At 36.4% G+C, this 144,179-nt stretch overlaps 1 pseudogene; it reads left to right on the forward strand.

Moving 5' to 3' along the window:
• Nucleotides 1-49,062: 49,062 nt before the first annotated feature.
• LOC122428989 lies at nt 49,063-49,180 on the forward strand (annotated as a pseudogene).
• The last annotated feature ends 94,999 nt before the right edge of the window (nt 49,181-144,179 follow it).

A 144,179-nucleotide genomic window follows, 5' to 3' on the forward strand; every position in this document is an offset into this window, starting at 1 on the left:
GTGAAACCAGACATGTGATTACCTCCCAAAACGATGATGGGAAAGGCATAGATTTGATCATTCCAGTCCAAAAGGGTTAAATCAGAAGGGAGAAAGAAATGGCAAGTCTCAAGCAGGTCCAAGAACTAGCAAGGCAATTTCCGTTAGATCTTCAGGCTCAGGAATGATCTTCTTTGGCTACATACTCCAGGCCCACTGTGGCTACAGCATCTCACACACACACACACACACACACACACACACACACACCATTCTAGGTTTGGGTCTCATTCCTACAGCTCTGCTATGGTGGGGTCCACGCCCTAAGGCAGAGGCCGTTAGGTCTGGCCTATTGAAACCAAAGAGATGCCTTGATGATCTCTGAATCACCTTCAGGGTCATTTCCCCCTCATATTTAAGAATAGAGCACTTTCACAGCCAAATTGGTCTGTTGTTTTGTCCTGTCAAACGTTCCAACAATCATCCTTCATTTTGTCCTATCTAGTTCAAACTTTATCAAGTATAATCTTATAAGCTTTTATTAAGTACTCGTCCAGCCATATCCTTGTTGGTTTCTTCACAACATGATTTCTAGTTCTTTTTGGTGATATGGGTCAACTAAGTATTTTCCAAATCTTCAAGTTCCAGTTCCTTTCTGCTTAATAATTACTTCTCAACTCACTTCTCTTCTTTCATATTTCACCATAAGCAACTATCAGGGACAAAGCTGCTGCTTCGATATTTTGCTGAAAAATCTCCTCAGCTAAATATTCAGTTTCATAGCTTAAAATTCTACCTTTCACAATAATACAATACAGTTCAGTGGAGTTCTTTGTTGTTTTATACCATGGGTCACCTTTCCTCCAGTTTCCAATGTTTCTCATTCCTTGGCTTCCCAGGTGGCAAAGTGGTAAAGAATCTGCCTGCCCATGCTAGAGAAGCCAGAGATGTGGGTTCAAGCCCTGGGTCAGGAAGATCCCATGGCAAAGGAAATGGCAACCCACTCCAGTATTTTTGCCTGGAAAATCCCATGGACAGGGGCGTCTGACAGGCTACAGACCATGGAGTCACAAAGAGTAGGATGCAACTGAGCGTGCACGCATTCTCATTTCAGTCTGAGATCTTATCTCTCAATACCAAAATCTGACTTAGTCTGTTAAAACTCCTATAGGGAGAAGAAAATTTCCTGTAGCCTTTTAGGTCTTTTTTCCCTCTCTTCTTTTCTGGCCTAATAATTAAATTGACATAAAACAGATCGACAGGAGAAAACTGTCCAATTTAATTTTGTACATACTGGAACACCAAAGATATGAGACTCAAAGAAGTGACCAGAGCAGGTAGCTCTTATGCTTTTTAGACAAACAATTTTTTCGAAGATTCGACAAAACAAAGGGTTTTTTGCTTGGGATAGTAAAGTAATAAAGTTTGTTTATATGGCCTTGAATACCCTATCTCTGGCAATAAAATGCCTCCTATCCTCCTGGCATGGGGAGGACACCTTCAGATGAGAAATTTATTTCCTGCTCTCAGGAGGACAAAGAAGGGTCAGCGTGTTCTTCTTGCACTAGCCATTTCTCAAGTAACTTTAATTCAAAATAATCAATATGTCAAAGTGGTATATTTTGGGGTGGCCTGCCCTCAACCCTATCACTGACATATCAAAATACCATAAACTGGGTAACTTAAACAACAAAAATTTATTTTCTTACACTTCTAGAGGCTGAAAGTCCAAGATCAGAGTACAGCATGGGTGGATTCCAGTGAGAACTCCCTTCCTACTTGAAAACCATTTTAACGTAGTCACATACCCTCTCCTTCCCGTGTCAGTGGACAGAGAAAGGTCTTTATTTTTCTCTTTTTAGAGGGCCACCAATCCTGGCAGCTTAGAATCTCAAACTCATGATGCTACTTCACCTTTATTACCTCCCTAAAGCTCAGTCTCCAAAGACAGTCACAGTGGAGATGAGAGTTTTAACATATGAAATTTGTGGTGGTAGTTTAATCATTAAGTCCTGTCCGATTCCTGTGACCCCCATGGACTGTAGCCCACCAGGCTCCTCTGTCCATGGGATTTTCCTGGCAAGGATACTGGACTGGGTTGCCATTTCCTTCTCCAGAGGATCTTTCCCACCCAAGGATCAAACTCTCGTCTCCTGCATTGCAGATGGTCTCCCATATTGGCAGGCAGGTTCTTTACCGACTCGATTCAATTCAGAGCATTCCACCATTATGACTCATGGAACACTATATACATTCCCTTATTTTGAGAGACTTCAAGAAAGTTTATAGGAGATGGATACAGAATTAAGTGAAAGAAACTTTTCAACTCTGTGCTCAGTCACTTCAGTTGTGTCTGACTCTTTGCCACCCTGTAGACTGTTAGGCTCTTCTATCCATGGGATTCCTTCTCCAGGCAAGAATACTGGAGTGGGTTGCCATTTCCTTATGGAGGGGATCTTCCTGACCCAGCGATCCATGTCTCCTTCATTGGCATGCACATTCTTTACCACTGAGCCACTTAAGCAACTGCTCCTAAAGAAAATAAGATAAAAATTGACACAAAGGAGATTTATTTATTTATTATCACCACTTTATCAATGGCTGTTTGAAAGAAAAGCAAAGACATAGCAAAATATTAACATTTATTCATTAATTCTGATGTTATATTATTAGCTTACAATGGAAAGGATTTAGGATCTCTTAGAATATTTCCTATGGAAATAAATGTAAAATAAAAGAAATATGATCTGATCTTTGTTTTATATTCAATAACATTTGAAGCATTGATGGAACGTAACACCAAATAACAAAATATGAGCTAAGACAAATATTAAAAATTGTAAACCAAGATTGCCAAGTAAAATTTCGCCAACTACCTCTTTTTTTTTATCACTTATTCAGTGGGGAGAAGAAGCTTCTCATAATTGGGGAAGGGGTTTAGGACTTCATCCTGCACATAAGCATTCTGTGCTTATTCAGATACCCACAGATACTGTAAAAATAGAAATAAGGCTGAAAAAGAAATATGGTTATGGTTTCAAAAAATTTTTAAAGAATTAAGATATTCAGCTGGAATAACAAAAATGTAAGGGGGGTAACTGAAAAATATTCTTAAATATAAAGCTGATTTATTTTAAATTTAATTTTCAGTTGAAACAAGCCACAAGATTTATTCAGCAAAAGATCCATCAGGTGATCCCTCTGGTTCTACTTTTATGTAAACTTCTATTGTGCTAATGAATTTCCATGCCAGTTTGAACTGACTCTTTTATAATGAAAGGGCAGTCAAGGGAAATGTGCAGAAGGGAGGGAACACACAGTGTGTTCATTTTTAAGCCAATACAGGCACACCTCATTTTACTGTGCTTCCCAGATATTGTTTCTTATAAACTGAAGATCTTTGGCAACACTGTGTCCAGTGAGTCTATCAACACCATTTTTCACACATCATTTCCTCACTTTGTGTCTCTGTATCACATTTCAGCAATTCTTATAGTATTTCAGACTTTTCATGTTATCATATTTGCTATGTTAATCTGTGATCAGTAATCTTTAATTTACTATCATAATTGTTTCCGAGCACTGCAAATCGTGCTTGTATAAGATGATGAATTTAAGCAATAAATGTTTGTGTTTTGACTGCTCTGCCTACCAGCTGTTCCCCTGTTTCTACAGCTTTTCTCAGTCATCCCTATTTCCTTAGATATAATATTGAAATTAGGGCAATTAATAACCCTACGATGACCTCTAAAGTGTTCAAATGAAAGGAAGAGTCACCGTCTTACACTTTAAATCAAAAGCTAAAAATGGTTAAGCTCAGCATTGAAAACCAGAATAGGCTGAAAGCTTATCCCCTAAGCTGTGGATGTAAAGGAAAAATTCTTGAAAATGTTAAGTACTATTCTGTTGAACACATGGATAATAAGCAAATGAAACAAATATACTGATTATTCAGAGAAAATTTTAGCAGTTGGGTAAAAGATCAAACCATCCAAAGATTTCCTTCAGCCAAAGCCTAATCCAGAGCCAAGTCCTAAATCTTTTCAATTCTACAAAGGCTGAGAGAGGTGAGGAGCAGGAGAAAAGTTTAAAGATAACAGAGGTTCGTGAGGTGTAACCATAACTAAGCATGCAAGGTGAAACAGCAGGTGCGGATGTAGAAGCTGCAGTTATTTACCTAGTTCTAGCAAAGATATTTAAGGAAGGCAGTTGTACTGAACAACAGATTTTCAATGTAGATGGAACAGTTTTATACTGGAAGTATATGCCATCTAGGACTTCCAGTGCTAAAAAAGAGAAGTCAAGGCCTAGCCTCCAGGCTTCAAAGGACAGGCTGACTCCCTTGTTAGGGGCTAATGCAGCTAGTGATCTTAGGTTGAAGCCATGCTCACTTTATTTATCATTCCAAAAATTCTAGAGCTCTTAAGAATTTTGCTAAATCTCTTCTGCCAGTACTCTATAAATGGAACAACAAAGGCTGGATGACAGCACATCTGTTTACAACATGGTTTACTGAATATTTTAAGCACACTGTTGGGATGTATCGCTCAGAAGAAAAATACACCTTTCAAAATATGAGTGCTCAATGACAAGGCACCTGATCGCCTTGGAGTTCTGATGGAAATGTGCAACAAAATTAATGTTGCTTTTATGCCTATTAACACCACATCCATTCTTCAGCACGTAGATCAAGGAATAATTTTGATTTTTCAAGTCTTATTAAGCCTTATATATAAGACTACAGCTACCATAGATATTCATCCTCCGATGGATCTGGGCTAAACAATTGAAAACCTTCTGAAAAGGATTCACCATAATAGACACCATTAAAAACATTCAGGATACATGGGAAGTGATCCAAAGGTCAACATCAACGGGAGTTTTTAAGATGTTGATTCTAACCCTCACAGATGACTTGGAGGGGGCAAGATTTTAGGGGAGAAAATAACTGCAGATGTGGTGGAAATAATAGATTTAGCAGTATTTTGAAGATGTGACACATGCTGCAATCTTGTTTTGAATCTTCAGTAAATGAGGTGCTCCTTCATATATAAGGTATAAGAAAAGAAAGTGGTTGCTTGAGCTGGAAGCTACTCCCGGTAAAGATGATGTAAAGATTGCTGAAATGACAACAAAATATTTAGAACATTACATCATCTTAATTTATAAAGCAGCAACAGAGTTTGAAAACACTGACTCCAATTTTGAAAGAAGATCTACCAGAGATAAAATGCTATCAAATAGCATGCGTGCCCCAGGAAAATTATTCATGAAAGGAAGCCATTCTATGCAGCAAACTGCATTACTGTCTCATTTTAAGAAACTATCACAGCCACTTCAATCTTCAGCAACCCCGACCTGATGAGTCAACAGCCATCAAAATCAGCAAAACCTTCCACAAGCAAAAAGATGGACTCATTGAAGGCTCAGATGATTGTTAGCATATTTTAGCAATAAAGTACTTTTTAATTAAGGCATATACTTTTTCAGACATTATTCTATTGCACATGATAGACTACAATGTAGAGTAAACAATTTTTATATGCACTAAGAAATAAAAAATTCATATCACTTTATTTATTCTGATACTCACTTTATAAATGTGGTATGAAACCAAATCCAAAGTATTTTTGACGTGTATATCTGTGTCTATGTGGTGACTTTGACAATGCTTCTAAAACTTTAATGTGTGTTTGGATCACCTAAAACTAAAGTGAAACTTCAGATTTAATAGGTCTGGGGTAGAACTCTAATAATCTGCATTTTAACCAGTTCCCAAGTGAGTGCCTGGGACTATGAAAGTGCTAGAGAATAGATGACAGTGGGAAAAATCTAAACAATTCCAGTAAGTTTAACATCTTCCTTGGAAGAAATAAGAAGAGAAAAAAAAATCAAATTTAAACAACGATAAAAAGATGTGGCAATAGGATAAACCCAGAGAACAGAATACATCTTTAAAGGTCTCTGAAGTCATTTCAGATCTAGAAGTTAAAGGCTGCTGAACACATTCAAGAAGCCAGAGCTGTGGTAATAGAACAAACTTGATATGGATTGTATTTGAGGGGAGATGTTCTGAAGCTGTCGCTTAATAAGATGATTCTATGATACTAATAATGAAGCTAATATTTTATAGCACCTTTACTGACTACAGTGTTTTTTCATAGTTGACTAAGATTATAATTAACAGAAATCTGAACCATCATGTTCTAAACTGTTCAACATCTGCCCCAGGAACAAAGGATAATATTAGTTAAAAAAGTGAAAGCAAAAACAAATTGAAAATGGGATATGATACCTTTCATATTTGACCAAGTAAATTTTGCTGTAGGATATAAATGTATTGGGATTCTGATGCAAATTATTCATTATAAGACAAAGAAAAATAATAGAAGTAGTTCTCAAAGTAATGATTTAAGGCTTGAATTTAACATGTTTTCCAGGGGCCTTTATGATTATACATAATTCATGAATCTGTATATCTGTAACGTTTGAGATTTTTTTCCCTGGAAGTGTTTTTTAATGATTAGGTCACATGGCCAGAACAGTCCTTTAATGTCCTTTAATGTCTCTCTTTTCCCTGGTTTATCATTTTTCCATTTTGCTTAGGAATACATTAGCCTTTGCTACATAGTCTCAACACATCTACTTTTGCAATCAGCTTGGAACAGAAAATGAACAGTGGGATCTAATTGAACATTATATATTTAAGATGGCTAAAATGAACATAATTTGGAAATGTGAAATGCCTATACATACACACAGTAATGATTAAAAGATGATCAGCACTAAATAGAAGAATGTATGCCAACTGAACATATTTTGATGTGTACCAAAAGTACTTATCGGATATAGAAAATCTTGCTGTACCAAAATGATTAAATGTTTCTATATGAAAATGGAAGCAGTTTCACACTTTAACAATTAGAACATTTTCGCTTATAGTTTACTCAACATGTTAGTATGGCTGGTAATTTGAAAAAACATAGGTTTTTGGAGGCTTTCATTTTAAAAATTCTCAAAATTTAGACATAAATTCAATGTTGGTGGTCTTTGTTTTGCCTAGCAAATCATCACTACTGGTTATCATACCTGATCCTGAAGAGCTTCAAATTGTTTGATCCTCACTTGGTAAATGAAGGATAACAATCATTCCTGATTACATTGAATGAAACGTCTACGAGTACAGTGAATTTAAAAGATGCAGAACAAACTAAATATAAGTATTTACATGCACCCTTAAAAGTCTGGGTTTGGTGACTTTTTATTAATACAGACTTTTTTTTTTTAATGGGGATTTGGAAAGAAGCTTATTTTGTTTATTGCTCAGCCTTTCCTCCTGGGAGAGTTTCCCTATATTAATTGCTTCTGTGCTCAGATGCTTCTAATTATTAACCTGCAGGGGCCTCTAATCACTGTGTCTTCCAGCAGAGTTTTGTTTGAGGGCCATTAGCTGTTATGCTTAATTACAACACACTGTACCTAGTTTTGTGTACTGTTTGATCTTTCAGATGGCTTCCCAGACCTCCGAAAACAGTCATTGACTGTCATTTTCTGCAATTAACCACAGTGCCCTGTATCACTTTCTCTGTTATTAAATTGGATCAGTGTATAGAATTATACAAGAGCTAGTTCTTAAAACTTAAGAGACTAAGCCCTGGGATATGCCCAATAAGCCTTAGTTTCTAGATATTCAAAGCAAAGATGGAAATTTGTTGCTATATTTAAAAATCTGAAATCTGACACGTATATAAAAATGTGCAGAGTCACTGAATCTTCAAGTGTTCCAGGTTCTTAGAGATACTCTAGTTCTTGCTCTTTATGAGAAAAGCATAAGTATGATAGACTTCAGCCTAAAGGAGACTTCTCTGTTTCTGAACCTCACCTGCTACTTTTCACTCTTTGAGTACATGCTTCTCATGTGCCATTTTCAAAAGTTTCAGGAATATACCAAATTGGAGTAATTGGAATAAAGTCAATGGTAGAACATACTCCTGCTGCAAAATTATTCTAGAACTACAACTATGTATGTTCTATCTAAAATTGAAATTGTATATTGAATAAAAATCAACACGCAAATAAAGATGTTCATAGGTCAATAGTTTGCTCCTACTCAGAATGCTTATTTGGATCTCTGAATATGTCTTTTGACCCAGACGTGGCAGCTAAATGGGGCACTATGATTATGGCCCTGACTGTGGCAGAAAGCATAAAGGCAAGGCCTGATTTGTGATCAGATGTAACTCTGTCTGCTGGTTTCCATGCCTGCCCTCATAATTACTATTTGGTTTGAGTTAGCAGCATTACCAGGGCATTTGTTGTGCGGTAGGTTGACTTTCTTTGTGGGTGATATTTATTTTATTTTGTTTTTGATTTGTGGGTTGTAGGTTAGGGTTTCTTATTGCTGTTGTTGTAAGAATCATGATTTTATAAGCAAAGTAAGTCAGAAATACAAAGACATATCCCATATGACATCACTTATATGTGGTACCTAAAATACAACACAGATGAGCATATCTATGAGATGGAGACAGACTCACAGACATAGCGAACAGATTTGTAGTTGCCAGGGGGAGGTGGGGTGGGAAGCGAAGGATTGGGAGTTTGGGATTAGCAGATGATAACTAGTATATACGGGAGAGGTAAACAACAAGATCCTGCTCTAAAGTACAGGGAACTATATTCAATATCCTGTGATAAACCGTAATGGAAAAAAATATATTGGGGGATAGGAAGGAGATTCAAGAGGGAGAGGATCTATGTACACAGCTGATTCACTTCATTGTATAGCAGAGGCGAAGACAACATTGTAAAGCAATTACACTCCAATAAAAAAGAGAATATATATGTATATATAGCTACATACATATATAACTGAGTCACTTTGCTGTAGAACAAAAATGAACACAACAGTGTAAATCAACTATACTGCAATAATTTTTTAAATTATAATTTTAACAACACAACTTCTTGTAGAGGTGAAATAAGTTTGTTGGTAGTCAGCCACGTTGAAAATCAGAATTATCATAATCTGTGAAGCTAATAGCTTCATTTACCTGCCTGGATTTTACTTTTTGATATAAAGTTCATCTTCAGTACATTTGGAAATATAATATCATCACCCCTCTCACAAATAACTCATTTTTCCCTCAGCAACCCCCTCCACTCTGACCACAGCCAACCACCCTATGTTTTAAACAGAGTACCAAAATAGCTTTTAAAAACACTTTGCATTTGTTTTCTTTGAAAATAACATTAGTATTTTTAGCACTTTCAGCATCTGTTACCTGTAGCATGCTAAGCAAATAAATACCTTCAAGTAACAAAAAATAAAATTATCAAAAATAGACAGTTCTGATAAATTTAAAAATAGAGTATGATTATATGATTTTCAAAATTTATCAAGATCTTTCTGGTAAAATAAGTTATTTGTATTAATTTATTCACAATTTTTTACTGCATTTATTAATTGTTAAATTTTTCTGCCACCTATGAACTCAAAAGAAATTTGCTCTTTCTCTGCTAGAAAACTAAAATTGTATTACATTGGAAACTCAACTCTTGCATAGACATTCTAGGTCACTCTGCCAGGGCAGAAGAATTAGGAAGATGAATAACTCTTAAACATGATACTTCAAACAGGGTGGGATTCACAGTCTTAATTGGTTTCCAATATCAATTTGTTATGTCCACGTTAGGGAAACTCATATCTCTGAAAGGATACTAACCTGGAGTTCTGCTTACAGGAAGGAAAATGACCTCTTTGGCTTACATGATCCGAAACAAAACTATTATCATCACCCATTCGATTACTTATCTTAGGGTTGCTCTAAATTTTATAAAGCATTTACCAGACACATTATAACAATTTCAAAAGTAATTTAATTACTCTTTCTAAAATAATTACCTAGAATCATGAAAGATCATGTGTATAATTTATCATATGTGTAATTTACTTCATAATTTATATAAATATAAATGACTGAATTAAAACTATTATTGAAGATTTCTTATATATTTTAATATATTAAATAAGTTTACAACACCAAATTCATTGCTTCATGAACTTGCAAGAGGAAAACTTTTAGAAGTATGTAAGAAACCTTAAATTATCATTGAAATATATTCCTAATCACTTTACACCACTAACATATTCACATTTTTTGATTTATATAAATGATCCTAAACTTTGTAGTCATTAGCAAAGGCCTTTAATATGCTAGGAAAACAATCTATAGACTTGTTATCTCAGTTCTTTATTCTAATCTTCCTGAATAATGAGGCGACTTCAGGATATTAATAGTATCATTTTCTGGTTTTTATCCTGAACAGAGGCATATGATAGAAACCATTTATCTCAAACCAATTTAGTATCACACTGTAGAAGACAGTAAATGGAAGAAGTCTTGTGTTATGATTTATTTCATGCCATATGATCTAAGGTTACTAACTATCCATTTACTTTATCTCATGTCCAATACTAGATTGCCTAATTAAATTCTGATGTCCAAGGAGTAGCTATTATCAAGCCAAAGGTTTCCTAAGTTTGTTAAGAAAAAAATATTCAGTGTGGAGTTTGTGATGAAACTTGTTGTTCAACAGTGTTCTCTTTCAAGATCACATTAGAGAATTTTGCTTAAGAGAGTCCTGGATTTCATTATTCAGTTGAAGCTATATTCAGGCTATGGAGCAATGCAATGGGAAAAATTCATCTCTAGAGCTAGACACCAACTGATTTTAAATGGCCCACTATATATTGTCTTTTGTTATCTTTAGCAGATCCATATTAGTTAATAAACATTTATCAGCGCTCTGGGTGAGCACTCTCGGGGGTTTAATTATCTCTTCGAGCTTAGTATGGACATAAACAATATTGTGAATCATCTAAGCAGCACATTGTTTTTAATGATAGATAAAAACCTTCTTATTAGGAATGAAGTTTAAATTCATCATTATTCTGTTTTATAACATAACAATTACAAATGCAGAGTAAGTATAAATTATCCTCATTGTCAGTTAATGAAATTTAATCTAATATAATCTATTTTGAAAAAGTTGACAAGACTTTATGTGGAAGAAAGCTAAACTTTAAAAATTTTGGTTATTATCTTCAAACATTTTTTGAGAACCATTATCATCTAAACAGTGTTGGACATTAGGGACACACAGACAAAAGAATCCCTGCTTTCTTTCACCTTCTAGTCGAGGGGATGGCTCTGGAGAAAACCAACTACAGTGCTATGCAACTGTAGAGAAAAGTATCAAGAAGCTTTTCCAGGGGGAAAACTGTTTTGTCAAGGAAGGAGTTACCCAGCAGGGTTCCCCTAGAACCATGACTGCTGTTCGCTTTCTCAGCTTTGTGATCCAGGAACCAGTCATCTTCAGCTAAAAGATCAAATCGAGGGAGTGGATTTTTACTAAGCAAATTACAAGAAACCTAGAGCTGTTGCAATTTTTTAATGTTATTATTCATAATACTTTTCTATTATATTCTATTTAAGTCCTTCCTAGTTTTACTTCTAACCTTAGCAACTACCTAAGAAGACAAAACATTATATCCAAATGGAAGCTATAGGGAATGCCTCACTGCTGCATGTCCTCAAATAGAAACGATAAATATGATACAGTGCCTGCCGATGGCATAAAGCGGGTGAAATAAAAGCACAGAGAAGAGATGGCCAGTCTTTTTGAGAAGGTCTGGATCCGTGGAGTTGAGTCACACACCTAATATAATTCTATTAAGGAAATAATGGATACAAGTAAACCTGAAACTAAACAGCAAAAATGATAGAAATGATATGTGACTGATTATAAGGCTTTCTTGAGACATGGAGCCACACAGAGAAAACTGACTACCCTACACCAAGATTACTGAATTTCTTTTGGTTTGTATAGACAAATTATATACATGTGTGTGTGTGTAGATATATATGTATGTATGTATATATTTGTTGTTGTAGAGTCACCCAGTCACGTCCAACTCTTTGCAACTCCATGGACTGCAGCACGCCAGGCTTCCCTGTCCCTCACCATCTCCCGGAGTTTACCCAAGTTCCCAAGCTCATTGCACCGGAGATGCATCCAGCCATCTCATCCTGCCAGCCTGCATGTGTGTGTACTTAGCTGCTTAGTCATGCCTGTCTCTTTGCGACCCCATAGACTGTCTGGCAGGAGACTACCAGACTCCCCTGTAAACGATATTCTCCAGGCAAGAATGCTGGAGTGAGTAGCCATTCCCTTCTCCAGGGATCTTCCCAACCCAGAGATCAAACCCACATCTCCTGTATTGCAGGTGGATTCTTTACCATCTGAGCCACCAGGGAAGTCATATATATACCTATACACACACACACACACACACACACATGTGTACATATATGTATATACATACATGTGTGTGCACATATATACACATGCATATACTCATATATACACATACATACACATATATACATACTTATAGGTATGTGTATTTGATACCATTCCTAGTGGGTGATTTAAATAATATTCATGGGTAATTTTGACTGTCTTCAATTTTTACCATAAAAAGGGACTTAAGATCTTAAATTTGAGTACAATTCAATATACAATATCATCTTTAGAAAAAAAAAGGTGACTTTTGAATTGAGCCCGGGGTATTCATGAAATTTTGTTGGGTCAAAAAGGCAAAAGGCCAAATCAGGTTGATGGAGCACATTTTTACCAAACAAATATAAAAAGATTTATCTAGGAGTATAGGATTTCAAAGGTTAAACTATACAAAAATAAAGCTAGTATAAACATCACCATAATTTATTAATATTAGAGTTATTAAGTGAATCAGATCACTATTCCTACTAAAACTATCCCAGAATGTGTATTTATCTAAAAATATTAAAAAAAAATAAAATAAAATAAAATAAAAATAAAAATATCAGTGTTCACACACTTGTACACTCACTGTCTATAATTAGCCCATCATAAAAGTACAACTCAAATTAGGTATGGTATGTAAGCCACCCTTGAGTGCTAAGGCCAGAGAAGAGAGAATAAAGTGGCTGGTACATGTGAACTGTACCAGATACTTTCTTAGTGCCATTTCAGAACCTCTTAGCGTGATCTCCCTGAAGCCATTGGACACTATGTCATTCCAGTTACTGTGACTATTGACTTTGCCTTACCAACATGACTGCGTGTTGCTTACACCCATATGGCACATTCATCCTTCCTCCCCGATGCTTTCTTATTGTTTCTGAGACTTGAGATATCATGGGACACATTAGTAATGCTTGTATGCAACCTAGAAGTATGTGTGTTTGGTTTGGAGGAGGGTGTGTTAATAGCCCATGAAGCAAACCTGTGAAATAGGAATAAAAATGGAAATTGACAGATGCATTTTTCTGCTTTCTTTACCCCAAGGTAGATTAAGAGGCAGTGATTCATGCTACATCTTAAAAATGGCAAAGTTGTGCTTGATACAAAGTGTGAGGACATTGGCAACGTGCCTTTAGGTTTTGGCTCTTCCCCCCCCTTCCTCCTTGGGACTTCCTTGGAAGAGCACTTCCTAATATAGTATTGGAAGTATTATTAATATGTAACTATAGTATGTAAGTATTGCGCATAAGTTTTTGTGTGATTCCATGCCTTAAAGACTAAGAGAATAACCAATTACAAAAAATTCTCATATAGGCCCTATAGGTTATGGGTCCTTTTTAATTAAATAGTCAAGGTTTTAGAAAACCAATAATAAATGCTTCTTCAAAACTATTTGTATTAAGTTTTAAGGGGTAAACTTTAATCAGACCTTGGCCTTCTATCTCTTAAAAAAGGAAAAAAAAAAAGCAGATACAAAAGCAAAATTCCTGGTCCTAATCACAATGCAGAATAGTAAGCCCTGTCTCTGAATTCATGGTCTTATATCTGGAACACAGTCCTCTGGTCACTTGAGAGGTATAGAATGTCAATACTTTCTCTTTGTACTTCTATACAACGCATATTTGGAGAAGTGTTATCTCAAAGAACACCCCCTAAGAGTTTTTCTATTCAAATTTCATATTTCTCATGCCTTTCCAACTCAGTTTCTCTTGGGAAATCAATACTTTTAACTGTGCCCCCTCTCCTTAAAACTCTCAACTTGATTTTTGTATACTTCTGAATAGGCAGAGGAGACTGGTGAGCTTCAGTCCACAGGGTTGCAAAGAGTCAGACATGACTGAAGTGACTTAGCACACACACACGAATAGTCAGCTTGGTGTTTCTACTTCCTTTTGTCTCCTAACTTGGTGAAAAGACAGCCTTCAGAATGGGAGAAGATAATAGCAAATGAAGAAACAAAGGATTAATCTCAAAAATATACAAGCAACTCCTGCAGCTCAATTCCAGAAAAATAAATGACCCAATCAAAAAATGGGCCAAAGAACTAAACAGACATTTCTCCAAAGAAGACATACAGATGGCTAACAAACACATGAAAAGATGCTCAACATCACTCATTATCAGAGAAATGCAAATCAAAACCACAATGAGGTACCATTACAAGCCAGTCAGGATGGCTGCTATCCAAAAGTCTACAAGCAATAAATGCTGGAGAGGGTGTGGAGAAAAGGGAACCCTCTTACACTGTTGGTGGGAATGCAAACTAGTACAGCCGCTATGGAAAACAGTGTGGAGATTCCTTAAAAAACTGGAAATGGAACTGCCATATGACCCAGCAATCCCACTTCTGGGCATACACACTGAGGAAACCAGATCTGAAAGAGACACGTGCACCCCAGTGTTCATTGCAGCACTGTTTAGAACAGCCAGGACATGGAAGCAACCTAGATGCCCATCAGCAGATGAATGGATAAGGAAGCTGTGGTACATATACATCATGGAATATTACTCAGCCATTAAAAAGAATTAATTTGAATCAGTTCTAATGAGATGGATGAAACTGGAGCCCATTATACAGAGTGAAATAAGCCAGAAAGATAAAGAACATTACAGCATACTAACACATATATATGGGATTTAGAAAGATGGTAACGATAACCCTATATGCAAAACAGAAAAAGAGACACAGATGTACAGAGCAGACTTTTAGACTCTGTGGGAGAAGGCAAGGGTGGGATGTTCTGAGAGAACAGCATTGAAACAAGTATACTATCAAGTGTGAAACAGATCACCAGCCCAGGTTGGATGCATGAGACAAGTGCTCAGGGCTGGTGCACTGGGAAGACCCAGAGGGATGGGATGGGGAGGGAGGGGGGAGGGGGGGTGGGGATGGGGAACACATGTAAATCCATGGCTGATTTATGTCAATGTATGGCAAAAACCACTACAATATTGTAAAGTAATTAGCCTCCAACTAATAAATGGGGGGAAAAAAGTCAGCCATATGCTCCACGATAAAAAAAAAGAAAAAAAAATAATAACTTGGATATATTTAAATAGTTATTCAGTTTCTTCTTCCTAAACTTATCTCCATTTAAAAGAGAAGGCGAGGGTGGGATGTTTCAAGAGAACAGCATCGAAACATGTATATTCTCTAGGGTGAAACAGATCACCAGCCCAGGCTGGATGCATGAGACAAGTGCTCGGGCCTGGTGTGCTGGGAAGACCCAGAGGAATCGGGTGGAGAGGGAGGTGGGAGGGGGGATCGGGATGGGGAATACACGTAAATCCATGGCTGATTCATGTCAATGTATGACAAAAACCACTACAATACTGTAAAGTAATTAGCCTCCAACTAATAAAAATAAATGGAAAAAAAAAAAAAGCCCAGTCAATCCTGTGGCTCTAATCTCTACAACTTCTAGCCTGACGGTTGCAATGCACTCTCAGTAGTCATGTATTACCAACTGCTTGTACAACTTAGACATTTCACACTTTGATAGTCCTCTGAATATACAAGCCCATTCTCATTTTTGTTTTATATAACCCAAGTTTTATTTAGCTCCCAAGTGTAGTATCTTTGTTATTCCTATTCTCTGTATTTTTTATGAAAGGCACACTGTCTTATTTCTGGTTCCTCGGTTTTTTTCCAGCTCTATTCAATCCAATTCTCAACATGTCTCTTAGATGTACACTTTCTTTTCCATGATCACGTAAATGACTGTAGTCCAGAACATCATTAGATCATTGCTGATTGTCAGAATACATTTCTAAACACTGTGCCATCTAATCAGTTCATCATGCTATGGTTGGACCGAAATGTGGAGTTAGTCTTTCATTCTGTTTGAGAGATGATGATAGTTTTCCATGTAGCATCCTTTTTTTTTTTTTTTCTGCCTAACTTTCAAAAATATAATTAATGCATTTAAATGAACTTTTAAATATTCCTATATCAATTTGTTCAAAATACATGTGACAAATCAAGTGTTTGTGGCTAGCTCATTTCTTTTCCCATGGAGACTCTTATAATCTCACAAGTGGAAAGGGATATTAAAAATATAATTGCACTAGAGTAGATTAAAAGCTGTCCACCTTAGGTGGAAGGCTTCCCTGGTGGCTCAGTGGTTAAAAATCTGCTTGTGATTGCAGGAGACGCAGGTTCTATCTCTGGGTTGAGAAGATCCCCTGGAGAAGGAAATGGCAACCCACTCCAGTATTTTTGCCTGGAAAATCCTATAGACAGAGGAGACTAGCTGACTATAGTCCATGGGATCACGAAAGTGTCAGACTTGACTTAGTGACTAAACAACACTGTCTGAACAACAACAGTGTCTAAACAACACTGACATTCCATACTATCTCAAGTGACCAGAGGACTGTGCTCCATATATAAGACCATGAATTCAGAGACAGAGCTTACTTAGGTGGCTGCTCTTTAAGGGTTAAGGCAGAAGGGAGTTAGAGAATTAAGACACTGTCTTAAGGAAAGCTTCCTTTCACCAAATATAAAAGGTGAATAGAAATTAGCAAGTACAAGGGAAGTGAAGAACTGGGAAGTGATACTAACAAAACTTGTAGAAGACAGGAGATAGCAGGTGAATTCATAAAACTGAACTGTAATATGGACAAACCATAAAGTGATTGGTGAGGATATGATGGAAGATGAGACTACAGAGAAGTAAAGCCCTGGGCCTGGTTTGTCTGGCATGATGGCCCCCAACCACATGTAGCTACTTAAATGTAAACTAAAATATTTCATTCCTCAGTCACACTTGAGAAGCACTCAACAACATCGCTTCTCGGCCTTTTGGCTAAGATCAAGTGAGAAGCACTCAACATGTGGCTAGTAGCCACCATATTGAACAGATTAGAAATATCACAGGAAGTTTTACTGGGTAATATTAGACTGGATCTTGGAAAGGTGTATTAAGGTTTTCTCAAGGAGCAACTATCTGTAATGGCTGACAGATTTTAAGTAGTAGAGCTTCTTTCAAAATTACCTATTTAAAGAGAAAACTATGACATTTTATTTTCTATAATGTGCACTTTTTGAATACCAGTGAGGTTGTTCTGCCTTTGCTTCAGGGAGCGATTTTTTTTAAAGTTTGATGTAGTAAGAAAAGCACTGGACTATGTTTCAATCTGAACATTAACCATGTGATTCTAGGGAATCTCCTGGCTTCATAGCTTCTCTGTTTTCTTTTCCATTTCTGTACAGAGAAATGAATATCATATAATTTTTCTTATAAGTGGAATCTAAAAAATATGGTACAAATGAGCTTAATATAAAATAGAAATAGAGTCACAGATGTAGAAAAGAAACTTATGGTTACCAAGGGGAAGTGAGGGGATGCAGAAGGGTTGAAGTGGGAGATTAGGACTGACATATTCACATTACTGGGCTTCCCTGGTGGCTCAATGGTAAAGAATCCGCCTATAATGCAGGAGTCACAGGAGATGCAGGATTGATCTCTGGGCCAGGAAGAGCCCCTGGATGCAACCCACTCCAGTATTCTTGCCTGGAGAATCCCACGGACAGAGGAACTCGGTAAGCTGAAGTCCATATGATCACGAAGAGTCAGACATGAGTAAGTGACTTAGCAAGCACACAGGCATACACACGACTATATATAAAATAGATAAATAATAAGAACCTACTGTGGAAAAAAAAAAAGAACCTACTGTGTAGCAGAGGGAACTCTACTCAGTACTCTGTAATAAGCTACATGGGAATAGAATCTGAAAAAGAAGGGATATATGTATCAGGTCAGTTCAGTCACTCAGTCGTGTCCAACACTTTGTGACCTCATGGACTGCAGCACACAAGGCTTCCCAGTCCATCACCAGCTCCCAGAGCTTGCTCAAACTCATGTCCATCGAGTCGGTGATGCCCTCAAACCAATTCATCTTCTGTCGCCCCCTTCTCCTCCTGCCCTCAATCTTTCCCAGCATCAGGGCCTTTTCCAATGAGTTAGTTATTCGCATCAGGTGGCCAAAGTATTAGTCTCAGCTTCAGCATCAGTCCTTCCAATGAACACCCAGGACTGATCTCCTTTAGGATGGACTGGTTGGATCTCCTTGCAGTCCAAGGGACTCTCAAGAGTCTTCTCCAACACTGCAGTTCAAAAGCATCAATTCTTCAGCACTCAGATTTCTTTATGAGCCAACTCTCACATCCATATGTGACTACTAGAAAAACCATAGCTTTGAGTAGACAGACTTTCATTAGCAAAGTAACATCTCTGTTTTTTAATATGCTGTCTAGGCTGGTCATAGCTTTTCTTCCAAGGAGTAAGCATCTTTGAATTTCATGGCTGCAGTCACCATCTGTAGTGGTTTGGGAGCCCAGAAAAATAAAGTCTGTCACTGTTTCCATTGCTTCCCCATCTATTTGCCATGAAGTGATGGGACCAGATGTCATGATCTTAGTTTTTTAATGTTGAGCTTTAAGCCAGCTTTTCACTGTCCTCTTTCACTTTCATCAGGAGGCTCTTCAGTTCCTCTTTACTTTCTGCCATAAGAGTGGTGTCATCTGCATTTCTGAGGTTATTGATATTTCTCCTGGCAATCTTGATTCCAGCTTGTACTTCATCCAGCCCAGTGTTTCTCATGATGTACTCTGCATATAAGTTAAATAAGCAGGGTGACAATATACAGGCTTGACATACTCCTTTTCCAATTTGCAACAAGACCATTGTTCTATGTCTGGTTCTAACTGTTGCTTCTTGACCTGCATACAGATTTCTCAGGAAGCAGGTAAGAAGCTCTGGTATTCTCATCTCTTAAAGAATTTTCCACAGTTTGTTTTGATCCACACAGTCAAAGGCTTATATGCATACATATAAGGAGATATATATATATATATATATCTCATACAGGTATATCATATAGTCAAAGGATATATGTATACATATACATATAACTGACTCACTTTGCTATACACATGAAATTAACATAACATTGCAATTCAACTCTACAGCAATAAAAATTAATAGCAAAAAAATAGTGAATAAAGGCATTAAACTGCTATGCCCTCTTGTTCTTAATGTTTCAGTAATAATTTAAAATAAATTCTTAAATTGAATTTTTAAATAGGTTAGAACATTTTTTCAAAGACGCCTCAACTGAGCCTTAAGGTGCAATGGGGGTGTGTCAGGAGCAGCAGAGTGGCACGTGGTGGTAGTGGAATAATCTTCACCCTCTGTCTTCTCCACCCATCTCCACACTTCAATTAAAGAAGTTTGGGTTATTAGATTGAGATTTCTATTATTTCTGTGTTAAAAACTGTTTTGCTAAATCCATGGCTGATTCATATCAATGTATGACAAAACCCACTGGGAAAAAAAAATAAAAATAAAAATAAAAATTAAAAAAAAAAAAAAAAAAACTGTTTTGCTACTAAAACCAATGAACCTAGTTCTCTCCAAAGTCTTTCTGAAATACTGTGGTTGAATAAAACCTGGATTTCAGCTCCAATATTCCCTTGCAATCAAATTATGGATAAACTCAAGTGCATACTTTCTATCTGGTGCATTTATTTGTCAAGTCAGGAAGCCATATTAGCCATATTATCTCAGACTGAGAGTCTCATCATATTCTCATTCTATTACCATCTGCATAAGATACAACTGGTAAGTAGTTTGAGGGATAAAATATATTACCTTTGGGTTAGATCAAATCCTGAGTGTTGGAAGAATTAACAAACAACTATATTTAAATCCTGTATATCTAAAACCTGTAACTATAAGTTTATATTCATCTGACACTAGGAAATTCAAAATATTTTGGTGACTTTACCAACAGTCAAATCAAAATAGTATTATTACTAGATAGTAAGATCCCAAACAGAAGCTTTTTTTAAGTAAATCTAGTTAAGTAGTATTATGGTGAACATCAGCAGAACCAGAGGTAATACTTATTTTCTAACATGCTAATCAGAAAATGGGTATGAAAACACAATTAAAATAAACATGAATATAAAGTACATAAATTTTATAGCAATTTCAAACAAACTAAAGCATATATTCCATCAGGATTATAACTGAAGCAATATATGGAAATAATTGTGTTATCCAGGTTTTGTTTACCATATGACATGGCAGTTTTACAGTTTATAAATCACCACCTACACATCATTCTAAGAAAATGCCTTTGATTATCTCACGCCACTGGAGGACCTTGGCTCCAGGTTTTAATCAGTGCCAGCAAGAGTTAAGAAAACTGATTTATTGGCTCATTTTCTGCCATGACTGTTCACATTTGTGTAATGTTTAAACTCCTCTAATCTCTGTGAAGCCTCTTTGGTTCAAACTTCCTCCAGAAAATATTATCTGTTGAGGACTAATAACCTCTAACATAAAAGCCAATTTTTCCTGGATCTTGTAATCCCCTCAAAAGTTGGCAGATTGTTTGGTCAGAACTTTGAGAAAGTTCTTCATCATTTTTATTCATTCTTCACACTGTTTATACACCACAGAGACTCCTCTGTTGGAGCCAGGACTACACAACTTCCTATGAACTTCTCCAAATCCTAGCTGTGCCCCCAAGGTTTGACTGATGATAGGTGTTGAGACTCTGATTCATATTTATAGTAAGAGAAGCCTTTACTTACTGAGCCAAACTGCTGACTGAGATTGGATGGACTCACTTGCTCACTGTTGTGCTGAGGCTGGTTTTTTCAATCTTGGTGTTTGATCTCAAAGGAACTCATAGGAAAGAGATTTGAAATGCAAGCTTTGAAATGTGACTTTTTTTTTTTTTTAATTTGTAGCTTGTTACAGTACAGGATTGTAAAGAAATGGATATCAAGAAACATATGGGAAAGACCTACCTAGGATATTAACAAAAATCATAGATCAGGATAATTAAGGACCCCTATAACTGGATAGTTACAAGGAGATCCAACCAGTCCATCCTAAAGGAGATCAGTCCTGGGTGTTTATTAGAAGGACTGATGCTGAAGCTGAAACTCCAATACTTTGGCCACTTCACGCGAGGAGTTGACTCATTGGAGAAAGCCCTGATGCTGGGAGGGATTGGGGGCAGGAGGAGAAGGGGACTACAGAGGATGAGATGGCTGGATGGCATCACCAACTCGATGGACACGGGTTTGAGTAAACTCCGGGAGTTGGTGATGGACAGGGAGGCCTGGCATGCTGCGATTCATGGGGTCGCAAAGAGTCAGACACAACTGAGCGACTGAACTGAACTGATAACTGGATGGTAACTTTCATATACCAGGAAGTAGCAGATACAAAATGAAAAAAATCACTATAAAATAGGCTGATGAAGCACAATGAAAACTCAATATTTTAAAGTCAGCATATTAACACATGGAAATAAAATCAATAACTCCCTTTAATAGTGGTGTTGCTATAATAATAGTAGTTCTAGTCACGCAACAAATGTTTATTGAATATAGCCTGCTTCCCTGGTGGCTCAGCTGGTAAAAAACCCACCTACCAGTGAGGGAGGCTCAAGAGACTCAGGTTTGATCTCTGGCTGGGGAAGATCCCTTGGGGAAGGAAATGGAAACGCACTTCAGTGTTCTTTCCTGGATAATTCCATGGACAGAGGAGCCTGGAGGGCTACTGTCCATGGGGTCGCAAAGAATTGGACACAACTGCGTGTACATAAACACACACACACACACACACAATGGGACAAGAATTTTAAAAAGAAATGGGAAAGAAGGTGATCAGAGTGAAGGTTTAGGATTTTGTTTTGTTCTGTTTTTCAGTTTTAGATAGGATGATCAGGGAGTTTTTCTGCCCAAGCAAAAGACAAAGGAGGCAAGGGAGCAAACTTAGGGCAGAGTGCTCTGAACAGAGGGAATGATGAAGTCCAGGTGCCTGAGAAAGAAGTGGAAGTGGAATAGGAGAAGAGAAGTAACAAGGGACTAAAAAAAAGGGAGGGGGGTGGCATTTAGGCCACTTTAAGGGCTTTCCTTTTATTCTGCCAATAATAGGAAGTCATTTAAGGATTCAGAGCCAAAAATAGCATCATATGAATTACTGTTTAACAGGATCACTCTGCATTGGGTACAGACTATAGTGAACCAAGGAACGCAATAGAGAGACCAGTTAGGAAGATATGTAAGAATCCATGAGAAAAACCAAGGTGGGTTACTGTACCAAGAAATGTATACACAGCCTAATTGTAACTACAGTCCAATAAAGATAGATGCTATTGTCAACCTTTTTTGTTAAGTATATCGAGGCTCAGAAGATTGAAATCAACAAATGTGCTTAGTATATTGTACAATCAGGATTTGAAGCCAGTTTTATTCTGCTTCCAGAGTCTACATGATTTATCACTACAGTTTACTGCCTAACATCAGGAGAAAACCACTACTGGATTAAGTAATTTTAAGGTGGGAATAATAATGGGTGTTCTGCTCCCACATCAAGTGTCTTAAGAGTTCGTCGTTTGTTCTAGAGTAGCCTTTCCCAAGGTTTAATAAGCTTTGAAAATATGTTAGGATGATATTCCTCATTATTTAATATTTATTTCTGTTGCTATAATGAGCTAAATATTTTTCTATTTATTTTATCTTATTTAAATAAGTAGGTCATTGGTAAAGAATCTGCCTGCAATGCAGGAGACATGGGTTCAATCCCTGGGTCAGGAAGATCCCCTGGATAAGGAAATGGCAACCCACTCCAGTATTCTTGCCTGGAAAATCCTATGGATAGAGGAGCCTGGCGTGCTACAGTCCATGGGGTCACAATAGTCAGACACAACTTAAGCACCTAAACCACCAACAGTATTTTTTCTATACTGTCTCTATAACTCTGCGGCTTACTGGATGGTCCAGTTTCCATAAAATATTTTTGTTAATTATTTTGTGTTATCTAAGCAGATGCAATGACAAAGACACAATGATAATGTTGTGTCTTTCTTTTTACCACATGCCATCTTTGTGTATTCCTTGCTTGTTCACTGGTAAGTCAGTGACAATAGCGTCCTTATCTCATTGCTCACTTTAGTGGTATATTTGTAAATACTTTTTACTATTAAGGATGATGTTTGTTGAAGGTTTCTGGTGGATACTCTTTATCAAGTCAAGGCAACCCTTTTCCATACTTGCTAAGCAATTCTGAATGTGTTTTGAATGCTATCAAATCCTTTTTTGCCATCAAAGTCTCAAAATTTATTTTTTCACTTTTTACTTAATGTGGCTGATGAAATTTATATAATTCCAAATATTTAGCCACCTTTGTGTTTCTCATTATATATATTTACTATTTCTGAATTTCCTTTGCATTGTTTTGTTTAGAATTTTATACCTATCATAATTCACACAAGTAATCTTCCTAATATTGAACATTAGATTTCCTTTGTGCTAGTATTTTCTGGGTTTGTTGTTAAGAATATATTACTTTATAGAAGTAAGTTCAGGAGATTTCTGTATTTTTCCATGTCTTGGGTCAGTTTAAATAACTTAGAAATCATTAGTTTTGATTTTTAATAAAAGTCTGTATAAAACCATTAGAACTTAATATCTTTTAGGAGTGAATATCTGACTACTTTTTAGTGCTTTCTATGATTATAGATCTGTTGTATCTTTCGCCTCATCTTGAGTTGATATTGATATTAAAATGTGGGAATGACAAGAGTGGTGTTGGGGGCGGGGGGAGAGTGTTCGAGTAAACTCTTGATAGTTTCAAGACACAAAAGAGAAGGGACCCAGAATGACCAAAACTACTGTTGGTAGATGGCTGGATTTAATGCTATAAGCTTCATAAAACTAAACAAAATTGGGGATAGAAATAATTGTTCAGATGTCACTGAGGAAGAAGGAAGGAAGAAGCATCTAAAGCATATTGAGCTCAATGAAGAAGTTTGTGGGAGATGAAGTTTCCTCCACTTAATAGGGCATCAACAGAAGCAATATTCTCATCAGAAATAGCTATTTTAGTTCTGTAACATTCAGAGAAGAAGGTGATGATCCTGAAGGTGATTGGTGATGGGGGCACATGAGTTCCAGAGCGTGCTTTAGAAGTGTCTGTTGGTCCAGAGAGGTGAAGGACTGGATGAATTCAGAGACTGCATGAAAGACTGAAAGTCTCTGTATTGAAAGATGCCCTGGGAGCTGAGTTTCTGGTGACACTGATGGGATCAGATCTGATAGATTTTTAGGAAGAGTGTGAGTGTGATAATGAAGCTAGAAGTATTGGCATTTTATGGAGAGTTGGGAAATGTTTTGCAGAAACCTGCAGAATTCTGCATCAGTCTCTGGTTCAGTCCCCCAGTCCCTGTGTGGAGACCATAAAAGGAGGAATAGCAACACTGCACAAGGATCTGGGGTCCTGGGCAACCTCACCAAGAGCATTTCTGGCTGTTCTAAAACTCTGTGACCATGATTTTCAACAAAATCGATGCATCCACCTCTGAAGAGTTCTGATTTCTGGACTATGACTCCAGTTATTATGACCTTATGACCCTTCTTCCTATAGTCATCACCATAATCTCAAATCAAGCGTTCTACTCTTAGCTGTCATTTCCTATCCATCCTGTTTACTCCATCTAGTGCTCAGATGCCAACTAAAATTCCAAGTCTTTCAGACTGTCAATTCATTGTCTGACACTCCAAAATTCCTTCAATTCTGTCCTTCAGTTCAATTCAGTTCACTCGCTCAGTCCTGTTCAACACTTTGCCACCCCATGAACTGCGGCACACCAGGCCTCCCTGTCCATCACCAACTCCCGGAATCCACCCAAACCCATGTCCATTGAGTCGGTGATGCCATCCAACCATCTCATCCTCTGCCGTCCCCTTCTCCTCCTGCCCTCAATCTTTCCCAGCATCAGAGTCTTTTCAAATGAGTCAGCTCTCCGCATCAGGTGGCCAAAGTATTGAAGTTTCAGCTTCAACATCAGTTCTTCCATTGAACACCCAAGACTGATATCCTTTAGGATGAACTGGTTGGATCTCCTTGCAGTCCAAGGGACTCTCAAGAATCTTCTCCAACACCACCGTTCAGAAGCATCAATTTTTCGGCACTCAGCTTTCTTCACAGTCCAACTCTCATATCTATACATGACCACTGGAAAAACCATAGCCTTGACTAGAAGGACCTTTGTTGACAAAGTAATGTCTCTGCTTTTTAATATGCTGTCTAGGTTGGTCATAAATTTTCTTCCAAGGAGTAAGTGTCTTTTAATTTCATGGCTGCAGTCACCATCTGCAGTGATTTTGGAGCCCAGAAAAATAAAGTCAGCCACTGTTTCCACTGTTACCCTATCTATTTGCCATGAAGTGATGGGACCAGATGCCATGATCTTAGTTCTCTCTGAATGTTGACTTTCAGCCAACTTTTTCACTCTCCTCTTCACTTTCATCAAGAGACTTTTAAGTTCCTCTCCACTTTCTGCCATAAGGGTGGTGTCATCTGCATATCTGAGGTTATTGATATTTCTCCCGCAATCTTGATTCCAGCTGGTGCATCTTTCAGCCCAGTGTTTCTCATGATGTACTCTGCATATAAGTTAAATAAGTGGGGTGACAGTATACAGCCTTGACGTGCTCCTTTTCCTATTTGGAACCAGTCTGTTGTTCCATGTCCAGTTCTAACTGGTGCTTCCTGACCTGCATACAGGTTTCTCAAGAGGCAGATCAGGTGCTCTGGTATTCCCATCTCTTTCAGAATTTTCCACAGTTTATTGTGATACGCACAGTCAAAGGCTTTGGTGTAGTCAATAAAGCAAAAATAGATGTTTTTCTGGAACTCTCTTGCTTTTTCGATGATCCAACGGATATTGGCAATTTGATCTCTGGTTCCTCTGCCTTTTTTAAAACCAGCTTGAACATCTGGAAGTTCACGGTTCATGTATTGCTGAAGCCTGGCTTGAAGAATTTTAAGTATTACTTTCCTAGCCTGTGAGATGATTGCAATTGTGCCATAGTTTGAGCATTCTTTGGCATTGCCTTTCTTTGGGATTGGAATGAAAACTGACCTTTTCCAGTCCTGTGGCCACTGCTGAGTTTTCCAAATTTGCTGGCATATTGAGTGCGCACTTTCACAGCATCATCTTTCAGGATTTGAAATAGCTCAACTGGAATTCCATCACCTCCGCTAGCTTTGTTCATAGTGATGCTTTCTAAGGCCCACTTGACTTCACATTCCAGGATGTCTGGCTCTATGTGAGTGATCACACCATCGTGATTATCTGGGTCATGAAGATCTATTTTGTACAGTTCTTCTGTGTATTCTTGCCACCTCTTCTTAATATCTTCTGCTTCTGTTAAGTCCCTACCATTTCTGTCCTTTATTGAGCCCATCTTTGCATGAAATATTCCCTTGATATCTCTAATTTTCTTGAAGAGATCTCTAGTCTTTCCCATTCTATTGTTTTCCTCTATTTCTTTGCATCGAATCAGTGATCACACTGCGGAAGGCTTTCTTATCTCTCCTTGCTATTCTTTGGAACTCTGCATTCAAGTGGGTATATCTTTCCTTTTCTCCTTTGCTTTCTGCTTCCCTTCTTTTCACAGCTATTTGTAAGGCCTCCTCAGACAGCCATTTTGCTTTTTTGCATTTCTTTTTCTTGGAGATGGTCTTGATTCCTGTCTCCTGTACAATGTCATGAACCTCCATTCTTTCTGTCTTACTTGCCTGAAATTTCCTGCTATAACATAATAATTTATTTCTCAGATACATCCTCTTCTATTTTGCAATGTTTCCCTTCATCTGCCCTACTCATCTGGAAGAAACAAAACTCATGTTAAATTCCTCTCTTATTCTTCACTGGTACAGTTGTAGAGAAACACATTATCAGACTGGCTTTACTCATTTTAGGTTCATGACCAATGACCTTCAATGGAGCTAGAAACTCCTCCTTCATTCTCGAGTCAATTCGTTTTCTCTCTTTATGAGATGAATATTTCAAACCTTTCCAACTCTCCTCAAACTTACATGACATCTCTCCCCTCATTTGTATAGCTGGTTAATTCATTTTGCTTGTAAACTGAGGAAATTAAATATAAGCAGTTAAAAAGAACTTCCAACAGCTCTTCCACCTACATTCCTCTTTACCTGTACACTGAACCAACCTCCTACCTCAGAAGGTAACTATTCTGAGTTCTGCCTAAATCTTCTCCTCCAATTGAAATGCTAGATGTTATGCCATCCCTAGATATAACTGACAGTTTTATTAATAAGTAAAATTAAACTTGTGGCTTCCTTTTTTAAAATACACTGTCTTTTCAGTTATTTTTGCAATGTAATTATTGTCACTTTACAGTATGACCAGACACTTGCATGTATGAATTTGTTTAATTAATTTCTCCATCATTAGAGAGGAACAGGATGATCAGGGTAACCTTGAAGATAACTCAGTTCAGTCACTCAGTCATGTGCTATTCTTTGTGACCCAATGGACTGCAGCACGCCAGGCTTCCCTGTCTATCACCAACTCCTGGAGCTTACTCAAACTCATGTCCATCGAATCAGTGATGCCATCCGACCATCTCACCCTCTGCCGTCCCCTTCTTTACCCACCTTCAATCTTTCCCCACATCAGGGTCTTTTCCAGTGAGTCAGTTCTTCGCATCAGGTAGCCAAGTATTGGAGCTTCAGTATCAGTCCTTCCAATGAATATTCAGGACTGATTTCCTTTAGGATGGACTGGTTGGGTCTCCTTGCAGTCCAAGGGACTCTCAAGTGTCTTCTCCAACACCACAGTTCAAAAGCATCAATACTTCGGTGCTCAACTTTCTTTATAGTCCAACTCTCACATCTATACATGACTACTAGAAAAACCATACCTTTGACCAGACGGACCTTTGTTGGCAAAGTAATGTCTCTGCTTTTTAATATACTGTCTAAGTTGGTCATATCTTCCAAGGAGCAAGAGTCTTTTAATTTAATGGCTGCAGTCACCATGTGCAGTGATTTTGGAGCCCAAAAAATAGTCTCTCACTGCTTCCATTGTTTCCCCATCTATTTACCATGAAGTGATGGGACAAGATGCCATGATCTTAGTTTTCTGAATGTTGAGCTTTCAGCCAACTTTTTCACTCTCCTCTTTCACTTTCATCAAGAAACTCTTTAGTTCTTCTAACTTTCTGTCATAAGGGTGGTATCATCTGCATATCTGAGGTTATTAATATTTCTCCTAGAAATCTTGACTCCAGCTTGTGCTTCCTCCAGTGCAGCATTTTGCATGATGTACTCTGAATATAAATTAAATAAGCAGGGTGACAATATATGCCTTGATGTTCTCCTCTCCTGGTTTGGAACCAGTCTGTTGTTCCATGTCCAGTTCTAACTGTTGCTTCTTGACCTGAATACAGATTTCTCAGGAGACAGGTAAGATGGCCTGGTATTCCCACCTGTTGGAGAATTTTCCACAGTTTGTTGTTATCCACACAAAGGGATGGAGTAGATGTTAGTCAATCAATGTTCAATAAAGACATCCCATCTAGTGTTTCAATTGGAGGAGATGATTTAGGCAGAACCCAGAGTAGTCAATAAAGCAAGAGTTGATGTCTTCCTGGAACTCTCTTGTTTTTTCAATGATCCAGTGGATATTGACAATTTGATCTCTGGTTTCTCTGCCTTTTCTAAATCCACCCTGAACATCTGGAGGTTCACAGTTCACGTACTATTGAAGCCTGACGTGGAGAATTTTGAGCATTACTTTGCTAGTGTGTGAGATGAGTGCAACTGTGTGGTAGTTTGAATATTCTTTGGCATTGCCTTTCTTCAGGATTGAAATGAAAATTGATCTTGTACAGTCTTGTGGCCACTGCTGAGTTTTCCAAATTTGTTGGCATAGTGAATGCAGCACTTTCACAACATCATCTTTCAGGATTTGAAATAGCTCAACTGGAATTCCATAATCTCCACTAGCTTTGTTTGTAGTAATGCTTCCTAAGGCCCACTTGACTTCACATTCCAGGATGTCTGGCTCTAGGTGAGTGATCACACTATTGTGGTTATCTAAGTCATGAAGATCTTTTTTGTATAGTTCTGTGTATTCTTGCCACCTCTTTTTGAAGAAAGTAGGGAAAACCACTAGACAATTCAGGTATGACCTAAATCAAATCCATTACGATTATACAGTAGACGTGACAAATAGATTCAAGGGGTTAGATCTGATAGAGTGCCTGAAAAACTATGGACAAAGGTTCATGACACTGTACAGGAGGCAGTGATCAGGACCATCCCCAAGAAAAATGAAATGCAAAAAGGCAAAATGGTTGTCTGAGGAGACCTTACAAATAGCTGTGAAAAGAAGAGAATTGGAAGGCAAAGGATAAAAGAAAGATATACCCACTTGAATGCAGAGTTCCAAAGAATAGCAAAGAGAGATAAGAAAGCCTTCCTCAGTGATCAATGTGCAGAAATAGAGGAAAATTATAGAATGGGTAAGCCTAGAGATCTCTTCAAGAGATAAGATGGGCACAATAAAGGACAGAAACCTTAAAGATAGAAAAGAGGAAATCCTTCAAAATCCTAATAGTGTCCAACTGAATATACCAGACTGACTATTTCAGCTAGTTGATTTTGTTTTTATAAGCAAAAACTAAGTAATTATCCCAGTATATGAACTTGCAAGTTTATAAAAGGCTCTTTCTAACTGATATGAAAAAGTTCGATTTTTCAATTTAGGTATTAGTAAAGAATTCCTGTGAGCAGTGTTTTTTCTTTTAGAGGTGTTACTATGCTTTGATACTTAGGTAAGACTGTCCATTATCTTTCAGGAGAAAAATCCTATTCTCTTTCACTAAAATTATTACCATTACTTGCATGACAACTTGTTAATTCAATGCATTTCAGATTCCATTAGGATTTTGGTATACAAATACAGTCTTGACATGTTTTGGTATTTCAAAATTTCATCTCTGTGGATCAAAAATGTGATAACTGAATTACTTAGCAAATTGATATTGCTACAGACCAGGCTGCTGTCTTCTTAAACTGATAACTGTCTGTTTGAATCATAGATGCCTGTGATTCAGTGCATCTTACTATCTTGGATGGGTATGTCAAAATATACAAGAATGTTGTTGTTCTGATTTTTTTTTGTAGGTAATGTCATCTCCAATTATTTATTATATAATTTTCTTTCAATTAAAAAATGATGGCACCATGTCTTTAAAAAACAGATCTATTTAATACATTTGGGATGCCATTGGCCATGTTGTCTTATGAAAGAGACCTCTTAGACTGAAATATTTTATGATTTGTGCTGAAGTAGTTATAGTAAATTATCATAGCTAGCTCACATTTGAATAGCTTTAGCCCTTCCAAATTGCAAACTAACTAACATGTTCGAGTCAATTTTAATATTGCTCACAGATTGAAAACTTATTTTCTTAGTACATCAGAGTCAAAGTTTCTGGAGAAAAGATGCTTATCTAACTCTAGTCACTTAATTTTTTTTTTTTTTCTGAATCATTTGACAGAGTTGACTTAATCCAACTGAATTAACTCAGAGAAACCTAATTCTTTCAGTTCAACCAAGGCGGAATTGCATTTGTGTGGAAGAATCAGGGTAGTTTTCTTTTACATAATTAGTTTTGGTTTTTGTCCTTTTAGAATTATGTTAAAAAACATTATGTTCATTCTTCTCATAATGAGCATGTTAGTAAAAATTAAAACTCTAAAAGCAAAAAAAAAAAAACTAGACTTTTAGCTCCACGTTGAAGAATTCCTGCCATGGAAAACTATTTTTTATCATTCGTTCTTTTTTTCTATTTCCCATACATCATTGTCATTTTGATGTTTCTTCTCTTTTGTCTATTCTCTTCTTGAAGTATTTTAATGAGCAACTAAATTTAAATTTTCTAAACATAAAAATAAATTCACTAAGCAAATCTCTCAAGTAAAAGAAATATGTGTTATTGGTAGTATGAAAAATATCCAGCTTATATTTTTCCCTAATCAAAATGTACTGTACCCACATCATTAAGTGAAAGTCGCTCAGTCATGTCCAACTCTTTGTGACCCCATGGACTATACAGTCCATAGAATTCTCTAGGCCAGAATACTGGAATGGGTAGCCTTTCCCTTCTCCGGGGGATCTTCCCAACCCAGGGATCAAACCCAGGTGTCCCACATTGTAGGCGGGTCCTCTACCAGCTGAGCCACAAGGGAAGCCCAAGAATACTGGAGTGGGTAGCCTATCCCTTCTCCAGCAGATCTTCCCGACCCAGGAATCAAACCAGTGTCTCCTACATTGCAGGCGGATTCTTTACCCACTGACCTATCAGGGAAACCCAACATCATTATAAATATTCAGCTAATTTGAAATTTATGATAGTTCAGAGGGTACAGAAGTGTATGTTTGGTACCAAAAGCATATATTTATTGCATTTACTGTTATTCAAATTAAATTACAATGTTTTCCTTATTCATTAACTTTTATAGAGCTTATATTTTTATAGCAGAGTGCTATATAATTTCTTTAGTGATTATAAGATGTATCTAAATAGGACCAACTATATGTGTATATGGCCTTTGCTTGTGGCTCAGATGGTAAAGAATCTGCTGCAGTGCAGGAGACCCAGGTTCAATCCCTGGAGTTCAATGCCCTGGAGAAGGGCAGGCTACCCACTCTAGTATTCTTGGCTGGAGAATTCCATGGACAGAGGAGCCTAGAAGGCTGCAATCCATGGGATCACAGGATCAGACACGACTGAGCGACTAACACTTTCACTTTTTTTTTCATATGTTTATACATAATGATAATGTTTAAAAAAAAAAAAAAACTTTGAGAACAAAGGTAGGAATCTTCGAAAAGGAAAAAAATCACTTTCCTTTGGGTTCTTAAAAACTCAAGTTCTTGGGAGTCTGCAATACTAACCTTGGAATAGCTAAAATAGCTTCAGAAGATAGTTAACATCATAGAGCACTTGAGATTAGGTTTTACTTTTCTGCTCAAGGAGAGATTTCATTTATTCAAGTTTCATTGTTTTATGTGTATTTTATTTCCTGATTTGGAATAAAATGTTATTAAGTAACTACATTTGGGTAGCTCAAATTCCCCCCGGGCATAGATATTTCTTACTTTGGCAAAATTGCCCTTCTAGCTCGCTTGACATTTTGCACTTGGGAACAAAAAGAATCTATCCTTTTCCTCCTGGGACATCTTGACTTGCCTTCTAACCCATCATAACCATATAGGGAAACCTCACCTCTGGTTGGAATCCTGTACTTGACCCACCCCTGGGAGGTCAGAGCTTTAATTGCAATGTTGCTCAGTTTAGTATATTTAACGAATGGACTGTTGCCTCTATCTCTAGAAGAAAGGTCCATTCCTAACCTTTCACCCACTTCTAACTTATTAGTCTCTACTGTAAACATTATTTATGCTGTCAATTTCTGAGAGTAAGATATCAATATTTCTTCTTTGAGAATTCTGTTATATCATTTAATATTGTCTATCTTTAAATGTAAAAAAATAAACTACTGTATCTAACAACAAAACTGAACAACATGATCTTTCCAATCAAAATAGTAAAAGAAGTTTCGGCCTTAAACTTTTCTAGGACTTGAACCCAATGACTTTGATGACAAATATTTGAGAATAATCAGGATTTTTTTTTTAACTTTTAGGGAAATTCTGGATATGTCTAAAATATTTCTTAAGCTTTAAATTTTGAGATATGCAGATGTCAGATCTTGATCTCTTTCTGTAAGTCACTATATTATTGATGAATGAGGCAGGAGTGCTAACTTACCCTTAAGTCTCAGTCCACAGTGTGGATGGCTGTCACTATGATATGTGAAAACTAAGCATTCTACCCTAGAGTTCTTTCAGGTCTTTTAGTTATAGATGGGTCTAAAAACATGATGGACAAAGTGTCCAAAATCCAAGAACCTAGTTTGAATATGATACATGAACCATATGCAAAGCAATTTTCATTTTCACTTCATATTTATGATGGATCTATCAGTAGTTGAAATAGGATTGAAATTTAGATACACATTACAAATGCTAATTTTATTCTTGTGTAACTTCATAACAACATCAGGAAACAGCTGCCTTCACAAAAATGCTGGCTTTAACTTATACTAAAGAGAGTTTCAGCAATTTTGCAAAACTTTAGAACATCCCAGTGCATCTTTTGGATGATTTGCATGGGGCCTGGAAAATTTATCCGCAAAAATGTCTAAGGCACAGGAGGCTCATCTTCTCAAAAGAGCAAAACAGAGGGTATGATACTGACATCAATACTAAGCACATAGAAAAAGCGTGCCCTGCTACAGTTGCAGATGTCCATATGAAGTGCAGACTCAGTAAGCCAACCTACATCACTTGATGCTGAAGAGAATCACAGTACTAGTTAGAGAGTCCTGAAGATCAAATGGACGCTATCGATATATAGATTTCCCTTTGTGAAGGCATGTCCTAGTGACCTGATTAAAATAATTGCTCAAGGACAAAGTAGCCTCCATTTTTTTCAAGAGCTGGCTTTGAAATATAGAGTTTATATGTTGTCGAATAAATTAATAGGTATTAACATGGAAGCTCTCTCTTCAGTTGGATGTCCAATTGAGAAATCCAATCTTGACAATGTGCTTGAGTGCTCAGTCGTGACTGACTCTTTGCAATCCCATGTACTACGGCCTGGCAGATTCCTCTGTCTATGGAATTTTCCAGGCTGGAATACTGGAGTGAATTGTCTTTTCCTCCTCCAAGGGATCTTCCCAACCCAGGGATCGAACCTACACCTACTGCATCTCCTGCATTGGCAGGCGGATTCTTTTACTGCTGAGCCATCTGGGAAGCCCAATATTGACAACATGTTGTTGTATCTACAGTTAATTGAATGACTGATGATAAACCACAAGAAAGTTTCTTGTAACTGGCTCACCATTTATAAAAAATGTTCAGTATAGTTATTTATACTTTTGTAGTTATTGTACCCAGTTTTCAGAGTTATGATGTCACATCAGCATTCTCTTGATGGTGTGAGAGCTTCCTTGTCACTAAAGGGTCTGAGTAGAAATGTGGTCATTGTCTCTCAAAAAGGATATGAAGATTGGTTCTTTTCTTCCATGAAATTAGCAGCAACATATACATATAGCTGAGTCTTTGATGTATTTTATTATTTAATTTAAATTATTGTATACAATGGCAAGAATATAGGATAAAAGACTCCTGTAAAATAAGTTTATATTCTTGCAACTACATGTATATCCTGTTATATAAGGGCATATTTTTAAAGTGTTCTTTTATAATTTGAACTCTCTTTATACTTTTAGTATATTTTTAACATAATTAAACCATATAAATCATCTTGAAATGTAAAACAAATAGCAATACTTATAGATCTTATTCCAAAAATTCATCTAAAGTAAGCATTAAATTATAATTGTAAAGCAAATATACTTACTAAGGTACATTGAATTTATAGGTAATACTGGTCTAAATTTAATATACAGTATGTCAAATTCATTTTATACATATATATAATTGCTATTTTATCAACACACATTGTACAATAATGGCTGTCTTATATTTGGTACTCATAATCTTGTTTTGCCATTTTTTACTAATAAACATTAACAATTCCCAATTTAGGTTTAGACAAAAATATATATGCATGTTGACAGACCCTCTCCTCTGCCTTAAATTCAGTTTTAGGGGAAATTTTCTTAGTTTCAATCACTTCAGTTGTTCTCCCTACGTTTGAGTGCAGCAAAGTTTCCTCCAGCAGTATGTATAATGGTGAAGAGAATCGTTACATTAACATAAATGTCTGTCTGTATCTAGGGTCATCTCAAGGTCTTTAGTAGTATAAATATTTCTTAGAAATACATTTTATACCATATACAGTATACAAAGGGAAACTACAGTATTTCTAGCTGGCATTTATTACATTCCAATTACGGGGATAGGCATGGATTCCAAGCCAAGAACAGTGGACGTTCAAGAACAGAGCCTGCTATCCATGTGTTTATCAGGAGAGAAGACTGGGTCATGTGATAACCCTAAGAAGTGGAAGAAGGGTAATTGGACACCGACTGCATGTGTTTCCAAGATCACCAGTGACAGATGCAGGATATACTCAACCATTCCTCTGCTTTCCTCAAAGAAAAATCTCTTTTTTATAGCCAGTTTAGTGTAGGACTATTATTAAAGCCAGATTTTTTTTCAAAGGGGGAGGGAAAAGTTTTGATAGAGCTCTTGATCTGGCATTCCCAATTTTTTTTTTCTCAACTGTTATCTTTAAAAGCAAAATAGGGTATTTAAAAAAGCAAAGACCTAATGTAGTTCCTAGGTCAAAATCATGCACATTCTTATATTTGGAGAAGTATATTAAGTGAAGAAAATCCATAGTATAATAACTACCATAAAAATGTATTTGGATTTAAATGCTTCACACTAAAATCTGAAAATTAAATTCTCTTAGATTTATGTTTTATTTCATGATCTAAGCCACAGTCAGCTCCTGGTCTTACTTTTTGCTGACTGTAAAGAGCTTCTTCATCATTGGCTGCAAAGAATATAATCAATCTGATTTTTGTATTGACCATCTGGTGATGTCCATGTGTAGAGTCACCACTTCTGTTCTTGGAAGAGGGTGTTTGCTATGACCAGTGTGTTCTCTTGGCAAAACTCTATTAACCTTTGCCCTGTTTCGTTTTGTACTCCAATGCCAAATTTGCCTGTTACTCCAGGTGTCTCTTGACTTCCTACTTTTGCATTCCAGTCCCCTATAATGAAAAGGATATCATTTTGGGATGTTAGTTCTAGAAGGTCTTGTAGGTCTTCATAGAACCGTTTGACTTCAGCTTCTTCAGAATTACTGGTTGGGGCATAGACTTGGATTGCTGTGTTAGTGAATGGGTTGCTTTGGAAACAAACAGAGATCATTCTGTCATTTTTGAGATTGCATCCAAGTACTGCATTTTGGACTCTTTTGTTGAGTATGATGGCTACTCCGTTTCTTCTAAGGAATTCTTGCCCAAGTGGTAGACATAATGGTCATCTGAGTTAAATTCACCCATTGCAGTCCATTTTAGTTCACTGATTCCTCAAATGACAAAGTTTAATCTTGCCATCTCCTGTTTGACCACTTCCAATTTGCCTTGATTCATGGACCTAACATTCCAGGTTCCTATGCAATATTGCTCTTTAGAGCATTGGACTTTACTTCCATTACCAGTCACATCACCACTGGGTGTTGTTTTTGCTTTGGCTCCATCTCTTCTTTCATTCTGGAGTTGTTTCTCCAGTGATCTCCAGTAGCATATTGGGCACCTACTGACCTGGGGAGTTCATCTTTCAGTGTCCTATCTTTTTGCCCTTTCATATTCTTCATGGGGTTCTCAAGGCAAAAATACTGAAGTTGTTTGCCATTTCCTTCTCCAGTGGACCACATTTTGTCAGAAATCTTCACCATGACCCGTCCATCTTGGATGGCCCTACATGGCGTGGCTCATAGTTTCATTGAGTTAGACAAGGCTGTGGTCCATGTGAACAGATTGACTATTAGACCACTAGACCATTCAGGTATGACCTAAATCAAATCCCTTATGACTATACAGTGGAAGTGACAAATAGATTCAAGGGATTAGATCTGACAGACAGTGCCTGAAGAACTATGGACAGAGTTACTTGACAAGAGGCAATGATCAATACCATCCCCAAGAAAAAGAAATGCAAAAAGACAAAATGGTCATCTGATGAGGCCTTACAAAGAGATGAGAAAAGAAAAGATGTGAAAGGCAAAAGAGAAAAGAAAAGATATACCCATTTGAATGCATAGTTCCAAAGAAGAGCAAGGAGAGATTAGCAAGCCTTCCTCAGTGATCCATGCAAAGAAATAGAGGAAAACAATAGAATAGAAAAGACTAAAGATCTCTTCAAGAAAATTAGAGGTACCAAGGGAAGATTTCAGGCAAAGATGGGCACAACAAAGGACAGAAATGGTATGGATTCAACAGAAGCAGGACATATTAAGAAAAGCTGGCAAGAATACACAGAAAAACTTTACAAAAAAGATCTTAATGACCCAGATAACCATGATGGTGTGATCATTTACCTAGAGCCAGACATCCTGGAATGCAAAGTCAAGTGGGCCTTAGGAAGCATCACTACGAACAAAGCTAGTGGAGGTGATGGAATTCCAGTTGAGTATTTCAAATGCTAAAAGATGATATGTAAAAGTGCTGTACTAAATATGCCAGCCAATTTGGAAAACTCAGCAGTGGCCACAGGACTGGAAAAGGTCAGTTTTTATTCCAATCCCAAAGAAAGGCAATGTCAAAGAATGCTCAAACTATCACTCAACTGCACTCATCTCACATGCTAGTAAAGTAATGCTCAAAATTCTCCAAGTCAGGTTTCAACAGTACGTGAACCATGAACTTCCAGATGTTCAGAGTGGATTTAGAAAAGGCAGAGGAACCAGAGATCAAGTTGCCAATATCCGTTGGATCATTGAAAAAGCAAGAGAATTCCAGTAAAATATCTATTTCTGCTTTATCGACTTGCCAAAGCCTTTGACTGTGTGGATCACCAGAAACTGTGGAAAATTCTGAAAGAGATGGGAATACCAGACCACCTTACCTGCCTCCTGAGAACTCTGCATGCAAGTCACAAAGCAACAGTTAGAACTGAACATGGAGCAACAGCCTGGTTCCAAATAGGGAAAGGAGTACGTCAAGGCTGTATATTGTCACCCTGCTTATTTAACTTATATGCAGAGTACATTATGAGAAATGCTGAGCTGGATGAAGCACAAACTGGAATCAAGATTGCTGGGAGAAATATCAATAACCTCGGATATGTAGATGACACCATCCTTGTGGCAGAAAGTGAAGAAGATCTAAAGAGCCTCTTGATAAAAGTGAAAGAGGAGAGTGAAAAAGTTGGCTTAAAATTCAACATTCAGAAAACTAAGATCATGGCGTCTGGTCCCATCACTTCATGGCAAATAGATGTGGAAACAATGGAAACAGTAAGAGACTTTATTTTTTTGTGCTCCAAAATCACTGCAAATGGTGATTGCAGCCAAGAAATTAAAAGACACTTGCTCCTTGGAAGAAAAGTTATGACCAACCTAGACTGCATATTAAAAAGCAGAGACATTACTTTACCCACAAATGTCCATCTAGTCAAAGCTTTGGTTTTTCCAGTGGTCATGTATGGATGTGATAATTGGAGTATAAAGCAAGGTGAATGCCAAAGAACTGAAGCTTTTGAACTGTGGTGTTGGAGAAGACTCTTGAGAGTCCCTTGGACTGCAAGGAGATCCAACCAGTCATCCTAAAGGAAATCAGTCCTGAATATTCATTGGAAGGACTGATGCTGAAGCTGAAACTCCAATACTCTGGCCACCTGATGCAAAGAGCTGATTTGCTGGAAAAGATCCTGATGCTGGGAAAGATTGAAGGTGGGAGGAGAAGGGGACAACAGAGGATGAGATGGTTGTATGGCATCACTAACTCGATGGACATAAGTTTGAGTAAGCTTCCGGATTTGGTTATGGACAGGGACTCCTGATGTGCTGTTCGGCAGTCCATGGGGTCACAATCAGTAGGACACAATTGAGTGACTTAACTGAACTATATTATATTTCACAAACATTTGATGAAGCTTTCTGTATGCTAACATTTTGAAATTATACTTTTTAAGTTAGTTTCTTTGATAACCATTTTCTTTCTAGAAAAATGATGATCCTTTCATTTTCAAGGGTATGACCTTGACATCTACATAGATTTATTTGACATAGGTACCATTTCTTCATTTATTCATCAAGCATTTTTTGAGCACCTGTTGAGTATGAGACATTGTTCATGGTGAATTTCTTAAACAAAATCCTCACTGTTATCAAGCTTGCATTCTCTTCTCTTTCTCTTTTTGGGATGGGGATAATTTCACATCTTATTAGTGTTTAGTCACATAAAGTTATTTAAAATTAGATGAATATTAATTATTATAATTACTTACCATATACATTATGTCTGTTATAATATTTTTGAGGTGTCTATGAAATTAATCAATAAATGATCAATAATTAGAATAGAGAAGAGTTTTGTTTGAGCCAAACCAAGGACTGGACCAGAAACCCTCTTCCCAGATTACTCTCAGAAACTGCTCCAGAGAAGTTGGATAATCCATACAGTTTAATATCTTATGAGAACCAAAAACATTAAACCAGTCAGGGCTTCATGTCGCCGAGGTTTCAGAAAGCAAAACAAAACATTCCAGCATGTAGACAGCAAGTCAGCATGTACTTGACACGTGCAAAGCGAGTCTTGTCATCAAAGGAGGACCAACATTGGTATCATAGGGAGAGGTATTTAATCTTTATTTTTAAGATGGACAATCCTTTACTTTTGGTCATTGTGTACTTTTCTTTAATAATTAACGCAGATGCACAATGTAGGCTTGATAGGCCACAAACTGGCTAAAAATAGTATAAATTTTAAGTTAACTCATGTGTAATCCCAAATGACTTCCCTGTGTCTCAGTATGTGAAAATTTATTTGATCAGAAGCATCAGGGGTTATACCTGTGGTACAATACTAATGGCAGATTTCATGACCTTCTGTCATGGAAATGGATCCTTTTCCAAAAGTTTATCTGACTTATTTCAAATTTGACTATAACCTTAGATTGCTGGGAGAAGACCTTTCTATCACAATTAATTAGAAGGTATGTCTCTTAAATGGGCTTCCCAGGTGGCTCAGTTTTGAAGAATCCACCTGCCGAGAAGGTGACATGGGTTTGATCCCTGGAGGGATCCCTCATCAGGAAGATCAAGGGATTCCCTCCTCAGGAAGAGCCCTTGGAGAAGGAAATGGCCACCCACTCCAGTATTCTTGCCTGGGAAACCCCATGGACAGATGGGGTTTGAGGAGCCTGGTGGGCTACAGTCCAGGGGTTGGAAAAGAGTTGGACATGACTTAGCAACTGAACAACAACCGTGTTAGTCAAGGTGGTGTCACACCATGATAATGTGTGCAATAAGAAAGTTGGGCCAGCTCATTAAAGCATTATCAGTATCAACAGATTCTGGATTTTCATTTTCTCAAAACTCTGGAAGATTTTTTTTTCCCATAGCCTTTGACAAGAGTTAGAAACAATTAATATAATGATTTTAAAACTCCCATAGGAGAATAGCATGCCAGCGAAGGCTAAAATTTGGGACCCATGCTGCTAGCCTATACGTGAAAACAAAACAACACATTCCTAGAGAGGCTGCTGTTGATTATTAAGAAATAAACATTCCTGCGGTTCATTTGAAGGCAAATGTGCAGTAGTCAGCAGAGAAGACATGTGACCACATCTGAGGGTTGGAATTTTCAAGTTCCTGTGTGCAAGGAGAAACTGAGAGTCACAGCATCGCAGATGAAGACAAGATGGTGTCGAACGGTTTCCTCTCCATCTGGTGTTTTACAGCAGCTAAGTCACTCTTAAAGGAAAAGAGAATGAAAGAAAAAACCACCTTCACAGTGCCATGTTGTTTAGACTGAATACTCTAAGCCAAATTATTACTTAGGAATAAATTAAATATTGAATAACACAGAGTCCAAACACAAATTAGATACACTCGAGGGAAATGTCTTGCTACAACAATAGCCCAGGTTAATTCTACTTGCCTGGAAGCAAGAAGCTAGCGCTACCAGTCCCAGGAATGAGGGTTAATATGTATTTTGCCATTTCTACCCTGTATTAAATTGCAACAACCCCAGTATTCTCTACCACTCCCCCTAATTTATTTCTATCTATGAATGTATTACCAAATAACACATTATATATTTAACTTTTTATTTTTGTTTATGTTATTTCTCTGGCAGTGGAATATAAACTTCACAAGGGCATGGATTTTGAAATATTTTGTTTCATTTTAAATCCCTCGCTCATAGTAGGCACCCAATATATATCTTTGAAAGAAATAATTTATTAATCTTGTAAATTTAATTATGATACAGGGGGTATGATAGCTTATGCAACAAATATTTTTTCCAGACACATTCCGAAAAACAAAGACTGTTTCTGAGTCCTAAAAAGAGATTTGTTAATTAATTTACTCTTCTTTTACCCAGATGCTTGAGAAATATAACTGGTTTAAGATATTTTAATATGATTTAATATTTTAAGAAATATGTTCATGTATGTATTTTACATACATGCACACAACATTTGATCACATGTAAGCTTTTAGTAATGTTTTTCTACTTTTCTACTTAGTTTGGCGCAATAGAAAACTTTTTCTTACTCTCCCCTCCTCCCTCCTACCACAGTCACCTAAGAATAATCATAAAATTCTTCCCAAAACACAGGATAATTTATATGGAGAAGAATCACGTACTTTTTATCATATCTCAAGTTTTTTTTAAGGATTAACTTTTAAATGCATTTGATATATGCCTCTTCTGCTAAGTCCTTCAGTCATGTTCAACTGTTTGCAGCCCCATGGACTGTAGCCCACCAGGCTCCTCTGTCCATGGGATTCTCCAGGCAAGAATCCTAGAGTGGGTTGCCATGCCCTCTTCCAGGGAATCTTCCCAACTCAGGGAGTAAACCCACGTCTCTTATGTCTTCTGCATTGGCAGTCAGGTTCTTTACCACTAGCATCACCTGGGAAGCCCATATTTTGTGCTAGGAAAAACTTAACATTCAAAACTGGAAGTATAGAATTTAAAGGAATTACTCATCAGATAGAGACTACAACCAGAGGTTGTGGGTTTTGTGAGTTATGGAAAAAGCAATTCTTCACATTTGCTTCAGTGCATTTTCTCATAGTAATATTGCTATTAATAAATATAGCAATTGCATTTATAGGTAAGCTGACAGAACCTATTGAAGCCAGATTTTATTGAGATAGCTTACTCTCTTAATAAGATTTTAGACTTAAAATCTATCAAAAGGAATAATTCTGTAAAAGATTCTGTTTTGCAGTTGCTTTTTCCCACTTGGTGTTACCAACCTCGTATCTCTTGAGTCATAGGTCTGTGCAATTCCACACCTTTCTCTCCGCCTCCACGTGCTGTGAAGTGAGCTTGCCAGTTCTCCTTCCCTTATCTCAGAAGGTCTACAGTTAAGAACGGGCTCCTGTAGTCCTTTTAGTCTAAGGCTATATCTTAGTTTCTTCCCGAATCTGTGATATGCCTGTTCTTCTCCCTGTATTTACCCTGTGAGTCTGAGCCTTCAAGGACAGAGAAAAATATGCTTTGTATCCCCAAGAACACTATCTTTGCTCAGTTTGAGTTTGTGACTGAATTTCTTCTGCCACCAACTGTTATTTTTGCCTTGTGTTTCTCTTGCCCATGGCTAACTCTGGTAGTAGTATTCTTTATATCTCTTTACCTTATCTCCCAAGTGCACTCTTTGAGAGTTTTGAAACATTGCTTCTGTAACGAATGAAAAATATGTTTTTTAGAAACATGCAAGCTACTTCCAAATCTTTCTCTTTTTTAAATAACATAAATACCACTGAAGGAAAGATTAAATTCCATAGTGTCACTTAACTCTAGGTTATCCTAGAGAATACTTGCAAAGATTTGGGTGAGATAAATGGAGGGGAATGCACTAAGGAGACCAATGTTGCACCCCAGCTGCTGTGTAGGACAACAGAGATGGGAGCCATGATTTTCCTCTGTGCTCTTCTTCTGTTGCTCCACCTCAGGCCCTACATACTGGAAAAGGAAGGTATTTTAGGTTATGATAAAGTAAGGGTAATGAGAAGAGAAATGAGACAGCTGCATATTGGTGGCCCGTGAAAAACAAGAAGTAGAAGGATGCCAGGTAAAACTAGTGTAGAGTTAGAGTTTCATAGGCTGACACTTAAATATGCAATATGCATTTTTAACATTTCCATTTTCAAGTCTCAGATTATCTTGAAAACAGTAGTCAATTCTCACTACTCCAAAAAATAAAATTCAACTTTATACCAAAAGCACAGAAGGATCACAACCAACCTAGAAGAAGATCTGTGACCCAAATCCGTATTTCCAGATTCCTACTTCAGTGTCTTTTTGTTACTGGCTCCTAACCAGTGGTTGATTTCCTAATTGAAAACTGTATCTGTCGTCCTTTTCACCAGCATACTACCAATGCTGAAAAAACTATGATTTATATGTAAAAACCCAAGATATAACTTGAGAATCTTTTTTTCTATTCTAAACACAAGTTGCTGTGGATGCTCTACCTGCTTCCTGTTTAGAGTTTTTATTCAGCCATCATTTATGTGCTCAGAAAAACCAGAATGTTGTCCTTAGGCGCTTACAGAAATATCTGTCAATATCAATGCAGTAAAAACCTGATCCTACATCTCCCAAATTTAGATCCTGGAGTTAACTCAATTTTTCAACTCTTAATAGCTTTATTTTTCTCATCAAGTCATAATTTTGAAGACAAGTATGAAGAAAGATTGATAGCTACCGATAAAAGCTAGCAATTTTTTTTTCCTCTCCATGGCTGGCATTTGTTACAGCAGTCAGGCAGAAAATGAACTGCTTCTTTAAATTCAAAGCGAGTATGTGATGAGATTGTAGGATATTTTAAAACATGCATAATGGTGGCTTGTTTATTATTGTAATTCACAGATAATTATAAAGAGTTGTTTAGTAATGTCAAAAACTAACATAAGTAACTCATTTTTGCCTTGGAAGATTTTTCTTATGGGGAATAAAATTTTAACACTGGAAATAAACATTTACCTTTGATAACATATTTGCATAAAATTATAAAATTTGATTTAAATATTTATGCATGTTTTATAATCATGTATGAGTTAGACTGTATTACCTATATATAACTCAATGCAAAATGCATAGGTGTTGGGCATATCTGTATGTATTTCACTAAATTTAATTATAACAAAAGATACTGTGAAGGCAATAGAGATTTCAAAAGAACTTCTTAATTCATTAGGTTATTTAGCTGCACACACACTGCTGACAATCCATTGAATTGATTTGATCATGATGTTGATTATTATATTTTTTTAAAACTTGATGTGCAATGCATATATTTAAATATATACATAAATTACTCATTTATGTCTTCCTCATAATAACCCTATGTGATAAATACTGTCATTGTTACCCAGTTTACAGGGGATGAAGCTGTGTCACAGAGAAGTTAAGTGAGTTACTGCCTCAGGGCGCAGAGAGTAAACAGCCTTGTTGGAGTTAGAACCTTGGCAGTCTGAGCACCAGAGTCTGTATTCTCATCCATGTTATTACACATTTTCTGTTAATATAATTGTTTAAATGTTCATCCCTTTCCCTACCCTTTCCAGGGGATCTTCCTGACCCAGGGAAGGGATTACTATGCAATAATAATGGTGTCAGTTGCTCAGTCACGCCCAACTCTTTGTGACCCCACGAACTGTATCCCACCAGGCTCCTCTGTCCACGGGACTCTCCAGGCAAGAATGCTGGAGTGGATTGCCATGCCCTTTTCCAGAGGATCTTCCCAACCCAGGGATCAAACCCGAGTCTCCTGCATTGCAGGCAGATTCTTTGCCATCTGAGGTACAGGGAAGCACCAGTAGACTTAATTATATCCTCTCATCTCTATATTGATATCTCCCAGTTTGACTACAGTGTATTAAATGATTCATTTTAAATTTGTAAGTCTATTTGCTTAAGATCCCATTAGACTTCAGAGTAATTTAGTTTTTATAGAAATGTTAGTGTTTAAGTTAATTTTATGCCTTTCCTACATGATAGTTTCCTTCAGTAGAGCAAACATTTTTGACTGTTACTATAAAGTGAATTTGAATTTCTGTACTTTTAAACTTTACTCAACCTTTGTTCCTACTCTCTCTTTTCAATCTCTCAGTTGGTAACCAACAGAAAGAATGTTTAACCACGTTAACAAGGATAAGAGATGCAGTCTTCCACCACTGATAAATGATAGGGATAAAATTAAAATTATTGACTTTTCAAAGATTAATTTAACAATGCAATAATATTCCAAGGGCCTACTATGTGTCAAGGAGTCTATTAGGTACTGAATGCAGAGTAAGGGGCAAAATTTTGTAGCATAATAGGGAATATAGTCAATAATTGAATGGTTAAAGGAAATGACCCTCACAGATGTTGGTACATGGACTTTCTATTTTAATACTGTATTTCAAATAAGTCAAAAGCCACAGATAAATTGTCAACCCTGAAATCTTATATATATATATGTGTGTGTGTGTGTGTGTGTGTGTGTGTATATATATATATATATAGATTGATTGATTGATTGACTGAGGGCAGGAGGGGGCTTTCCTGATAATTCAGTTGGTAAACAATCCACCTGCAATGCAGGAGACCCTGGTTTGATTCCTGGGTCAGGAAGATCCACTGCAGAAGGGATAGGCTACACACTCCAGTATTCCTGAGCTTCCCTTGTGGCTCAGCTGGTAAAGAATCCACCTGCCATGTGAGAGACCTGGGTTCGACCCCTGGGTGGGGATGATACCCTGGAAAAGAGAAAGGCTACCCACTCCAGAATTCTGGCCTGGAGAAGTCGGACATGATTGAATGACTTGCACTTTACTTTTTTCACTTATTGAGGGCAACAGGAGAAGGGGGCAATAGAATGAAATGGTTGGATGGCCTCACCGACTCAGTGGATGTGTGTTGGAGCAAACTCTGGGAGAGTGTGAAGGACAGGGAAGCCTGGCATACTGAAGTCATGGGGTCACAAAGAGTCAGATATGACTTAGTGACTGAACAACAACAATATAAATATTATATATATATGTATGTATATATATATATATATATATATGCATATCTTTGTAACGTTAATTCCTTTCTGTCCTTTAGACATAGTTGAATATTCACGTGAAAAGTCAGCATTGAAATTTTAACCTGCAGCTCCAACTTGGCTGCAGAATTCTGGTATTCTAACCAATTCTGGTATTCTAGTGTTAATTCTTAAACCAAATGTAGTTCACCTACAAAGAAGCATTTTCAGCATAGGTACAAATATATCAGTCACTGGTCTGACACCACTCTTTAGGAAAAAGGCAGATGATTGGTTTGATTAAATGTCAGAGTAGAATGATTCTCACACCCACAGGCATGTCAGATTTGTCAACATCCTTCAGCCTGTCTTTCTTCTTGTGGTATTTAAACCTAAAACTGCATTAAGCAATTTACTTAGCCTTTTATGAGCAGCTGCTACTCAAGAGGCACAGAGAAGTCACTAGTAGAGGTGAAAGGTTACTTTGGGGAAAAGAAGACTACGTAAATCATAAACACAAGTGAAAAGTATAATTAAAGTTTTTCCTTAGGAGAGTTAGTTATTCTAGTTTTCCTGTTTCATATATAAGTGCTTAGGAGAAAACGTTTTCTTTGAAAAATTGAGGGGAATTATACCTTCCAAAGGGGCTTCCCTGGTGGCTCAGGGGTAAAGAATCTGCCTGCAATGCAGGGGCTGCAGGAGAAGTCGGTTCGATCCCTGGGTCAGGATGACCCCCTGGAGGAGGGCATGGCAACCCACTCCAGTATTCTTGATAGAGAATCCAGGGACAGAGGAGCCTGGTAATCTACAATCCATAGGGTCACAAAGAGTAGGACGTGACTGAAGCACCTTAACATGCCTGAGGGCATATCTTCCAAATCAGCCAATGTTTCAATGAATGAATTGGGACATACTATCAAGATAATTGTTTTATTCCTTCAGTTTGATAAAGCTAAAATTCTGTGCAGTCTTATTCATCTTCAACATTTTTTTCTAGTTTGATTTTTAAATTTTTCAATTTGGAAACATAATGGGCTACTTTACTCCCAAACTTCTGCAATATTATTCTTGAATTTAGTCTTATCTAAACAGATGGAAATGAATCCAACAATATTTTCATTTATTAATTCACATGCAGAGTGACAGTAATATTCTGGGACAATGAAAATGAAGTTATAAAGATCACTGGGATCTGACTTCAGCTAAATTTGGCCTCACTGCAACATCCTTCTCTATCCAGTGATCCTTAATGGATTCTTTTTTACATTGACATTTTAACCTAGCATCTTTTGGAATCCTTTCAGTATTTGAGTTTTATTATTCAAAATGATTGTTCTCTAATTCTAGATTATTAAACTCAAAATTTAAGGCAAATTGCATCTCACGTAAAAACTCATTTTGTCTTTCCAAGATTGTAGAAGGAAAAAGTGAAGGAAAAATGTCTGGTTTTCGCATATTCCTCTCTTGGTCATACAATTTACTTGGGAAGAAGAATGCTGTGAGGAAAGGAGCCTTGGACTTGAAATCAGGAAATGGGCAGTGGTCCCAGTTTTCCTCTCAAAGGTTGTGCTAAGTTAAGCAAGCTTCTTAACTTCTCCAAGCTTCTTTTCTTCCTGCTGTTTTTGAAGTCATAACATCAATATGAAATTGCTTATTGAACAATGGTACAAAATGACTATCACTAGTAGTAATATGTACATAAGGGTATTTCAGAGTGGTTGTTATAAACTTTTCTCCTCTTGTATGCCCATCAGTTTTCTAAAAGGAGTGTTATTTCATGGCCCTATTTAAAGTGTTTGGATCATCTGGTCTAGTTGGGACGCTGCTCTAAAAATCTGTGGCATTTATTAACTCATTAGCTGCTACAAAAACTATTAAGTATAAAGAAACTGTTACAATCTCAACACCTTGCAGATGAGTCCTTTGAATTTTGATAAACATGAAGCTATGTAAGTATTTTTTTCTTTATGCAGTTCTGAAATGAGAAAGCAGGTAAAATTTGGCTTGGATGGCTATGAAAATGGGAGCTTTTAGAAATCATACACATTGTGACCATACACATTATTTAATGTTTATAGTGAATGAATATACATCACAGAACATTGAGCATTAAGTTTTTTCATGGTATTTCCTCTTAAGAAGGGACAGTATCATGTATTTACTTCACAAAAGGTTGTTGGGGGAACAGTTATATTTTCATTGTTTCATAATGCTTTAAGTATTCTTCTTAAATACTCTCCATAAAATTGTCCTCTAAATGATTCTGAGAAAACTACATGATTTTAATAATGTATATGTGGTGATCATTTGGAAAGGCTATATAATGTATCTTCTGAGATACACAGGTAGAGATTAGTTTAGAAGTAATAAGCATAAACTTAAGAAATGTTAAAAAAATACAGGACTTGCTGCTGATTTCATTTTCAAGATCAAAAACAGAGTTGTGGCATACAATAAGATCCTTTCTGAAGAAACGGAAATGACTGTCAACAAGAGATGTGATATTTTTCCCTGACACACATCTTATTGATCTGATGTAACCTTTTCTTTCTATCCTCTAAAGATGTATTTTAGTCTCTGTAAAACATATTGCCACTTTGTGTCTGCAAGGCAACTGGAAAACTTTTCCTGAATAACTATTTTACTCTCTTAAAATCATGAAGGAAGTGCGGCAGTGGATTTAAACCAAAAAAAAAAAAAAACAAACAAAAAAAAAACCCAATAAAATTGACTTTAACTTATTTATTCAAGGAACAAGAAATAGTTTAGAATTGAGGCAGGGGAATCTAATAATGATTAAGTGGGGGTGGGGTGGGGAATGAAGCTTACAAGAATAGAATATATCAGGAAATCTACTGTTTAATAGAAAGGGTTACTTTCAAATTTCCCAGTTTGTAAAGTAAATCCACAAAATTAAAACTTAGTGAAGTTTGTCAGCAGTTCCTATAACTATAAATGTTCTTTAGTTAAAAATTGCAGTTCTCCTGTGTCCTCAAAATATGTGCTATTACTGTTTCCAAATTTGAAAGAATTTTTTTGGTTAATTTTTTTAATTCTCCAAAGTCATATGTCTATGGCCATACCACCCTGAATGCACCCAATTTGTCTGACCTCAAAAGTTAAGCGGGTTTGGGCCTGGTTAGTACTTGGATGGGAGACTCCCTGGAAATACCAGGTGCTTTGGGCTTCCCAGGTGGCGCTGTGGTAAACAATCTGCCTGCCAACGCAGGAGACATAAGAGAAGTGGATTCGATCGGTAGGTGGGGAAGATCCCCTGGAGGAGGAAATGGCAACCCACTCCAGTACGCTTGCCTGGAGAATCCCATGGACAGGGGAGCCTGAAACGGGCTACAGTCCACAGGGTCGCACAGAGTTGGATGCGACTGAAATGACAGCATGTGTGCAAAGTCATTTATGAATTATTTAAATAGGAAATACCTTGACCAACAATGTATACAATGTACATATGAAAATGTCCTGTAAGTCTTCAAAAAAAAGTAAAAAAAAAAAACAACAAAAAAAAACCCTAAAAACTCTAATTAATCTAAAAAGACCTCAAGCACAGGTAAAATTTGCCATGAAATGTCAAGATTATAAAGCCAAAAACCAATTCTGTGAGTATATTAAATATATATTAAACATTAGACATAAGACACATTTCTTATGCTGATTGAGTCATGAGCTTTGTGACTTGAGCAAATTACTTCTCTGCATTTGCCTTCTCTGTGTTGAGAAATACCTGTTAGATGATGCCCATATTTCTTAAATTATTAGAGAGCTCCTGACTCATTGGAAAAGACCCTGATGCTGGGAAAGATTGAGGGCAGGAGGAGAAGGGTAAGATAGTTGGATAAGGATAAGGGTAAGATGGATAAGGATAAGATAGATAAGGAGAAGGGTAAGATGGAAGGATAAGATGGTTGGATAGTATCATGGAAATGAGTTTGAGCAAACTCCTGGAGAAAGTGAAGGAGAGGGAATCCTGGCGTACAGCAGTCCTTGGGTCACAAAGAGTCAGACAGTTTAGTGATTGAACAACAACAACATAATATAAAAGCTCCTATTCCGAAATCACAACTGAAAGCTTTCAGTTCTAGTAATACAATAAGGCTTATCTTCAGAAATAAGAAGCAAAAGATAAGAAGATTATATTTATTTCTTTCCTGAAGTAATGATTCTCTTTCTCATAATTTTCTTGAAATAACAAAAAATCACGGGGCAACATAAATTGTCCAAGAATATCTAGAAAGGGTCATAAGTTGTTTAGAAAGCTAAAATTCCATTTGATAGATAAAATAACTTATAAACCTTTTCACTGTATCCATACACAATAATCAGCAGCCAATTAACTTCCTAGATGTTCTTATAATTCTCAATCAATAACAGCTGATTGCTTTATTTTCCAATTAATGATTCTCCTATTAATGACCCAAATGCAACTTCAAAAAGAAGTGAAAATTATCACATCAGAAACAACCCCATAATCATTTCATAAGAGGATAATTTATAGATAAAGCTTCATTTTGACTGAATTGAAGCTAATTAGGCAGTATATATTCAACCTTAGGCAATGAAGCCTTTTAAACAAAGATTTTTTTTTTTAATTGGGAAGAGGGAATTATTATGATGAATTACTACTTTCACTCTTTACTCTGAGATTTCTCAGTTGAAATAGAGAAATACAATGATATAATCCAGAGCCCAGAGAGCTGAGATTACATTCTTTGTACAGAGGGAGTTTAAAAAAATAGGTCCTATATGTCCAAAGGGCACACAGATAACTTCTAAGTAACTCAAACATAAACAGGAAAGAAATCTGATAGAAAATCTTGGTGGTAGTCCAAAGCAGTTCTAATTACTGCCACTCTTTGTGAAAAATTTTGAATTAATAGGATGGGGAGGACAAAGGAAAAGGCAGAGCATGATGAACCTTCCAACTTTATAATCTGAAACCTTGACCCTCTTTCAGAGTGGGCCTCTCCCCATGAAACTGCCTGAGTTGATGGATGAATGAGTATTTCATGTGGTGGGAGAGGCCTTAAAGAGACATTTCTCTGGTGTTTTACCTGTGTGAAACATCATAATTATGGCGGGAGTCAGGCTCTCCCCCTCACGAAAGTACCAAGACATTCTAAGGGCATATGTTTATTTCAGTAACAAGTTATTTGGGTCTGTTATTTAGCATCAATTAGGGTCATGTTTCTGCCTGCACTATGTGCATCTATTTTATGTATGAATACTTCTTTAATCATTATTTCTATGTATTATCAGTACTCCAATAAATTCAAGGTATCTGTGATTGAATACCATATAGTCATTTTTTATTACAAAAAGAGAATCTTTGATAAGATTTTCTTTTGGACAGATTAAATCTGGTGAATAAATAAATCAATACACCATGTATCTTTAACAGATTGATTTTATTCTGCTGAGAAATACTGTGGTAGTTACATCAATTCAGCAGCTTATTTCTTGGGCCACTGCTGGACTGTCCTAAACTTTCTCAATGATGAATAGTGCTCTGAAGATTAGTAAATATGTAATGGGTTGAAATCCAACAGGGTTTCTGATGTAATTTGTGAATGAAAATAATGGTTTGGAAGGGAAAACTTTTACCAAAGCATTTTGTGTTGGGAGTATGTGTATTCATGGGAACTTCTTAAATTTGTATATTCCTGGAAATCGCTAAAATATATCCTCAGTTGCATGGAGTATGACACATAGGTTAACACCTCACTGCCAATTCCAAGATGATCAGTACTAAAGAATCCGCCTGCAATGCGGGAGACCTGGGTTCGATCCCTGGGTTGGGAAGATCCCCTGGAGAAGGGAAAGGCTACCCACTCCAGTATTCTGGCCTGGAGAATTCCATGGACTGTATAGTCCATGGGGTTGCAAAGAGTCAGACACAACTAAGTGACTTCCACGTCTCGTCACATCCTCATGAATTTACCACCAAGAGTAAAATCCTTCCACACTGACTAACTTTTTAGAAATAAAATGCAAGGATGGAACACAAACTCAGAAATTCCCTACTCAAATATACATAAGAGAGAGCAGGAAAAGGAAAACTTAGTCTCTGTTTAGTATATTAGCATTCAGTAGCCTGGCATGCTGCAGTCCATGGGGTCACAAAGAGTCAGACATGACTGAGCAACTGAACTGAACTGAACTGAACACATTATCTTATTTGTCTTAACATCATGAAAAACTGTGACCTATTCTATGACAACATCATGAGTGCTCACTTTTCTGAAGAACCACAAGGAAAATAATTCTTAGTTCTTGGTGCCATGAAAATCTGCATCACTTAGAGTATATTTTTTACTAAACTTTAGGTCAATCTTGTATCTTTCTCTTTCAGAGTTGAATGAGGCTGAGGGGGGTGTTGAAACAAATTTATACAAATGTACAGGACTTTTTGGTATACATCTCAATATGCTGCTCTTATACTGACTACATCAAGAAAAAGATAATGTTGCATTCTTATTAAAGTCAATTTTCTCAGTTTGATTATAGAGCAAGCAGATAGGTGCACGTGTTGGAAGAAGAGAAAGCAAAGAGTAAGGATTTCAACAGATGAAAAATCAGAGAAGTTGTCTTAAGAGGGAGGCAGGAACAGTGTCACATTCTCAGTGAAGAAGGGCTTTCTTGGGTCCAGTGGGGTTGACCACTGCCAAACTTGTGCATGCATGCTAAGTTGCTTCAGTCAAGCCTGATTCTTTGTGACCCCATGGACTAGCCTGCCAGTTTCCTCTGTCCATGGGATTCTCCAGGCAAGAACACTGGAGCGGGTAGCCATTTCCTCCTCTAGGAGATCTTCCCAACCTGGGGATCAAATCCACGTCTCCTGTGTCTCCTGCATCGCAGGTGGATTCTCTACTGCTCAGCCACTGGGAAAGCCCCAAACTTGAGGTAGCTATAAATAGGGACAGAAACCTAGTTTCTCTAAAATTCAATATAATTTTTCAGACAATATTTCCCTCACCTCTTTTAAGATACCTATTTGAAATTCTCTTATGTAATTCTCTTATTCTTTCATAGTATTCATCATCAGTTTGTAACTTTATTTTTATCTATCTATCTATCTGGTCTCACACATCAGACTAAGCATTCCAGGACAGCAAGGATGCACCACTTTATCCCCAGGGCTTAGTCTTGTCTAGCAAATAATCTTAAATACATGTTTTAAATATGTGAATGATGTGTCTTCTGTGTACTGAGAAATCCATTAAGAAAATCTAAGGACAGAACGTGAAATTATTCCAGTCTTGGTACTGTTATGGGTAAGGGCTTAAAGAATGAAGAGAATCACTTTACTGAGACAGCTCATAACTTCCTTGTCCTTTCCTATTTAAAGTAAGACTATTGTCTTAGTCCATTTGGGCTGCTATAATAAAAACGCCATAGATTGAATAGCTTCAAAAACAAGCATGTATTTCTCACTGTTATGGAGGTTGGGTGTCCAAGATCAAAGCACCAGCCAATCCGTTGTCTTCCTACTTTGCATACAGCTGTCTTCTCCATTGTGTCCACAAATGGCGGGGAACAGAGAGAGGAAGCAAACTCTATCATGTCTCTTTTTATAAGGGCACTAATCTCTTTCATGAGAGCTCCACCCTCATGACCTAATTACTTGCCAGTACCTCCTGATACCATCAGGGTTAAGATTTCAGAAACAATGAGGGTTAAGATTTCAGAATATGACTTTTAGGGGAACATAAATTTTCACTCCATAACAGGTTTAGAATAAGTTGTAGACTGTTACAGTTGCTGGTAGTTCTTTTGAATAAAGACAAGGCAGTTTTAATATGCTCTTCTTTCACTTGACCTGTTGATATGAATTACACAAATAAATGAAAAAAAATTTAATGAGACATGGTCTTACAGCAATCTTAACTGTGCTTAATGAAGCCTGAAAAAGGAAAATTAAATTGTTAGAAAGTGGAAATAAAGGACTTTATGGTCAGATGCATTTTTGTATATTAAATATTGTTTTGTGAACTGATTATAACTTAAAAATACATGTGAAAGAGATTTGCATATGGACATGCATGCATGTTCAGTCACATCTGACTCTGAAACCCCATGGACTATCACCCACCAGGCTCCTCTGTTCCTGGGATTTTCCAGGCAAGAATACTGGAGTGGGTTGCCGCATCCTACTCCAGGGGATCTTCCTGACCCAGGAATCAAAGCTGCATCTCCTGTGTCTCCTGCGTTGGCAAGTGGATTCTTCACCACTGTGCCACCTGGGAAGCCCTTTTATACAGACATTTGAAATATAAAAGAACAAATAATCTAACACCATAACATTTTTTTCTGAAGACAGTTCAACAAGAAAATGAGTAAACAATCCTAAGGAATTCTTTGAATTCACACAGGATAGTGAGACCAAGAGGTCATGCCTCCCACACTGTTATTATGATCCACCACCTACTTTTTTTTTCAGTTAGTAGAGGTTTATAATAATGAAAGTTTTGATCCATTTGAGGAACAGATAGATATTGGCTCAATTTTCTAGTTATTTGTTGGGTCACCCTCTCCTGAAGACAGCATATTGTCTAGAAAGACAGATATGCTTTAACTTGACAAGGGACCTTTAATTTTAGTGTCACTTTAAGGCACTCATTGGTAATGGTCAACAAAGGGACACTGGGATCCATGGACAGAATGCTATCCATACTCAGAGGGAAGAAAAGTGCAGCTTTGCATTAGTGCTATTATGTTTCTGCTTCATTTTTATGTTCTACGTATGGTAATCAAGAGCCCCGATAAAGTAAAGAATGAGGTCTGGTAGTCTGTTGCTTATTATGCACTCACATCATTGCTATTTGCTTTTTCAGTAATGGCGATTCCATTTCTGTCAAGAATTATAGACTTTTCCAAGGAAATTCTTACCTTGAGAGGATTCAGAAATTGTAGTACCTTCAGGCAACACTTAACATGGATATAAAAAGAAATGAGGTTCTTACTGACAAGAAAAATGATTGATAAGTATACGCTGAAGAAATTGTGAAAACATTAGTAAACCCAAGAAAACTATTCAGTGGAATCAGCTCTATGTAAATGAATACCAACATTTGCATATTTCCTTTTCCTTCTTCATACATTAAGAAGCCCCAGGTGGTGCTGAAACAAGAGTGCAGTTTGTTTTGGGATTCTGTAACAATTTGTGTCTTTTGCTCATTCACCAGCTGTATCAAATATGGTGCATGATAGCTGGTGGGATTTTCTCACTGAAGAAAACATTTTCTTTTAAAATCTGGTTCTTGATAGTCATGTAAGTGGAAAATAACTTGTGAGCTAGAAAACCATGATTTAGATCTTAAACCCAGAGTGTTACTCTAAGAAAAAATATAGTCTCTTATTGCTTTAGAAAACCTAACCAGGTACAAAGAAAGTGGTATTATCAGTGAAAACCAAAGCACTGGAAAAGGAGAGAAAAAAAAAGGATCACAGTAAGAAGATATTACTGTGTTATCTTTTCTAAATATTAAGATAAACAGAAATGAAAACTTCTCAACTGTTCATTTTAACAAAATTGGCCATACAAGACTGTAATTAAGGATGTTTACATAACATGTAGATCCCATTGAAAAATGGAAATGTGGAGACCCTTGTTCAAAGAGCAGGGGGAAAAGGTACAGTTAAATGTACTAAGATATGAAGCTATTTCTTTTAAAATATTTTATTACTTATAAAACACAATGCAACAACACATATTAACTTACAAATAGTAAAAAATAATACTTTGGTACCACAATTTTATAAAATACAGTAATCATTAATTAATATGATAGCAATTGATCATAAGATATTCCTGGCTCATTTTCTATAAATTTATTTACTAAGTCATCAAAATGTAAAGATCAACTATCTTTACATTTAACTTATAATTTTAGCCTATGGCTACTTACTTTGCAATGTTGCAGCAGCTTTCAAAAGTAGAACCTGAGCTCTAAAAAGTTCCAATAACTCCATGATATGCCTTATTGCAACATCAAGTGTATGCATATATTTTGTTATAATGTACTGACAAAGTTTACTTCCTGAGCAGTTATCTTTTCTAAATGTTAGTTCAGTTCAGTCACTCAGTCGTGTCCAACTCTTTGCAACCCCATGGACTGCAGCACGCCAGGCCTCTCTGTCCATCACCAACTCCCAGTGTTTACTCAAACTCATGTCCATTGAGTCATTGATGCCACCCAACCATCTCATCCTCTGTCATCCCCTTCTCCTTTCACCTTCAATCTTTCCCAGCATCAGGATCTTTTCCAATGAGTCAGCTCTTCACATCAGGTGGCCAAATATTGGAGTTTCAGCTTCAGTATCAGCCCTTCCAATGAATATTCAGGACTGATTTCCTTTAGGATGGACTGGTTGGATCTCCTTGCAGCCCAAGGAACTGTCTTCTCCAACACCTCAATTCAAAGCATCAATTCTTCTGTGCTCAGCTTTCTTTAAAGTCCAACTCTCATATCCATGCATGACTACTGGAAAAACCATAGCCTTGACTAGATGGACCTTTGTCAGCAAAGTAATGTCTCTGCTTTTTAATATGCTGTCTAGGAGTGGAATTATTCCATGAACTTCCCAGGTGGTGCCAGTGGTTAAGAATCCACCTGCCAATTCAAGAGACGCAGGAGATGCAGGTTCCATCCTGGATCAGGAAGATCCCCTGGAGTAGGAAATGGCAACCCACACCAGTATTGTTGCAGGGATAATCCCTTGGACAGAGAAGCCCGGTGGGCTACAGTCCATGGGGATGCAGAGTCAGACATGACTAAGTGATTAAGTACATACACACATATGCAATTTTCATCCTTCTGTGACTGACCTACATCACTTAGCATGATATCCTTATTTAATTCAGGTTGTTCCAAGTGGAAGAATTTTCTTTTCAAGGCTATAATATCTATATCTGTACCACATTTTTGTTATCCACTCATATATTGATGGACATAAGGGTTATTTCCATGTCTTAGCTATAAAACATGGTACCTGTAGTTAACAATATGGTATTGTGTGCTTTAAAATATATTAAGAAGCTAGATCTCATATTGTGTCCTTACCAAAAAACATAAACACATACATACACACACACTCACCCGAAAACATAAGGAAATTTTTGGAGATAATTTTTGTGTATGTTTAGTAGCTTGATTGTAATGATGATATCACAGGTATATGCGTGTGCCAAAACATTTCACGGTGTAAACATCAAATGTGTGTGATGTTTTGTATATCAGTTATACTTCAACAAAGTTTAAAAGGAAAGAAATAACATGTTTATTAGAAAATGACACTTGAAGGAACCAAAATGCACTTCTTCTAACTTATTCATAAGCAGAATGATGTCATCACTTTTGACATTCTCAAGAGAAGCTAGTTTAAAATATTACTAATAAATATGCTGTCATCGTATATAACAGATTTCATCTAGGAAGGAAATATAGAGTTAGCCCTTTCTATATTTTTGGCCCATATAAAAAACTAGCTTCTCTTGTGCACAGAATTGTAGTTTAAAGTTCACCTTTCCTGTTCTCAGTTTAAAATTTTACTGTTTGGTTCTTTCTATAAACTTTAAGTAATCCTTAAATTCATAACATATAGTAAGTTACAAAATTGTCCATTTGGTTCTGTGGCTACTGCACTGAGCTAGTAATTTTGAAGTTTGAAGCAGTCTGAGATGCTTAGTCTTCCAAAGCTATATCTTGACTTATACACATTACATATGAAAGAATTATGATCTTTAATACTAATGTGAATTCTGTTTGTAACATTTGCATATTTCTGTGTTCAAAATCAGTATCAATTAACTGAAACTACTAGATTCGTTGCAAAGAAGGTGTGAAGTGATACAAAATATATTTCCAAACCAGTACTCAAGTTAAGCTTTGATTATAAAAGTTAGACAAATTTAAATAGAATAAGTTTTAAATAAAAATGCAGTACATAAAATGAAAGCTTAAACACAGCAATGGTTTTAATAAAGGCTCATTTAAAACTGTGATTCTTGGCATGCGTAACCATTACTACGTTAAACTATAAAATCTATATATTCACGGGGCAAACAGTATTCTCTTTGTTAAACCAGAGAATTTAAAAAAAAAAAACTATTTCAAGCTACACTAATAAATTTTTAGTGAGTCCTTTCAAGTATCTTGCCAAAACATTAGACAGGTTTAGGGGAATGGTTGGCTGAAAATTGATCCATAATAAATTGATTGATGTCATCACTTGACTATATGCCTTCTATGGTCTATGATTTAAGATGTAGTACAGTTGGATATGTATTTGACCCATCAAGAATTTCTCCTGTCAATTGTTTAATTATAAAAAGTAAATGGGAAAAATGTAAATGGGAAATATCCATTGTACTCAAGTTTTGCTATGTACAACTTCAAATATTCATAATGATCATTTTATTATTTTTTTCATTTTTTTTCCATTTAGTTTTATTAGTTGAAGGCTAATTACTTTACAATATTGTAGTGGGTTTTGCCATATATTGATATGAATCAGCCATGGATTTACATGTATTCCCCATCCCAATCCCCCCTCCCACCTCCCTCTCCACCCGATCCCTCTGGTCTTCCCAGTGCACCAGCCCGATGTACAGAACAGACTTTTGGACTCTGTGGGAGAAAGTGAGGGTGGGATGTTTAGAGAGAACAGCATCAAAACATGTATATTATCAAGGGCGAAACAGATCACCAGCCCAGGTTGGATGCATGAGACATAATGATCATTTTAAAAGCATTGAATACTTTTTATATTCCAAGAACTATTCTTGGCACTTGAGATACTTCAGTGAATAATAACAACTCAATCACGAGACTCTCATGTTGCTTCTGTGGTTCTGAAAGCCAGAATCACATCTGACTTTCTGGAGCTATATGAGCTGGGGTAATTATCCAAAGTTTTTGTCTTAAAATGTGTTGAGATGTTGAGTATGTATACACTAGAAGAGTCATAAAATATCATGGTTTCCTACAAAACAGAATTAAAGTCCAAAATACTTCTCTATGAATAGATATAAACACATGTAAAATGGAATCAGAAAAAAAATTATTTACTACAAAAGTAAAATGTGCAAAGTACTATGGTGGAAACTGGGAAGTATAAAGTAGAATGAGACATAGTCCTGCACTTAGTTCAAAATCCACTCTTCTAACTCAATGCTTTAAACACAAAGAGGAAATACTAATCATAGCTTTAGGTACTATCTTGGCAAAAGTAGTAAAACTGAGACCCAGTCCAAAGCATTCAACAGGAAGAAACTCCCACCTCTGTTCTTGAAGCATGAGACAGATGAGAAGGACGTATGATTTTGAGAAGGGAATTGCCGTATTTCAGGAAGGAAAATAGTGGGTCAGGAAGACCTCCCACCTCCCTTGGAATGAGAAGTGAAGGCCTACCTCATCCACCCCAGCCTATTGGGAACAGGAGGTACCGTTTGTCTCAACATCACAGTGAGCTTGAGGGGCAGAAGCTGGGGTTCATTTCTCACTACTTTTTCCATGCCCCTGTTCTCAATGGACAGGCTTTCGAGCCAGGATCCTTCCAGAGACCCAAGACTCATTGTAAAGGCCTCCCTGCTCTACACAGAACTTTTGTGCAAGGCTCAACATTGAGATACTACTGTTTCATTTAGTCACTGAGACTAGGCTTTCCAACTTTCCTGACAGAGTGAAAAAGTAACATGTTCTCAATCTTCTCATGATCAGGAATACATTTTCATCCCCTGTAAAGATAACTTAATAAAATAAAGCTTTGTTTCCTGAAGAATACAGTAACAGTGGAGATGTTTACATTCATTTCTTTTTCTGGCTGTTGCACACTTGCTTCTGGCATAAAGGTCAGAGTATACTGGCTCCATTCTTGCTGGTGCCCCCAGAATTTATATCTTCATCGAGGTGTAAAGAGGCTGCTATGACAGAAAAGACAAAGCTTAACTCCCTCAGAGCTAGCAAAAATATGAATAATTGCTAGAGGCCCAGAGGGAATGGCTCCCTGCCATTTAGCTTCTGGACACCATTATTGTCCTTTCTAAAAATAGATGATAATGTTCCCTCCTAATGGTCTACTTGGAAAGTCAATCTCTGTTTTAAACTGTGCTATGGTTTGCTTTAGAAGGTATACATGCACGTAAACAGACACATAGAATAACTAGAAATATAGTATATCCAAAATGGCATATGGGTACAGCGTGAATAATACACATGTACTATCATAAGTAATAATATATAGACCTTATTTCACCAAATAGGATCCGCCCAAACTCAGTGACCTGGAGGAAATGATCATACTGAGAAGAGGTAAATGCTGATAGCTTTAGCCCCTTTTTTGGCTTTCAGTCAGAGTTCTTCTGGCTCTTTTGCCCAGCTGATTGGCCAGGAATGAGAGAAAAGAGCAAGTAACTTGTGGAAATCTTTCTGTTCTGCAAAGTATCATTGGTGTATCAGAAAGATTAATTGCAGAAGCATTGTGGCCTGTCTACGACTGTGCCAACAGCCTGAGACTGAACAGTTGTGCTTCTAAGGCACATTGAAAGGACTTCTGGCAGCCTCACCCTTCCTCCTGTGCTTCTCCAAGTTCAAGTGTAAAAGATGAGTCAAGAAACACAACCACAGGAAAAAAAAATGTGAACAGGAGTTTGTATGACCTTCTTAACACACTGTTCAGAAACCAAAAATGAGGTAATTAGAAGTTTATAGGTCATGATTGTATTTGACTTTGGAAAGTCATTTATTACTGTCACTTAGATTCAATCTTCTTTTTCTATATCTAATGCAAAAACATTTAAGAATTTGAACAAAGGTATGCAGACCTTCAAGTTATAATTTCACCTAAACAAGATTTTATCATATAAACTATAATTGACATATTTATTTCTATTCTTTCACATTCTATTATGCATTGTAGTTGTTTCAGTTCAGTTCAGTTGTTCAGGCATGTCTGACTCTTTGCTACCCCATGGACTGCAGCTCGCCAGGTTTCCCTGTCCATCACCAACTCCCAAAGCTTGCTCAAACTCATGTCCATTGAGTCGGTGATGCCACCCAACCATCTCATCCTCTGTCATACCCTTCTCCTCCCGCCTTCAATCTTTCCCAGCATCTTTCCCAGGGTCTTTTCCAATGAGTCAGTTCTTCACATCAAATGGCCAAAGTATTGGAGTTTCAGCTTGTATGTATTGTAGTGTTTATGTACCTATATTTTCATTTTTACAAACTAAAACTACCTAATACAGAATCCACATTTAATTCATTTTAGTATTTTCTCATTGCATATGGACCTACCCTTTGTACAAACTCAGTGAATCATTGAGGCATCACTGTACTTATATTCAGAGACTTTGGATTTAAAGTGCCGTAAATGGAGATGTTGATTCAACCACCTGACAGCTTGGTCTCCTCTAACACTTACTCTCTCATTTCTTCACCTCCAAAGTGAGTAACTCATATTCATTTGTGTGTGCTCAGTTGTGTCCGGCTCTTTGTTATCCCATAGACTGTAACCTGCCAAGCTCCTCTGTCCTTGGAATTTTCCAGGCAAGAATACTGGAGAGGGTTGCCATTTCCTCCTCCAAGGGGTCATCCTGGCCCAGGGATTGAACCCGCATCTCCTATACCTCCTGCATTGGCAGGTGGATTATTTACCACTGCGCCATCTGGGAAACCTGGAAATAAATCATACCTAGAAGCATTGGATGGCATCATCTTCTCAACGGACATGAGTTTGAACAAACTCTAGGAGATAGTGAAGGACAAGGAACCCTGGCGTGCTGCAGTCCCTGGGGTTGCAAAGAGTCAGACACGACTTAGCAACTGAACAAGAACATGAAGCATTAAATTGATGAAATGAGTTTATACATGCGAAATGCAAAATGTAGTGAGTCACACTTTTTAAAAAAAAGTCTGGTTCACTTTTCCTCTTCCAAACTTCAGTAAACACTTAGTGGATAAACATAAAAATGACTATGAAGGCCTTACAGGTTCTGATTTGTCCTCGGATTACTTTATATATATATATTTGTCTAAAAAGATCCTATCATGGATATTGTAGCTTTGGGAAAGATTTCTGCAAATTTTATATTTGAATTTGAGTAAAAATATAAATATTTATTAAATCTAATCCTGCTAAAATATCAGAATATTAAATTTCTTCAACATCAAGCGTTCATGCTCAGTGACTCAGTCGTGTCCCACTCTTTGCGACCCCATGGACTGTAGCCCACCAGGCTCCTCTGTCCATGGATTCTCCAGGCAAGGATACTGGAGTGGGTTGCCATGCCCTCCTGCAGGGGATCTTCTCTACCTAAGGATCAAAAGCACCTCTCTTGTGGCCCCTGCACTGCAGGTGGATTTTTTTTTTTACCGCTGAGCCACCAAGGGATGCCCAGAAGTAACTATAATTCACTGAAAACAGTAGAATATGGTTTTCATATTCACAATGCGCTCCTCACATTCAGATGTTCTCTTAGGCCTGTGATGCAGGAGAGGGAAGGCATATTAGCAAGGGAGGCTTGAGTGCTACATGAGCCAGAACAAGTCAAATCCTATGAAACAGAACCACCTAGGAAAGAACTAACTGAAATTTCAAAGTTCTCTTGACTGAAACCTGTATCACCAGATTATAGTATGGATCTTCGTCGATTTATGATGGAGTTTCATTTAGTAAACCACTTTTGTTGAAAATAACTTAAGTGGAAAGTGGATTTAATACACCTAAACTACCAAGCAATGTATATTAGTCTAGCCTACCTTAAATGTGCTCAGAATACTTACATTAGCCTAAGTTGAGCAAAAGCATCTAACACAGTCTATACTTCAATAAAGTGTTCAATATCCCATGTAATTTATTGAATATCATACTGAAAGTGAAAAACAGAATGGTTGTGTGGGTGTGTGAATTGTTTAACCTGTTGATCAAGGGTAAACTGGTAATTGCACCTCGCTATCACTGGCCAGCATCACAAGAATCGTTCTGCAAATCACCAGCCAAGGAAAAGACTAAAACTTAAAGTACAGATTTCACTGTCTGCCTATTACTTTTGCACCATGGTAAAGTAAAAAAATTGTAAGTTAAACCATCACATGTTGAGAACTATCTGTAAATTTGTTCATTTATCCAAAAAATATTGAATGAGTCACAAATATGTTTGGGCTTTCCTGTGGCTCAGCGGTAAAGAATCCATCTGCAATGCAGGAGACCAGGGTTCGATCCCTGGGTCAGGAAGATCCCCTGGATAAGGAAATGGCAACCCACTGTAGTATTATTGATGGGCTCGGAAATCCCATGGACAGAGGGTCTTGGTGGGCTACAGTCCATGGGATTGCAGAAGAATCAGACACGAGTTAGCAACTAAACAACAGCAACTATGTTCACTAGACTCATGGGGACAAAACAGATTACAGAAAGCATATATTCCTCTGGATAAAGAAAAGATCAAACTTTCCTTCAGAGATGGGCCAGTGGAGGCCCCTAAGACAGACAGCAACATGCCTATCTTAAACGGCTGTGCACTCCTTCTTCTGTTGTGATTGTTATAAAAATTGTCATGCTACCAATCAGTTGTGGGACAGTATCTTTTGATTTCCATCCCAATTAAATCTGGTGAAATTAATTTTAACTCATATCTGAGAATTATGCATTTCCAGTTTGATTCCAATTATTTTTCTCTTTCCAGAGTCCTAAAGTTGCTGTCTCAGAGAAGTATGACTATCTAAATGATATGAAATTCATAGTCCAATGCATCTGTATTTCTTGGACTCCAGTTTTGAATTTCCTCTAGTTACATTAAAATTTTAGTTTCTTGTTCAGCATGGAGATGCTTAAACAGAGACATTAGCATAAAAAGATAATAACATTTTGGCAGTGTATGAAGAATCAGAGATAACTGATTCCAGAAGCTAATTATGGAAATGTCTTCTTAGAAACTTTCTACTGAAAACTAGGCACCCTAGTCATCTACACATCTCTCTGGGTCTTTGGAGATTTATAAATTTGCTCGATTTTCCATCAGGAAAGGATAATGCATCATGAGGACAATGCATTTGAAGTATTTATGGAAGTATACTGTATTTATGGAAGTATAGTTTCACTGTTTTGTTTTATAATTCACTTCACTGAAGTGGATGTGTACATCCTAGTCTTATTGATGGATTGTCAACACATGGTGGTAAGTAAAGAGAGAATCAGGGTAGTTTCTTTAGAGATAGGACTAAATCCTGCAATTGATAATACAGGAAATTTTATTAGTTTGAAATTACCAACAGTGTGAATTGAGCTAAAGATCCACAGAAGGCCAATTGAATAACTCATCAGGAGTAACTACCTCAAATAGTCGTTGAGGACAACTCAACTCAAAGAAACACTCTTGCAATCTCTTCCCTAGCTCATTTCACTTAAAAACCAAAGGACATGAATCATTTTTCAAATATTTAAAGGCTGGCAGCATATAAAGGAAAAAGTAGTTCTTTTATACTAAAAAAAAATTTATTCTAATAAAATTTGTTGTTACCTAGCCTCCAATTAGATTAGACCTTTGCTGAATTTAAGAAATTACTGAGCATGCAGCAGTACTGATGGGAGCATTTCTGGACTCTGGGTTGGTGTTCCTAATTTTTGAAGAATTTTTCTAACATCATGACATCATGCAGAACAGCACTTAATAGATAAGTCAAGTAACTGTCATTTCATTCAAGTGAATACAACTTTAATATATTCAAAGGAATAGCACTATCAAATACATCTCCATAATGTTGATAGATTATCCCTGCTCCCCCAAAGAAACAACCTTTAGCCCAAAAGAGTTTTCAAATAAGTTCTTCCAAATTTCTAAGAACATTTTAAGATAATCCCTATACAATACAAAGTATGTTAAACTATATGTAGTTTTCTTCCGATTTTCCCAACAACATAACAATAAACACATTTGTACATAAATCATTGACATCTCTGATTATTTTCTATTAGTAATTCCTAGAATTAGAGTTATAAACACAATCTTAAATAATTTTTTTAAGTTTCTTTGTATATTGCCAAGTTGCTGTGAGGGAGGGAAATACCATTTTATATAAACAGTGAATAAGAATGCTTTTATTCATCAAAGCCTCTTTAACTTTGCCAATAAACAAAGAGTATAGCTTATTTTTTTAAATAAACATTTCTCCAAAAGTATATAGAAATATGAAAACAGATGTATTAAAAATTACAGTGATCCTCTCTGGCTTGTGAAGTTGCATAAATTTTTATTTTCCTCCTGTTTTTGAATCTTCTGAGGAAACAGACTCATTATATACCTCAGCTTCTCCTTACACAACCACTCCATCTCTCCCACCACCACCCCCATATGGTTTTTCAACTTAGTTTTGCTACTTATGTTATTGAATGACCATACACTCACTACCTTGAGGTAGTTTGTTTATCCTCGAATTTTGTCTTCTATCATTTGTATGTTCATTATCGTCAAATTCTCTTATTTTTCGCTTCACACTGTCTGGTTTCCTTTCAAAGATTCTCTCCCATCTAAGCCTTGAGTCCATTTCTAACATAGTGATTCTCTTTAATTTTGGACTATTAAAATAAAAATCTTAACTAGTCTTTATGACTCTGATCTTTTTCTTGCATAATCTATTACTATGTTGGACTAGTTTTCCAAACAATGCTTTGATCACCTCATTAACTCTTAAAAACCCATAATAAGTCACTATTACTGAATTTCCACTCAGGCTTAAACTGGCTTTTTACCTAGACAGACAAAAAAAAAAAACTTGCTTTTTTTCAGTTATTTTTCCTAACAGAAGCCTACTTTGTGGTCCTATGAAATCATGTAATCAGTAGTTAATGTATAAGTATTAAATATTTGCCTATTTATTTAAGATTTTTGCATATTTATGTTCTATCTACCCATATAAAATAAAATGCTAAAAAGCAGCATTTTTATATTTCCATAGAACCTGTCTTTACCTTAAACATAATGCAAATAATCATTAGTTTAGTAAATTTTCGTTTTATTTGAAGACATAATTTTGTTACAGTAGTTAAAAACGTTGTTTTTTTTTAATTGTGTTAAAGTTAACATATGACATTAGTCCAAGGTGCACAATACAATGTTTCATATATATATATACATGTGTATGTGTATATATATAAAGAAGTGATTACCATAATAAGTTTAGTTAACACAATCACCTCATATAGTTACAATTTATTTTTCTTGTGATGAGAACTTTTAAGATATAAGAGATTTTGCACTGTGTTACATTTCCAGAAACTGGAAGTATAAGACAATTGTTAAGAACCTGAGAAGTTGTAGTGCCATGCAAAGGAATCTGTCTACTTCAAAAACTCAGCTCTAAAAGTTAAGTTCCACATTTTTGCTTCTATGCATCAGTTCTTACTGAATTTGACCCAGGATTGACATAGATATTTTGTCACTCAAATTTATCTCATTAAATTTTGTTGACCTCTTGTATGATTTTCTTAATACCAGTTCCTAACCATATTTCTTTACTTTGCTGCTACTTTGCAACCAATACCTCTAGTGCTACCCCCTCCGTTAAGTCAAACTGCTGTCTTTGGGCTTTTTCTTTACTTTCTCAACACATAAAAACTGAGCATTTTTATAAAATGTATCAATTTCCACATCATCTATGTTTCTAAAGTCACACTTTTGTACATTATCCATTTACAACCCAATCTCTTTTCGCACGTCAATTTTAGAAAGTTAGGCTTCATTTGTTGTGTGCACCTTGCTCTTCTATTTCAAGAATGTAAACATAATTGATCAAGTAGCAATGTGTGTTTATGTATGCTTTTAAAAAATTACGTATGATGCGCTGGTTTGTTTACTTAGCAGAAGATACTGGGCTTACTGGTAAAGTAAATCTGCAGATACTAATAATAAGAAAAAATAATTTCTTATCCAATAGCAAGGCATATTTTCCCTGCAGTAGGCAGAATAACTGCCCCCTGAAGATGTCCGTGCCCAAATCCCCAGAATTTGTGAATGTGTGAGTTTACATGGCAAAGGTTGCGGAAGAAATTGAGGTTGCCAGTCAGCTGAGTTTTCAATAGGAAGATTATCCTAGATAATCCAGGTGGGCCCAATGCATTCTCAATGGTATTTATAAGAGGAAGAAAAGCAGAAGTGAGTGGGAGATGCAACAATGGTAGAATGGTCAGAGAGAGGCAACGCTGATTGCATTGAAGACAAAGAGGACCATAAGCCAAGGAATGTGAGTGACCTCTGAAAACTACAAAAGGCAAAAGAACACATCTTCTTCTGGAACCTCTAAAAAGAAATGCTGCCCTGTTCACACCTTGAATTTAGCCCATGAGCCTTGTGTCAAACTTCTGACCAATAGAACTATAATATATAAAGTTGGTGAAGTTTTTAAATTTACTAGGTTTGTGATAAATTTTTATAGCCTCAATAAAAAACTAATATATAACATCCTTCCAATTCCTATCCAAAGCATTTTGACATATTAGACAATCTTGTCCAAAATCCTCAGCAAATGTCTAAAGGAAACTTCTCTGCCCCCAATTACTCAGATAGACATGAATTTGAGCAAACTCTGGGAAATAGTGGAGGACAGGGAAGCCTGGCAAGCTACAGTCCCTGGAGTCGCAAAGAGTTGGACCTGACTTAGCGACTGAATAGCAACCTGCTGTCTGAATCTAGCCTTTTAATTTTCTCAGGGATCTCAACAACTCTACCAAATCAGACTTTCTTCACTAGACTTCCCGGGCACCTTTTCTGGTTTTCTTCCTCTCGATCAGCCACTCCCTCTCAATCTCTTTTGCTATCTCCCCTCCAACTCCTCACAATGTCCCAGGGGAGTCGTTGGGCCTCCTATCTTTCAATCTTCTCTCACCTCCTTAGGGAACTCGTCTGGCCTCCTTGCTTTATATCCATTCAATATTCTGATGATTTACGCCTAAGGAAGCCAGATTTCTTCCTCGGTTACACCTCTGAATTGTTACCAGTGGTTCAGTATCTCACATGGATGTCCCGTGGTCATCTCAAACCTAAAATATTCAAAACCGAGCTACTGATTTCTGCCTTATCCCCACCTTAGTAAGGAGGAGCTCCATTCTTCCAAGTTCTCAAGCCAGAAACCTTGGAGTCCTTCTCTGTTCGTTTTATGAACAATAACCTGTTCTGTCAGCAGATGCTCTTGACACTCTCTTCAGCATATATCCAGAATGCAATCGCTTCTCATAACATCCACCACTATTAATGTGGTCTAAGCCACAGTCCTCTCTCTCCTCAGTCCTTACTGTAGCTTCCCAGTGAATCTCCACACTTCTACCATTGCCCTCAGATCCTTTAAAATAGATAACTCCAAAAAACATAACTAAAGAGAGGAGGCACTCTTCCAAACACTGCAGGGACTTCAGATTTCACTCAGAGCAAAAGCTAAAACCCTTAGTAAGTGCTGTCCTTTCCATTCTCCTTGGCTTTCTGACATCATCTCTTATTCATCTTCCTCTCACTTTCTTTACCTCAGCCTATTTGCTGTTCTTTAAATGTGTCAGACTTGCTCCCATCTCAGGGAGTTTTCCTGCATGAAATACTTCTCACTTTTCTGTGTGCATGGCTCACCCTCTCTTCCCTCAAACCTTTTCTCAAATGTATCTTTGAAGTCTTTAACTGACCGCCATTTGCAAAATCATCACCTTTGCTCCCAAAAACTTCCTATCTGTCTCAACTGCTTGCTTTGTTAAAATTACTAACATCTTATATTTTGCTTAATTATCAAGCTTATAGTCTCCCCACCATACAAACACTAGAATGTAAGCTCTATGAGTGTTGGGACTTTAATCTATCTTTTTCCCTGCTGTATTCACAGGGCTGAGAATAGGACCTGGCAAAAAAAGGTAGACGCTTCATGGGTGAATGAATAAAACCAAGGGCAAGGACTGTATAAATGAACTGAGAGGAGGAAACCTTCCTGTTACTGTCTTACAGAGCTCAGGGATTTCTAGTTTTCCTGCCACTTTATTTTTTAGTTGAAGTTTGAATGACATTTAAAATTAAATTTCACTGACTTATCCATAGTTCAAAGGTGTTATTTTTTAAAAAAGAAAACTTTAATTTTAAACCCATTAAGGTAACATTTTAGAATACCAAAATGAACTAAAACCAATTTGCATTTTTATATTTAAAAATCTATACCATGTTCTCAGTTTAATTTGTACTTAGAAAGTAAAATAGTGAAAACTACTAGTTTTCATTTGATTTCAATTCAACATACATTTGCTGCAGGTCAAACATGTGCCTTTTTCCCACCCAAGAAAACACATAAATTTTTTAAATTATTTTATTAACTTACATAATTTAGTTAAATATTTCTATTACATTTTTAAATATTATACCACTATATATTTATATGTTTTATAAAGCACCCACATATGCACACACATGCACATATACTAGAACATTTGAACTGATTACTTTGTCAGTGTCATCAGCAATATTTTCAAAAATTTTATTAGCCTAATACTCTATTTACAAGGATGTTAAACACATATTTTAAGCTACATATAAATGCTGAGATCCCCACTGAGAATCATCATGCAAAAGTTTTTAAGTGGTTTATAGGGTTGTAACGACTCTCAACACCAAATTGTTTTTTCAGCCATTTCTCAGGACCTCTAAACACAGAATAAAAATTAAAAATGTAAAGCCTGTTAAAAATATGAAGTATAGTAGTAATCTTGCTTTGGAATCTGTATGCTGCCAGAAGACATAAAAAGGATTATAAAATTTTATCATAAATAAAAAATAAAAGACATAAAAATATTTTATACATTTAATATGTCTAATAAATAGCTCATCATCTTCATAGTAATTTAAAATGAACATTAAGTTTTATACACTGAGAAAGTGCCCAAGATGAAAAAATATTGTATTAGCACAAAAGGAAAAGATGCTATCTCCTATATTTCTACACATATATTTAGGATACACACACATCCCTGAAAGCAAAAAGTCTATGTTGCAACTGTAATCCCTGATGTATTATGTAATGCCTCCAATCTTCCCAAGCTGTCACTATTTTTTTTTTCCGTCTTCACTTGAACTACAAAGAATCTTCTGGCCAAAAAAAAGCAACTTATTTCTGATTGTTGCACAAAAGTATACACACGAAAGATGTCAATTCAAAAGAAAACTTTCACATTAAAATTTCTTATTTAAGAGAACTACCTAAACAAAACTTGCCAAGCTTTCAATTAAGTCAGTACTTAGATGTCATACTTCGAAGAAGACTTGGAAAGATTAATAGTTCATTTTCAACATAAAATGAAACTTACGCATATTTCTAAAACAATCTTCCAATTCCCCAAATACTGAATTCCATCTACTCTCAGATGTTCACAGAAAGAGGATACTTAGATAAAGATAGTGAACTCACCTCCCTGAAAAATCTATTATCCTTTCTATTCTAGGCTACATCAAGAGTGATCCTGGACAAATATATTTTTTAAGTGTTTCAGGATATATTTGTTAGAATAAGGATATTCTTTTTAAGCCTCTACACTGAAACGATGTTTGAGAAAGTGAATAGGAAGTAAAATGTAAAATGGTAGTAATTAAAACGGAAAATGTTAAGTAGTCAAGAATGTCATAGTATTAACCAAACCATGAAGTATGTTATAATTATTCCTCAATTCTCATTGATTTCTTCATATTCCATATATATTATAGCCCCCCAAAGTAACAATTTAAAACAGGAAATTGTTCCACTTCCTGTTTGTGACTTTCTATCACAGCAAATTTGCTACTCATCTTACCATCTCATATACTGAGTCGTTTTCCTTAAATAAACTAGATCCAATAACTTCAGCACTTTTTAGAGTTTGATTGTTTGTCTTTTGGAAAAGCAGTGCCCTACGGAAAACTTCATAGTGTTATGTATATAATTTGCTAATGTCGATTGTTTTAATGACGAGCACTGGAGTCAAAACTGTGAACGAAACACCTTTGATCAAAACAAAATATATGATAACACCGCAACTGACTGATTGTCATTGGGATCGTGCTTTGACTTTGATTAAATTTCAGAAGTCAGTTTTGTAGCAATGATTTAAAACTTGGCTTAAAAGCCTTTCCCCCCTCTAAGTTTGGATTGTTGAACTCATACATTATGTATTTCCTTTAATGAGCCACGTAGCCAAGAAATGGCACTTTAAATTGATGAGGGTTATATATTCATATGTAGAACAAATTAGTTTAGGGACAAATGAAGAATAGTCGTGCAGTTGAGCTACCATGAATTGTTACAATTATAGTGATTATAAGAACCACAATCTAATACCTTCCAGACATCAGCTATCATTACATATGTCTCTATCATAAAAACACAATCTCATCTCTCCTAAAAATATTTTATTACAGAAATATTGTCTATATAAAAATATATCAAATGCTGCCAGTATTCCATGTCAATTGCTATTTTCAGGAGTTTAATATTCAGTCATTAAAACTTTCTCTAGCACATATCTAGGATTACAATCCAGCCATTGAAAAGCTTTTGTGTCCTAGAAAGATTTAAGAAAGATTATCGAGTACAATGACAATTTCATTCACAGCCAACATAAATTGCTGCCTCATTGCCATATTGTCATACTCCTAGAAACTGACCTGTGTATGGCATGAGATAAAAGTAAGTAAAAAAACTTCACACATTAAGCCATCTTTAAAACAAGTATGGAATAACAATTTTATAGATTTTAAGGTCCCAAATCAGAAAATGTTTGTTTTAAAATGTGATGATTATATTTTGCTGTTTATAAATTTTAGAATATCAGATTTTTGTGATATTTATGACTTGTTTGATTTTAAAAATAAAGGCATGAATAAAATGTTAAATAATGTCCTAATGAAAATATTTAACTTCAATTTGGAAGGTACAGAAGGATTAGAAAGTATTGTTTCACTAGTGAAATTTTCTTCAATGCCAAGATTGTAGGAATTATCAGCATAGTTTTATTTTTCCCATAAAATGAAGATCTGGACCCTTTGAAATCAGAACATGTAATTTTTTTATCTTATTTTAAAATAATTTTATACTTACAAAAATTTGGCAAAATATAGTACCCACTGTTCTTTTACTCACCCATCTACTTTTGTCTATTGCTCTAATTACCTACAATTAACAATAATCCAATACTATTAACAAACCTAGAGATCTCATCTAAATCTTGCCAATTCTCCTGCTAATGTTCATTTTCTGACCCAGTATCCAATCTAGGTCATTACATTGCAATTACGTCTCATGTCTTCATGTGTGTACATGCTCAGTCACTCAATCATATCCGACTCTCTGTGGCCCTAGCCTGCCAGGCTCCTCTGTCCATGGGATTTTCCAGGCAAGAATACTGGAGTGGGTTGCCATTTCCTACTCCAGGAGATCTTCCTGACCCAGGACTCAAACCCATGTCTCTTGCATCTCCTGCATTGGCAGGCAGATTCTTTACCACTAGTGGAGCTTGGGAAGCCCTCATGTCTTCTTAGTCTCCCACAGTTGCACTCTTTCTTTTTGATTTTTCTTTTTCGGTCTTTATCTTTTATAACCTTGTCATTGTTGAGAGTACTGGCCATTTTATTTTTTTTTTAATATTCTTCACTTATCCATATCTGGGCTCCTCTGAAATTTCCTTATGATTGAACTGAGGTACTGCATTTAGCAAGAATATCACAAAAGTGATTTTGTGTCCCTCTCATCACGTGATATTACAAGGCATATGATATCCACCTGGAAAAAGAAGGGAGGTGGAGCTAGAAACTAGATACAGATGACGTCATACTCTCATTTATTTTTTTTTCTTTGTTTTTTTTTTCCCCATTTATTTTTATTAGTTGGAGGCTAATTACTTTACAATATTGTAGCGGTTTTTGCCATACATTGACATGAATCAGCCATGGATTTACATGTGTTCTCCATCCCGACCCCCCCTCCCGCCTCCCTCTCTACCCCATCCCTCTGGGTCTTCCCAGTGCACCAGCCCTGAGCACTTGTCTCATGCATCCAACCTGGGCTGGTGATCTGTTTCATCCTTGAGAGTATACTTGTTTCAATGCTTTTCTCTCAGAACATCCCACCCTCGCCTTCTCCCACAGAGTTTAAAAGTCTGTTCTGTACATCTGTGTCTCTTTTTCTGTCTTGCATATAGGGTTATCATTACCATCTTTCTAAATTCCATATATATGCATTAGTATACTATAATGGTCTTTATCTTTCTGGCTTACTTCACTCTGTATAATGGGCTCCAGTTTCATCCATCTCATTAGAACTGATTCAAATGAATTCTTTTTAACGGCTGAGTAATATTCCATGGTGCATATGTACCACAGCTTCCTTATCCATTCGTCTGCTGATGGGCATCTAGGTTGCGTCCATGTCCTGGCAATTATAAACAGTGCTGCGATGAGCATTGGGGTGCACGTGAGTTCAGTAAGTCATGGATGTGTCACAACTTTCCAGTTTAATGTGAGCATCTATATTACAGAAGGGTCATTTTTTATATGTCCTCCTCTGACCTTCATTTGTGTATTGATTATTTTCTCTAAAATATCCATGTAGCCTCTCATTGCATGTAACTCTTAAAGCTGCAGGGTTAAATATAAATTATATTTGAAATTGAAAATCATTTTAAATGTCTAAGGATTTCATGTGTCTCAACTTTAAGGCAGAAAATTAAAGTAATACTGGGGTTGGTGTTCCTTCAAGTCAGAGAAGGTGTGACCTGGAGGATTTAAGAGGTATTGAACGTAAGGACAGTCAAGCTAACTTTTTGCTGGAGCCAACATGTGACTATTAGCTCCATCACATTGACCTTTTATTTATAAATGCACATGTCTATTAAACATAAATGATACCAGTTATGAAAATGGGATTATTCTTACAATACTGGTTGGCAAAATAGTTTTAAAGAATTCATTTTAATTCACAGCAGCTGTGTTCTTTTTAGGCTATATAGCAATTACATTTTGGTATTTAACTCAATTTTACTCTCTTTCTTTAAACTCAGTCCTTTTTCTCTTAATGTTGCTCCTTGTTTATATATATCCCTCATTCTATAGGAGTGTATTTGATCCTGAGCTGGTTGTCTGAAACATTTATTCCAAGACAATCACTGAGGTTGCTAGGGAGTATGCTAAAGAGTATTAAAATCATGATTAGCATCTAGATTGACTAGACAGCCCCATGTAGTGTTCACTGACACCATAAACTGGTATTCGTGTTGATTTATCCCTCCTTATGGGCTTCCCTGGTGGCTCAGTGGTAAAGAATCCTCCTGCCGGTGCAGAAGATGCAAGTTCAACCTCGATATCCAGATGGATATCATGTGCGTTGTAATATCACGTGATGAGAGGGACATAAAATCACTTTTGTGATATTCTTGGTAAATGCAGTACCTCAGTTCAATTATGAGGAAATTTCAGAGGAGCCCAGACTTGGATAAGTGAAGAATATTAAAAAAAAAAAATTGGCCAGTACTCTCAACAATGACAAGGTTATAAAAGATAAAGATTGAAAAAAAAAAATCAAAGAGAAAGATTGTGCAACCGTTGGAAACTAAGAAGACATGAGGGCTTCCCAAGCTCCACTAGTGGTAAAGAATCTGCCTGCCAATGCAGGAGATGCAAGAGACATGGGTTTGAGTCCTGGGTCAGGAAGATCTCCTGGAGTAGGAAATGGCAACCCACTCCAGTATTCTTGCCTGGAAAATCCCATGGACAGAGGAGCCTGGTAGCTCCATGGTGTCTGTACTCCTGTATAGTCCAAGGGGTTGCAAGAGTGGGACACAACTTAGCAACTACACATCAATAATCCCTCCTCATCCTCAACCCACCCACATTGATGGATCTTCAAAAGTATAAGTGAGTAACTCCTCTCTTAGCTCACCAGCTAATCTTTATAATACCAGTTAGTGGCAGTTAAAACATACAGCTGTCCATGTAAGAACTAGACAATTTTTCCTTTACATAATCATATCTACCTGATTCAAATGTCTTCCGTGCCCATGCCAGATTTGTGGCAGATAATATTACCTGTTAATTTAAATGTTATGAGAAAAACTATATGGAACAGTAAAGAGACCAAAACATAAATAAAACATATTTCCTAATCTGCCACCCTGAAAATTTATTTGAGTCATATCAAAGTATATCCTTGTAGTTATTTCTCCATGAGTTTTTAAATCATAAGTACAATCATAGTCTATTAGAATCTTATATTCTGTTCTTTGATTTATCTTATTTTCTGTTTGGAAAAAACAAACTCAAATTACCTCAAGTAAACTAAACTAAACAAACTACATCAAGTAAACAAACTAAAATTACCTCAGGTAATTTTACCTCAAGTTAAAATGTTAGGGTGGTACTACGTCCTGTTGTCAGCATGGAAATACAGAACCCACAGGTGGAAAACACTGACAGACTTCATAAAACAGGCACCTGGAAGTTAGTAGTCAAGGAAGACACCTAGGCAACCTCTCTTTTCTTGAGGCCACATACTCTGTCTTATCTCAGGATCTGTCTACTCTTACTGCTATGCTTCCCTGCTCACTTGATTTACTCCGGTTGATCTCTTAAAGATAGAGCCCTACAAGGACCACCAATCTGCACTTTGCTCCTCTCAGGCGATCTTCTCATCTTTGAATTTTCACAGTTCTAGACATTGGTAGATGGTCAGTTCATAGAAGTGACACCATATGTACCACAGGTGGCTGGCGAGCTAACCCTCAAGTTCTTTTTCTAACAAATGTTGGCCACATGCAGCTCAATCAACAGTCACCTCTCTGCACAAAACAGGCAAACAAAACGTTCAGTGTTTTACTCTTTCTCTGAGTAAAAGGCATTGTACAGAATAGTTTCAGCCAGAAGGGGAGGTGGGTAAGGCAGAAAACTGAAAGATGATATGTTATTGATTTAGTATAGTGAGTTAACTGTGCATGGTTCTGTTTTAGATATTTTATGATGATAAAAATGAAGAAGGAAAAGAAATGCCCTTAGTGTACTAATTAGGTTTTCAAAATATGCTTATTTTTCCACTAACTTTTCTTGAGGTTATTTAGATATTTCTTGATAAATCTGCATAGTAACATATGTGAAAGCAAACATGTTTTTTCTGTGATTTGCTGCAATGAATTGTCAGAATCTTAGTTTTTAACATTGATAAAACTTGTAATGGGTAAAAAATTCTAATAAGATAATGAATACCAGTGATGTGCCATATGATTTATTTCTTGTGAAATTGTCTTTTTATCCTCCAAAAATCTAAAGACTCATGAATACAGGGCAGAGTGCTCAATATCCCCACTTTCTAACCTTTATACAGAACAAGTTGCACCCCAACCAGTTCTGCAGTTGACTGAATCTGTTACTGGGACTAATTTGAACACTGTGTAAGTTTCTAGACTGGTTTGTATATCAGCATTTAAATTGATCAGGGGGCTGGCATGAGGGATGGAGCAATAAGAAGTTATGAAACTGCCAAACACCAGAACTGTAGGCTTTAAAAGGCTTTCTACTTAGCAAAATGGAGAATTAAATGGATTTTAATGTAATTGTCATTCTCAAACATTTTCTCAATACAGGGCCGACGATGATTTGGTCAAGTCAGGGCACTATTATAGTTCTCAATGAAACAAAAATTCCATTTGTCTGCCTGTTTCACTGAAATTACTGGATGCATTTTATCAAAAGATTTTTTTTTCTTTCATTGCATGCAATTTAGTTGGATAAACCTTTCTTTGTTATTCAAAGAAAAACTTTCACTCATCCCAAGATTACTATAATGCCCAACAATCTGCAGAGTTCTACTCAGATTTGAAAGGGGCTTGAACACCTTCAATAACATTCATGCAAAATAGGCATAGGTTTATATTCAGCTAATCTCACTAGGGTCTTATTTCCTTTTTCACTCTTCACCCATGTGACCCCAATCATTCCAATGGCTTTAAATCCATGTGTAGGCTGATGATGCCCAAATTTTCAATTTTCATCCTAACTACTTTTCTATAAACAACTCCCTGCTTGACTTTTGCACTTGAATTTTTCAAAGAGACCTTCAATGTAACATATTCATCTGATTTTTCTCTGAAATATTTTCATCCTTAACTCTTATATCGAAGTAGATGATACTTGTCAACAAAAATTCCATTACTGATCAAATTCCCAAGTGGCTCAGCTGTAAATAATCCACCTGCAATGCAGGAGATACGGGCAGGAGATTTGGGTTCAATGTCTGGGTTGGGAAAATCACCTGGAGATAGGAAATGGCAAACCCACTCCAGTATTCTTGCCTGGATATTCCCAATCCATGGGGTCACAAAAGAGTTGGATGTGACTGGGCAACTAAACAACAAAGAAAAAATAAAAGCGAATTTTATTTGAGCCAAAGTGAGGATTATAACCCCAGAAGTAGATTCTCAGAAAGCTCTGAGAACTGTTCTACTTGTTAGAAGTTGAAGGTACAGTCATATACATTTTTTTTTAAACAAAAGCTCACATAGAATGACATACTGATATTTTGCATAAAGTTCACCTAGACTACATAGTAAGCACATCCAAAGCCATCAGCAAGTCACCATGATCATTCTTTTAAGAAGGCATATTACTAGTGTTAGAAGAAAGAAAAAATTGATCTTTATGGTTGAGCCAGCACTCCCATCTTTGAGGCCCTCTGGTTGCTGTGTAATACAAAATCACACTGTACATTTGAGATGGAGGAGGCCCAAACACACAAACACAGAATTTTGTTTAACCTTTTTCTTGTCCTACTTTAAAATATAGATTCGATTTTATCATATCTTCAACCATGCTTTCTCCAAAGTCTAAAGCGTAGGAGTCATCTTCAAAATGTCTCTTACTCCAATCAGTAAATGCTGTGGATTTGTCCTCCAAACTATGTTTCAACTGAACATATTTTTCTTGATATATTTTACCACCACCCTTCTTCAAGTCATGGCTCTCCTGGTGGCTCAGATGGTAAAGAATTTGCCTGCAGATTCTATCCCAGGGTTGGGAGGATCCCCTGGAGAAGGGAACAGCTTCCCATTCCAGTACTCTTGCCTGGAGAATTCCATGGATAGAGGAGCTAGGCAGGCCCTACCCCATGAGATTGCAGAGAGTCAGACATGATTGAGTGAATAACACTTTCTTCAAGTCAGTATCACATCACAGTTTATTTGGCCTCTTTGCTTCCATTCTTGCCCCCTTTTTACTACTTTCTCTTCCAAACAAAAAAAGGGAGAATTTTTCAAATAACTTATTAGGTTAGTCCAACATTTTAAGTAATTTTAAATGTTTTATGTTACTAATTTATATTAAATATTTAGAATGTACACAGACATAATATACATACTTCAGCCAGACTCACAGGGTCCTTCATGATCTAATTTCCTCCTTTCTCTCCAGGACAATAGTATGCCCCTTTCTCCCAAATTCTCAAGGTTTCAGCTCCACTGGCCACCTTTTAAAACTTTAATTAAGCCAAGTTCTTTTAAAGCTAAGTTGTCATACATGATGTTGCTACTATTTGAAAGGCTCCTTCTCCCTTACCTAGCTAAGTTTCAAAGTGTTTTGTATTCTGCAGTGACAGAATTAATAATCTCTTAGACAGGTAATCTTCTGTAACCGAGTTGGTCTCCTGGACCATCGCCAGGATCTTATCCCAGGCCTAGCGTCCTTATCTTGCAAGGGGAAGTTATTTTTCTACTTAGATTGGCACCTCATGCTCATTCTCATGAGTGTCCGATTCTGTGACCCCATGGACTGTGGCCCACGAGGCCCCTCTGTCCAAGGGACTTTCCAGGCAAAAATACTGGAGTGAGTTGCCATTTTCTCCTCCAGGGGATCCTCCCAACACAGGGATCAAACCCATATCTCCTGTGTCTACTGCAGTGGCAGGCAGATTCTTTACCCCTAGCACCACCTGGGATGATCCATATATAAACTACAGGAATTAGTAAAAATGCATTAAGTGAATGATATTATTATTAAAAAATATCTAAAAGAAAACATGTTTACTTGACTTATTTATAATAAAATTATAGTTCAATTATCTAGAAAGATCCTAGTACCTATTTTATTTCTGAAAATTGTACCATCATTATAATATGAAAGAAATTCATGCACATGCAAGTTACTCAGATAATTATGTAGAAAATTATAATTATTTAGAAATTGGAAATGTAAGCTTTTTAGAGGTTTTTACTTTAAACATTTCCTTGTTGAGGCTCATTGATTTGTTTTTCTTTTCATCTTTCACCCTAGCAGGTCTAAGTTTGACATTTTTATCACCCCAGTGGAATGCCTGGTTTTCATTTGCAAAGCACACCTCACTTTTACAAGTAAAAGCCCATCTCACTTTTACAAGTGAAACACCCTTGGGTTGAGCAGCATATACAAACCTAATGACCAGCTTGGCATTATTGTTCTGACTCCCCTTTCCCACAGACTGGGAATTCTCATAAGATGAAAGTGTTACATAAATGGAATTTCTTTCAGTTTAGAAGCCGAAGGCTTTCCACTGAATTAGCTTCTGTTTCTTTGCATGGGAAGCACCACTGATGTTTAAACAGTGTTGGCCTCACTTATCAACATGTTCCTGACTGGCTCATGACCGCTGTTTGTGGAAGTGCAGAGGCTCATGTGTACCTCTACATGCAATTCCGTTGGCTACATACACCCATCTTCTCAACTCCAGGAGATGTACAAAATAGAAGCATATCAATGTAGCTCAGGGTAAACACTGGTCTCTGGGAGTCCAGAAATCCAGATTCAGTGCTGGATCCAGTTCCAATTCCCTCTTTGACATTGAACAGTTCTCTTAATTCTCCATTTCAACCCCCTCATCTATACAAAATGAAGTTGACTGGATAACTCTTTCAACTCTCTGTTACTCTAGTTTCCCATCTTCTAACTGAAAAAAGCAATAACAATATTGAAATTTTACATCTCATTTCATTAGCCAAACTGTGACTAGAAGGCCAGACTCCTTTACATTTAGACTGCTAAGATATATATACCTTGGTAATCATACATATTTTTGTGACTTTATTTTATTCTTACCAACCAAAGCTATTTTGTAGGCAGATAGACTTTAAAGCAATGCTCCCCCTTCAATGTATGCCTAACCTCATGTGGATTCTTCAGCTCTGTGTAGAAAGGTGTGTGTGTGTCTATGTGTGTGTGTCCAGGCACTCAGGCGTGTCTGACTCTTTGCGACCCTGTGGACTACAGCCCACCAGCCTCCTCTGTCCATGGAATTCCCCAGGCAAGAATACTAGAGTGGGTTGCCATTTCCTACTCCAGGGGAATCTTCCTGACCCAAGAATAGAACCCACGTCTCTTGAGGGGATGTATTTTATCATGCTGGCAATAAAATGTGCATTCAAATTTATTTTGGCATTTTTTTCAGTAGATTGACTTTGAGTTGGTCCTTTCTAGGAAATCTGTATCATGGCCTATAGAGAGAGCTACCTCAGAGGACTGGTATTTGTTTGGGAAATTCCCTTCCATGGTCCTCTGACCTACTTTATCTTGAGGTTGCATACCACTCATTGCTATCTATGTTAGTAGCTGTGTCTGCAGACCTGACAGGAACATTTATAAACCTTTCTTGTTTATTAAGGTTGTCATTCGACTATAATTGTTCTTCTTGAATTTCCAACCTGCTGTTTGTGATCCCAAACACCCCAGAGTTTGGAATGTTAAAAAGATCGTTAAGGAAATCAGAAAAATACATGCTAAGTCTGTAAAACTTATGGGAAAGTAGCACTTAAAACTACTGCTTCTTTATAGCTGAATCAATTTCCAAACTAGAAAATCATGACCATATTTTAAAACTAGGTTTTGCACAATACATTTTGATAACTAAAACACATACTCACATTTAAATCATAGTTACTCTAAGAAGCAAAAAGAGAGAAACTACCTTTTATATCAGTACTTGTTTCTACCTGGTTCCTTAAGAAGTTAGAATTGTTTACTAAGATTTAGTTTAGCTTTTTTGTTTGTTTTCTTAAATCCTTACAATATGCATTGTGCTACAGTGTGTTGAACACTGTTAGTTGATATTATGCTATGGTATTATTTCCTTAAAAGCCCACATAGGACAGTTAATATAATTCCTACTTTACGAATGAGGAGTAAGCTGAAGCTATGGTAACACAGCTAATAAATTGAGAGACAATAATTCAAGCTGCACTTAGTCATCCATTCAAAGATTTTTATTTTTTGTTTAAACAATAATATAGACTAATTGCAGAAGCACTTTGGTAAATTTATAGAAAGACACAATGATTATTTTTAAATGCATGGTTTTAAATTTTACAATGCATGTAATTAGAGTTAACCTAGAAATTAAAGACATTTTTCAATAAAAGGTATGTTTATGTTAAACTCCTGGTAGTCTTACTATAAATATTTTTATAGTCAGTGAGTCATTTAAAAAAATAATTATTTTCTAAGTACCTTGTATACACACTATAGAGTCCTATTTTACTTTATTTAGCAAGTATATTTTTACAGGTAGTGGAAAGACAAATTTAGCCCTGCCCTGAGTAAATTATCACAAATTTTAAAAGTACAAATGAGCAAGGTTAATTACACTAGAAACAAGTAAAATAAATTGCATTTCTTTAATTAACAAAGGGAAATACTTGGTGTTTTTAAATAAAAAGTTTTCTCAAACAACACTGATCTCACTCTCACAGAACAAATGACATACAATTTTTATGGTTATGCAAAAATAAGCAATTGATATTTTTATAAATCCATAGATATTATAGTTCTAAATTAAATCTTGAAAGATTTTAGCCATTAATTTTTAAAGCATGTTGTGTTTTAGGAAGCTGAAAAGGAAGGTGCCAATTTCATGTTGTGTTGGTTTGTTGTCCCCTTTCTTACATTATTCCCAAAATCCAGTGAATAGATTTGCTGTCTCATGACAGCAAAAAATCAGAGCTATGATGCAAATGTTTTTAAAGAATGGATAAAGTTTACACATTTTTATAATAGAAATTATTTTCTGAGGGTTGACTACATCTAACAAATTCCTGAGCTTAAAATTATCCAATCAAAAAAGCTGATATGAATATTGCAATGCAATGTGAACTGATGGACAGATTAAATATGGCTACATAGTCTTTAACACTTTTTGCATCAGGAGATAAAGGTCAATGCCTCCTCTTAAACCTGTGTAGATGCTGTGATGATTTTTGACAACAGAATATTGCCAGTTTAGGGGCCCAGGTCTAAGGAAATGAGAACTATTTTACATATAATAAGCATTCAGTGAATGTTGTTAATTTTATTATTGAATTTGTTATCATTATGAGTGAGTGAGTGTTAGTTGCTCAGTCGTATCTGATTCTTTGCATCCCCATGGAATGTAGCCCACCAGGATCCTCTGTCCATGGGGATTCTCCAGACAAGAATAATGGAGTGGGTTGCCATTCCCTTCTCCAGGGGATCTTCCTGATTCAGGGATCCAACTCCATTCTCCTGCATTACAGACAGATTATTTACCTTACTGAGACACTAGAGAAGCACTATACATAAGAAAAAATAATAATTAAAAAAAACTGAAGAATGAGCTTATTATCTTTTTAATGCTTGAGTTCAGTTCAGTTCATTCCAGTTGATCAGTTGTGTCTGACTCTTTGCAACCCCATGGACGGCAGCACGCCAGGCCTCCCTGTCCATAACCACCTCCTAGAGTTTACTCAAACTCGTGTCCATTGACTCGGTAATAACATCCAACCATCTCATACCCTGTCGTTCCCCTTCTCCTCCTGCCTTCAATCTTTCCCAGCATCAGGGTCTTTTCAAATGAGTCAGTTCATTACATCAGGTGGCCAAAGTACTGGAGTTTCAGCTTCAACATCAGTCCTTCCAATGAATATACAGGGCTGATTTCCTCTAGGATGGACTGATTGGATCTCCTTGCAGTCCAAGGGACTGTTGGTCATGTCCAACACCACAGTTCAAAAGCAGCAATTCTTTGGCACTCAGCTTTCTTTATACTCCAACTTTCACATCCATACTTGACTACTGGAAAAACCATAGCCTTGACTAGATGGACCTTTGTTGGCAAAGTAGTGTCCATGCTTTTCAATATGCTGTCCATGTTGGTCATAACTTTCTTCCAAGGAGTAAGCATCTTTTAATTTCATGGATGAAGTCACCATCTGCAGTGATTTTGGAGTCTCCAAAAATAAAGTCTGCTACTGTTTCCCCATTTGCCATGAAGTGATGGGACCAGATGCTGTGATCTTAGTTTTCTGATTGTTGAGCTTTAAAAAGTTGTTAAGCCAACTTTTCCACTCTCTTCTTTCACTTTCATCAAGAGGCTCTTTAGTTCTTCTTCACTCTGCCATTAAGTGTGGTGTCATCTGCATACCTGAGATTATTGATATTTCTCCCTGCAATCTTGATTCTAGTTTGTGCTCACCAGCTCAGCGTTTCTCATGATGTACTCTGCATATGAGTTAAATAATCAGGGTGACAATATACAGCCTGGATGTACTTCTCTCCTGGTTTAGAACCAGTTTGTTGTTCTATGTCCAGTTCTAACTGTTGCTTCTTGACCTGCATACAGATTTCTCAGGAGGCAGGTCAGGTGATCTGGTATTCCCATCTATTTGAGAAGTTTCCACAGTTTCTGGTGATCCACACAGTCAAAGGCTTTAGCATAGTTAATAAAGCAGAAATAAATGTTTTTCTGGAACTCTCTTGGTTTTTTAATGAACCAGCAGATGTTGGCAATTTGACCTCTGGCTCCTCTGCCTTTTCTAAATCCAGCTTGAACATCTGGAAGTTCATGGTTCATTTACTGTTGAAGCCTGGCTTGGAGAATTTTGAGCATTACTTTACTAGCATGTGATATACGTGCAACTGTGTGGTAGTTTAAGCACTGTTTGGCATTGCTTTTCTTAGGGATTGGAATGAAAACTGACCTTTTCCAGTCCTGTGGCCACTGCTGAGTTTTCCAAATTGGCTGGCATATTGAGTGCAGCACTTTCACAGCATCATCTTTTAGCATTTGAAATACTCAACTGGAATTCCATCACCTCCACTAGCTTTGTTCGTAGTGATGCTTCCTAAGGCCCACTTGACTTTGCATTCCAGGATGTCTGGCTCTAGGTGAGTGATCGCACCATCGTGGTTATCTGGGTCGTGAAGATCTTCTGTGTATTCTTCTGTGTATATAGTTCTTCTATGTATTCTTGCCACCTCTTCTTAATATCTTCTGCTTCTGTTAGGTCCATACAATTTCTGTCCTTTATTGAGCCCCTATTTGCATGAAATGTTCCATTGGTATCTCTAATTTTCTTGCTTTCTTCTCTAATTTTAGCTTATGAAATATAAATGGGAACTTGGAGTATCCTGTTACAAATTTGGACATTTGTTAGGCTGTGAATATATGCTTGGAGTTCATTAAGCCTCCTTGGATATAAATTTATAGTTTTCATCCAAGATGAAAAATTGTTGCCCATTTTTCCTTTAAACATCTATTTTGCTGCACCCAAAACACAATTCCTTTTTTTTGTATATATAAACTACAATCCCATGTATATCAGGCCATTTGAAGATATTCCGCAGATCACTGGTGGTCTTTAAGTTGTGTGTTTGGCTTTTTTAGTCTTCTTTCCCCCTCTATATTTTATTTTGAGTATTTTTATGTCTTCAAGGTCATTAATCATTTTTTCTACAATATCTTACGGGCTATTATTCTTAACTCACATTGTAGTTTCACCTCTACAAGTTCAAAAGTTGATATACTTGTTTGTATCTTCTCTAACTACAGTTCAGTTCAGTTCAGTTCAGTCGCTCAGTGGTGTCCGACTCTTTGCAACCCCATGGACTGCAGCACACCAGGCTTCCCTGTCCAATACCAACTCCTGGAGCTTACTCAAAACGTGTCCATTGAGTCGGTGATGCCGTCCAACCTTCTCATCCTCTGTTGTCCTCTTCCCCCCTGCCTTCAAACTTTGTCAGCATCAGGGTCTTTTCCAGTGAGTCAGTTCTTTGCATCAGGTGGCCAAAGTATTGGAGCTTCACCTTCAGTACTAGTCCTTTCAATGAATATTCAGGACTGATTTTCTTTAGGATGGACTGGTTGAATCTCCTTGCAGTCCAGGGGACTCTCAAGAGTCTTCTGCAACACCTCAGTTCAAAAGCACCAATTCTTTTGCCCTCAGCTTTCTTTATAGTCCAACTCATACATCCATACATGACTCCTGGAATAAACCATAGCTTTGACTAGATGAACCTTTGTTGGCAAAATAATGTCTCTGCTTTCTAATATGCTGTCTAGGTTGGTCATAACTTTTCTTCCAAAGAGCAAGCGTATTTTAATTTCATGGCTGCAGTCACCATCCACAGTGATTTCGGAGCCCCCCAAAAAAGTCTCTCGCTGTTTCCATTTTTTCCTCATCTATTTTCCATGAATTGATGCGGCCAGATGCCATGATCTTAGTTTTTTAAATGTTGAGTTTTAAGCCAGCATTTTCACTCTCCTCTTTCACTTTCATCAGGAGGATCTTCAGTTCCTCTTCACTTTCTGCCATAAGGGTGATGTCATCTGCATATCTGAGGTTACTGATATTTCTCCTGGCAAACTTGATTCCAGTTTGTGCTTCATCCAGCCCAGCATTTTGCATGATGTTGTTGGCATATAAGTTAAATAAGCAGGGTGACAATATACAGCCTTGACATACTCCTTTCCCTATTTGTAATCAGCCTGTTGTTCCATGTCCAGTTCTACCTGGTGTTTCTTGACCTGTGTACATTCTTAGGAGGCAGGTCAGGTGGTCTGCTATTCCCATCTCTTAAAGAATTTTCTACAGTTTGTGGTAATTCACACAGTTAAAGGCTTTGGCATAGTCAATAAATCAGAATAGGATGTTTTTTCTGGAACCTTCTTGCTTTTTCAATGATCCAAGGGATACTGGCAGTTTGATCTATGGTTCCTCTGCCTTTTCTAAATCCTGCTTGAACATCTGGAATATCACTGCTCACATACTATTGAAGCCTGGATTGGAGAATTTTGAGAATTACTTTACTAGCATGTGAGATAAGTGCAACTGTGTGGTAGTTTGAGCATTCTTTGGCATTGCCTTTCTTTGAGATTGGAATGAAAACTGACCTTTTCCAGTCCTGTGACCACTGCTGAGTTTTCCAAATTTGCTGGCATATTGAGTACAGCACTTTCACAACATCATCTTTTAGGGTTTCAATTAGCTCAACTGGAATTCCATCACTCCACTAGCTTTGTTTGTAGGCATGCTTCCTGAGACCCTCTTGACTTCACATTCCAGGATGTCTGGCTCAAGGTGAGTGGTCACACCATCGTGGTTATCTGGATCATGAAGATCTATTTTGTATAGTTCTTCTGTGTATTCTTGCCACCTCTTCTTAACATCTTCTGCTTCTTTTAGGTCCATACCATTTCTACACTTAATATGGTCAACTTTTCTACTGGCTTTGAATATATGGAATATCGTTATTATAACTTCTTTAATGTCTTCAGCTACTAAATCTGCCATCTATTATGTCATTTCCAGGTTGCTTTTACTGTTCTTACCTTATTTTTGTTTCATACATTGTGCATTTTATTTTCCTGCTGTTCTCTATGCCTGCTAATATGTTATTGGATGCTAGACATTGAGAATTGTACTTTTTTGTGTGGTTGGCATGTCTGTATTCCTAAATATATTCTTGGACTATGTTCTGAAATGTGGCTGAATTACTTGAAAATAATTCAGTCCTTTTTGGTCTTGTTTATAAACTTCGTTAAGTAGACTAGAGCAGTGTTTGGTCAACGGTTAATTATTGCCTTAGTGAAGCAAAATCTGTTTAGTTCTCTACCAAATGCCCCTTGAAATAGGAGGTTTTCCACTAAGGCTGGCCAGAGTAACAACTGTTCCTAGCCCTTTGTGATACTCAAGGAGTTTTTCCTTGAATTCTTTTAGATAATTCTTTTACCCAGTGATGGGTAATTACTCTCACACACGGACTGATTACCGCTCAGTTGGATACTTGAAAAGAACCTTCTGCAGATCTCCTGAGTTATCTCTATGCACAGCTTGTTTCTTGCTGGGACTTTTGCCTGTGAAATTGAGCCATTAGCCTTCCCAAATTCCCTGTTCCTTCTCCTCAATTTATGGAGACTGCTTGGTTCCACCTGGGTCACCCTCCCTATGTGTAGTCTGTAAATCCTCTGCAGCTGTATGTTGAAGGCAAACATAAGGATTATTATTTTTCCTTATCTCTCAGGAATTAATGTCTTTCTTTGCCTGATGACCAATGTATTAAAAATCATCATTTTATATATTCAGTATAATGTTTTAATTGTTTCAGGTTCAAGCTTATATCCAGTTTCTATTTGTTGTTTAGTCACTCAGTCATGTTCAGCTTTTATTGACCCCAGGGACTATAGCTCGCCAGGCTCCTCTGTCCATTGAATTTCCCAGGCAAAAATACTGGAGCAGATTGCCATTTCCTTCTGCAGGGGATCTTCCTGTCCCAGGGATCTGACCTGTGTCTCTGAGCATTGGCAGGCAGAAACTTTACCACTGAGCCACTTGGAAGCCGCCACCACCCCCACCCCACCCAGTTCCTCTTACTCCATTCTATATTTTTTGTTTGTTTGTTTGTTTTGTTTTTTGTTTTTTTACTCCATTTTAAATAGAGGCAGAATTTGAAAGCTATTATTCTTATCAGTCAAAAATCACCATATGATAAAAATTTCTGTATCTTTTGTAGGTTAACTGATGTACATCATTCCTTTTTCACAAATCTAGAAAGAGTAGTATTTATATCAGTATTATGTGTGTATGTACTGGTCACTTCAGTCACGTCTGACTCTACGACTGTAGCCTGCCAAGTTCCTCTGTCCATGGGATTCTCCAGGCAAGAATACTGGAGTGAGTGTGGGTTGCCATGACTTCCTCCAGGGGATCTTCCCAACTCAGGGATTGAACCTGTGTCTCTTATGTCTCCTGCATTGGTAGGCAAGTTCTTTACCACTAGCACCACCTGGGAAGCCCATTAGGATCATAGTGCAGGAATAATCTGTTCAGAAGAAATATTACAGTTTATTTAGTCCATTTGTATAACACTTGAATTCTTTCTATAAGAACATATTTAAGCAGTCTTATGCCTCTAGGGATAGAAAATTACTATTTCTGAGAAAGTTCATTCTTTTATGGAATAGCCTTGACAGAACAAAATATTTTCTTTATATTTCAGTAAAATCTATAGTTCATTTTTCCTTGAACTACTGTCTATTAAGATTCAGAATAAAACATAAATGTTCCAGTACATGATAGCATTTATAATTATTTAAGATGTTTCATTTTCCCAAAGATGTATATTCTCATGGCTAACAGTTTCAATAGCTTTAAATTACTCTGATTAATTGCATATGATATAGTTTTGTCCTCTGTCACCATTCTCATCTGAAAACAACACTTTTTAGTACAAATCCTATCATTTTTTCTTTCTTTTGCTGGAATTTTTAACCTTAAAGTTAATTTTATAGTCAATGTTGGTTTTTATTTTCCCATATGTTTCTCAGTGTCTGTGCTCATTATTATTTACTACATCTTAGAACTTCCTTATGGGATAATTTTCCTTTATTTTTAGGAACATTTCTAGGATTTCTTTCCCTGACAGTCTAGTGGTGGTCAACACTCAGCACTTCTCACGTTGGTTTATGTTTCTTCATGTGCTTTGCAATTTGGGGGTTTGTGTGCTGTGTTTTATCAGAACTCTTCAAGGTCTATGTTGAAGGGGTGTTCTTCCAGAGAATTCAGTTTCATTTTTTCCCCACCGCTCTACAGTATCTTATCCAAACCACTGCTAAAATGGAGACAACTTTGAATTAATTTATTGATTTGAAGTTTTCTGGATGAAGCGGGAAGAGTATATTTGGACTCCAAACTAGATGAAAGGCAGGAATATAATTATGATTTCTCAGAGAGCCTCAGTTTTAAGGTTAGGCTGAGTCGGACAAGCTTCCCACTTATTTCCATTTGTTAGCAGGTGGACTTTGCTTCTAATGTATTTTTCACTGAAGACATAGTCCTTCAAAGGCCCTGACTTTAATGGAATCAATTTGTTTACCTGTGGGGCCCAGTACTTTGCACTTGTCCCCAAGATGGTTGATAAAATATGACACTTTACGGCTCTGAGGTTGTTAAACATTCACCAGGCAGCTCTAACTCCCATGAAGAGATTTGTAGTCTCCTCTCTTGCTGCTACTTTTTTTTTTTTTTTTGGTTTTTGGAGACTTCCTTTTCTATCTTATAAGCATTTTTAAATCATGATTATATTATTTTAGTGGGTATTTCCAAAGTTTTATAATGGGGAAGTTTTTCATGTCTGTTAGGTCCAAAATGGGCTTCCCAGATGCGAGTAGTTGTAAAGAACCTGCCTGCTAATAGAAGAGACATAAGAGACATGGGTTCGATCCCTGGGTTGGGAAGATTCCCTAGAGGCGGGCATGGCAACCCACTCCAATAATCTTGCCTGGAGAATCCCATGGACAGAGGAGTCTGGTGAGTTACAGTCTATAGAGTTACAAAGACTCAGACACGACTGAAGTGACTTAGCACGCACACAGACATGCAGTTGCAAAATATGACCCTATCTTCCAAAAATTCTTCCAAGTCATTTGAAAACATGCTCACTGTGACAAAGATGAAATACCATATGGTATCTAACTGAGAACTCTATGTTGTTTAACAATAATTACAAACCTCAATTGCAGCCATTTTACCAATTTCCAAATCATTTGTCTTTACAATAAGCTCATATTTCTTCATATTGTCCCCAGGTATAAACGAATTGGTTTGATGTTCAGATAGACTGAGTGTAAAGTCAGGATTGTTTTAGTTTTAATGGTATAACTCCAAGTCAAAGTACTAATATCTTTAGCCAGAAACAAGACTTTTTTTGTTTTGTTTTTAAAGTCTGATAGTTAAAAGAGCAAATTTCAGGTGCCCTAATGATGTCATCAAAATTTTCTTCATCTCTCAGATCTCGTTTTCTCATATTGGTTTCAACTTTTTTCCCCTCAAATCTGATAGAATGATAACCAGCGAACTCTCAAAAATTTGCTGTAGTAGATGTAGATATTTTCTAATAATTCCAGGAAAAGAAAAAAAAATCCCATGTAGCACTGTGTTTTGTTTGGGTAAAATGTGAATTCCTGAATCCAGAGACAGGATTGGCCCTATTAAAATAACATGAATTAAAAGAGAAGGCAGAGAAGACTTCCAAAATAAGAGTTGAATCTGTTACTACAATAAGGAATACTGTGCTAGCAAAAGCAACACTTTCCACTGCACTGCGTGCCATCTTTTTAAGTCCCAACTGTCTGAAAACATTGCAAAGAAAAAGATTATTCCAAAAAATACTTTTTCTTGTGAATCTTTGCTTTCTCAACAAATTCATAAACCATGTCAGTATGATTAGCTGAATTTATATTCTTTGGCTTTATAAAACTGGAGTGACATTTTTTTATATCCTTTTTGTCATGAACTCTCCAAAATCCCTCAAATTGGTTTAGTGGTCATCTTTTCAATACCCTTGCAATTCATAGAGGCTGGTGACTTTAATGAATTTACACTTGTGGAGGCCTTCTTTATAATTTCCTAAATTTGGGGGGATTTTTTAATCCCTTATGCATTAAAACATCAATAATCAGTTAAAATATTAATAATAAATTTAAATATCAATATTAACTCAATGAAATCAATATTAAAATATCAATATTTAAAAATCAATTCAATTCAGTTAAGTCGCTCAGTCGTGTCCGACTCTTTGCAGCCCATGGACTGCAGCACACCAGGCCTCCCTGTCCATTACCAACTCTGAGAGTGTACTCAAACTCATGTCCATTGAGTCAGTGATGCCATCCAACCATCTCATCCTCTGTCATCCCCTTCTCCTCCTGCCTTCAATCTTTCCCAGCCTCAGGGTTTTTTCAAATGAGTCAGTTCTTCACATCAGGTAGCCAAAGCATTGGAGTTTCAGCTTCAACATCAGTCCTTCCAATGAATATTCAGGACTGATCTCCTTTATGATGTACTGGTTGCATCCCCTTGCAGTCCAAGGGACTCTCAAGAGTCTTCTCCAACACCACAGTTCAAAAGCATCAATTCTTCAGCGCTCAGCTTTCTTTATAGTCCAACTCTCACACCCATACATGACCACTCAAAGAACCATAACCTTGACTAGACGGATCTTGTTGGCAAAGTAATGTCTCTGCTTTTTAATATGCTGTCTAGGTTTGTCATAACTTTTCTTCCAAGGAACAAGCATCTTTTAATTTCATGGCTGCAGTCACCATCTGCAGTGATTTTGGAGCCTAAAAAATAAAGTCTCTCACTAGTCCACTCTTTCCCCATCTATTTGCCATGAAGTGATGGGGACAGATGCCATGAGTTTTCTGAATATTGAGTTTTAAACCAACTTTTTCACTCTCCTCTTTCACTTTCATCAAGAGGCTCTTTAGTTCTTTTTCATTTTCTACCATAAGGGTAGTGTATTCTTCATATCTGAAGTTATTGATATTTCTCCCAGAAATCTTGACTCCAGTTTGTGCTTCATCCAGCACAGCATTTCTCATGATGTACTCTGCATATAAATTAAATAAGAAGGGTGACAATATACAGCCTTGACATACTCCTTTCCCAACCACTCTGTTGTTCCATGTCCAGTTCTAACTGTTGCTTCTTAACCTGCATACAGATTTCTCAAGAGTTAGGTCAGGTGGTCTGGTATTCCCATATCTTTATAATTTTCCACAGTTTTTTGTGATTCACACAGTCAAAGGCTTTGCCATAGTCAATAAAGCAGAAGTAGATGTTTTTCTGGAACTCTCTTGCTTTTTCGATGATCCACTGGATGTTGGCAATTTGATCTCTGGTTCCTCTGCCTTTTCTAAAACCAGCTTGAACATCTGGAAGTTCTCAGTTCATTTACTGTTGAAGCCTGGCTTGGAGAATTTTGAGCATTACTTTACTAGCATGTGATATACGTGCAACTGTGTGGTAGTTTGAGCATTCTTTGGCATTGCTTTTCTTAGGGATTGGAATGAAAACTGACCTTTTCCAGTCCTGTGGCCACTGCTGAGTTTTCCAAATTGGCTGGCATATTGAGTGCAGCACTTTCACAGCATCATCTTCAAGATTTGAAATACTCAACTGGAATTCCATCGCCTCCACTAGCTTTGTTTTTAGTGATGCTTCCTAAGGCCCACTTGACTTCACACTCCAGGATGTCTGGCTCTAGGTCAGTGATCACACCGTCATGATTATTTGGGTCATGAAGATCTTTTTTGTACAGTTCTTCTGTGTATTCTTGCCACCTCTTCTTAATATCTTCTGCTTCTGTTAGGTCCATACCATTTCTGTCTTTTGTTGTGCCCATCTTTGTATGAAATGTTGTCTTGGTATCTCTAATTTTCTTGAAAAGATCTCTAGTCTTCCCCATTCTATTGTTTTCCTCTATTTCTTTGCATTGATCACTGAGGAAGCCTTTCTTATCTCTCTTTGCTATTCTTTGGAACTCTGCATTCAAATGGGTATATCTTTCCTTTTCTCCTTTGCCTTTCACTTCTCTTCTTTTCACAGTTATTTGTAAGGCCTCCTCAAACAACCATTTTGCTTTTTTGCATTTATTTCTCTTGAATGGTCTTCATCCCTGCCTCCTGTACAATGTCACAAGCCTCCATATTTGTTCTATGGTGTTAAGTTTGAAAATTGTGACCTTTGACAGAGTTTAAAAAAAAAGCAGGAATTGAGGAATTCCCCATTCACATAGCTCCTACTCAAAGAGAAAAATTTCCTGGTTTTCTTCTTTCTCTAACAGAATCAAATTAATGTTTCCATTGCTTAGTCTTTGTTAGCATTAATTCTCGCTTGACTAACATACATGAAATCTTCATTTTCTAAAACGGTGAATCTCATTCTCAAACTATGTTTGCTGGAAAGACTTCAAAATTTTTATTATCATCATTTATTTCCTCTCCATCATGGATTTTGTAAGATACATTAAAAGTGAATTACTAGAAAAATGGTTATATCCTGGGAAGTCACAGTCATTTCAGTTGCCCTGAAGTTTTCTGAAACATGTACTTTGAATTCCTATGCTGATCCCACTATGGCAGTGGTTTATGGACCACATTTTGGAAAACAACAATCTAGGGTATGCATTTCACTTTGCCCAACTAATCATCTCATGTTAAATCAACTCAGATAGTCTTTGTTTCTTTGTCACTTGCTTGAGTGTGTGAGTTAAACATAAATCTGCTGAATCACAATATTATTATCATCAAGGTAATGAAAGTCAAGAACTTGTCAGCTTTTACAGTTATCTAGAAAGTTAAAACCACTATCAATAGTATACTTGTCCTCAGTTCCGTACTGTGATCTGAACCTGAATTCCATAACCCAATTCTTCTCCTATATTAAGCACTACAGTTTATTCCTACAACTTGTATTCTCTTTCTAATGCATCTCAACTCTTTTTTGGGAACTAACATCTGGTTATATCATCTTTCATCCTATCTGATTTTATTTATTTATTTTAAACTTCAATTATCCCATTCCAGCCATTCAGCACTAACTATGGAATTCTCCAGACAAGAATCCTTGAGTGGGTAGCCATTCTCTTCTCCAGCGGATTTTCGCACCCCAAGAGTTGAACCAAGGTCTTCTGCATTGCAGGTAGATCCTTTATTGTCTGAACCACCAGGGAAGACCATGTGTGTATTGAAGCATGCATTTATATGAAGATGGGGAAAGGAGAGGTGAAAACACCATTTTGAATTCCTTTCTGGACTTTTTTAAGTGACACATTATTTATATTTCCTTATCACAATGCTTGCTACGGACACAACGCAATGACTGAGCAACAACAACAAAATGCTTGCTACTCCCCATGGAACAGAAAGAATGTACTACATAAGTGTGTTTTCTGTTTTCTTCTTCGTTAATTAAAAGTTTACTAAAATCAGTAACATTTTAAAACAACATATTCTTCTACTTCTCCATGAGATTTGAGCCATTCCTAAGCTAATATTAAGTATATTGAAAACTGTACCCATTTTCATTTTTCACATGGCCAATCAGTATACCCACAAATCTTTTTTTCTCATTTCCAAAGGCCCAAATAGTACATATAATTAGCCATTTTTGCCATGAAAGTCTCTCCAGTTCTCCAATTATCTCATCAAGTTTTCACTGGCAGCTTTTTACCAACTTTGTTCTGCAAGATACAAAATGCATTCTTTAGTACACTTGATCCATAATTATATAACCTTGGTAGATTATATCTGGAGCTTATTTTGTCAAGTAATGTATTCCTCTGAATCAGGATGAGTCAATAGTAGGTGAGATTAATGAATTTCAGCAGGCCTCCAATCAGATAGTAGCCATATCGTAAACCTATGTTATGATTGACCATGTCTATTAGTGTTTTTAAATCATCTCAAACAATAGTTAATTATCAATGGACACAAATAATTTCTGCATCAAGACATAGCAAAACAACTCTCCAATTATAAGTTACTTTTATATCTCACCTGTGAAAACTTTTGTAGAGTCAATTATTATTATCACATGACATAATTTTCTTATCCATACACTTAGTGTATGTTTACATATATATTTATGTATAAACTATTCAGTAATTATGTTTATAATAATAAATAACACAGCATATAAGCTACGTTTGTTTCTCTTCTAGTATGTTTAACAGGGAGAGTTTAATTAAACTTTCAGATTCTATTTTAAAATGTACAGATGTCAGGTTTTTTATTTATTGACTAAAATTTGCACACATTATGTAAACCTCTGCCAATCAGTAGTTAGTAATTCTGGCATTTTAATGCAATCAAACACCAGGGATTTTTGACAGTATTCGTCACAAAACCTGGAGAAAATTTTGCCACTCTGTACCATTCTGACAAAAATCATGACAATGTACTAATGCTGAAATTTTTAACAATTTCTAGACAGAAAAATCAACTAGAAATGGTATCCAAGCTTTTAAAAATTGCTTCCGAATTAGTATCTCTTCATCTTTGAAAAAAATACATTTTACTATAACAGACAAGTTAGTGGAAGATTGATGCTGTTAACTTCAGCTGTCTGCTGCTTAGAAATGCCAGTCAGCTTGAAAGTCACAGAAAAACTTTTGGTAAGTGTGCATTTTAGTTTGAAACAAGCAGATATGATTATTACCATCAAGGAAAGTGGATGCAAGCATTTAGATGTAACAGTTTAATCAAGGGGTAAGCATTTAATATAAGAAAAGGGCAGAGACTCCATAAGTATCACAGTGTACCTCAGCTATCTTAGGGAGCAAAGAGGACTTGCAGACATGTAACTGAAACCTAATTGTATCCTGAATGACAGCGATCAGCCTAAAAAACTGCAAATCTATTCTATATACTCAAGGACACCAATGTCTTGCTGATATTCGTATAATTCAATAAAGTGCTTCCAATTCAACAAGCACTCTCCCCTGATAGAATGTTGAATTTCACTTTGGAGATGAGTGCTTACAGCAAAATGGTCCTTTCGATCTGTATTTCTGATTGAGTAAGTTTAAGACACATCAAACATCATTTTGTATTATTATGTTTGGTAGAGAGTATGGTTAGAAGTGAGGAGACAGAGGCCGAGAAGCACACACAAAGACACACACAGGCATAAACACCCCTCCACCTCTCACACGGTCATCTCAGTAGATCAGCATCAAAGGCCATATTCTCCTTTCTTAATCTGCCCGTGTGTATGTGAGCTACCACTTACATTTAAAGGCTGGCAACTTCTATTTCACCGGAGTAAGTCCGCACTCAATGGTCCTATGCTGGAAGGAATTTTTAAAAGCCATGTAGCTATAGTCTTAACCTTGACTGTCTTTCATTCTCAAATATCTATTCGGTTATATGTGCTGAGTGGCTTACAACGAAGTGAGAGAAAATTCAGTGACTTGACATTTACAAGTCCCAACTGATTCGTTTATTTATTCAACAGAGTAAATATTTAGGCAGTAGAATTAAATTGGAAAATGTTTATCAAGTTTGAAACCACCTTTCTTTCAATATATAAAACATAAACCCAGGGGCCTAGGTCTAGGGAAATTTGCCTACAAATGTGCCCTACAAGAGAAGGGCACATTTAAATGTCCCAATGGGTTTTCATTGGCCACAAGTTTATTTTGAAAACTTGTCATTTTTTAGGACAGTGCTATGTGAAATAGCACATAATAAACTGTAATTTATATGCAGCTACATTTTATTAATCATTTGTGTAATTTTACAATGCAAGAAGTCCTCTGCATATATTTCCTCATTTTATTTCAGTCCAAAGATCTAGTGTTGTTAATTGCCACACCTGAAAGGTATGTTCATACAATTCTCTCATTACATGTAACACCATGGCTGTGTCTACCCACTAGGGAGTGAGCTAAAAAACACTATGACCTAACCAGAAAACAGAATCTTACAAAACATGTCTCAGCACAAAAATCATGATGAAAATAAACAAAGGCTTTAGGTCTCTATCTATAACAATGTTGTATGGCTAAGCTAACCAAAGAATATTGTCCAAAGTTTCCACTGGTTCTCAAAATGACTTACTGTCATTAAAGCAATAAAGGCAATAACATTATGCAAATGACCTTTAAAATCTAATATAATGATATTACATGCTCATGATGGACAAAATAATTACAAGCCTAGGCTTTTCCATTGAAATCAGAAAGCATATAACTGCAATTTCCATGGATACACTCGAGGAAAAAAAATTATATTTGTACAACTTAAAACTTACCATTTTAATCATTTGTACATGTACAACTCAGTGGCATTAACTACATTCATGATGTTGTGCACCCATCATCACTGTCTGTTTCCAGAGGTTTTCTGCACCCCAAACAAAACTGTATATACTTTAAGGAATAGCTCCTCATTCTTCAACCCTAGAACCACTGAAATCTTCAACTCTAGAACCACTGTGCTCCAGGGGAATGCAGAAGGATTTGCATTTTTAATACCACCAAAGTCTTATGATTGACGAAATTTGGGAAACAGGAAGCGTTGTGAGGTGCTGATCCAAGCTAGTCTTAACAATTAGGGTTTCATAATTCCCATGTTACAGATTTAAAACCCGAGATTTCAAAATATTTAACTATTGTGTCCTGAAAATAGAGAATCTAAGCCTTTGTTTGAATTCCTGTGTTTAAGCACAGATATGGTTAGCATCTGAACTTAAATGGGATTCCCTGGCGGCTCAGATGGTAAAGCATCTGCCTGCAAGGCAGGAGACCAGGGTTCCATCCCTGGGTTAGGAAGATCCCCTGCAGAAGAAAATGGCAACCCACTCCAGTACTCTTGCCTAGAAAATTCCATGGATGGAGGAGCCTGGTGGGCTATAGTCCATGGGGTTGCAAAGAGTCGGACAAGACTGAGTGACTGCACTTTGAATTTAAACACTGCATCTCCTTGCAAAATGATATTTTGGGGATGAAACTATTGAAACGTTTTAGTCTATTACTATTTTTTTTGTTTGTTTGTTTCCAGTACTAGAAACAAAAATATATTTCTACCAGATAAATAGTAGAATAGTATTTCAGTATTTTAATTTTTATTTGCTTATTATGTCCATTTTGCTTTCAGTATTCTCTTGTTCATGAAAGAAAACCTGATATAGTTCTGTTACAAAAATTTTGTTATGACTCGCATTCCCTGCTTGTCATTTATAAATGTTATGTTTCCAATATTAAAGATGATTTAACATTAGAGAACCTCTTAAAGTCTTTTACGAGAATGTAAACTGTTTCTATTATATTTAGATAACATTGTCAACTTTTCCAACTAATTCATAAAGTATCAATAGTAGCTAATGTAGACAGGTATCTACTGCCTTTGATAGAGTCAACTATTTTGATTAAGAAAGTAATAAAATTTAATTCTGGATGAACTCAAATGAGCCTACAGACATTGTGTTCGTGAACACAGATTAGAAGAAAAAATGAAGTTTATTTACGTGGAAGTCCTCTGTGAAGCGTCGAAAGGCACATGAAGGAGCCTCTTCCCTTTCCATTTCTCCTCCCTTTCTCCTTTCCTTCTTTCTTCCTGAGACCTTTCCTTCAAAAGTAGGATTAGGGGTGGAATGTTGTCCTTTACAATACAAAATAAAGATCCAAAATAATAAACATTAATTTCTTTATTGCAAGGAATTAAATATTCCAAAATAAGAGCGTCCTTGCTATCCTGCTATCATTGTGTGCTAAGATCTTAAAACAATCATCTCAATTTGCCTTATCTACTCAATGAACACTGGTGGCCTGAGGTCCGAATTACAATCAGTTTTCTACGTATTTGCTTCCCACCTCATATTAAAACAAAAGGTCTCTCTTCAGAACCTAGTTTGTGATTTTTCTCCGTCTATTCTTCCTCCCTCAGCTCAGGATTAGGCATCCAACTGCACTGAGGTTGCACACTTACAATCCCAATTCAACGCTGCACCTCCGCTGTAGCCATTCAACCGGGAATTATATCAGCTTCACTTCACAATGTCTAGACTTTGTCTTGCTTGTGGAATCCCAACTGCCTCAGAATTTTAAGAAGGGATTATTTTAACACAACTTTCTGAAGTTATATTTTATCACAGCCTTGCCATGAACCCGTCAACAATTGTCAATACATAGCTTATGCAAATGGAAGGACTGTTCAAGTATGTCTGTTCAGTTTAGCGCCGGTTCACGTTATAACTGAGTGATCAGGTTTATCCACATGGTCACGTGATGAAGCTAAATACGAAGGCAATGCGAGGTTACAACATGTGTATTATACATTAGCATTTGTTGTCTGGAAGTAGTTAGGGATAAGATGTTTACCTTTTCACTACCTTTTCAATTACTGGCACAATTGATAGTCTCCTTTCCTTTAACAAAATTCCCTCCCAACTCTTCTCTCAGGTCAGATTTTCACAGTTATCTCCATGGCAACATTTCTATCTAATGGAAAGATACATCTTCTGAATGGCTAGCAATACAACATTAACTGTTAGAACATAACATTTTTCATGTTGAAAACATCTGGAATTCACAACCAGTCAAGAAGTATAAAATGTCTTTGGCTCTTTCACAGTCATCCAAGGTTGAGCTTGCTGGCTTTATTAGAATTCATTTACAAACAACTCTTATTAACCAGCAATGTAGTATAATAAAACTAAGCTTAATTTCAACATAAAAAAAAAGTTTTAATTCACAAGTAAAGTTGCTTATAAAGACTCCGATCACTGTGGAAAAGAGTTTATGGCAGATTTGGGCTGTATTACCAATCTATTACTAGTACAGTAATACCTCCATTTACTGGCTGATTATGTCCTCTGGCAAAATTCGGAACTGTCTACTACTCTGGTGCAAACTAATCAGTTTTCAAAATTAGTTATTGATCTCAGACCCATTGTGGTGGGCCAATTTAGTGGCTGGTTCATTGAGTACTGACGTGACAGCATTTGTGTGAGTAGCAGAGAAGTCACAGCAAATATAGTGTCTAAAGAGAGTGCTTAAAGGTAGTTTTCTGTTTCAGGGAATTGATAATACGAATATTCAAGGATGCTACCTTTCTCTCACTAGAGATTAATGATAGGCACCTCCAATCACATGACTGCATGATTTTCATATATACATTTGCCATCAATATCCTGACTTTAAATAAGTTGGATGATAAATCATTGAAAGCATTCCTACTTAAAATATTTCTTTCTGATCCTTCAAAATTAATTTTTACCTGAATTTATGTAAAGGTGAATAAAGGGAGTGTTTACTAATTAGTATAATGTGACTCTTTGCTAATAAGCTCATGATGAAAAATGCTAGAAAGAGTAAACCAGAAATAATGAGTTCAAAATACTTCAGTGCCTAAATTATACTTCATATTACTCATAATATAATGATTCTTTTTGCTTCATTAACTTTTTAAATATTTCTTTAACATAATTTCTTAATGATTTGCTTTCTATAGTTTCTTAGAGACAAAATTTTAGAGAACTGAGATACGACAGTTTTCTGAATATCTCAGAGAAGCAGAATTATGAACTAAGTAACTTGGTTGCCTACATTGAAAAAAATCCTTCAAACTTGTTCTAAGTTTTCTCATCAGTTTGACATTCCTAAGGAGAGGTTAATCTCTGATGCAAAATTGACATACAATATCCCAAATGAGATTCACTTATTTTTAGCAATAATTATTATAAAAAACTGATTCTATATAAACACTCACACAATGACCATGGAAGTGGTTACAGTAGAAAATATTTTTATATTTCTTGTTGATGTGGGTTGGTAAACATTTTTTAAACATTTGACTTTTCTCAGTTCTCTTACAGATGTATCTGTGTCTACTTGTATGTATAACATGTGAATTTAAAATACAATTTTCAGAAATAAAACTGCCATATGACCCAGCAATCCCACTGCTGGGCATACACACTGAGGAAATCAGATCAGAGACACGTGCACCCCAATGTTCATCATAGCACTGTTTATAATAGCCAGGACATGGAAGCAATCTAGATGCCCATCAGCAGATGAATGGATAAGGAAGCTGTGGTATATATACATCATGGAATATTACTCAGCCATTAAAAAGAATTAATTTGAACCACTCCTAATGAGATGGATGAAACTGGAGCCCATTATACAGAGTGAAGTAAGCCAGAAAGATAAACACCAATACAGTATACTAACACATATATATGGAATTTTAAAGATGATAATGATAACCCTATATGCAAAACAGAAAAAGAGACACAGATGTACAGAACAGAATTTTGGACTCTGTGGGAAAAGGTGAGGGTGGGATGTTTTGAGAGAACAGCATTGAAACATGTATATTATCTATGGTGAAACAGATCGCCAGTCTAGGTTGGATGCATGAGACAAGTGCTCGGGCCTGGTGCACTGGGAAGACCCAGAGGGATCGGGTAGAGAGGGAGATGGGAGGGGGGATCGGGATGGAGAACACATGTAAATCCATGGCTGATTCATGTCAATGTATGACAAAAACCACTACAATATTGTAAAGTAATTAGCCTCCAACTAATAAAAGTAAATGAAAAAAAAAATACAATTTTCAATAATTGTTTTAATTTAAAATATATTTTAAATTTCCACATTTAAAGTCATTTTTGAGGTCTCTAGTTTCAAGAGTTTAGATTATTCTAAGTGAGAAAAAGAAAAAAAAATGTTTAAATATATACTGGAGGTGAAACCTCACACCTTACTGAAATCAACCTTAAATAAAGTTCCTGTGAATGATGAAGGTGTGAACAGCTCTCCAAGGTGTTAAGGTGATACAAACTCTGTGGTTTTTATGTTGCCACAGAATTCCATAATTTAAGAAATCCACTTACAGTCCTTTTACTATAATGACCTTTTAATACCTAAAAAAACTAACACTGTTTACATTGTAAAAATTAAAAAAAAAAATAATATACTAGAGGCAAGAGAAGGTAACTAAGAAAACAATGTGGTAACTGATAAGCTTTTTCAGACCTTCATGCTATTAAAATCTAAGCTCCTTCTACATGATGAAACACATATCACATGTCAAACAATCAGTAGTTTCTCTAAGATAGCAATTTGAACATCATATGGCATATTGCATCTGAACACTTTTATGTATTGTTGGCACTGGGCCCAGTTAACAGATCTAAGAACAACTGAGTGAAATTTTAAGTTGGACTAATGTTGGGGTCCATTTATTTTTAATTTAAAAAACAATTTGTTTACAATGTTGTGTTGGTTGCTGCCATACAACACAAATCAGCCATAATTGAGCCCACATCCCCTCCCTCCCTAGCCTCCCTCCCCTCCCCCGATATCCTCCAGGATATCACAGAGAACCAGACTGGGCTCCCTATGCTGCACAGAAACTTTTTAGGTAGATAATTTCTTTAGGACTCGGTGCCTTCCCAGGTAGCACTAGGGGTAAAGAAACTGCCCGCCAGTGCAGGAGACATAAGAGACGCAGGTTCGATCTGTGGGTCAGGAAGATCCCCTGGAAAAGGGCATGGTAACCCACTTCAGTATTCTTGCCTGGAGAATCCCATGAACAGAGAAGCCTGGTGGGCTACAGTCCATGGGGTCACAAAGAGTCAGACAGGACTGAAGTGACAGCATGCACCCATGCACTGTGTTTTAACCCTGGAGAATCATCAAAACCTGCTCTGTAGCTTGTTAAAAGATGCTGAGTCAGAATTGTCATGGATACTTCTAAACATTTGTATTTTATAAGCTAATGGACTGCAGAGAAAAACAACCAACTTAGACTTTCTTAGTTCCTTGATGGGAACTGTAAAATATATATATATGCACACATACGTATATATGATGGCTAAGGAACCCATATCACAATTTTTCATTTTTTTTTTTTCAGGCATGCTTCACAGAAACTTTTTGGTGCCTAGATCCAGATATCACTGTCTAATCTGCCAGATGTCAATTTACAAGTTAACAAAGCAAGTTGCTGTGTTTTTCCTCACATTAATTTAGAAAGATAAAGGATAGAAGAAGAACATTGTTTTAAACATTAGCATTTGTATATTGGGGTCAAAACAAAGTGTTCTGGCCCCTTTAACACAGATTATTTAGAACTAGCCCTGAAACTTCTATTTGCACTAATAGGATCATAAAATGTGTAAGAGCATGGTTTTATGAGCATGGTTATTTAGAGCAGTTGTCTTAGTTTATATATTTCATCTTCAAAACATTTGGTTTAATCAGTTTTATACTTTTAACTAACCATTTTAGAAAGTTCTTATATACAATAAATGCAGAAATAATTTTAAATAAAAATTTCAAAAGACTCATAGAAGCACAATTGTGCATGTGATTAAAAGCTTATCTTTTACCCCCAAAGGAACTTAGAGTTGATGAAGCTCTGTGACCATATAGAGTAATTCTAAAAAGAACGTTCTGTGGAACACAAACTTCTTCTCTAGACCCTTTTGTATTTAGATATCTCATAGACAATTTGGAAAATTTGATCATGGAAATTTTAATCTCTATTCTATATTTTGTTGTTGTTCAGTCACTAAGTTATGTAAGACTCTGCGATTCCATGGACTGCAGCATGCCAGGCTCCTCTGACCTCCACTATCTCCTAGAGTTTGCTCAAATTCATGTCCATTGAGTCAGTGATGCTATCTAACCATCTCATCCTCTGCCATACCCTTCTTCTCTTGCCTTCAATCTTTCCCAGCATCAGGGTCTCTTCTAATAATGGGCTCTTTGCATCACGTGATCAAAGTATTGGTGCTTCAGCTTCAACATCAGTACTTCCTATGAATATTCAGGGTTTAATTCCTTTAGGTTTGACTGGTTTGATCTCCTTGCAGTCCAAGAGATTCTCAAGAGTCTTCAGTACCACAATTCAGAAGCATCAGTTCTTCTGTGCTCAGTCTTTATACATGACTCTGGAAAACCATACACATTATACATTCATGCATGACTCTGGAAACACCAGAGCTTTCACTACATGGACATTTGTTGGCAAAGTGATGTCTCTGCTTTTTATTGCACTGTCTAGGTTTGTCATAGCTTTCTTCCCAAGGAGCAGGCATCTTTTCATTTCTTGTCTTGCCACAGTGATTTTAGAGCCCAAGAAAATAAAAACTCACCATTTCCTCTTTTCCCACTTCTATTCGCCGCAAAGTATGGGACCAGATGCCATAAACTTAGTTAAATGTTGAGTTTTAAGCCAGCTTTTTCGCTCTCCTCTTTTACACTTAACAAGAAGCTCTTTAGTTCCTCTTCACTATCAGCCATTAGAGTGGTATCATATCATCTGAGGTTGTTGATATTTCTACCAGCAATTTTGATTTCTGCTTGTGATTCACCCAACCAGACATTTCATATAGTGCCAGAACTCTTCACTCTGATCCATCTGTCTTAGGTGTCCCTGCATGGCATGGCTCATAGTTTCATTGAGTCACACATGCCCCTTTACCACAACAAGATTTGGATCCATGAAGGAGATTCCCATATTAGGAATTCTTAAATGTTTACAAACAATATAGCAGCAGATGGTATAGTAACAGGGTTCAATAAAGCTGCCCCAATAATTTTTATTCTGTTCATATTTGCTTTTCTAAGTAGTCCCTAGAGATAAAACCCTGTAAATCAAAAAACAAAACAAAACAAAAAGCCTCCACTGATTTATCAAAGTGCTACAGAAAGTTATAAACTCAGTTCAGTTCCGTACAGTGGCTCAGTCCTGTCCGACTCTTTGCAACCCCATGAATCGCAGCACGCCAGGCCTCCCTGTCCATCACCAACTCCCAGAGTTTACTCAAACTCATGCCCGTCGAGTCAGTGATGCCATCCAGCCATCTCATCCTCTGTCGTCCCCTTCTCCTCCTGCCCCCAATCCCTCCCAGCATCAGTGGCTTTTCCAACGAGTCAACTCTTCGCATGAGGTGGCCAAAGAACTGGAGTTTCAGCTTCAGCTCAGTCCTTCCAATGAACACCCAGGACTGATCTCCTTTAGGATGGACTGGTTGGATTTCCTTGCAGTCCAAGGGACTCTCAAGAGTCTTCTCCAACACCAAAGTTATAAATAGATGGGCTTAAAAACTGGAAAATTAAAATTTTAAGCAAAGAAATTATTTTTAAAAACAGCCAAAAGGAAGAAAAAGTCAGCATGGGTTTTGAATTCTCTCATATTTATTTTATTCTCTCCCTGCCTCCAGAACCAAATGAACTCAATACAGAGACAAAGGACTAGTCCCTTCACTCACAGCAAGAAGCATATACAGTGAAAATATGAGTTCGTTTTCAACTTGAAGGGTGAATATCAGATTAGAGAATTTACCCCATAAAAGAAAAGTTTAAATAGTGAAGAATACCATTCCAGAAGGTTGTGAATATTCTTTGGAAAAATTTTGAGAATCCAGGAATTTTTTTCGTATGTGTGGTCATTAAGGAAAAAATAGGTAGTACTGGGATTGGCATCACATTGGTTTTAATTCCCATTAAGGTTTAAATGATGGACCAAGTTATTTGATGACCTTTTTAATTTCACCCACCTCATTCAGATCAGTTCAATCGCTCAGTCATGTCCAACTCTTTGCAACCCCATAGACTGCAGCACGCCAGGCTTCCCCGTCCATCATGCCAGGCTTCCCCGTCCATCACCAACTCCCACAGTTTGCTCAAATTCATGTCCATCACGTTGGTGATGCCATCCAACCATCTCGTCTCCTGCTGTCCCCTTTGCCTCTTGCCTTCAATCTTTCCCAGAATCAGGGTCTTTTCAAATGAGTCAGTTCTTTGCATCAGGTGGCCAGAGTATTAAAGTTTCAGCTTCAAAATCAGTCAGTCCTTCCAATGAATATTCAGGACTGATTTCCTTTAGGATAGACTGGTTGGATCTCCTTGCAGTCCAAGGGAGTCTCAAGAGTCTTCTCTAACACCACAGTTCAAAAGCATCAATTCCTTGGCATTCAGCTTTCTTTATGGCCCAACTCTCACATCCATATATGACTACTAGAAAAAAACATAGCTTCTATAGATGGACCTTTGTTGGTAAAGTAGTGTCTCTGCTTTTTACTATACTGTCTAGGTTGGTCTTAGCTTTTCTTCCAAGGAGCAGGTGTCTTTTAATTTCATGGCTGCAGTCACCATCTACAGTGATTTTGGAGCCCAAGAAAATAAAGTTTCTGTGTTTCTATTGTTTCCCCATCTATTTGCTATGAAGTAATGGGACTGGGTGCCATGATGTTAGTTTTTTGAATGTTGAGTTTTAAACTAACATTTTCATTCTCCTCTTTCACTTTCATCATCCACCTCATAATACCCTCAAAATATATCATTTGCATTGCCCTAGTTATCATCTAAGTAAAATTTTAAGGTTTAATTGAATGTCTGATATAAACCATTTGTTCTCTCAGAGTCTTTATTCCCCACTATTTAATAGCACATGCATGGGTGTTCAGTTGCTTTGCTCAGTCCTATCCAACTCTTTGTGACCCCATGGACTGTAGCCCCCAGGCTATTCTGGCCATTGGGTTCTCCAGGCAAGAATACTGGTGTGGGTTGCCATTTCCTCCTCCAGGGGATCTTTCTGAGCCAGGATTGAACCCCTGTCTCCTGTTTGGCAGGCAGTTTCTTTACCATTGAGCCACCTGGGAAAACCAGTATAATAGCACAGGTTCTAGTATTTCCATTTTGTCTCTCTCTTTTTTTTTTTTTGGTGCTCTAGGAATTGACACAACAGTGAATATGACCTAAATTCATGGGCAGCAGGTTGTTCAAACTTATTATCATTAACCTATTGTTCATAATTTCTAAGTTGTAATAACCTAGAAATCAACTAGTTTTCCTCTTTAATGATCAGAAATATTTCCATGGGCCACTTTGTAAATAATTATTATTATGATATTACATCTAAATGTCTTTGATTTTCCAAATGGATTTTAAGCTCCTTTATTTTGGTATTTCCAAAATAACTTCTACTGTTATGCATAGCACAAGAGTCACATGAGCAAGTGGATGCAAGGAGTAAACACATCACTGTGTCAGCAAAAGACACAAGCTGACAGTGAGCTTGAATGAGTTGGGTGGACCAGGAATGGAAAGGTGAATTGATTGCTTATTAGGCTGCTCACCCATCTTCTGAATTATAGTGGAGGTGTTCCTCAGACCCTCTGCCAGACCAATCCAGACAATTTGAATATCGCTGCCATAGGTAGAGATGATCCATGCTCTCACAAGCTGACCTCCAGTATACAAATAGGGCAAGGTATGCTCCTAAGCTGCACCTTGGAGATCAGTTGCCTCAGTCTTCCTGACCTTGCCTTAGTGTTTGCATTGGTTCCATCAGTTCAGTTCAGTTCAGTCGCTCAGTCATGTCCGACTCTGCGACCCCATGAACCGCAGCATTCCAGGCCTCCCTGTCCATCACCAGCTCCCAGAGTTTACTCAAACTCATGTCCATCGAGTCAGTGATGGCCTCCAGCCATCTCATCCTCTGTCATCCCCTTCTCCTCCTGCCCCCAATCCCTCCCAGCATCAGGGTCTTTTCCAATGAGTCAAATCTTCGCATGAGGTGGCCAAAGTATTGGAGTTTCAGCTTCAGCATCAGTCCTTCCAATGAACACCCAGGACTGGTCTCCCTTAGGTTCCATGGACACCCACAAATATTCCAGCTCTTATTCCTCAGTCATTTCATAGCTATGCAATTCTTTTACTTCTACAGGGAGAAAAATTTGGAACAGCTTCAGAAGCCAGATCATTGATTTACTACTTAATAACTGTGTAATCTTAGGCAAATTCTCAGTATTTGCTCTTTCATATCTATAAAAGATGAAAACTAATACTTTACCGTTATAAGAATTAGACATGTCTGCAAAGAAACTTCCATGATGTCATTATTCAAATGTTACTATACCATTATTATTTTAATATTTATTATTCTTTTAGGCTTCCCTCGTACCTCAGTCAGTAAAGAATCTGCCTGCAGTGCAGGAGACCCAGGTTCAATTCCTGGGTTGGGAAGATCCCCTGGTTAAGGAAATGGCAGCCCACTCCAGTATTCTTGCCTCGAGAATCCCATGGGAAAAGGAGCGTGGTGGGCTCTGGTCCATGGGGCCTCAAAAGAGTTGGACGTGACTTAGCGACTAAACTACCATCACCATTATTCCTTTGTGGCCACTGATGAAGAACTATCCATATTTATAAATTTTTCTTACTTGCCCTTTTTTTACATTTATTTAACTAAGCGTATTTTTTATTTGACTCATTAAGATGACTTAAAATGCAGACACTCATGGTTTATTCACACAAAGCTATAAATGATACGTATATAATATTTATTGAGCTGCTAACATGTTCCAGGCACTGTGCTTAGAGTTTTACCTGTGTTATTTCATTTTTTTTTCCCCTTTACAGTGAGAAGCTGTGTCATAGAATAGTTAAGTACGATTTTCAAGGTCATAAGCCTGTAAGTGGCAGAGCCAAAGTTTGAGACCAAGTATGATTTAAATCTGTCTACCAAAATGCCTCTTTGTGTTTCAGGTTAAAGTCATAAAAAAATAGCAAATGCAGAACTGATGAATGGAAGCAAAAAAATGAAACAGGTTATGGTTTAATAAGGTGAGAGCTTAATCATTGCTATGAGACTGGGTTCAAATCCCAAGTTTTCACTTTCTGTCTGCGTGACTTCAAGCTAGTCCTCATCTGCTGGGCTTAGTCGCTTGGTCGTGTGCAAGTCTCTGTGACCCCACGGACTGTAACCTGCCAGCTCCTCTGTCCATGCGGTTCTCCCAAGAATACTGGAATGGGTTGCGATTTCCTCCTTCGGGGGATCTTCCTGACCCAGGAATTGAACCCAGGTCTCCTGCATTGCAGGAGGATTCTTTACCGTCTGAGCCACCAGGGAAGCCCTACATGATTTCAAGCTAGTCCTTGGACCGCCCCCCCGCCCCCCATCAATCTGTGCCTCCACATCGGGCCTCCTATGAGGATTCAATGATAAAATATCCTGGATACAGTAAACATTCGAACAATATTGAGTACATTTATCATGAGTCCAAAAAAGAGGAGGTTTAACGTGTAGAGGAAAATTTTCATCTATGCATCACAATTTTGCTTGTGACATCTTGTTATTAAGGCTTTGCCTTAAGTGCAGTGTTCAGCCAACACATTCACATAGCAAGTAGAGCGAATATGTTACATTAAATATACTATTTGTTAAGCATCTATCAGAAATTGATAGATTGTAGATCAATTTTTGTAGATATGTCTTATATTTATGAAATCACTACCATCAAGTGTAACTATGTATTCCAATAACCAACTTCAAGTTTTTAATTTGAACGTATATGAATAACATATATTGTTAACATATATTAACACATTATGGAGCTCTCATAATGATCTAATCAACATTCCCTTTTAGGGAATTTACACAAATATAACATACATAAAACCAATAGCTAAGTTTTTGTTTCTCATCACTGTGAGTTACACACACACACACACACACACATATATAAATATATATGAAATTCAAGTAACAAAATAGCTGATGTTCTAGTTAAATGTCAGTGAGTATGGCATTGATTCAAAGTTTTTAATGTGTTTCCTTGAAGTGTCTTATAAGGTGTACTTGTTCTACTAGCATCTAGTGAAGGTTAAATCTTGAATATTTCAATTTTTAAAATTGAGGACAGAATACTATTATATGCAAGTTTTCATCAGGTTTGCATTGTTTGCCAGAAAACCATCATAAATATTATAATTTCATCAATGATTGATGGATACTGCCAGCTAAATATGTGATATTCTCTGTTGTTATGCAGGTTATTCTTTTTACAATATGGTTTATATTTTAGAATGTTGTCTCAGTGGCTTACATTTTTCAAGAGTTGATATTTCCCATTCAATCCTTTTTAAAAGTTAATTTAGTGACAGCTGTTTAACTGTGTAATCAGTCTCAGTTTTATTCTCTTCAGCATGGATAGCTTTTCATTAATTTATGTTTTAATCTAGGTAATGTGTGTCTTGATACTACAGCACTTGGAGACTTAACATTTATTAAATAAAAACTTGAAGTGAGTGAAAGTCATTTCTGTTAACTGTTTGTAAGTTGGGACTATCAACTGGTTCAACAAGCTTTGAAAATAAGTGAAAATAGCAGAATTCAATAAAGTGGCTAAGAAATTTGAACTTACCTATTTGCAGATTTTAGAATCAATACATAAACATGTTAATATAGAAAAATGTTAAAGTATTCCTTATAGAAAATAATGAAGCTTTAATATTTAATGACTAATTGAAATACCAGGCCCCTTTTGTGTAACTGTGGCTTCTCTCATTATCATAAACCAGAAATTGAACTGGACAGCAAGACACATAGAGGGTCTTTGAGAGACTGATCTTCCTTGCAAGAGACACTCTAAGCTCCAGTAAATTGTTCCAATAACCTAATTTTATTATTTTAGAGAATCTGATGTACTGTCTTTAAGTACTAAAGAGCCACAAAACCCAAGACAGTACATTTGCTGAATCATATATCAAACTGAGAGGAGATTTGTTAAAAATAATTCTTTTGAAGAATATATTCAGCCTCAATTGTATATCCTCGGTTGGCCACATGCTGGGTTTCTCTCTTGATTTCTACCCTTTTAGCTTTCCCTTTGTGCCTTCTTCGTAGTTATAAAGAGAGCATTTCAGCCTCTGATAATGACTTGCAAGCTTTATTATAAATTATTGTGGGCTTTGGAGATATGTAACAAAGAGGACTGTTATTTCTTAAGCTGTGATAGAGCGAATCATATCAGAAGGGCTTTGTGTGCCTATGTGTGTCTGTGTGTATGTGTCTGTGTGTGTATTTGGTAGTTTTAGAAAATTCTGAAGCAGACAAATTTTTTCTTTGACAATCACTGTATCATTAATTTTTAAGAATGTAATTATAGCAAGTGTTACAAGAGTACCTTGCAAATCTCGCCAAAGGGACAAGATAAAGCCAACATAGTTCAAAAGTTCAGGATTCAATGCTTCAAAGTGTAAGCCTGGAAAAAAAGGAAATTCCACTGGGACCACTATCATTTTCTTACATTCCCACCAATGCTTTGCTGGTTTGTTCTAAAGAACCATTCTCCACAGACCCCTCATTACGATTTTTGCTGTGACTGGCCACAGTCACTTAAAACTTGCTTTAAAAGACAAGGTATTTATCCACGTTGTCATTTTGCTTCTCTGTGGCCAGAGGATTAATCGCTTTCTCAAGGGCCTAAGTCTACCATTTCCTTTACTTTTGGGAAAGGAGATTTTCAGAAAATGCCACTGTATGACCACAACTTATTCTTTAAAAAGAAATGTAATATATCGTTTAAAGGAAGAAAATTACCAGGAGACAATTTTAGCCAGAATGCAGTTATTTAATTCATACTTGAGAAGTGACCTCACTTTATCGTCAGATCAGAACTAAAAAGTACTCTTCTAAGCATGATGAAAAACTAAAGTCTTCATAAGCGTGAGCCCTGTGGCCTGGCTGGGTGACAAGCATTTGGTCGGCTTCCATTTTTCACCAGCTTAAATCTATAAGCTAGAAGAGGGCTGAATGGAAAGTGGCAGAAGATTCTTTCCAGGAAGCAAAGCTGGTTAGATGCATAAGGACTGTTATGGTTCAGGCCATGAATCAATGTAGTAAATTTAGTATTCATGTTTTAAAAGGATCAGTTAGAATGTTTAATAAACCAATAAGATTTTACTAAAATAAACAAATATCTAAGAATATTTAAGACTATAGAGAGCTTCCTTGGTGGTTCAGTGGTAAAGAATCCACTTACAATGCAGGAGATGCAGAGATGTGGATTCCATACCTAGGTCAGGAAGATCCCCTGGAGGAGGACATGCCAACCCACTCCAGTAACCTTGACCAGAAAAAAACCCATGGACAGAGGATCCTGAAGGGCTATACTCCATGAGGTTGCAAAGGAGTTGGATATGACTGAGCAAGCAAAACAACAATTTCTAAAAAAGGAATTCATGTGAAGACTATTAATACCCACATGTGTTGCTATCCTTAGATTTAGTATATTATTTTCATTGAGTCTCTTCCATTAACCACATCAGTTCAGTCACTCAGTATGTTCGACTCTTTGTGACCCCATGAACTGCAGCACACCAGGCCTCCCTGTTCATCACCAATTCCTGGAGTCCACCCAAACCCATGTCCATCGAGTTGATGATGCCATCCAACCATCTCATCCTCTCTCTTCCCCTTCTCCTCCTTCCCCCAATCCATCCCAACATCAAGGTCTTTTCAAATAAGTCAGCTCTTCACATCAGGTGGCCAAAGTATTGGAGTTTCAGCTTCAACATCAGTCCTTCCAACGAACACCCAGGGCTGATCTCCTTTAGGATGGACTGGTTGGATCTCCTTGCAGTCCAAGGGACTCTCAGGAGTCTTCTCCAACACCACAGCTCAAAAGCATCAATTCTTTGGCACTCAACTTTCTTTATAGTCCAACTCTCACATCCATACATGACCACTGGAAAAACCATAGCCTTGACCAGATGGCCCTTTGTTGGCAAAGTAATGTCTCTGCTTTTTAATACATCATCTATGTTGGTCATAAATTTCCTTCCAAGGAGTAAGCATCTTTTAATTTCATGGCCTCAACACCATCTGCAGTGATTTTGGAGCCCAGAAAAATAAAATCGGTCACTGTTTCCACTGTTTCCCCATCTATTTGCCATGAAGAGATGGGACCAGATGCCATGATCTTAGTTTTCTGAGTGTTGAGCTTTAAGCCAACTTTTTCACTCTCCTCTTTCACTTTTATCAAGAGGCTCTTTAGTTCTTCACTTTCTGCCATAAGGGTGGTGTCATCTGCATATCTGAGGTTATTGATATTTCTCCTAACAATCTTGATTCCAGATTGTGCTTCCTCCAGCCCAGCATTTCTTATGATGTACTCGGCATATAAGTTAAATAAGTAGGGTGACAATATATAACCTTGACATACTCCTTTTCCTATTTGGAACCAGTCTGTTGTTCCACGTCCAGTTATAACTGTTGCTTCCTGACCTGCATACAGGTTTCTCAAGAGGCAGGGATGTGAGAGTTGGCCTCTGAAGAAAATATTTTCTATGCATTTAAATAATGACAAAGGACCTTTTATATTTCAAATTCAATCTTTTATGATTAATTGCCCACTATTTTCTCTTGAATATTTCCTCTCAAATTATGACAGGCATGAATGTGTTGCTTCCATTAATATGGTGATGACTGTGATAGGATTAAAATCCTCCTATTAAAAATAAGAATCCTTCTGTAAAAGAAAAATATACTGAATATTCCAGAATTTTTATTTTTTTTATTTTTTTTTCAGTTTATTCCAGAATTTTTAAATCCAAATATATTAAATACATGAAAGAGTCAATTACTTAAAATCTATGTAAATTGAACTTATATACCTAGGCTTTTGAACAGTTTTGGCATAGTTAAATTAATATCAGTTAGATTTTATATGCAGAGTAAGGCATTAAAATGTGAAGGGTAAACACATATATTTGGCAGGAATGAGTATCTCCATTTTTCCTATTAACAATGAAAAAATTAAAAGACCACACACTGAGTATATCACTTTTTCTTTAATTGTCAAAAGAGTGTTTCTTCATATATGTTATATTTGCTTTAGATTGATAGACACATGATAGAGAGGATAAATGAAAATCATTACGTTTATGTTTTTGCATGTGATTTATAGTTCAAACCACATATGCTTTTGGAGACATTATTTAGTGAAATTAAGAGATACAAGATTCTGAGAACTTATTTTCTTCTTTCAACTTAACACATGGTTGTACACTAGACCCTCAGAAATAAAGGAAAGTCATGTGGCAGAAAGTGCAGAGATGAACAGGATCTAACCTGGCAATTCAATCATGAGGCTGATTAACTGGTTCTAATAATGTACTTACTGAACTTTTTATCATATCTAGATGCAAGCTCTGACAATTTCACTGTTAAGCATCTGATACTTAACCTTTCCAAATAACCTTACCAGAGACTATATTTCTATCCTTTCTCTCTTTTGCTCAAGAGCCCCGGAAGAGTCATGGCTAACACATTAACAAATGCTATAAGGGAAATTGTTGGAGGAACTGTATTTCTTACTCAATGAGCTGTAAAACAAAAACTTGATAAGTTTCCGGAGTCTTCACAGAACTCTCACTTGCTTCATTGGGCCCCATTTCTACAAAGTCTCCTGTGTTTGAAAATGGACCACATTTCACTACCTGCCATTCAGGAAAAATCTTTATCTGGATTGGTTTCCTTTGTGGAAATTGGTTGTTGAAAACACATTTTTTTAAAGATCTCCTCAATAACTGGAAAACTACTTTGGTTTCTCAGTTGTTGCTGATTTTTATTATAATATATAGAAAAGTGTTAATTATATTTTATTAGTAATATAGAGCATGACTCTTTCTACACATTTATGAATGCATGTGTGTACATGTGTGTATATTAAGGGCATAAATGTAAGTGATGTTTTATATTAATGATGACTAAGAGCAAAAAATCATCAACTGGTAAAGAAACTAATTGTTCTATGTTTTTTACTTTTTCTTATCCTAAAAGTTTTATTAAGATCTATTTAATTATTTAAAATAGAAACCGTGTTTGTATTTCACAAGTTACGTAACACATACTCAATTCCCATAACCTTGGCCTATAGACTTAAGGGGCATTTGTAAATAGAGCTTATTTGTTTCATCTTCAGAAGATAAGCTGAGACCCAAGTTCAGCTGTGTTGAAACCTAAAGTTTGTATTTCTCAAGCTTGGACTTCTTTTCTCCCTTTATTTTTCCAGTTACACTTAACCTCTGCCTAGTCCTAGTGGAAAAATCTTGAGCCAAGTCCTAGCAACTTACTGGGCAGCATGGGTCAATACTCCATTGAAAATCATTACTTAATCTGTTACCTGCTTTAGGTGATTATCTATAAATGTTTTGCTAGCAGAGCAGATTGCTCTGAGAGAGGAAAAGCATTAAAATTGCTTTGAAAAATAAAAAGTCATTCAAATAAGAAGTCAGTATATATAACATTATATTAATAGTAATACCACAAAAGTAATAATTATATTCAGAATATTATTCAATGTAAAGATTAATGTATAGCCCAAAGCCATATCCTCTACTCTAAAGGAAAAAATCATCATATCTTATACCTTATCAATAATATTGTCTTCATATTTCATGGACACCACACTCCAACATGTCACAAATAATCAACATCTCATCTATTAACTATAGATAAAACTGTAGGCATGGCATGACTTTTTCTGAACTCCAGACTTCAAATTTCAATGTAATAATGTTTGAACCATGAGTGAGATCTTGTGCTAGGAATAAAAAGAGTAAGATAGTAAAAGATGAATTAGACGTTATCCTCACCTCAACTCTATCCCAACGGGCTCCCAATCTAGCTCAAAATGCAAGAGACAATATCATCTTGTAAAGAACTTTCATTGCATCTGTTAAGCTGCGGCTTTGAGTAGATTGCAGGGAGGAGGGTATGATACACTCAAGGAGTAAGGATATGCCAAAAATGCCCTATGAATTTAGAGTACTGTTTTTATTCAGTAATTAGGTCATGTCTGACTCTTTGCGACCCCATGGACTGCAGTGCTTTAGACTTCCCTGTCCTTCACTATCTCCCAGAGTTTGCTCAAATTCATGTCCATTGAGTGGGTCATGCTATTTAATTATCTCATCTTCTGTCACCGCCTTCTCTTTTTGCCTTCAGTCTTTCCCAGCATCAAGGTCTTTTCCAATGAGTCGTCTCTTTGCATCAGGTGGCCAAAGTATTGGAGTATATGAATTTAGAATAGGTTATACCAGTACAAAAATTGTTAAGGTTCTCTTGATCAGATAAAAGACAAATATTAGTAACATTCAGTAACATTTTTCTTTTTTTAATTTTGATGTTTCTATTAACTAATTGCACAATTTTTATTTCTGGAAGAGCCTTACCTGTATAGATAAACCTTTTTATAATCATAGAGCAAAAGGATAATTTTATCTAATTTTAATTATTTGAAAGACAATAATTCACAGCAATAAGAAAATAAACTGTAATAAATTGTCTCTTTTAACATAATTAAAACTGGAGGCAAACATTTTTTAACTACTTTTTAAGCCTTTCAATCCCTTCCTTTTTTTTTTTTTTTTAGTATTCTATTACTTGGGAAAGGGAAATGGTTTGGTGGACAGTTGGCCAGAAACTGTCATAATCTTGTAAAGTCCCAAGGATTCACTAATTTAATCTTCATGAAAGAGGTGTTATTTTAAACTTGGGCTTGCAGATGAAGAAAGAATCTTGTCCAGGGTCTATTACCTAGTAATTGGAGGAACCGGAAGAATTGTAATGCCAGTGATCTGGTTACTGAGCTCCTGTTTCTCAAAGACTTTGTAATTTATTTTTACTTATTCTTCCCTGACAGGTCCTCTTGTAGTGTCCCAGGAGACACCTCAATATTGCATTTGCCTTTTATGAGGTTCATTGTAAATTTTAGTTTCTACATCCCTACAAAATCTATTGATGGAAATGTGCTTATTTTACTTAGTCTTTGGAGCATCTATTCTTAGACATATTTTTGGCCTCTCTTCCTCACCTATTGGTGGCCCTTCAAGTGTTTTGTGGGATGGTAATAGTCTGTTTCAGCTGGCTAAATAATAACATTCAAAAAGCAAAAATAGTGCATAGCTTAAAGGCAGCTAAGATATGTTTTCATTTTCTCATCTTCCATAATCGTCCATCTTCACTCTATAGGAGGAATCCTTTTTAATTTCTTATAACAACAGTACTTTACAGGAAACAACAAGATGCTTCAAAGGCAGACACATATTTAAGTTTATATTTTTGTTTGGCCACATCATGATGTAACTTGCAGGATCTTTATTTCTCTGACCAGGAATTGAACCTGGGCCCTGACAATGGAAATGCCAAGTCCTAACCATGGATCACCAAGGAATTCCCCAGACATACATTAATATGAATTAGCATCTTAATTATGTAACATATAGATGCAAAACAGTAACATATATGTGGAAAATACATGGTTCATTGGTTGAGAGTCAGTGCTGTGCATATGTTCTTGGGTCTATGCAACAATTCTCAGCACTCCTCCTCAGACGACATGTCATGAATGACTGATACAGACCACTGTTACTCCATGTCTTTTTATCCTGTTGTCTTTGACATTCCATGTAGCAGTTGTTTCCTCTGTTTTCCCCAAGCTTTCTTTCCTAATTTACTCTTGGAGAGAATTATTACTTGGCCTCACAAGAGTATTCTGATTTAGTTTAAAATTTTGTCCTTTAGTTTAATCACATTTTATCACTGTAATTGTCAAAACATCAGTAGTCTTTAAATTCAATCATATTTTAAATTAAATTTGCTCTCTTAGCATTTAAAACATTAGTGTTTCCAAACCACATGCCTCCAAAATTCTCTTTACAGACATGTTTTAAATTACATACTTACATTGATGATGCAAATGAAGGTAGGATTTGACTGTGATATAGATGCAAGTTGAACTCAAATGTGATAGATTAGTAACTGTCTTAAATTGGACAAGTAAAAAGTGGGCCCAGAGTGTCTTGTCTGCCACTGAATTTAAGCTCTTAGACTTTTATCAGGGTCAAAGTATAGTATTTTCCATGGTGTTTTGATTAGAAATTCACATAGAATTTAACTGGCAATGTGTCAGATATTTAACTAAAGAATCACTTCATAAAATTTGAAAGAGCAGAAATTTTAAAATTCAGTTAGTCAGTTTGACAGATAACATGCAGAACAGACATTATGTTGGTAGATGAAACATGGAACTATACTGAACTAAGGACTACCTACATGATATTTGAAAGGTTATCTACCAATATCCCATAATGTTGCATCATTATTATTTTATGAAAATATAAAAAACACTTTAAGGATTAAATAAAATTTTCACATAAGCATATAGATGTACATTTCACCTGCTAACTGAATTTTTGTTTGTTAGTTTGCTCGTTTTAATCATATAATGCAAAGTGTGGAACTTTCTCTAAATCATGTAAATGACATGGCAATGTCTAGTGTTTTCCATTTAATCTTTAAGTTTTAGTATGTCCACTGAAAATATTACCCAGAATGGCTGGTAAGCAAGTTCACATGTAACATGAATGGTGACATCTTGTAACAATTACTAATCCTATGTATACAACAGAACAACAGAACACCCCTGGCCCCCTGCCCCTGGCCCAGAGCAGGAATCATATAGGGTCTCTATATTAACTTTCACTGAGTCACATGTCCTTTCCCACCTTGTAAGCTGTTTAATGAATGATTCATCTGAAAATATGGGGGAATGCTTAGAAAAGTTAATACATGAAAGTAAACCAAAATATGTTTAGTTTAATAAATCCTGTTGCCAAGAGGAATTTCACACCAGACTATGCAAAATATGTGGACATCATGTTGAACTTGAATGAAAAGTCATTAGTGGCTTTACCTTATGATATTGTTGAAAACCAAATTATACCAAATAATTCAATCAGAATATAAATTCAGTGTTCACCCTTGCTACTGAATAGCAACGGATAGCTTCATTTGCTATTCATTTTGGAAATGACATTCCTAGGCAAATGCTTCTATGCAGGCTTGAAAGTGAAGCCAAATACCAGAAGGGGGAGTCAACAGTGCAGTAATAAATAAGGGTTAAACTGTCCTCGTCAGTCTCTCACAAAGAAGCCCTTTGTGAAATAACCATTTTGGCAAGTAACCATATAGATAGTTTCCTCACCAGTTTTAGGTGCACTGTCCATTATGGATTGCTTTATAACAAACATTTTCAATGAAAACTTTACGGGGGGAAAGTAATTTAGTGAGGAGTCAGAGTGAACATATGATTTCTGAAAATTCTAATTGATCTCGTGGGAGGGTAGATGGTTAATTTTTTTTTATAATGTCTAAAAAGGTTACCAATACATTGTAGAAAATTAGAGTATTTTTCTGTATTTATTGGTGTGAATAATAAAATGATTTTATAGAAAGCTGTATAAACTTGGTGCTGAAGCAAAAACAAATTTGTAATGGATTGTAAAGTATTCTTTAAGACTATTTAGAATTGAAGATAATACTCAACAAGCATCTAACTTTGCTTCACTTAAAAGGCAAGACAACCAACATCATATTTCTTTAAAGTTTATTATTAAATTTCTAATAAGGGGAAAACTATAACATGACTAGATTTTTGCCAGGCACTTGAAGAATCTTCTACATTGCCAAATACTGCAGTTAAACTGATTCATATATAGCATACCTTGTTTAATGTCAAGTGTTTGTCATATAGAACCAGGACCAAACTTAGTATCTTTCTAAAGATAGTACTTCATAAAGATTGGAAATTAATCTATACATTTCAGATAATAATAATATATCCTCATCAGAGAACAATATATGTACAATAATGAATATGTTGAACAAAGACCAGATTATATTTCTAAGTTATCCTAGTAAATTCTTCAGTGAACTCTCAAATGTATTTCTTGCATCCACTCAAAGCCCAAGGTTCCAAGTCCCTGCATTCTTCCATTTGAATATGAACTTGCAAGTTTGATCTGTGCATGGCCCTGAAAATATTCTTGGTGATTCCTACAGTTAATTTTCAAGCTACGTTAAAAAATTAAAGACATTGGGAAAGTGATTAAAATCCAAACCTAAATAAAGCAGGTGACTTAGCTCCGGATAGTAAGAGTACACCTTCAAGACCTTTGTTTAGGTTTCCAGTTTACATTATAAGCCTATTTTGGGGGTGGAGATGGGTAATGAGTAATTGAAATGTAATAAAAGTTACTTTAAGCTTCAGATTTATGGTCAGTCTCAGAATGAATAACTTATTTTACATGAAACAAAGCACTTTTTCCCCCCTATATTTTCCTGTCAAAATACATATTGACATCTTTTTTATTTGGAAGAAAGAATATCAAGAGTGCTCTTAATGACCTGAGGTTTATAGGAATGTATTTGAGTGTCTTTTAAAAATAAATAAATGCTATGGATTCTTCCAAGTAGCTCAATTTAGCTCTCTGTTGCCAGGTGGAAATGACATTGCTCACAAAATCAAAATGAATAGCCAGAGAAATCAATATTTTTCAGACTTTAAAAATGAAAATAACATTATAGAGAATATTATCAAGGTTCTGAAAAAAAGGAGTTGTCCATGTCTTTAAAAAAAAAAAAAGATAACCAGATGCTTGACTAATTTTGAGAAGAGGAACTGTTGGCTTATAATCAATAGTGGGAAAAAATATGTTTTCAGCCTACTGAGTTTCCCCACACAAATACTCCAAATATGCCCTCACGATTTTCAAAGGAAATTACTCAAGTAAAAGGTTTGAATGGCATTTTGGAGTTCTGAGGTCTCTCTTAGGTTTCTGTTTTATTTTGATTTTTTTCACTATACTGGAAAAGTGAACAACTTCTTCCAGTTAATTTTTTTTTTTACATAAACACACACATATGTTTCAAGGTCTTCATCCTCTCATGTATTTTGTTTATTTATTTACCTTTTTTTTTTTTGAATGAAAACTCACTGCTTTCTAGTTTGAGGAGATTCCTGAAAACAAGGTTTGGAAACTAAGGTCGAGGAGTAAATAGGAATAGGTCATAGTCATGGACAAACACAAGATCTCCTATTCCAAAACCTGTCATAGAGATAGAGTAGAAAATTTGTTAGGAAGTAAAATGCAATAATTAGAGATGATGCTGAAGGACAGACATCTGGCCCCATACTCTTAGAAATAACTTACTTTGTTTCATGAGGAGGTGATAAAGCTCAAGAAAGGTCACATATAAAGCTTTGCACATGAAAGGATTTTTTTTTTTCCCATTGCTAGTTCTTGGCTGCCTTTTGGTTTTCCAAAGTTGCTCTATGTGATATAACCTGAGTTTGGCCATGGGTGGTTAAACCACATTAGCTTCTGCAATCAAGAGGTAGAAATAGCACTCCCTATCTCTCCTCAACCTACTGATCCATGCTGGCTTTCTAAGTCTAAAAAAAAAATATTAATAGTTGAAGATTATAACTTAGAAACCATCATCTACTTTATGAAAGTAAGTGTGTGCTGAATAGAAGGAAATTGGAAAATGAACTTTTTTATCCTCATTTATGCCAGGAGATTCTTCCCCCTCCCCCACCCATTTATTTTTATTAGTTGGAGGCTAATTACTTTACAATATTGTAGTGGTTTTTGCCATACATTGACATGAATCAGCCATGGATTTACATGTGTTCCTCATCCCGATCCCCGCTCCCACCTCCCTCTCCATCCCATCCCTCTGGGTCTTCCCAGAATGCTACTGCTCATGTTAATGTGATACCATAAATAACAGAAAGCATTTTGTTCAATCAAAGTGGAAAATGAAATGCTTCTTTTCCCAACAGCCAAACTGAAAAACAGTATGGAGGTTTCTCAAAAAACTAATAGAACTACCATATGACCCAGCCACTCCACCCCTGGCTATATATCCAAAAATCAAAAAATGAATTTGTAAAGATACATGCACCCCAGCGTCCATAGCAGCGTTATTTACAGTGGTCAAGGCATGGAAGCAACCTAAGTGTCAATCAACGAATGAATGAATAAAGAAGACATGGAATATATTTATACAATGGAATACTACTCAGTGATAAAAAGAACAAAATTTTGACATATGCGGCAACATGGATGGGCTTGGAGGACATTATGCTAAAGTGAAATAAGTCAGAAAAAGACAAATACCATAGGATTTCAAGCATATGTGGAATCTAAAGAATACAACAAACTAATGAAGATAACAAAAAAGAAAGAGACTCATAGATACAGAGAAAAAGCTAGTTATCCATGGTTATCCATGATGGGGAGTGGGGAACATAGGGGTGAGAGACAGAGAGATACAAACTCTTGGATATAAAATAGGCTACAAGGATGTATTGTACAACACGAGGAGTATAGCCAATATTTTGTAATAATTGTAAGTGGAACGTGACCTTTAACAATTACATAAAAGTTAAAAAAATTAATTTATTCAAAATTTTAAAATTAACATCAGTAAATAACTTGAACAAGGCACTTTTGGAAGTGGATTTAACAATGTCATTAAAGTCTTTCTTTTTTCTACACAGCAACTTTGAGATATAATTCACATACCATAAAATCCACCCATTTAAAGGGTACAATTCAGTTTCTTTTTAGTATATTCACAGAGCAGGGCAAATGTCACCCCCAATCAATTTTAGATTATTTTCATTACAACATCCCCTGCCCCAATCCACTCTCTCACCAGCCCTGAGTGACCATTAATCTACTTTCGCAACATATATATATTTGCTTAGTCTAAGGCATTTTAAGATTCACATAATATGCCATCCTTTATGACTGGATTCTTTCATTTGGAGTAAATTTTCAGGAGTCATCCATGCTGTAACGCAATCAACATTTCATTCTTTTTTTTTTTTTTTTTGGCATAATACAATAATATCCTATTGTACAGATATAACACATTTTGTGAATCTAGTCACCAATTTATGGGCATCTGGGTTGTTTTCAGGGCTTCCCAGGCAGGTCAGTGGTAAAGAATCTGCCTGCCAATGCCGAAGATGCAGGAGAGGAGCAGGTTGCCTCCCTGGGCTGGGAAGATCCTCTGGAGTAGGAAATGGCAACCCACTCCAGTATTCTTGCCTGGAAAATCCCATGGATAAAAGAACCTGGTGGGCTACAGTCCACAGAGTGGTAAAGAATCAGACACTATTGAACGACTGAACATACACACGTTCATGGGCTGTTTCCACATTTTAGCTATTACAAAAATTACTTCTATGGACATTATGGTAAGTTAGAATTGCTAGGTCAAATGATGACTCTGTGTTTAATCTTTTGAGAAACGATCAAACTCTTCCAAAGTGGCTACACCACTTTACATTTCTACCCTCTGTGTGTGAGGATTCCAATTTCTTCAGATCTTCAACCACAGTTTTATTATAGCCATCCCAGTCAGCATGAAGTGGTGTCTCCTTAGGGTTTTCATTTGTATTCATAACCATCCCTGATGGTTAGGATGCTGAATATCTTTCCATGTGCTTATCGGTCATTTGTTTATATTCCTTGAAGATGTATCTATCCTGGTCCTCTGCACATTTCATAACTGGGTGTTCTGATTTTTATTAATAATATAATATCCTCTTACATTTGAGATATGTCTCATAGATTTATGATTTACAAAAAATTTTCCCCCATCCTGTGGGTTGTCTCTTCATTTTTTTGAAGATGTCCTTTAAGGTACAAAGATTTTAATTTTGATAAAGATCAGTTTATATATATTTTTTATTATTGCTTTTATTTGGGATCATATCTAAGAAACTACCAAACCTAAGATCATCTCCTAACTGGAAATTTGTACCCTTTGACCAACATCTCCACATTTCCTCCACTCCTACCCTTGGAAACCACCCTTCCACTCTGTTTTTATGAGTTTGACTCTTTTAGATTGCCCATATATACATGATAACATAGTGTAGACAATACTTGTCCTCTTTGTCGGACTTATTTCTCTTAACATAATGGGCTCAAGGCCTACTCATGTTTTTGCAAATGGCGGAAGTTGCACCAACTTACATTCTGTTGGCTCAGACAGTAAAAAATCTGCCTGCGATGCAGAAGACCTGGGTTCGTTCCCTGGGTTGGAAAGATCCCCGGAGGAGGGCATACAACCCACTCCAGTATTCTTGCCTATAGAATCCCCATGGACAGAGGTGCCTGGTGGACTACAGTCCATGGAGTTTCAAAAGAGTTGGACACAACTGAGCGACTAATCACCCAGCACACTCCCTTCAACAGGGCACAAGGGTTCCCTTTCCTCCACACCCTCAACAGCACTTATCGTTTATCTTTTTGATAACAGCCATTTTAGCCTGTATGAAGTAATATCTCATTGTAGTTTTAAATCCCTGACGATTAGGTGATGTTGACTACCTTTTCATTTACTTGGACATTGTATGGCTTCTTCTGGAAAATGTCTATTATATCTTCTGTGATACAAAAGTACACTGTCTTGATTAGTGTAAATTTGTAGTAAGTTTTGTCATTGGCAAGTGTGTCCTACAACTTTTTCTTTTTCAGAAATGTTTGGCTATCCTGGGTGCCTTGATTCTCCATATGACTTTTAAGATATGCTTGTCAAATTTTACTCAACTACATTTTTTTTTTCTACGTAGACATACTATGAAATAAAACAAAATGAAACAAACTGTGAGGAAGCTTGTTAATTTACATACATTTATTTTGTGATTGTACATGCTGCTGCTAAGTCACATCAGTCGTGTCCGACTCTGCAACCCCATAGACAGCAGCCCACCAGGCTCTGCCGTCCCTGGGATTCTCCAGGCAAGAACACTGGACTGGGTTGCCATTTCCTTCTCCAATGCATGAAAGTGAAAAGTGAAAGTGAAGTCACACAGTTGTGTCCGACCCTCATCAACCCCATGGACCGCACCCTACGAGCCTCCTCTGTCCATGGGATTTTCCAGGCAGGAATACTGGAGTGGGGGGGCCATTGCCTTCTCCGGTGATTGTACGTAGTTAATATCAAATATAATTTGTAGAGGGCTTCCCAGGTGGCACTAGTGGTAAGGAACATGCCTGCCAATGCAGGAAACATAATGAGACACAAGTTCAATCCCTGGGTTGGGAAGATCCCCTGGAGGAGGGCATGGCACTCCAGTATACTTGCCTGGAGAATCCCACGGACAGAGGAGCCTGGCGGGCTGCAGTCCACAGGGTCACATAGTCAGACATGACTAAAGTGACTTAGTGCACATGCATTATTTTTAGATATGACTTTTCTGTGCTGTGTTAAAATATAACAGAAATTGTATTGATAATGGTATTTTTACTAGGAATACCAACAAGTGAATCTATATTTTCTTCCATTTCATAATGCTGCATTAGAAGGATCTCTAAAAATTAATGCTCATTAGAATTCTTTTTTATTCATTTAATAAAATCATATCCAAGCAGCAAAATATCCAGATTTAATATTTCTTAAGTAATTTAAGAAAACTTAGCATTACTGTTTATCTCAATTTATTACTTATGAAATGTAGACATTTAACATTTACAAAAGAGAATAAGAATCAGTAGGCCAACAATTTACAAATTTCTCAAGAATTGGAAAGATATATGCTACAATTTTTAGACAACAAATGATTTAGTACATATACTTATCTAAACAAAACATAGATATAGCCTCAAAAGCATATTATGCCTATTGAAAATGCATGCATGAATTTTATTGATAATATCCATGTTGATTTCTCTGATGCTTTTTTTCACCAAATATTACAGTCTGACTTTCAGTTCAGTTCAGTCGCTCAGTCGTGTCCGACTCTTCGCGACCCCATGAACCGCAGCACGCCAGGCCTCCCTGTTCATCACAAACTCCTGGAGTCCACCCAAACCCATGTCCATTGAGTCGGTGATGCCATCCAACCATCTCATCCTTTGTTGTCCCCTTCTCCTCCTGCCCCCAATCCCTCCCAGCACCAGGGTCTTTTCAAATGAGTCAGCTCTTCGCATCAGGTGGCCAAAGTATTGGAGTTTCAGCTTCAACATCAGTTCTTCCAACGAACACCCAGGACTGATCTGCTTTAGGATGGGCTGGTTGGATCTCCTTGCAGTCCAAGGGACTCTCAAGAATCTTCTCCAACACCACAGTTCAAAAACATCAATTCTCCAGCGCTTAGCTTTCTTTATAGTCCAACTCTCACATCCATACATGATCACTGGAAAAACCATAGCTTTGACTAGATGGACCTTTGTTGGCAAAGTAATGTCTCTGCTTTTTAATATGCTGTCTAGGTTGGTCATAACTTTCCTTCCAAGGAGAAAGCATCTTTTAATTTCATGGCTGCAATCACCATCTGCAGTGATTTTGAAGCTCAGAAAAATAAAGTCAGCCACTGTTTCCACTGTTTCCCCATCTATTTGCCATGAAGTGATGGGACCAGATGCCATGATCTTAGTTTTCTGAATGTTGAGCTTTAAGCCAACTTTTTCACTCTCCTCTTTCACTTTCAACAAGAGGCTCTTTAGTTTTTCTTCACTTTCTTCCATAAGAGTGGTGTCATCTGCATATCTGAGGTTATTGATATTTCTCCCGGCAATCTTGATTCCAGCTTGTGCTTCCTCCAGCCGAGTGTTTCTCAAGTCTGACTTTATGGGTGAAGAAATGCCCAAAAGAGCTACTTGGCCAAGAATACTGATTAAATAGATTTGACCAGATTAAATTTAAAGACTTTTTAATATTTATTGAGCATTTATTATGTAGTACACAGCAAAGAATGTGACTTCCAACTCATGATCACTTTCATTTAATTCAATCTGTCTAGCTAAAAATATGTCCCCCTTTTTTCTTAAATAAGGAAACTGAGTTCCTATAAGTTTAAATGACTTGGCTAAGATCAGCCAATGGCAGAGTAGGGATTCATACTCAGCTTGTAAGACTCTAAGTCTGGTTTTCTTTATATTTATCATCTTCTCTCTTCTCTAACTCCTCTCTCTTAACTTAAACTACCAGGCTAAACTTACACCAGATATTCTGACTCCCTACCAGATACTCTCTACTCCCTACTCTCTACCTATTGGAGTTCAGCCTCCTTCAATGACCCAGTATAAGAAGAGATTAAGCCAGTTAAAAACAAAGAGTTTAAGACAGGTTAGAATACAAAAGAAGCAAAGTCAGATTCATTACCTGTACTTAGCTTACAGTTCTTCAAGTATCCAACCACAGGAATATCTGTAGTCTGTCAAGACTCAAAAGTGTAGTTTGGTTCCAGAGGAGACACTTTTACTATAATCCAAAGATGGTTTGGACCCTTTTGCTTTGTTAATCATTCTGCTAGAAAAAAAAGTTTGAAAATGCATGGAATTGTTGTGAGAAGGGAAGGACATAACAGCAAGAATGACACAAAGAAAAGAATATATGAAAAGAAGGTAGAATTCTAACTCAGGATGAATAGATTATATTGGGATCGGGATGATACCAGAAGGATAAGAAAATAAAATTGATGAGGTGGACTAACAGAGTAATAGAATGAAGGGACAAAAAAAAGGAGCAATAAGTAAACTATCTTATATTACTATAATTTAAAATGAAATTTATTTAACACAATGACATGCATTCTTTCATTTCTGATTTTTCAATTTCACACAAAAATACGTATGTATATGCTGGAAACAGTTTACTGTAACATTATATTTATATATTAATAGTAATATAATTTAACTCCAAAATAAGACATTCTGAATTGCTAACAAATATAGAGTTAATTTAAATTAAATAATAATATAATTAGTAATCAATATAGAAATATGTGAGTAAGTTTTGTTTATATTGGAACATATCTTTCTATGGCTTTGATTTCTTTTTAAGTTCACAAAGTTGAAGACAGCCTAGTACACTGAATTTATTGGGCTCAGCATTTTCCATTTTAAACTTCCAGTCAACAGTAACAATTAATCAGAATTTTATTAAACATTGAATATCATCTAAAAATATATATCATCTAAAATATATAGTCAAGCCTTCTAGAGAGCTTGACTATGTACAAAAAACATGCTTTTAGTCATTTGTTATATAAAATGACTTTAAAATATCTGAGGAAAATGTTGACTAGGAAAATTGTAAAATGAAGGTGATTTATATTTACATAGAAATTAGAGCAGTTCATTTCTCTCTAGGGGGAATGTAATCAATTTAGTAATTATTGCTAGTAAAGCTAATGTCCTTCAGAACTTTTTCCGTTGGATATTCAACTTGAACTCAACAGGTGGGATATAACTCAACTAGAAATGAAAGAACAAAGTGGAACTCTTGGTTATATATAGTTTCAACAATAACATATACGATGCCAGGATTTCCTGAGGATTAATGATCGACTGGAAGAGCTTGTGGTCCTAGGGCCATTAACTCCGTGTGGTCATTAATTCTGTCTGAAATATCTTACCAACAAGGACATTTGTAACAATTACTTCCCTTCTCTTAATACAATTTTTGGGCAGGACCTTTTAAACCTTTTCATTTTTTGAAGATGCACTTTTGCTACATACTGACTATGAAAAAATATCAGTGACTTTATGATAAGCATTTGAAGCAGATTCAGATTGTGATATTTCATGTGCCTATGTATTTTGGCATTGTTTTCTTTCCTTTAATTCCACAATGGCAAAGATGTATCTTCATGAATCAAATGGCTCCAAGTAATTTAAAGCCAAAGCATCTATTTAAATGGTTTTCTGTATAGTATGCACTGGCCAATGATGAAATTTATAAAAATCCAAGTTACAGAATGTAGAAAATTTATCTTCAGGGCTGTTTCCTATAGATTAAACTTCTGAGGAATTGCCACCGCTTTAAAAATTCATGTTATTCCTTTCAAGACTCAGGTCAAATTCATGGTAGGTTCTGGTACATTGCTTTATTTGGATTTTGTCAGGCATGATTTTGACCAAAAATATTTTTTCAGTTATTTAATAACAGAAAACAGTACCTAATTTCCTGTGACTCATTTCCATAATGCTCATGAAAGTACTAATGTTCTGCTATAAATTAAATTTCTTAATTCTCAGAGATAAGAAAATTATTTTTAGTCATTACTAATATAACAAAAGAATATTACAATTCTTTACAAAAGAGATGTTATTTAAATAATGCTGTAAATTTAAAGCACATGTCTGTGAACATACCAGTCATCATTAATAGAAAAATATAATATTAAAAAGTATATAATTATACTGGGTTATGCTATGTGTATTTAGAATGAATCTCAGTATGTTACTAGTAATGTTTATATTACACATGTGTAGATAACTAACTTCCATCTTTAACTGATGCATATTATTGAAACCAACAGAGAATATAATACATAAACCCCTAGCTGAGGGAAGATGCAAAAGTAACTGTAGAGATCATGCCAAATTAAGGTAGAATGAATCCCTCACTGGCTAAAATGAACACGATGTTATAAACAACTGATGCTGCATCTTATTGACAATAAAAGTGCCAACAGCATGCATGTTAGATTAGAGCTAACCTAATTGGAGGATGCAGGATGTTTGAAATGCAGTAATAGAAGCAGGCCCTAATCTCTGTCATGATACACAATGTCACCACTACTTGAAATTCCATTGGGCAATATTAATTCAAGCAGAGGTCTGAGCCACTAATAAATGAGGCAAATTGAGTCAATTACTAATTTCATGCTTTTATGATTTGGAGTTTAGCTAGATAATATCTGCAGTTTAATACACTGCCCTCTAGAGAGCTTGACTATGTGCAAAGAACATGCTTTTACAGATCTATTGGTTCTATTCCTTTTGTTTAAGTTCCACCCTGCTGAGACAATGGGGGATGGGCAGAGAAGGGGGGCTGTTAGGCCACAAGATTATTTTCCTTCTCAGCGCTATAGTCTATATGTGACTTCCCTTTGATTGAGATGCTCATCAGGGTTTATAGCTGAATTCATTGCCTTCTAGCAGTATTTACTTGGCCCTATTTCTCTTTTGGCAAAAATCACTAAAGATGAGGCAAAACCTACATATTAATGTATCACACTGGGATAGTGCAAGGGATGTTATGCCATAAAGATTTCATGCACTTAAAAAATTAGCTTGATCTTTTACTTTCTTAAAAAGTCAGTTTTACTTGGTGTTCAAATTGGTAATTCTAAATTCATCTCTTCTATACCCCACTCCTAAAATGATAAACCAGTTCTTACAGATTCTTTGTGACACCAAGTTAATATGTGCATAAATAGGTATCTCCCTGAGAATAGTTTAAGTTGAAGTTCCCCCACATATGTATTTAGTACACAAAAAAATTTCCCCATGGCCAACATCTAATGAATTAAAAGTGTGTTTATTAATATTTGCAAGTTTTAATTCTGTCACATAGTGAAAATGCAGAATCAAAAACATAGAATTACTAATCTCTAAAGATCATTTGTCAGAATATATGCTTTTATTTTTAAAAATTATACATATCTGACTTTAAAAATTCATGTATATAGGCTATACTTTATTTGTCTGAAAGGTAATTACAAGAAAAACTAAAATTTTATGAAATGTATTTATTGATATGATCATTATAGCATTGCTCATCTTAATTCCTGTTAGAAAAGCAGACTTTTGAAATAATCATATGAAGCGCTCATTTGTACCAAATCCAAAGGTACGGCTATTAAACCTGTTTTTTTTCCAGTTTCACCAAGGACCAAATAAAAATATAGTTTAAATCAACTCTTTCCATCTGTGGTTAACCTGATTAGGAAGAGGTCAGCAGGGGAATGGATGGTTGCCAAAAATCCTCTTTGGCCACGTCCCCACCACCAAAGTGAAGTAGTAAATTGAGAATTGAGTCAATTATGCGAATAAGTCAGACTAAAAAGCACTTTCCAAAGAACTCTATCAATAATTTACCTAAATTGTGTTGTGGGAGTTTGGGTCATGATCAAGGTCAGAAACCTAGAAAATAGTAGAATATTCTTGCTCTCTTTCTCCTTCTTCCTTCCCCTCTTTTCCTTCCCTCCTTCTCCCTACCTCCCTCCTTCCTTCCTTCCCTCTTTCCTCACTCCCTCCCTCTCCTCCTTCTTTCCCTCCATTTTTCCTCTTTTTCTTCCTTCTTTCTTTTCCTTTAAGTTATCTTGATAAGCATCTTTATTTTCTACTTCATTCTGCTGGTTTGGGCCTTCCAATACCCTGTTACTCCCAGTGGAATAATTTTCTTTGTTGCATTAGACCTGAGACATGCAAGCTTCTAATTCCTTGTTCTAACTGACAACAAAGCCTAAAACAACTTCCTCTCTGAGCTACAGTTTGTGCTCTGTGATCAAGAAGGGAATAGAGAGTGAAACTGAGCCTCACATACATTTGAACAGATTTAGTCTAGAAAATAAATGGTTATTTCCAGTCATGTCAGGATGCTACTCATTTAAAGACCCATTCCAATGAGAAGCTTTCCCCACTGCGTTGAGAAAATGAATGTATCTAGCTTAAAATATTATACCATAAGTCAGGATTCCTAGAAGAGGTATTAATGCTGTATTTTCCCATTTATTAGTTCCCTAAAGTCTTTATGAGTAACATGATAATTAAGCACTTACTGAAAACCAATACTTTTCCATTCTTACTTTCACTGACCACCAGAAAGAAAAGATACTTTAACAACAAAAAAGTCATTTAATGTGAAACTGCTAAAATACTAAGAAAATAAGTTGCATAGAGTGAATAACAAGTGGGTTTTGGGGGGAATCTATAGAAACTTGTCATCTTTTAAGCACTTTACATGAGATATTATGTTCATTTTACGGATTAGGAAACTGAGGCACAGAAACGTTATGTAAACTGATCAATGAAACAAAGTAGCTTTTGAATCTGTACAGGTTGAATCCACTCTTAGTCACTCTTTTATGATCTAGTAAATATAGTATGTGTTAGTCACTCAATTGTGTCTGTCTCTTTGCGACCCATGGACTGTATGTAGCCCGCCAGTCTCCTCTGTCCATGGGGTTCTCTGGGCAAGAACTCTGGAGTGGGTTGCCATTCCCTTCCCCAGGAGATCTTCCTGTCCCGGGAATTGAATCCAGGTCTCCTACATTGCAGGCAGATTCTTTACCTTCTGAGCTACCAGGGAAGCCCAGTAAATACAAACAACGTATAAACCAATTTCCCTTTCCCATTATTATTTTTATAAAATAGTGATTTTGTTTTAAAGTTGACCCATATTTTAAGAAACATTTGGGCTGAAATGTTTGCTATTAAAATGACACTTTAAAAAAATAACATTTGAAAAGAAAAACAGAAAAATTGTATTACCCCACTAAAACAAAACAATTTAAATTTTTAAATTATTCCTTGTTGGGACAATGTTTCCTCTTATGCACTCTGATTTTGTACCTTACCACCGTCCCAATATTTTAATAAGACTTGGCATTTGGTACTGAAACAGTGGTAGAAGCAAGATTGTGGAGAAAAATCTGGCAGGATATTTGGGACAAAGCATTTCAGGGAGTTATAACACTAGAGGAGATAACATTTTCTTACATAGTGTGTGTGTGTGTGTGTTTGTGGACATATACACATAGGCATGGGGCCATGCATGAACAAGGACAGACCTGTGTTTCTTTTACACCTAACAGATTTGTTATTCATCTTTCTTCCACCTGAATCCTATTATTAGCATTAAACCTGTGGATTTAAATCAATGAATGGTTTGAATGCGTACTTTTTTCTTTTGAGATCTAACAGATCTCGAAATGGTAACACTATTTTTTTCCTTCCCAACCCCAGTAATTTGTTTTACAAGACTTAATGTAAAAAAAATTTAGTTTTAATTTCCCTTCTCTCCCCCTACTTAGTTAAAAAATAAAATAAAATGTAAAAATGTAACAAGGAAGCTTGTTGCTGTTGTTCAGTTGCTAAGTTGTATCCAACTTAGGATACCTATTACCAACTCTATTGGATTCATCTTGAGTTAGTTTGGTCTTCACCTCTCTTAAAATTACCATTCTGAAAGTCTTAGTCAGAAGGTTTTCTTTCTTCAACATAATCAGTAGCTCTCTTGCCCATAGATTTCCAGTTAGGATATATGAGTGCAAGAATATGCTGTATGTGGAAAATCATTAATCATGGAAACACAGAACTTCTGAAATCACAGTTTTATCTATGTTTAAAATTTGTTATGAATGTAACAATTTAGGAAATCAGCATATTAAAATGAATAAATACTAACTCCACCCTTCACTGACAATTTTTAAAACATGATATTCAGCATATAACTCAATGCTATTAACATTGCCAAAGAACAGCAGTTGAAACTTATGGTTATTTAGTCCTATGGGAGATGATGGCTGCCAGTTAATTCAAACCATTGTGTAATATGCTGTATTGCAACATTCTAAATCATATAAGTAATTAATCTATATGCAATATCATCCCACAGTATGCATTGTTTTCTAGTTTTCACTTTCTGTGTGCAGTTTGAAGTCATCAATAGCAATTACAATGAAATGTAGCTCATATTTTTACAACCACCGTGAGCTATAGTCTCTGTATTTGTTCAAGGAAGCTGTATAAATCATGGTTCCACAATGTTGTTTTGTTTTATCATGGGATTTATTGTTTTGAGGATTTTGAAGAGATAATAAATTGGCAATCCAAGGTAAAGAAAGATAATTTTCTTTACCACAGAAAATATGAAGGCCAAATATTGGATTAACATACAATGCTTTTTGTGTATTAATATGCAGAGCATGAATATCCTGACATTTATTGATTGCAATAAGAAACCAAGTGAATAGATCGTTAGCAGGAGTAAAAAGGCTTTAACCATCAGTGAAAATAGAGTATGGTAGAGTTCAAAAAGCTCTGAATTTGTGTTTTTCATTCCAGTAAGGCTAATGACCCCAGCCTGGAGGACATATATCCTCAAAAGCAGGGTTATTTGAAAGCTTTTAATCAGATACTCACTCTGCTGCACGCATGGAAAATTTATCAATTTAAAGGGGTTGCCCCTTATAAATTTCCGTGACCAATCAGAACTTCCAGGTCTTCTATACCGACACTTATTTTTATTATGGGTGTGAAATTTATGCCACTGAGACCATAGACCTTCCTGCCCCAGGAAAAATTACTTAGTATCCAACAATGTAAGCAAAACACACTGTTAGAAATAGTTTCACCCTCCCATAGAATTATTCATTCTCCGGCAAAAGTAAGTCAGGTAAGGATCATATAGGCGAGAGAATGCAGGGAACCAGTGGTACGAATATATTTTCACTCTCAAGATCCTTATCTCCAAAACTCTTGCTATATCCTATCAACCATTCTATATCCACATATAAGCAAACACATGTATTTTTTAACCTTAAAAACTGTGAACTTGTGTAAAGCTTTTGTTGTCGCTGTTATTTAGTCACTAAGTCCTATTTGACTCTTTTGCGACCCCGAAGACTCTAGCCCGCCAGATTTCCCAGGCAAGAATATTGGAGTGAGTCATCATTTCCTTCTCCAAATTTAAAGTTCTGCGCTCTTAAATGACAGATTACACATCACCATTGCTAAGACACATCAGTGAAGAAGACATGACACCATTCTGGTAAAAATAGCAGTGGATTATTAAATATCACACATTCTGAGACACATGGAGAGAAAATACAATGTGCTTGGACCAAATTTTCATGAGAGAGAATAGTATGAAATCTTGGCAAAAGCATCAAATTTTTTTCTAAAAATATGGAGAAAAGTTTTTTTTCATACACAATGCTCAATATCCATGTTGCTGAATAAATCTTAAACTTTAGAAATAATATAGTGTACAGGTCTGGTGCTCAGTTTTTAAAGAGAACAATTTTCTGCTGTGATTATTCTAAAAAATAAGAACTCAAATCTTATTTTGGCTAGAAAAAAAATATTTTTTGAGAAAAATCAGAGTATTCCCTTGATTTCAAAACTTCTGGCTTATGATCTCCTGTTCATCATTTTCATTCTACCTCCTTCTAAAAATAGCTACTATTATATTTTTAATGTTAAGTACTATTATTTTTAAATAATACAATTAGATGAAATTAACAATGTAAACTCTTCAAAACTCTGTCTTAAAAATGAAGGAATAAAAATTGTGAAAAGACAAGACAATTATTTGCCCCGTCGTGTCCAACTCTGCTGCCAGGCTCCTCTGTCCATGGAATTCTCCAGGCGAGTATTGGAGTGGGTTGCATTTCCTTCTCCAAAATATTGTGAAATTAAAGGTTATCTTCAAGGAAAAAAATCACATATAAATAATTTTTTTTAAGACAACTCTGTCTTAAAAATGAAAGAATAAAGATTGTGAAATTCAAATTCAAGGAAATGAACCTAAAAGTCATATACAAAATAAACTTTTATTTATTCTAGTTAACAGCCTGAAAATGTCTTCACTCACATTAGCTCTTTCTTTTTTAACATTATTTTGAAACAGTGCTTGACTTCTTTCAACTGAAGTTTAGTTTGGTTAATGACCTCTTTAAAAAAAATTGCAAATCTTTCTCTTGATTCTAGTTAAAAGGCTTCAGTCATTTATACCTCAGCGTGAATTGGTTTAATTAGCAAGTTCCCATCCTAATTGCTCTGTTTAAACAGGAAGAGAAAAGAGAGGTAAGTTATATGCCACAGTTTGATGAGTAGGGCTTCTGAGACTTCTCAGGGCCCCAAAGTAAGGGGAAAACTTTAAATAAAAAAAAAGCTGATAAATGCACTTCAAATACAATCTATGTATATCTTGAAATGTTAACACTGGGCAAACCTGTAGAAGAAAAGAAAAAAAATATATTTTCTTGCTGTTCTGTACACCCACCAACTATCAGAGACTGCAACTTAGACTTGTTCCATTTGAGTATAATTTATGTATGTTGATGATCAAATAATTTTGTGTTCTGGCCTGGGAACCTAATTATTTCTAATGTTGTTTCTATGGAAAAGCACATTTGGAGTTCCCAAACAAAACTTTAAATATGAATGCATTGTGTCATTTGGAAATTGCTTTTACTGATCATCCTTTTCTTTCATAATTGTGACTGACTCTAAAATGATTGTAAAGAGGATAATAACAATGCAATAATGAAAAACTGTCATAACTTTCCCTGAAACTCTGATGTGAAGCCTAGTTAGTAACTAAATCAAAATAGCCAGTAAGAAATTGTTTAATATATCTTTTAGCAAATCCTTATCAAAGGTGCCTTATATTTTAGGCACTGTGCAAGGCTGTGTAAGATACAACACTAAGAAATAGGTAATTCGGGGCCTACCCTTAGAGATATACTCTTACGAAATTGTATCCTCAGTTTTCCCAGAGAAACTCATGTCAATAGTTTGCCCTCATGCTCCAACAAGCCACAGAAATGGGCGAGTAATTTCTATATTTCATCAATACCTAAGTAAAGTGTTACAGTGAGCAGTATAATAAAATCACACATGAGTCCACTCAACCTTATGCTAATCAATGACTCTCATTTAAAAAAAAAAAAAAAAAAAACTTGAAAATGTTACTGGCAAATCTATCCCAGATGTTAATATTGGTAAAGCTTTAATTAAATCAGAATTAGTAATACTCTGAGCATAAGCTCGAAGTTTACTTTTACACTAGATATAAATAATTTGAGCCAAATTAGTAATCAAAATGATTGTTTACAGTCTTTGAAGGAGGTCCCATAAGATACATTTGGCCATGTTCTGAATTTCCGTGTGCATTTGAAAACAATTTGCTATCAGTCATTGTTAATTCAGATTGACAGTAGATTTTTGTTGAGTATTTTCACATTAAACTTTGACGGATCACGAAAGAGATTTTAACAGTCTAGACCTCCCCAATTTTATTTTACTAATCTTGCATAGCCATTCTCTCTTTGTGGTGTCTTGGCCTGATGTTACTGCATGGTTGAAATAACCCCACCAACAGCTTCAACCATCATTATCATCAGATACACAGTCTAATACTGGAGTACCAAATGTGCCTGCCCACTATGACAGATCTTCTCATTGCTTTTTTTTGTTCTTAAGATTGCCTTTTTAAACCAGCTTTGTGTGTGTGCTCAGTCACTCAGCCATGCTCAAGTCTTTGTGACCCTATGAACTACGGTCAACCAGGGATCTGCCAGGAAAGAACACAGGAGTGGGTTGCCATTTCCTCCTCCAGAGGCTCTTCTCCATCCAGGGATCAAACCTGTGTCTCCTGCATCTCCTTGCATTGGCAAGTGGTTCTTTATCACTGACCCACCTAGGAAGCCCCTTAAAGTAGCTTTAGGATCATGAAAATATTAAGGTGAAAGTAAAGAAATTTCCCATATATTCCCTGCCACACACATGCATAGCCTTCCCCATTTTTAGTCTTTTTGTGAATAAGTCAATTAGATGAGTAAAAATAAATATGAAGATAAAATATGTGTGTACAACTTGTTTAGTTTTACACTAAAACTTCTCTAGTTTTACATCCAGCCGCCTCATCTCTGACACCCTCTTCTCCTTCTGCCCTCAATCTTTAAACTAAAACTTGTTTAGTTTTATATCCAACCATCTCATCCTCTGACACCCTCTTCTCCTTCTGCCCTCAATCTTTCCTAGCATCAGGGATTTTTCCAATGAGTCAGCTGTTCCCATCAGATAACCAAAATACTGGAGCTTCAGCATCAGTCCTTCCAAAGAGTATTCAGGGTTGATTTCCCTTAAGATATCTACATATCTGAGGTTATTGATATTTCTCCCAGCAATCTTAATTCCAGCTTGTGCCATTCTGCTTATTTAGACATAAATACTTATGCATTTCTAAATTTCATAATTACATCTACTCATGTGTTTGGAGAAATTTTTGTTTAGTAGTATAAAATTTTTCTAATTAATACAGTTTTTAAGTATACATGAAAAACATATTTTTCATATCTATCTTTTACTTTAAAACTGTGAATACTTTTAATATACGTGAATGTATATGTTGAGGGACCACAAACATTTGATGTGACAGTAAAGTCAATAATTTTATACTTCATTATAAATTTTTATTTCTTTTATTCTTGTCTTTTCCTGCTAAAAGGATTTTGCTTCTTGAATATGGTGTGCCCCTCTGCAGTTTCTCATTATCCAAGAATTCAGTTCAGTTCAGTTCAGTCACTCAGTCGTGTCCAACTCTTTGCGACCCCATGAATCACAGCACGCCAGGCCTCCCTGTCCATCACCAACTCCTGGAACTTACTCCAAGAATTAGTCAGGGCTTATTCACATTTTGGTGCAGGGTTTCAAGAGGGGGCATAGAAGAATGTAAGGCCTGTTGAATCCTGGGCTTAGAAGGGGATCTACGTCACTTCCATAACATTCATTGATCAAAGCAATCATGGAGGTCTAACGATCTTTAATGTGTTTACTAATTGAGAACATGCTCACTCTATATATCCCTAAATCTAAGGGTTAAGGGTTTTCTACTATCTTAGAGCACATGAAGACAGTTCCAATGATCTTCCAAGATTAGAGAAATGTTTTCTGATAACACATAATTATAATAGAACAAGTGAAAATTTATGATTTGGGCTTTTGATGTCTCAGTGCTGTATAATCTATCATTGGTAGGAGTTATTGGTTAATTTTTGCTGCCTAACTATTGATAACTAAATTTAATGGCTCAAAAAATAAGTTTATTTTGTTCGTGACTCCATAGATCAGTAATTTGAAACAACCTCAACTGGTGGTTTTTCTGATCTTGGCAGGGCTAACTCACGCACTGCCGGCCGCTGCATTGTAGGCTGAGAAGTGGCCTAAAATGGATGCACATGCACTGTTCATCAAGGAGGCTAATCAGGGCTTATGTATACTTCAGGTTTCTAAGAGGGAGCACAAAATAATGTAAGGCATCTTGAGTCCTAAGATCAGAATGGTTTCAGCATCATTTCTCTGACAGCGCACAATGCTGTTGGTCAAAGCAAGTTACAGGACCAGCTCAGATGCAAGGAGTAAAGAGTTTCCATCTTATTATGGAAGATTCTACAAGGAATTGTGGTCAGCTTTATAGTCTGGCACAGAAATATGTATTATTCTGGCCTATGTATTAGGGAGTTTGAGAGCTGCTTGTTTTGAGAAGACAAGTTGATTAATACTTGTATTCATGTATTGTAAATAATGAAGGTAAGGACATAGGGGAAGAAAGGACAGAAAGAAGGAAGGAAGGAAAGAAGGGAAGGGGGGAGGGAAAGAAAGGAAAAAGGAGGAGGAGAAGGAAGAAGTGGGGGAGGAAGGAAGGGAAAGAAAAGAAGAGACTGAATGATTCAGCTTGATTCTATAAAACATTAACCCGGAGAGCAAGAGATACTGATGACACTTTTCAAGAAATCTCTACTGACAATGTGAAGACAAAGGCCATCGTCTCAGATAATATTAACAACAATGCTTAAATATGTATAGTACTTTATAGAATTTTACAAGAAACTTCCAAATCCTATTCAATCCTCACATGACAAAAGTAATACACATGTAATTCTCACGATAATCAGTGGGACAAAGAGTGTTACACACAATTTATAGGTATAGGCTCATACATACTGTGCAGAGTAGTTTTTTTTTTTTTTTTTTTAACATAGTGGCATTTACTTTTCAAGAAAAAGTAATACAGCTAATCAAGTATAAAAACTCTTCACATCTTGGTACTCTCAAGGGAATTCACAACTAGCATATGACTGATGATTAATGAAGCCAAAATGTTGCCAGTTTTCTGGAAGTACTGAATCGAATGCACCTTCTCACACACACCGTAGAACGATTTGCCAAGTACACTGAGGGTGTAAGTCTGATGGTACGGAACATTTTTATTCGTTTAATAAAACAGTTTTTAAAGAAACCTAATAAACATCTATTTATTGAAGCGGTCCCAGCAAGACTTCAACTTGTGTGTATTTCATTAGCTTTTAGCTCAAATTAATATTTATATTCAAAAATCAATAAAACCGTAGTAAAGTTAATACTGGCCTTCCTCCAAATGAGTCCCAATCCACCAGGTTTTCTGTGTTTAGGCTTATTGCTTAGAGTCATGATGTTGCATCTAGGGTATATTTTAAGTCGTCTGCTGGTGGGAGGGAGAAGATTTTTTGCTGTAAAACAGGTAATGATCCCAAATGCCCATTTATTTGTTGTGAAATGTACTATTGTTTTCTCCACGCAGACCTGGGATCAGCACCGTCACCTGCAGCCTAGGCAGCTCTCCATCTGAACTGTCTGAGTTGTTCTTATTTAGTCTCTTTAGTCGTGTCCGATTCTTTGCAACCCACGGACTGTAACCTGCCAGTTTCCTCTGTCCATGGATTTCTCTAGGCAGGAATAGTGGAGTGGGTTGCCATTTCCTTCTCCAGAGGATCTTCCAGACACAGGAATCAAATCCACATCTCCTGCATCTCCTGCATAGGCGGGGGGATTCTTTATCATTGAGCCACCTGGGAAGCCCAAGCTATGTGAGTAGCAGGTGTATTCCACATTATCACAAATAAAGGCCATAATCCTCTTGTAGATAACTGAGGGTACTCTAAGATTCTTATCCCAAAAAATGGTGCCCTTTAACTTAAAGCAAAAAATGTCCAATGTGCCCACTGTTATTGACGTGTCCTTTTTAGCCTGTGTCTTTACAACTCAGCAGACCCAATGTTCTTATTGAATGAGCCCTTGTTAAAAAAAACATTAGGTCATTTAGAAATGTCACTCTTGTTTTACCCCCTGGAGAAACTGCGCTCTAGTACTTGGTATTCCCTCTAGTAATAATTATAGGAATTCCAGTTCTTGACTAAAAACAGAAAAGACCCACATTTGAGCAAGAAATGTTGTCAAGATTGATAACATACACGAGAAGCCCCTAGGATTTGTATAAAATACATTTTTCAAGAGTTGTGTGCTTTCTGCCAGGGTTAAGGCTCCTAATGTAGGATTTACACCACAGTCTTGAGCTGCAGCATTTTAAGTACGTGTTTCCAATTCACTATGGAAACATATTTATCTGGGTGTTCTCTATTTCATGTATTTACTTTTTGACTTGGTAAACTTGATGATACAGATACACTTCATGGCTTTTGTGTCCTCCACTGCAACTAACAAAATACATGATACATAGTAGGTGCTCAACATAAACTTCCTGGTGAAGTTCTGGCAATTTATACTCTATAACCCCCAACATTTCCAAACATATTGTATTCCTGCTCTATGCTATACTTCTACCTGGGATGAGATGGCCTAATTAATGTCCACTTAGAGAGAGAGAGAGAAATCAATGCTTGATTGTAACTAAAACTATTACCCCAGACCTTTAAGAACTCTCCCATTAGAAAGAGAGCACAGAGGAAGGGTGATTTCTCAGGTGGACCATGGTCAGATGGAGATGACTCTCTCAAAGTCAGTGGGAGTGGATGACTCCCCTCCATATACACTGCATATGCATGATTCAAATGTGTTCCTGGAGGCCACTGAAGGTCTTTTCATCCTAAGAATTTATTAAAACATTAAATATTAAATGTCAAGGACCTACCAAAAACACACCTACCTCCAGAATTTTCCTTTGTCAGCTTACCCGTTTTGAACAGCTTTTCCCCTATTTCTCGACTTAGTCAAGGTCGTGCCTCTCCAGTTCAGTTTCATGTAAGCTAAGTCTTTGCTGGTAATTTCAGGCCATAAACTTCATCTTCTGAACACTTTCATTATTTATGTTTGCAAACAATCATTGGAAATATATTTATGTGTAGCTGATATTTTGGGGCTACTTTTTCCTTAGGTGTGACCTCTTCAAATACCTGAAAACTCTTGAACCAGATGTTTGGGAAAAGGGAGGGATAAATAGTCTGTGCGCAAAGGAATTTTAGGAGAGCTTAAATATTCTATATTCATTAGAATTATAGAGAATACACGTCATGGTAATGAAAGTGGATCATAGAGAATACTTATCATGATACATTTGTCAAATAAATAGAATGCTCAACACCAAGAGTAAACCCTAATATAAGCTATGGACTTGGGATGAAAAATAAATAAACCCTTTTTAAAGAAGGGTTCATGTTTAATATGCACACATCTTGTATGTTTTTATACGCACAGTTCCTAAACCAGAACTTTGAAAATAGCAGGCAATTGATAAACATTTGTTAATGATAATACTGATCTTTTGGGGAAAGGTATCTTCAATGTACGGAAGCAGAATGGGAGATCAAAACAACATATACAAAATAATATGAAAATAAAGTAAAAAAATAACTTTCATATCTAAAGTGCTTTTTAGTTTAAACAAACATTTCCAGACTCTCTCACATTTGTTAAAACATTAGCAATATCTGAATAATAAATTGCTTTTAAAACAGAGGTTGTTCTAACTCAACATGATATGCCATGGGTGTTAATACATCCATGTTAGCATCACATGTTTAAAATGAAAACCTAAGTTTGATAAGTTTACTCAACAGGCAGTGTTTGTGTGCTTGTTAACTTTCTAGAAATACACACAAAGTCTAAAACAGAGAATGTTGACTTTACCTAAAACAAAGAAACAACCAACAATGCAGCCCCACTTCTTTTTCCTCCAAAAATTATGTTCCATAAGTGAAATCTGATACTGCTTTGAGCAAAAGTAGGGCAAGAACTGAGCTATTACTTTAGAACAGACTCATTTTCAAGAAGAAATCCAAATTGGAATGTCGGCTAATGCCAGTAGTAACAGAGTTTTGGCTACAAAACAATCAGTTTACGGACTTATTAACAGTTCATAAAATGTATGGCATTCTTCTGGTTCTTGTCACTGGTGAACATATGCTCTGAATTTGCAACAGGCTGAAGCACCATCCCGTAAATATTAAAAATAGTTGTGAGCATCACAATGGAAATATCTCAAACCACAGTAGAAACATGAGTCTTATTCAAAGAGGTGCGGACCTTTTCAGATATGACCAATGATGGATTACACTGCCAACACACGTTGGGGGCGGGGTGTTGGAAGGGGACTTTTGAATGGGGATTTTCCAAGTTTTCTAAAGAACAAAAATTATAACTTCTCCATCTCATAGGGATATGTTAAATACCATCCTGTTCCAAATATGTGATTGTTCTAGACCAGAATTCTAAACTGGCTAGAGTTCCAAGATTCTTCATATGTGGACAAAGTTGTTCTCTTAAAAGAAAACTCAAGTAATAATGTCACTATGAACATCTTTCTAATCCTAAATGAGCTAACAGTTTTAGAACTATAAAGTTGCTTTTGTCTTTTTACACCCAAAATATCTGTTCTAATATTTTGTAGCACACACGTGGTTGACCATCTTTCTGTTTAGAGCGTGAGCTACTCAGTAGGGAATCCTGTCTTCTTCTCTGTGTCCTATACTTACCTTAGTGATCCTCACAAGGCATCTAACACAATGTGCTCAGTCATGTGAGACTCTTTGCAACCCCATGGACTGTAGCCCTCCAGGTTCCTCTGTCCATGGAATTTTCCAAGCAAGAATACTGGAGTGGGTAGCCATTTCCTTCTCCAGGGGATCTTCCACATCCAGGAATCAAACCCAGGTCTCCTGCATTGCAGGAGAATTTTTTACCACTGAGTCTCTAGGGAAGCATCTAACATCATGTCTAGTTCCAAACTGAACATCAGTGCGTACTGCTTAAACAAATGAAAGCATTTTCAAATCTACTATATCATTAGAGAGAGTATGGTAAATATATTTGTAGAAATAGACATCCTATTTTACTAATTATTGTGCATGAGTATATCTATTAACATGAATTTTACCTTTCAACAACTCTAAAGTATGGTTCTTAAATTTCTTAATGTTGAAGTTAATGTTTTATTTGTCCTTAGATTACCACTTTCAAGCTCTTAGAAAGACCATTATATTCCATGTTGGGACTTAAGAAATTAATTCTAAATTGTTAATGTAATTATTATTTACATTAATTCACACATCATATAAAATGTTTCTTTGCCTCAATATTTTCTTAAAACTTCACATCCTCAAAATATAAATCCTAGTGGCTCTCTTATTAAATATATAAATTATATCAATAATGCATTGTTGTTGTTATTGTTCTGTTGCTCAATAATACCTGACTCTTTGGGGCCCCGTGAACTACAGCATGCCAGGCTTCACTCTCTCCTGGAGTTTGCTGAAACTCGTGTCCATTGAGTCATGATGCCATCCAACCATCTCATCCTCTGTTGTCCCCTTCTCCTCTTACCCTCAATCTTTCCCAGCATCAGGGTCTTTTCCAATGAGTTGGTTCTCTGTGTAAAGTGGCCAAGGTATTGGAGCTTCAACTTCAACATTGGTCCTTCCAATGAATATCCAAGGTTGATATATTATTCATATTAAAATGATTGTTATTTGAAATTCTAAAATTCTGGTCTATACTAAAGTATCTCAGAGCAGTCAAAAGTCCAATTAATACTAGAAAAATACTAGAATTTTAAGACAGTGATGATTCTTCCTGGAACATAGTAATAACATTTTTATTTACTAAGAAGACCTCACAGACAAATATAAGGATTCATTTCAGCTTTGAAGTTTCTAGTTTTGTCTAAACACTGGCAAAGGATTTCAATTTGTGTTTTAGTTTTCAATGATATCTTTTTGTCTCAGACTCTTAAGTCCAGGCTGCAGATAATTATTAATTTAGTTGCGGTTTATGTTACCTTTTTATGTTTTTCTTTTTGATCTGGCACACCCTGGAAAGCCAGAGGAAGAGTACAATAATATTTACTTAGTACAGGTCCAGGACACATATGAAAGGAGGAGGGAAATACCTGCTCAAACATTCATGTATAATGACAAGATCAAAGCATTTTGACAATAGGCCATGTGTCCAGTCATACACTGTAATTAAAGTATAAAAATAAAACCTCGTATGAATCTTTTATTTGTATAACCACAAGGAAAAACAAAAGGAAAAACAAGCTATCATTTTGAGTATATTGACTATGTTATTCTCTACTTTT

The sequence above is a fragment of the Cervus canadensis genome, chromosome 27 (assembly GCF_019320065.1).
Source record: "Cervus canadensis isolate Bull #8, Minnesota chromosome 27, ASM1932006v1, whole genome shotgun sequence".
NCBI lineage: Eukaryota > Metazoa > Chordata > Mammalia > Artiodactyla > Cervidae > Cervus > Cervus canadensis.